Source organism: Condylostylus longicornis, unplaced genomic scaffold (assembly GCF_029603195.1).
Source record: "Condylostylus longicornis isolate FDR11 unplaced genomic scaffold, ASM2960319v2 ptg000239l, whole genome shotgun sequence".
NCBI lineage: Eukaryota > Metazoa > Arthropoda > Insecta > Diptera > Dolichopodidae > Condylostylus > Condylostylus longicornis.
The window spans coordinates 50,929-195,107 of NW_026578206.1; the positions used below are offsets into that span (position 1 = coordinate 50,929).

Here is a 144,179-nt window from a genome sequence, read left to right on the forward strand (position 1 = left end):
TAAAATATGATGTTTTTTGATGAGTTATACGATATATGAATAAAATATAGAATTATTAAGGGAAATTCAAGGTACTGCGTAGCCTAGTGGTTAGCGTGGTAGTCTCATAGCCAGAAGGTTATTGGATCAATGCTTGCCTGGATGTCGTCGTATTTTTATTTTTTTGCATTATTTTAAAATTTTTTTTTTTTATTTTGTTTAAATTTTGTATTTTATTTTTTTTTAATATATAACACATAAATGTTATATAAAAGTTTAAAGAAAATTTCCAAAAAAATATTCTTATAATAGTTTGGAAAAATTCGCAAAAATTTTAAGTACATAAATATGTATGTAGTATGTATATTTTTTTTAAAGCTTACTGAGTAATTTTTTTTAAGCTTTCTATATGAATTTAATAATATTCAAAACTGTAGAATAAATAGAAATAAATTTTAAACGCATAATTATTATATCATGGGGGTAAACTTACAAAAATTAATTTCTCAAATAAAGAAAAGGTTTAATCAAAAACAAAATAATAATTTATGTATGTAAAAATATATGTAAGTATGTATATATGAATACATGTGTGTATGTATGTATATATGAATGGATTAGAATTGAAGATTTTAAAATTTTTCGTTCCTACATATGAACGTATGTACATATGAATGTATTAGAATCGAAAATTTTGAAATTTTGCTGTTGGAAAAATTATAAATAAAATTATAAATGCAAATATACATAATTATGAATGGATACCTGTTTTTTTTAAACTGTGGGTAAACATATAGGATTGAATTTTAAACATAAAGAAAAGGTTTAGTCAAAAACAAAATAATAATTTATGTATGTAAAAATATGTGTATGAATGTATATATGAATATATGTGTGTATGTATGTATATATGAATGGATTAGAATTGAAGATTTTAAAATTTTTCGTTCCAACATATGAACGTATGTACATATGAATGTATTAGAATCGAAAATTTTGAAATTTTGCTGTTGGAAAAATTATAAATAAAATTATAAATTCAAATATACATAATTATGAATGGATACCTGTTTTTTTTAAACTGTGGGTAAACATATAGGATTGAATTTTAAACATAAAGAAAAGGTTTAGTCAAAAACAAAATAATAATTTATGTATGTAAAAATATGTGTATGAATGTATATATGAATATATGTGTGTATGTATGTATATATGAATGTATTGGAATTTAGCATTTTTTACAGGTTTTCGCTCGAACAATAAAAATAAAATTTTAGGTAGATACATACGTACATAAATTGTGTATGTATATTTTTTTAAAGCTTGCTGACGAAACATAATATTCAAAACAATAACAAATGAAGCATTAATATTCAGTTGCCACAAAACATCTGATGTCTTTTATAAAATCTGACATTTATTTAAGTTTATTTCGATTTTTCGAAATTAAAATATATGTGAGATCATTGCATTTTCAAATATTATTTATTTCTCGGTTTGTGTTTCTAATAATAAAAATAACGTAAAACGTATCATTTATTTCTTGGTTTGTGTTTCTAATTATAAAAAGTATAAAAGAAAAACGTGCTTTTGTTATACAAAAATTTTTTCAGAAAATCTTAAAATAGAGCTATTTCGGGGCTGAAAAGTTCCAATGTCAGATTTTTCTGGGACCCTGGAGGCAAAACTCTATCTAATGCCTTTTGTTCCATGTCTCTAGCCCTTCTAGAAGTACCCGTACTTTTTACCACCTGAGAAGTAGCTATATATATATAATGTAAAATATGATGGTTTTTGATAAGATATACGAAATATGAATAAAATGTAGAATTATAAAGGAAAATTCAAGGTACTGCGTAGCCTAGTGGTTAGCGTGGTAGTCTCATAGCCAGAAGGTTATTGGATCAATGCTTGCCTGGATGTTGTCGTTTTTTTATTTTTTTGGATTATTTTAAAATTTTTTTTTTATTTTGTTTAAATTTTATGTTTTATTTTTTTTTTAATATATAACAGATAAATATTATTATAAAAATTTAAAGAAAATTTCCAAAAAAAAATTGTTACAATAGTTAAGTACATAAATATGTATGCATATATTTTTTTAAAGCTTCCTAACTAATTTTTTTAAGCTTTCTATATGAATTGAATAATATTCGAATTTATGGTTTGGCATATAGAAACACATAATTATTAAAATCATGGGGGAAACATAAGAAATAAATTTTTCAAATAAAGAAAAGGTTTAGGAATAAATAAAGTAATATTTTTTTCACATATATGTATGAACATTAATGTATTAGAATTGAATATTTTAAAATTTTTTGTTGAAAAAATTTTAAATAAAATTTTAAGCAAAAACGTACATAATTATGAATATTTCTAATATTTAACCTACAAACAATATATACATAACTGCTGATGCAGCAAAATTAGAAATTTTAAGTATAACAAACAAAAGTGAATCAAAAGAAAAAACATAAATTATAACAAAGTACAATATAGTGTAATATGATATTACAAAAAATTTACTAAAAAAAGTCAAAAATGATTCTACTTATGACAATTAAAAAAACTATAATTAGGTCAATGAATTACTTAAAAATTGTGGTAGGTTATGGTTAGTATAAAGTGTCAAGAATTTTTTTTTTGAAAGTGTTCTTGGAATATGTAGGTGAAAAAAGATAGCTAAAACGATTGAATACAGTACAACACCTATTATTGGGCTCATTTTTACCATATTCAGTTCTATGTGTCTGTTCTTTTAGAAATTTAGTGTGTCTAGTAGCCCTGACGTCATTATTGATAATCATTTTTCTTTTAATGAATTCGACATTTATAACGCCAGTTATAACGTCAAACGTGAAACACGAAGAAAGCATAGAACGGCGAGATTCAAGGCTAATCATATTTAGGGACTGCAGCCTAACTTTGTAGGAAGGGATACTGTGAAAGTCACGTGGATCGTAAAGATTTTTTAAAGCAAAAAGGAGAAATTGTTTTTGGACGGATTCAATTCTATTACTATGTGTTACAAAAGCGGGATCCCAAATAATACTGCCGTATTCTAAAATAGAGCGAACCAGAGAACAATAAAGTGATTTTGTAACACAGATATTGTTAAATTCTCTGGCTCTACGCTTTATGAATCCCAGCATTTTGTTTGCTTTGGAAATCATATAATCATAATGTGCATTAAAATTTAATTTGCTATCTAGAATGATACCTAAGTCAGTTATGTGGTCGACGCGTTCTAAGGTGGAGTTTTGAAGAGAATAGTTTTGGCAAACGATTGAACGCTTTCGTGAAAAGCTGATAATATAACATTTTTTAACATTAAGGTCTAATTTATTAGCACTGCACCAGTTATCAAGAAGTACTAATTTCGTTTGTAGGTAGTTAGTATCAGATGTATCATTTATAACGTGGTACATTTTTAAATCATCAGCGTAGGTTAAAGGAGAAATACCCGATAGACAATGAGAGAGGTCAGAAATAAAGACATTGAAAAGAATAGGGCCTAGATGACTTCCTTGAGGAACACCGGAATGAACGCGAATAGGTTTAGATTTAATCCCCTGGAATTTAACGAATTGGGTTCTCCCCGAGAAGTAAGATTTGAGCCAACCTAGTAGAGGGAACTTAAAACAAAAATAAACTAGTTTACGCTCCAAGGTATTGTGATCGATGCGGTCAGAAGCTTTACTGAAATCCGTATATATCGTATCAACTTGAAAACCTTTTTCCATTAATGAAAGAACGTCAGATGTGAAAACTGTAAGATTTGAGGTTGTCGAGCGACCAGTCCTAAAACCATGTTCCTCGTTATTTAATAATGGATTGATGACCGGTGCAAGTATATTAGTAACTAATTTTTCAAATAATTTTGGGATAGCAGACTGAATAGCAATACCTCTGTAGTTTTCTATCGCCGTTTTGTCACCTTTTTTGTGAATTGGTATCAGATATGAATTTTTCCAAGCTGATGGAAAAATTCCGGTGGATATAGATCTGTTAAATATTGAGGTAAGAGGGTTTGACAGGGTGTAGCGACAATTGTAAAGAAATATTGGTGGCAGAAGGTCAGGACCAGATCCCTTCTTAACGTCCAGACTACTGATGCCCTGAAAAACATTTTCTACCGATAAATGAAAGTGTTCGAAAAGCGGGTTGGTATTATTAACAAGGGGTGCAGGATTGAAATTAACATTATTAGAGGGTAACTCAAGGCGATAAATTTGCTGGAAGTTGTCAGCAAAAAAGTTACAAATTTCCGTGGGGGATGAAGACATTTTGCCATTCATACACATCGAAATCGGGTAACCTGATGATTTACGTTTAGTACTAACGAAGTCGAAAAACTTTTTAGGGTTGCTCATTATTGAGTTACCGATATTTTGGACATAATTATCATATGCCTCGTTTGCCTTAATCTTAAATTCATTCGCCAACTCATTATAATCATTTATAAGTGAGTTGTTGTCATTACCAGAGTGCTTAATTTTATGGTACAATTTATTTCTCCGGTTGCGTAAATGTCTTAAATTACGGTCTAACCAAGGTTCTTTTAATTTGTCTTTTCTACGGATTTTCGGAACGTGGTTGTCAATTATTTCAAAGATAATGGAATAAAAATCATAGATAATATTATCTAAATTATGCTGCTCCAACAACGTTTCCCAATCAATTATACTAAGGGTATAATTGATACCGTGGTAATCAGCGTTCATAAAATCATATACAATTTCGTTATTGTAAGTATTTGAGAATTTATGGTTGGAATAGGGTAGTTCTAAAACCAACGCGTTGTGATGGATTGAGTTTCGGAAAAGATTTTCTTCGTCAGTGGCAGAACGACGAATTCGGGTAGAACAAAGCGGAAACTCTACTGAGAGCCAAATTTACATTTTTCTAAGTATGTTAACTATAAGCTTACTAATGTCCTAAAAATTGGAAAGAAGTATTTAACAGATATTTTTATAATATTCTGTAACACTTTCATTTAACTAGACAATACACAATGCGGTCGGTTATGTGCTGACCACATCAGATTTTTTAATATATAATAGATAAATGTTATTATAAAAGTTTAAAGAAAATTTCCAAAAAAAATTCTTATAATAGTTTGGAAAAATTCGGAAAAGTTTTAAGTACATAAATATGTATGTATGTATACTTCTTTTTAAAGCTTCCTGAGTAATTTTTTTAAGCTTTCGGTATGAATTTAATATTATTCAAATTGTAGAATATATGGAAATAAATTTTAAACGCATAATTATTAAATCATGGGGGTAAACATACAAAAATTAATTTTTCAAATAAAGAAAAGGTTTAGTCAAAAACAAATTATAATTTTATTCATATATATGTGTGTATGTATATATGAATATATGTATGTATGTATATATGAATGTTTTAGAATTGAATATTTTAAAAGTTCTCGTTCCAACATATGAATGTATATACATATGAATGTATTAGAATCGAAAATTTTGAAATTTTGCTGTTGGGACAATTAGAAATATAATTATTAATACAAACATACATAATTATGAATGGATACCTGTTTTTTTAAAACTGTGAGTGAACATATAGGATTGAATTTTCCAAATAAAGAAAAGGTTTAGGCAAAAACAAAATAATAATTTTATTCAAATATATGTATGTACATATGAATGTATTAAAATTTAGCATTTTACAGTTTTTCGTTTGGAACAATAATAATAAAATTCTAACTACATACGTACATATATTCTGTATGTATATTTTTTTAAAGCTTGCTGACGAAACGTAATGTTCAAAACAACAACAAATGAAATATTGATATTCAGATGCCACAAAACATCTGATGTCTGATAAAAGCTGACATTTATTTACGTTAAGATTAATTCGATTATGCGAACCAAAAATATGTGAGATCATTATATTTTCAAATATTATTTATTTCCCGGTTTGTGTTTCTAATATGTTAATAACGTAAAACGTAAAACGTATCATTTATTTCTTGGTTTGTGTTTCTAATTATAAAAAGTATAAAAGAAAAACGTGCTTTTGTTATACAAAAATTTTTTCAGAAAATCTTAAAATAGAGCTATTTCGGGGCTAAAAAGTTCCAATGTCAGGTTTTTCTGGGACCCTAGAGGCAAAACTCTACCTAATGCCTTTTGTCCCATGTCTCTAGCCCTTCTAGAAGTACCCGTACTTTTTACCACCTGAGAAGTAGTCATATATATATAATGTAAAATATGATGGTTTTTGATAAGATATACGAAATATGAATAAAATGTAGAATTATAAAGGAAAATTCAAGGTACTGCGTAGCCTAGTGGTTAGCGTGGTAGTCTCATAGCCAGAAGGTTATTGGATCAATGCTTGCCTGGATGTTGTCGTTTTTTTATTTTTTTGGATTATTTTAAAATTTTTTTTTTATTTTGTTTAAATTTTATGTTTTATTTTTTTTTTAATATATAACAGATAAATATTATTATAAAAATTTAAAGAAAATTTCCAAAAAAAAATTGTTACAATAGTTAAGTACATAAATATGTATGCATATATTTTTTTAAAGCTTCCTAACTAATTTTTTGAAGCTTTCTATATGAATTGAATAATATTCAAATTTATGGTTTGGCATATAGAAACACATAATTATTAAAATCATGGGGGAAACATAAGAAATAAATTTTTCAAATAAAGAAAAGGTTTAGGAATAAATAAAGTAATATTTTTTTCACATATATGTATGAACATTAATGTATTAGAATTGAATATTTTAAAATTTTTTGTTCAAAAAATTTTAAATAAAATTTTAAGCAAAAACGTACATAATTATGAATGTATACCTATTTTTTTAAAACTGTAGGTGAACATATAGAAATAAGTTTCTCAAATAAAGAAAAGGTTTAGATTAATATAAAATAATAATTGTATTCAAATATATATATGTACATATGAATGTAGTTTTTCAAATAAAGAAAAGGTTTAGGCAAAAACAAAATAATAATTTTATTCAAATATATGTATGTACATATGAATGTATTAAAATTTAGCATTTTACAGGCTTTCGTTTGGAACAATAATAATAAAATTCTAACTACATACGTACATATATTCTGTATGTATATTTTTTTAAAGCTTGCTGACGAAACGTAATGTTCAAAACAACAACAAATGAAATATTGATATTCAGATGCCACAAAACATCTGATGTTTGATAAAAGCTGACATTTATTTACGTTATTAATTCGATTATGTGAAGCAAAAATATGTGAGATCATTATATTTTCAAATATTATTTATTTCCCGGTTTGTGTTTCTAATATGTTACTAACGTAAAACGTAAAACGTATCATTTATTTCTTGGTTTGTGTTTCTAATTATAATAAAGTTGGGTCAAACCAATGGTTTGTATTGTAACACTTTTCCCTTCAACAAGTGAAAATACTGCTTTTAAAAACAATCTATGTATATCCACCACACTATTTTGAAAATTATTTTCATTCATAAACGAAACTATTTCTAGGATTGCATATATTTAGGATGAACGATTTATGCAGTCTTTGAAATAGACAAAAATTAATATAAAGAGGGGTTAACATAATGCTCGATTTTAAGGGTTAATGTGTGAGTTAAGAAAAATAATTATATTTTTTAATGTCATGGAATTTACCGTTAGCTTTTTGTGTTTATAGAAATTTGAAAAAGCTTGCGGTTTCGGAAATATAAGGTGTCAAAAATTCAAATTTTACGAATTTCAAGAGGCGATAACTTGAGAGGGGGTGGAGATGAAAAAAAATTTTCTTCTAACGAAATGAACTATTTGTTAATGTCTAAAAGCCCCTAAAATTTCAAGCTTCTGCAGTCTAGGGTATAGGAGAAAAACGACATCAAAAATTTGGAAAAAAAGGACTTTAGATAACGGTAAATTTGAACGGCCATTTTGTTTTTCTAAAGTTAACCTTTAGTATACCCCGCTAGGGGAAGCAAGTCGCTGCCTTTCTGCGTTTGCAAAATTTCAAAAATGCTTATGGTTTCATTGCAACAAATAGTTAAAATGGGCCATTCTTGTGGTTTTGGGGGGTATAACTTCTAGAGGGGGGGAGATAGGTAAAAATTTTGTTCAACGAAAATAAGTTTCTAGTAAAGATCTATGCACGTATTAAATTTCAGCTTTCTATCTTTAAGAATGTAGAAGTTTTGTAAACAGGCACACGGACAGACGGACGGACGGACGGACGGACGGACGGACGGACGGACGGACGGACGGACGGACGGTCGGACGGACGGACGGACGGACAGAGTGAAACTAATAAGCACTTTTTTTCAAAAAATTTTTGGAAAAGTGCTAAAAAGTATAAAAGAAAAACGTGCTTTTGTTATACAAAAATTTTTTCAGAAAATCTTAAAATAGAGCTATTTCGGGGCTAAAAAATTCCAATGTCAGATTTTTCTGGGACCCTAGAGGCAAAACTCTACCTAATGCCTTTTGTCCCATGTCTCTAGCCCTTCTAGAAGTACCCGTACTTTTTACCAACTGAGAAGTAGTCATATATATATAATGTAAAATATGATGGTTTTTGATAAGTTATACGAAATATGAATAAAATGTAGAATTATAAAGGAAAATTCAAGGTACTGCGTAGCCTAGTGGTTAGCGTGGTAGTCTCATAGCCAGGAGGTTATTGGATCAATGCTTGCCTGGATGTTGTCGTGTTTTTCTTTTTTTGGATTATTTTAGAAATTTTTTTTTTATTTTGTTTAAATTTTGTGTTTTATTTTTTTTTAATATATAATAGATAAATGTTATTATAAAAGTTTAAAGAAAATTTCCAAAAAAATATTCTTATAATAGTTTGGAAAAATTCGCAAAAGTTTTAAGTACATAAATAAATATGTATGTATGTATACTTCTTTTTAAAGCTTCCTGAGTAATTTTTTTTAAGCTTTCTATATGAATTTAATAATATTCAAATTGTAGAATATATGGAAATAAATTTTAAACGCATAATTATTAAATCATGGGGGTAAACATACAAAAATTAATTTTTCAAATAAAGAAAAGGTTTAGTCAAAAACAAATTATAATTTTATTCATATATATGTGTGTATGTATATATAAATATATGTATGTATGTATATATGAATGTTTTAGAATTGAAGATTTTAAAATTTTTCGTTCCAACATATGAACGTATTTACATATTAATGTATTAGAATCGAAAATTTTGAAATTTTGCTGTTGAGACAATTAGAAATATAATTATTAATACAAACATACATAATTATGAATGGATACCTGTTTTTTTAAAACTGTGAGTGAACATATAGGATTAAATTTTCCAAATAAAGAAAAGGTTTAGTCAAAAACAAAATAATAATTTTATTCAAATATATGTAAGTTAAGAAATTATAGTTCAATTTCTTGTAAAAAAAATATTTTCGTGGACTAATGTCCGTTTGATTGAGTTAATGTATTTAATTATAATGACAAAACTTAACTGAACTTAATTACTATTTTTGAACATAGTAAATAATTTATTATTAACCAAAAAATTACATTTATAAAGTTAAAGCTAAATTATAAAGTTAAAATTGCTTGTTAGGCATTTATTGTGGGAATTATAAAAATAGAGTTTTCACAGGTAAATTGCTAAACAACATTCTCATGAAAATTATGCTGACCTCAGCGTCTGATGTTATGCGCGTGTATCATAGTGTCTTAACTCTTCCCTCCTTTAAGATCCGCGTCCACGTGGATCAGAAGCTCAATTTTACTGGTTGGAGTTTTGATTCCAGTTCTCCTAGTTCTGACGTTTTTAAAGAGATGTTAATTTTTTTCCGGTTTTGGTATTTGTAGATAGCTGCTGCTAGTAAAATGGCAATGATAATTAAGGTGAATGCGGCATTGAATGTTATGCTAACTGCTGAAGTTGTAGTGTGCTCGCTCAGTTGTTTGACGTTACCCAAGTGTAAATTGAATGTTATGCTAACTGCTGAAGTTGTAGTGTGCTCGCTCAGTTGTTTGACGTTACCCAAGTGTAAATTATGCAAATAATCTAGGTTGAGTTTCATTTTTCCTGAGGAATAGTCGCTCATTATAGGTGGCAAAATGATTTGAGACGATTGAAATTCTTTGTTGGTATAGGTCTCGTTTTTAATTTGAATTGTTTCATTGTAAAATTCTATGACGAAGTTACCGTTTAGGTTTTTTGTTCTGTTGTTAGCTTTGACTGCTCCATTGAAATTATTGAGAAATATCGTAATTTCATTGATTACTTCGACTGATTCCCTTCTGTTGAACTCGTACTCGCAAGTATTGTTGCTGTTTCTTAGAATTTGGGTGATGCAGTCATCATGTAATTCTTCTATTTGATCCATTTTGCAGATAAAGGTGTTTTTATACTTGTTACATTCGTTGCTAATGCCAAAAATTTGTTTGAGGTTTGTTAGTAGACTTTTGTAGGTTAGATGCAACTGCTTATTATTTTTAGTGGTGGCTCTGATTTTAATATAGTTATATTCGACACCGCTGGTTTTGGGTAGTGATGATATGTACAGTAGAGTCATGTTTTTGACTACTACTGTTGGTGTAGCGTACTCGATTGCATCAATAACATTGAAATACGGTAATGTTTGCATTTCAGAAATCAATTGGTTGATTTCCTCTTTATTAAATAAGTTGGTGTTCACTATTTTCCCTTTGGCTAATTGGACTGCTCTTACGATTTCTTTTATTTCTTCCTTTATCGTATTAATGTGGTTGAAAAGCGTTTGATAATTAGCTTCTTTTGAATTTTCATCGAACCTTTGAATAATTCTATTATATTGCATCAGAATATGCTTTGTTGTATTTGTTAGAACTTGATTGATATGATATTGCTCATTATTGTTCCGGATCAAATTGTTATGGCTTCTAAGTATTTCATCCCAATCGGTTGCATCAGGGTTACCTGCTAACCATTTTCAGGCACTGCCAATCCAATTTATCGATCGTTTTCTTATGGCGGAGTGTTCCGTCAGCTCTTTAATCAAATCTTCGGCTTGTTAAATTTGGAAGGTGAGTTGCGTTTTGGTGAACTTGCTGGAATTTAACTGGTTTGCTTCTACTTTTGATCTCTGTAGCACGTCCTCGTAATTGGTGAGGTCGATCCTGTGAACTAATTTTAGATTTCCATTTAATATTCGTCCGACGCCTTCCTTTATAGTCATGATAGATGACTTGAACTCATATATTTGTAAAGCTGTTAAAACCCTAAATAATAGGCTGAAAAGAGAAAAATGTTTTGTTAGTTGGGAGAATTCTTTATGTGTGCCTGTAACATTATTATTCCTAGCTATTATTTCCTTTTTATAAAGAGGTTTGTTCTTGCTCTTTATTTGTTTATCGGCAAAAAAGATAGCTTTTCCAGGCTCATATGATTTAGGTTGTTTCCTTTTATTCCTCTATTTATTTTGTCTTTTTGGCTTTTACGAATTCTTTCAGCAAGATCTTCATGAACCTTGTCTTGAAAGTTGGTTAGATTTTGGTAATTGATTCGTTGCGTTCTTCCATAAAAAATGTCTGATGGTTTCTTTCCAGTAACGGAGTGAATGCTGTTGTTGTAGCGATCGACGGCAATGTTAATTATTTCTTTAAATGGTAAATTTCGATGTTCCTGTTGTAGGCATCTGGATATTTCCTCTATTGTTGAGTGGACTCGCTTTACAGCACCATTTGCTTCGTTTCTTTGCGTTGGAGTGAGGTATACCTCGATTCCCAATGTCCTCAAATAATCGACTATAACAGGGCTTGAAAAGCTAGGTTCTCTATCCATTACTATCATTCGAGGTACTGTGTAGTAATGTACAATTTTCACCAATTTTTGTCGTAAGTGCAAGGCTGATCTGTTTCTTATTTTGAAGAATTTTGCAAATTTGCTGAATTTATCGATACAAGTGATGAATTTTTCCTTATTTATTTGTATCAGATCTATGTGAAGATCTCAGATGGATAGGTGGGTACAGGCGTTTCCGATAGCCACGGATTGTTGGGATGGCGATCATGTTTACTGGTGTTACATGTTTCACATTCGGATGTGTATTTCTTAATGAGGCTAGCCATTTGCGGAAAGTAGTATTTCTCCATTATTTGTTCCTTATTTTCCTTCCAGTTCCTGTGTGCTCGTTTATGTTCATGGCTGATGATTTGGTACTCATACTCCTCATTGTTGATATCCTTCACGATTCGTTGTGTTATGCGAATTTTGTGTCCTTGCAGATGGTTTTTATATAAGTCCTGCAGCAACTGAATTCGATTTTCAGGTATTTTAATGCCATTGACAATTGATGGTGATAGTGTTCTCTTTAATGCTTCTAATAGATTTGTATTGTTGATATTCTGAAGACCAATATAATGGCGGTGGTAATTTGGATGAGGATTTTCGTAGGCGGAAGGTATTGGTCCTTGTGAAACGATGATCTGATTTTTGAACACGTTAAGCGGAGCTTCGCAATGTGGTATTAAGTCGCTGCTGTCCTCTTCTGCGCTGTGCACTGTTACTGTAGTTTCCGCGTTGTTGAGTTCTTGTTTTAGTCTTGAAAGTGCATCGGCAACCTTGTTAGTGACCCCCGGTTTGTATATTAACTCGTAGTTGTAGTTCTCTATTCGTGATTTCCATCTCTTAAGCTTGGCGTTGTTGTTTCTGTTGCCTAGGCTGAACGTTAAAGGTTGGTGGTCTGTTAAAATCTTTACCTTTTTTGCTCCATAGAGGTAACACCTGAACTTGTCTAGAGTCCAGATTATTGCTAATAGTTCTCGCTCGTTGGTTGCGTATGCTTCTTCTGTCTTGTTGAGTACTCGTCGGTCGTTAGGATAAAAGGTTGTTCAAAATCGGGGAATACTAATAACTCTGTTGATGATAAGGCCTGTTTCAACTCCTTGAATGCTCTGAGTTCTTCTTCGTTGAATGTGATGGCTATTTTCCTTGATTGATTGGCCTTTACTTGGGCATTTTTACCTCGGGTAAGGTTGGTAAGTGGTTTAGCTAATTGTGAGAAATCCCTGATAAACCTTCTGTAATATGATGCTAACCCCAGGAAACCTTTTAACTCCTTCAAATTTTCTGGAATCTTCATTTTTTGTATTGCTGCGATTTTTTCAGGATCTGTTTTTATGCCTTCACTTGTGATGATGAAGCCTAAAAATTTTGTTTCTGCCCTCATAAATTCGGTTTTATCTAAATTCACTTTCAAATTGGCCTTCTCTAGTGTGTCGAAAATTTTCTCAACGTTTCTCAGATGTTCGTCCTCAGTCTTTCCTCCGAATATTATTACACCATCGATGTACACGTAGCATATTTTCCCAATATATTCTTTTAATAAGTCATCGATCATTCTCTGGAAGATCGAGGGTGCATTTTTGAGCCCAAAGGGTAGGCGCAAAAATTCAAATTTACCATTCAATGTGGAGAAGGCGGTTTTCATTATATCTTCGTCCTTCATCTTGATCTGGTGGAAGTCGGAAGTTAGATCTATCGTGGTGTAATATTTAGAGCTCCCTAAACTCGCTATTGTTTGAGTAATATCCGGTATTTTATATGCGTCGGATATAGTAACAGCGTTGAGTCTTTTGAAATCTACGACCATTCTGTACTTTCTTGTTCCTTTGGAGTCGCTTTTCTCTTCGACGACCCAAATTGGTGCGTTGTATGGACTTTTTGAAGGCCTGATGATACCATTCTCTAAAAGACTCTGGATTTGGTTGTTCACCTCGTTCCTCATGTTTACTGGGTATGAGTAAATTTTTTAATAGATTGGTTCGCTAGTCGAGGTTTTAATTTCTGCTCGAACTTGAGTGTCGATAGTTTCTTGATCGTTGAGAGGACCGAAGCGTTTCTGGTACTTGCTAAGAAGGCTGATGACCTTGTTCCTGGATTCTTGGTTTAGATGATCCATCCTTGTTTCGATGTTGTTCACTTGGGTCGATTTCTTGCCTCTTAGCGGTATCGTGATGTTCGGCGATATTTTCAGCGTGTTTTCTTTGCGATCGATGATTGCCTCCAGTTGTTTCAAAGTATCGTCGCCGATGATCCCATCGAATGATTTTAGTCATGGTAGTAGGAAGAAGTCTAATTTTGTGTTGTTGCCGTACGGTTTGTAAAGTCTCGCACTGACTTTTCGTGTAATAGTAATATCTCCTCCAGCTGATCGTATTGTAAATGGGCATACTGTCGGCCTTGGTCTCTTGGCGTGTTCTGGCTTTATGAAGTTTTTGTTTGCCCCAGTGTCTACAAGAAACTTGAGCATTTTGTTGTCGGCTGTGTTGTATACTATGTATGGAATGCTCGAGAGGCTGGGAGTATAAAATTTAATTCGTCTTCTTCTTCGCATTCCGATCCCTCTGATTCGTGCTCGTAAGTGGCTCTTAATTGTTCTTCATATTGTGCTGCGTCTTCAGAAGTTTCCAAGTTATAAAATTTCTGCTGCTTACGATTCATGTAGCTTGTGTCGCTTGGTCGTTTGAAATTTTGACTGGGCCGGTTTGAATAGTCCACCTGTTTGGTTTGTATCGAGTGATCCACTTCCATCGGGACAGGCGGTTTCGGTTGGCTTGGTCTGGCTGGTGCTTCTTCGTTCGTTCCCCTGAATGCGTATCTATTGCCGTTGCATGGCTGCTGGTAGTAAGTGCTTATCGGCTGTGGTTGGTTAAATGACGGTTTTTTCCTTGAAAGAGCATTGATTGGAGCTACCACTCTATTGGTTGAGCCCTTACTGTGTATTGGTATGACACGTACGCTGGCATTCTGGATTTCGAGACAAGAAGAATACGCCTCTGGTAAGGATTGAGGTCGCTGAATGATGAGCATTCTTGATAGATCTCCGTTTAGCCCTCTTATGAACACATCTAGGGCAGTGTTCCGATATGTTTCGCTTAGTGCTTGTAATGTGTCGATAGTGTAATTTTCGGTTTTAATTTTATTGATTATCAGCGACAGCTGATGATTGACGTTGACGTAGAATTCGTCAATTGTGAGGTTCTTCTGAGTTAGGTTGGATAGTTGATGTACCAGTATCCTGACATCTCGTTTATCAGCATAATGAAGGGACAAACATGCCTTTATTTCATCCCAGCTGTTGTCAAAAATATTGTGCAATATTAGAGCACCATTCGCAGTGCCTCGAATTTTCTGGCGAATGTTCTGTAGTATTCCTCTATATATGGGTTTGTGCTTTACGATTGCGTAATCTGCCAGTATGCTCTCGACGCTATGAACCCATGATACGTACTGCGTCGGGTTTCCATCGAACACTTGCAGCTCCTTTACTGCATCTGGCAATTTACAAATGTCTTTTAGGTCCTGCTCTGTCTTTGGCCCTACTGGTCGTGACGAGGAGGGTTGGTGCGTTGGTTTTCTTGAATTTTCTAATGATTCTATTTTAATTTGCAATGCTTTGATCATGTTGAGTTGAGCGTTAATAGCCCCAGTCATCTCTCTCATTGCATTTTGTATTTCTTCAATTTTTTCCTCCATATTTAATATTATTATATTTTTTTTATTTTGTAAATAAAGATTCGTTACTTTTTAGCTTAAAAAACATTTGTCACTCGTAAAGGTTTAATGAAGAATTCTTATTCTTGTGTTTTGTTGTACTCACGTTAGGAAAAGAATGCTTCGCATTGGTTTCCGTTGGATACGTCGTAGTGGTCCTTTTTAGCTTAGAGCGTTGATAATTGCGGTAAGCCTACTGCGGTACGATTGGTATCACTTTTATATGGTCTGCAACTAACTCGTTATGTTCCCACGGTGATAACGTTCTGTAGTTCCAGGTCCCTGCTACTCGGGCGCCAGTTAAGAAATTATAGTTCAGTTTCTTGTAAAAAAAATATTTTCGTGGACTAATGTCCGTTTGATTGAGTTAATGTATTTAATTATAATGACAAAACTTAATTGAACTTAATTACTATTTTTGAACATATTTATAGTAAATAATTGATTATTAACCAAAATATTACATTTATAAAGTTAAAGCTAAATTATAAAGTTAAAAATGCTTGTTAGGCATTTGTTGTCTGAATTATAAAAATAGAGTTTTCACAGGTAAATTGCTAAACAACATTCTCATGAAAATTATGCTGACCTCAGCGTCTGATGTAATGCGCGTGTATCATAATGTCTTAACTTGTATGTATGTATATATGAATATATGTATGTATGTATATATGAATGTTTTAGAATTGAATATTTTAGAATTGAATATTGAAAGTTTTCGTTCCAACATATGAACGTATATACATATGAATGTATTAGAATCGAAAATTTTGAAATTTTGCTGTTGGGACATTTAGAAATATAATTATTAATACAAACATACATAATTATGAATGGATACCTGTTTTTTTAAAACTGTGAATGAACATATAGGATTGAATTTTCCAAATAAAGAAAAGGTTTAGTCAAAAACAAAATAATAATTTTATTCAAATATTGTATGTATGTATATATGAATATATGTATGTATATATATATGAATGGATTAGAATTTAGCATTTTACAGTTTTTCGCTCGAACAATAAAAGTAAAATTTTAGGTAGATAGATACATACGTACATAAATTGTGTATGTATATTTTTTTTAAGCTTGCTGACGAAACATTATATTCAAAACAATAACAAATGAAGCATTAATATTCAGTTGCCACAAAACGTTTGTTGTCTTTTATAAAATCTGACATTTATTTAAGTTTATTTCGAATTTTCGAACTTATATGTGAGATCATTGTATTTTCGAATATTATTTATTTCTCGTTCTCGGTTTGTGTTTCTAATAATAAAAAGTATTATTTCATTTGTTGGTTTGCGTTTCTAGTAATATAAAGTATAAAAGAAAAAGGTGCTTTTGCCACCTGAGAAGTAGCTATATACATATATACATATAATACTTTATAATTAAAAATTTTTATAGCTTGCTAAAAGTAGTTCTGCTTTGAGACTGGCAGAATTTTTAACACTACAAGTGCTAAGTCTTTATTGTAAGAACGCTACGAGAGTTACATAAAAACAAAAAAAGAATAATGAGAGTACCAGTGTTGTTATTTTCAACTTGTTTTTCAGTAGCATATTGTCTAAAAAAAAAAGTAGTACGGAGAGCTTTATAACCTTAATACCAAACAAATAGTAAGGCATCTGGCTAAATAGATGCGTAGCAGGAAGTGCTTGCGTAAAAATGTTTTGTCTATTCGTACATGTAAAATCAAGTCACCCAAATGAGCTACGCGCCTGCGCAACGTATTGATATTTTCGACTTTGGCAACTGTATTGATATTTCCGTTAGGTACATTTTTTTTCTGTTTTTGATTGTCTTTTTTTGTCAAACTGATCTGGTTACTGTCAATTCACATATTACGTAAAGCGCGAACTTAAACATTAACAATATAAATTTTTTTGGAAAATAATTTTTAATTTTAGAAAGAAAATATTTTTATATTTTTAGATCTCTTTATTTTTGTGCAAGTAGTTTTTTAGCAATATAATAATGGTATATTCATAAACTAATTCAAATAATGAAATTTTAGTATAAAGGTAAAAAAGTAGCAAAAATAGCTTTGCAGTAGTATAGTAGTATGGAATACCAAAATGTAGTAAAATACTACAATTGTAGTAAAATTAACAAAACTGGAGAGTACTCGAGTGTGGTATGAGAGTTTTATTTGATTTTTGGTTAATTCTTTTATAGTGTTACTCTAGGAAATTGTTACTTAGGATGAAGCCGTGGTCATCGGAGGACCGATGAATATTAATGGCCGAAAAAATGAAGTATGTGGTTCACGTTATTTTATTATTTATTTTACAATTTCACGTTTCAAATTTATGGAATTAAAAGAAAAGTATATTATTGTTTTGTGATTTTTATTTTACAATTTTGACATTTGTAATGGCTAAAATTCCAATCCGTATGTACACACGAGTCTTCATCTTCTTTCATTATTTGAATTTTCATACTACGTTTTATCCTTCTTTCCTATATATTGCATTTTCAATTTTGTAGTTATGAAATTTCTGCCTTCTTTTTTCAATTCATAGTTTTTTGAGGTGAACGCTTGAATCCACTAACAAAGAAAAATTTTGCTGTCTTTTTTTTGTCATTTATTCATCGGATTTTGAACGATGCATATCTAACCAGAGTACAACACAAAAACAGTACAAAAATATTGTTTAGAATAATTTGTAAGTAATTTTTGATAACAGGGCTATCGAATTTTTGGTGGGATTGCACTTCTTCATGGTGGGGAAGTGTAAATAAATTATTTTTAGCAACCTGTCCGTCTGTGTGTGTACGCGTGTATCTCAAATTTGGCTTAATCGATTTTAATGAAATTTTGTAATTTTCCTTTTTTTGTTTGATGAAATAATATGTAATTTTACTTTGACAATGGCAATCTGATGTGGTCAGCACACACTTTGACAATGGCACAGATTGATCAACTTTTGGGGCCTGTTTTACATTTTTGATCATTTTGAAGAAACTATTCAACAGATTTACTTGAAATTTCATTCGAGCGTGCGCGGAACGTCGAAACTTTTGGAAGAAATCAGGTGTCAGTTACTGGATGTTTACTACAGGCCAAATATACTTTTTTGTATACCTATATATTAAATTTATAATATATAAATAATATATAATATATATTGTATATAAATTGTACATTTTTGTATATTTTGTGTATATAAAGAACAATAATTAGCCGATTTCATTCAAATTTAATATTTAAATTTGAGGTATTAAAACAATGAATTTATCAATTTTTTGGAAAGATCAGGGCTCGGAAAGTGATGTGGGGTCTGATTTTGCATATTTTACCATATATACGGAACGAATTGATAGAATTTCTTTAAATGTAATATTTTGGCTCTGGATGTAACCAGAAGTTACTGGCGAACTTTTCGTATAACTCGGACGGCAAAAAATGAAACTCTCTTAAGAGCTAAATTCACATTTTTCTGGGTATGTTAAATAAGAGCTTATTAGTGTCCTTAAAATTGTAAAAAAGTGTTTAAAACGCATTTTCATAATCTTCCTGGAATACTTTTATTAATCTAGACAAGACACATTGTGGTCGCTTATGTTCTGACCACATCAGATTTTTTTTTTGTGACAATACAAAGAATAATATAACATAGAAATTGTGTTTTTAGAATACAATATTTGATTAGTAATGTGCCATTCATAATACATGTACATTACGCAAATTAAATTCTTTACCTATGTAAACTATTTTAGATGAAAATCCAAAAATGGACAGTTGGAAAAAATCAGCGTTCCATCGCTGATACTAATTATTAGCGAAAAAGAAAAAAATATATTTGCGCATTTCAATAATGGAAGAAGTATGTATTGCTTTTTTTTTCATTTTAAAAAATCGCCTACTTTTAAATTATTCGCTTTTATTTCATATAAGCATTTCTTTCTTTAGAATTTTATTTCAGACAGACATGCATACAAAAAAGAATCCAATTTTTGATTAACAGTGTGAAACTAAAGCGGATTCAAAAATAAACATTTTGTTGAAAAAAGATAAATCGTCTGGTATCAGCCAGTAAGAGTAATTTATTTTGTTATTGTATTTAGTTCATTTTACACTGAAAAACCAATTATTTTATAGCAAAGTATATCTACTAATAAGTAGTTCGACTCTCCGTTTACATCACAAAAAATTCCCTTAGTTAAAAGAGTTAAGCATTAAGATCTATTGCGTACTCTTTCCTGCTTAACTTAGCAGGAAAGAGTACGCAATAGATGTCAACCTGTTTTTTATAATGTATTTTGAAAGGCGACACTTTATTATTTGCTCGTATATAAAGTATAGGGAAAAATATTAAGAATTTTAAAAGCGACACAATAATTTCTGTAATTCATTCCAGTACAAGGTGGCAAAAAAGATGTATTCACATTATAAAAGCGAGGCGGAAAAAAAGTGTTAAAAAAAAATTATTATAATTTATATGAAAAATAATAAAAATAAATTTTAATAAAGTTGGGTCAAACCAATGGCTTGTATTATAGCACTAGTCCCTTCAACAAGTGAAAATTCTGCTTTTAAATACAGTCTATGTATACCTATCACACTATTAAAATTATTTTCATTCATATACAAAACTATTTCTAGGATTGCATAAATTTAGGATGAACGATTTGTGCAGCCTTTGAAATAAAGCAAAAATTAATTTTAAGAGGAGTTAATATAATGCTCGATTTTAAGGGTTAATTGTGTGAGTTAAGAAAAATAATTATACTTTTTAATGGCATTGAATTTATCGTCAGCTTTCTGCGTTTATAGATATTTAAAAAAGCTTGTGGTTTTAAATTTCTATAAACTAATCTTGGATAATTTGAATGGGAGGGAGGTGAAAAAACATTTTCTTCTAACGAAATGAACTATTTTTAGTGTCTAACAGATGTGAAAATTTTAAACTCCTACAATGTACGGTGTAGAAGAAAAACCGTATCAAAATCTTGAAAAAAACTGACTTCAGATAACGGTAAATTTATAGTAAACGGCAATTATAGTATGGCGGGATAGAGGAAGCCGGCCAATATATTTACGTACAAAATTTCAGCTTTCTATCTTCAAGGGTGTGGGGGTTTTGTAAACAGGCACACGGACAGACGAACGGACGGACAGAGTGAAACTAATAAGCACTTTTTTTTCAAAATTTTTTTTGGAAAAGTGCTGAAAAGATTGAATTTTATTTTTTTTTAATTAAAAATTTGAAAAGAGTTAATTTTGTGGGTGATTTATGATGTTAAAAAGGGCGCTCTATTGATCCCATAAGAATACGTGTAAATTCAGCTTTGGTCTGACATCACAACTGTGTAGTCGATTAAAGCGAATCTCTTTTGTTTATAACAAATTAATAAAAGTTTTGATTTAAAATAGTGACAAAAATAGTTTAAATTTAAACAAAAAATAATAGTTGAAGATTAAAAATTAAAAAAATCTATTAAAATAAGAAATAAACATGAGTGAAATTAATATAAACAAAAATTTGGATAGTGAAATAATTCAGAAAATGATCTGGCTGGTTTTATTAATCAACCAATCGAGACTAAAAAATCTAAAATCATGAAAGCTAATAAAAGTAAAAAATTGAAAAATAAATATTTAAATGCAATTAATGAAGATTTAAAAAAAGAAGTAACACAATTAAAAAAAATTATAAAAAATTTGGCAAAATCTCGAAATAAAAATGATATAAATGCACAAGCTAATAAAAGAAATGATCATGATATGCAAAATATATACGAAGTACTTTCCGAGGCGAATGAGACCGAGTATATGGAAGAAAGCGAAATAGAAAATCAAAGTGAAATAGATAGTGTAATCAATAAAGCACAACAAAAAAATTGACGAAAAATAAGCTTAGACAACAACCAAATAATAATAATAATAATAATAAAAATACAAATAAAAATTCTAATGTTGAAAAAACAACTGATACACAACAAAATATAATAAATAACAATAAAAATTCTAATCCCTATAAACCACATAACATTGACAGAAATGTAATAAATAATAAAAATAACAAAATAAATAAAACTCCCCCAATTATAATATATGACCAAGATATCCAAGGCCTAAAAAAATCTTTAAGGAAAAACTAAAATTAAAAGAATTTTCATTTAAAAAAATAAATAATAAAAATTATTTAATACGGCTAAATAATAATAATGATTATACTAATATTAAAGATATTTTGCAAAATATACCAAAGAGCAAAAAATAAAACACTCATATTGAAAGGCTTAAATGTCAATGATGTGGCAGGAGAAATAAAAAGTGAATTGATATCTCTAAATATTAAAGATAAAATAGTTAAAAAAGTAATTAGGCTAGCAACAAAAAAATCAATTCGTGATAATAACACTTTACCAATATTTATAGTTCAGTTTTCACCAGAAACTGATATGTCATTAGTATTTAAAATACGAAAATTAAGAAAGAAAAAAAATTGTAAGTAATAGTAAAGGAAAGAAAAATTGTCCTGTGCGGTATGCAATAGTAGTGGTCACCCAGCTACATACCGAGGATGTCCAAAATACAAGAAATTTTTGAAAACGAAAGCAGAAAAAAAAGGTTAAGTAATAATTTATATAAAGAAAAATCTGTAATAATTAATAATTATGTACAACTTCAATTAACATATGCTAGGACATTAAGTAATAAGTATAATGAAAAACCTATGAATAATAATATCAGCAATAAAAAAACTGAAAATAATATTACTAAAATAATTCGAAATAATGAAAATACTAACATATTACTAGAATTAAGAAAAACATTAGAGCTAATAAGTAATCAAGTAAAAAGTATAGAACATAAAATAAACAACCATGAAAAAAAAAATAGATTTTTTATTAGAAAACTTTAATAATTATAATGACTAGTTCAAATACAATTAAAAAATTAAAAATTATAGCTATTAATGTTAATTCGATAATATCCAATAATAAAAGAGCGTATCTTTCGCATTTTCTTGAAAATTTCAGACCAGATATTTTACTAGTAACAGAAACTAAATTAAACACTATACATAAATTAGGTTTTAAAGATTACAACATGATAAGAAATGATAGACAAACAGAAAAGGGTGGGGGAACCGCTATATTAATAAAAAAAGATATTCAGTATTTACAAATTAATAAATATGAAATAGACCGCTTTAAATGTTTGGAAATGAGTATAATTGAATTTAAGTTAAGACAGGGCCAAAAGTTAAGAATTGCTTCAGTTTATGCAGATCATAAACATGCTGATCAATTTGAAGATGAATTGAATAAGACTTTTGAATTATTAGAAATGGATAAAATTGAAAATTATTTTATAATCGCAGGGGATTACAATGCGAAACACAGGGATTGGTCAAATGGAATAAGCAATACAAGGGGGAACATACTAAAAAGGTGGTTAAATAATAATTATATATTTTTAAAGCAAAACTGTATGGAACGCAAGAGCCAACATATCCAAGAACCAATTCCTTTTTAGATATTGGTATTATCGATACAAGACTAAAACTTGAAACAAATTATAACAATAAATTAAAAACACTTCCTTATGGCAGTGATCATAGTGCGATAGAAATTATTTTAAACTTGGAAAACAATAACCTATTAATATCGGAAATAAATAAAAATGCTTATAAATATAACTATAAAGCGACAAATTGGAAAAAGTTTAAAAACGTTTTGCATAACAATACGATAGATATCAACCATATAATACCTAATAATAGAAACTTATATAATACAGAGATAGATAATGGTTTACAGTATTTAGAAAATAAAATAAAGGACACAATAGAAACCAATGTAGGAGCACGATACCATTTCAAAATATATGAATTATAAAATCCAAAAACTTCAAAAATATAAAAGTACAATACTAACAAAATTAAAAAAATGTTATAGAAACAATCACCTTAATGAAATTAGTAGATTAAAATCTATACTAAAAAATATTAACACTTTCATAAGTCAAAATATAAATATAGAAAAAAATAAGAAATGGGAAAATACTATAATATGATTAACGTAATTAATTTTAGCGAAGAATTCAAAGCAAATAAATTAAGTAAAAGTCAAAGGCAAAATAATTATTTTACAACTATTAAAGAAATAGAAATATCTATCAAAAATATAAAAAACAAAGTGGCAGCTGGAAATTATGGTATACCCAACACAATTCTAAAGAACTTACCAACTAACATAATTGCCTGTTACTGTACAATTTTTAATAATATTTTAAATAATTTTTATTTTCCAAAAATATGGAAAATATCTAAAGTTATTCCAATAATCAAATCACGAAAAGAAAAATTTGACCCAAAAAACTTTAGACCAATCAACCTATTGCCGAACATCAGCAAAGTGTTTGAAACAATAATTAATGAAAAACTTTTAAAAACCATAAACACAAAAAATATTTTACCAGGAAATCAATTCGGTTTCAGGAAAAAACTTTCTGCAGTACACGCAGTAAACAAGTTAACGTCAGATATTTGCTAGGCCATAAACAACAAACAATGTGTAGGTGCATGTTTGATTGATTTAAAAGAAGCGTTTAACACAGTATGGAATGATGGTTTAATATATAAATTGATTGAATATAATATTCCAAATAATATGATCAAAATGATTAAAGATATGATTGAAGAAAGAAAATTTGTTGTGCGAAATGGCAAAAATTGTACTAATAAAATAATTAAAAATAAGAATGGATTACAACAGGATACTGTTTGTGCTCCAATTTTATTTAACATATATATTAGCGGTCTACTCGAAGGATTTAACCAAAGAAATATTAATATGCAAAGTTTGATCATTTATAATAGTAATATAAATGCATCAAGAATTGAATGCAAGTTACAAGAGGATTTTAACGAAGTACAGGACTATGTTGGCTCTTGGAAACTAAGAATCAATTATAGTAAATATGAAGTTATACTATTTAGAAATAGCCTAGATAAATGTAATAGAGATGTAAGAAAAAATTGGAGAAAATTTCACATTAAAACAAGAAACAACATTGAAATCAAAAACCAAAAATCAGTAAGATACTTAGGAGTAAATCTTACGCATAATTTGAATTGCAAATTACATATAGAGACACAAATAGACAAGGCACGAAAAGCATTCATGGCATCAAAAAACTCTTTTATTCAAAAGATATTACCACGAGAGTAAAAGTAAAATGTTATCAGGCACTGATAAGACCTATAATCACATACGCTAGTACGAATTGGTACAACGTAAGCCCATCGTGTATGGAAATGGTAAGAAAATTTGAGAGAAAATGCTTAAGATATTGTACAGGATAAACGTAAATATATTGGAAATGATGAAAAAATCCGAATAATTTATCACATAATCAGAAGGTCCACAAAAAAAAAAATTGAATACGCTCCAAACTTAAAATATGTAGAGAATACAGAAGAATTTAGATATGATTTCTATCTGACTAGAAGAGATTCAAGAAATCTAAATATGTGTTGGTGGTTAGTAACCGATTAGGTTTTAAGAGTAGGTTAGTAAGATTAGAATAGGTAGAAGTAAGTTTCATTATAAATTAAAATTTAAGAAATTTGAATTGGTTTTTTAAAAAAAATTTCCCAATTAAAAAAGTAATGTAAATTAAAAAAAAAAGAAAAACAAAATGTTATTAAAAAATTATAAACTTATAAATTAAAAACTAATAAAAATAATTATATAAGTATTTAACTTTGTGCCTTAGAGTACGCCAAAGTGCGTCATTATGGTAAAATTAATTGAAATATAATTACATTTTTTTTAATTTTATTTTTGTAAAATACATGTAAAACACAGAATATGGATTGAAGTAATAAAATAAAGTGAAAAAATAAAAAAAAAAAAACTATTTCTAGGATTGCATATGTTTAGAATGATGAATACATGCAGTCTTTAAAATAAAGCAAAAATTAATATAAGGTGGGGTTAACATAATGCTCGATTTTAAGGGTTAATTGTGTGAGTTAAAAAAAATAATTATATTTTTTAATGTCATGAAATTTACCGTTAGCTTTTTGTGTTTATAGAAATTTGAAAAAGCTTGCAGTTTCGGAAATATAAGGTGTCAAAAATTCAAATTTTACAAATTTCAAGAGGCGATAACTTGAGAGGGGGTGGAGATGGAAAAAAATTTTCTGACGAAATAAACTATTTGTTAATGTCTAAAAGCCGCTAAAATTTCAAACTTCTACAAGCCGGGGTCTAGAAGAAAAACGACATCAAAATATTGAAAAAAAAGACTTAAGATAACGGTAAATTTGAACGGCCATTTTGTTTTTCTAAACTATAGTATACCGCGCTAGGGGAAGCAAGTCGCTGCCTTTATGCGTTTGCAAAATTTCAAAAATGCTAATGGTTTCATTGCAACAAATAGTTAAAAAAGGCTATTTTTAGGGTTCGTATAACTTCTAGAGGAGGGTACAACTTCTAGAGGGGGGGAGATAGGTAAAAATTTTGTTCAACGAAAATAAGTTTCTAGTAAAGATCTATGTACGTACAAAATTTCAGCTTTCTATCTTCAAAGGTCTAGAAGTTTTGTAAACAGACACACGGACAGGCGGACGGACGGACGAACGGACAGAATGGAACTAATAAGGACTTTTTTTCAAAATTTTTTTGGACAAGTGCTAAAAAGACGTATAATATTAAAAAAAAATTTAAATAGTTGTGAAAAACAATATTTTACAGTTTTTTATTAAACTTGTTAATGATATTTGTACAGAAAAAAATTTAGAATGTAAAATATATGAACACTTAAAAAATAATTTCAATTATGAACGTTGTGAGAAGTCCAACAAAACATATTTCATTAAACTGTATATTAGAATTAGAATTTACCACATAATAAAAAGTTTTAATAAAACTATAAAAATTTGCCTTACCGTTTGTAACGCTAAGAAATAACGGTCTTAGATATAGACTCAAGTGTATGTTTTTGATCAGCGTCAAATTCTGAGTTCATTTAGTTTTGTCTGTCCGTCTGATAAATCTGACGGACAGAATCAATATGTCTGATAAAAGTCGTTGAAATTACTTGGCTCCTTCTGGTACCTGCCATACAACTTCAAAAGTTATTTGAATATATCTCAGAAACTATAAAAGCTATGGTATTGAAATTTCACACAAACGAATATTTTAATAGGGCCAATGTGTCTCATAAAAGTCGTTGAAATTACTTGGCTTCTTCTGGTACCTGCCATACAACTCCAAAAGTTATTTGGCTATATCTCAGAAACTATAAAAGCTGTGATATTGAGATTTCACACAAGTGAATATATTAGTAGGGCCGATGTGCTTCATAAAATTCGCTAAAATTTCTTGTCTCTTTCTGGTAGCTGCCATACAACTTCAATAGTAGTTTGGCACGACCAGTATTTTGAAAAACACATAGTACTGAAATTTTGCATAAATTAATATGGTAATACGGCAACTTAAAGTCATAGTCTGTCCCATAGTTAGTTATGGCACATTAGTTATTCGCACATAGGATAACAAATTCGTACGGGTATCACAGAGTTGACAAGGTCAACTCTACTTTTTTTCTCGTTTTTTATTGAGATTGTAAATTTTTAGATTTTGATATTTTTCTCAAAAGAAAGTTTTTCTCTAAAGAAATAATATAAAGGAAAAATTGAATAAATATGTACATATAAAAATAATTCAAAACCATAAACACGATAAAAGTGATCGAGATAGGTGGGTGATGTCGAACTACAATGTAAAATAATGTAGTTAGTTAGTATAATAATCTATACAGTAACATAGTTAAAAATAATCTTTATAATATAATATCTCTGTGAATCAAAAGTGGCTAAAAATTTTTTTTCAAAATGGAAGGTGGTACAGTTAATTAATACTAAGATTTTGCAAAAACTACGTGACACTTTCTGTTTTAAGAAGAGTAGCATCTTTAAATAAAATTCTTTAAAGATTATGACTTACACACTTTCAAATTGGTCAACGTTATAAATTTGGAAAGATTTAATTTTTTAACATTTAATTTTTTTTGTTCCTAAAGTTCAGTAAAAATATTTTCAAACATAAAAAATTTTTAATCGAATCCCTTTTTGTTTTTCACGCTTTGATTTAACCTGAAACTGAAAATTTTTAAAATGAGATTATTTTGAAGTTTCGTGGATCGTTCGTAAAACCTTTGAATCTGAGAAATTATTGAGCTTTAAGATCTATTTTCAAAAATATTTTTTACGTATTTTCGATTCAATGAGGAAAACTGCCAAAAATATTTATATATTTGTAACTAAAATTTTGAATTATTTATTTTTTGGATTGCTGTACAAAATTAAAAAAAAGTGCCATTGTTTTGTCTATGGTACCATGATTTTAGGTTTCCTGTACCATTTTTTGGAATCCAACTTATTACAGCCCTGTTTGGCCCTTAAGTTAAGGTAATTATTATTGTTCTATTCTAATAAGAGCTATGCATATAGCATTTATTAAGATTTGTGTTTGACAGTTTTCCAGAAAACTTTTGAAAAGAAGTTCTTATTAGTCTCATTGTATACGCCCATACGTCCGTGCGTCTGTACGTCCGTTTGTCCGTGTGTCTGTTTACAAAACTTCTACACCCTTGAAGATGAAAATTCAATATCAAGAAAATTCAATTCAAGAAAGCTGAAAATTCAATATTCCATATTCAGGAAATGATTAAAGAAATAATTTTTAAATGCATTTTTAATATTAATTTATTATTTTTAAGAATAACATTTAATTTTGTGATAATGATAAGAAATATGTATAACATTATAAAAGAACCACTTGGATTAGCCCACAAATTACATTTTCATTTTCATGCAATGCTAAAGTGACGCAACGTAACCCGCAAAAAAACCTGATTTTTTAAAGTTAGAATGAAATAGTAATAATTCACCTAAAGTATGAAAAAACTGAGAATAGCAGCATATTGCTTTAAGTCAATACAAATGTAATACTGTTTTTTCATACTTTAGCTGTAAAATTTCGCTTTTTTCAATTGTATTTTCTGCAAAATAATGTGAGTGTGGCATGTGCCACTATGCTTCTGAGCCTCCCTTATAGCTAAACTGTTTTTGAAAACACTTTTCGCTTGTTAAAGGGAATAGTGCTACGTTGCAAACCATTGACAAATTAATGATTTTAATTCAACTTTATTAAATTTTTGACTTTCATTTTTTTCTAGTTTAACATGTCTTATAAAAATAATATTAGGTAAATATTCCTATGTATAGAAAATAACATGTAGGTCAAAGTGTAACTATTGTTTTTTAAGTCGTCAGTAGTTTCTGTTTTTGACCTCTAAAAGCTATCTGTGGAGTACGTCTTTATAAAAATTCATAAGAATGATGAAAATACGGAAAACCCAGTAATACAATTCTTTCATTTTTTAGATTTACAATTTTTGTTTACGACATCTGTTGGCAATGTTTTCTACAAAACTATTGAATGTAAACTAATTTTTTTTTTGTAATGTACCCGTTAAAATAGCTCTCAATTACGATTTATTGTAAATCGTATGTAAAATATATTTTTTTAGTTTTTCTTGCCAGCCGAGAGAAAAGTGAGTAACTGTTATATATTTGTATAATGTAACGTTCAGTCAACCATTTAAGCAAAAACCCAATTGAAAAAATTAGTAATCTTATTAGAAAAATAAAATACAAATTAGAAAAATGGAGAATTCTGATTGATAGTGAATATTATTTTAAAAATAAGTATGTAAAAATAATTTATAAATTCGTTTAATTTCACATAATTTGAATCAATTCGAGCATCGCTTAATTTAAAAATTGTCTTAAAATCACAAATTCATGGACATTCTTCTACGTGATATTAAGCGTATTCGACTTAGAGTTTTTGAAAGTACGTAATTTATTGACTAGTCATTTTATGGCTTTAGCAAAACTATAAAATAACTGATAAATAATTTCTCAAACGTTAACGTTATTTATAGTTTTGAATTAATTTAACATTTGTAGGTAGCCAAAAAATTTAGCAATTATGTGCAACTTTAGCGGAATAAATTGCCCTGAAACCATAAAGTAATATAAAATCGGCCGCGGCAATATTTTTTATAAAACAAATATTTTATGAAACAAGCTAAGCACAAATTCATATACATAGTTACATTAAATTTATACAACTAAATTTATATTATTGTTTAATTTAACTGAAATTGAATAAAAATGAGGTTAAAAACGTTTTTAGTTTTGTGCCTGATCAATATCATAGCAACAAAAACCATTATTTGCAATTTTAGTTGCAACAAAATCCCACATTTGCAAAAATGTCTTATTTATCTTTAATATTTCTTTATCAAAGGTTTAATCTTATTTTTTTCACGAGTATAATTAATATAATTTTAAATATGGGTATTGAAATACTCACAAAGCTTTTTTTCTATTTTACTCAAAACTATGTATCTTTGCGTCACCTATATCTATCTTGGTAATGTTCTTATAGAAGAACGAATTTCTCACAAAACTCATAAGCATGCATAATATTAGGTCTGGATGAAACTTGAAAAACTTAAAAAAAAAACAATGACGTAATTTCTCGCAAAAAAAAATCTCGTCTGAAAAAAAACCAAACAAAAATTTTTTTAAAATTTTATAAATTGATTTTATAATTTTATAAAGTGATAAACGTCAAATTTCAAAGTATTTATCAAACATAAACAAATATTTTTTGGTTACACCAAAAACCGAAAATTTTGATCTTAGATTAGAAAAGTGTGAAACTTAGGAAAAACCATTTGTGAACCCATTTCGGTTGTATTATTTTATTTTTAATTGAAAAGTTTTGAAAAAAAATTATTGTTGATGAAAAATTTTTCTTCAAAAATAAAACCTTCTGACATAAGGAAGAAAAAAATATGTTTCGACAGCTGTAAGATTTTAAAAGTTTCTAAAACATTAAATTTTTGAAGAACTTGAAAAAACCTTAGACATTAAGAAAATGAGAACGCCATCATTCTTGTTCATAAACTTTGGTATGCAGTTCTTCAAGTGAACTGCATGCAAAGTTAATATACAAAGATTACCATTACGAAAGTGCAGGGTATAAAAATGAAATTAAATTAACAAGTCGTTGACTAGCAAAATTTAAAGAATTAAAACCATATACCTGCAGTAATCAATCAATGAATAATAATTTGAAATGAACGTGAACTTAAAGTTTGTAATTTTTAGAGTCGTCTTCGGTAGAGATTCAGTATATGTATGTTATGTTACCAATCTCAAAAAGATTTTCTTAAATATTTTAAAAACTAATATTAAACTGTTCTGAAAGTTTAAATGGAATGGCTGCACTGGTTTATATAATTGTATTTATTAATATTAATAATAATAAGATTCCAATAGAATTATCTCAATTGTTTTCATTACATAAATGTTTCCACATTTAGTTCTAAAAATAAACTATTAAAAATTAATATGACAACATAATTGTAATTCCGAGTTTGTTCGACGATTTGTTTTATTTCTGAATTAAATATTACTAATGTGCAAAACATTGTCTTTATTCAAATTAGTGTTTAACAGTTTGCTCAGATTAGATAAAGTTTCGAAAACACTAATATTTTAATACTAATATTTTTATTAAATATACATACGTAAAAAGCAATTCTCTATTCATTGCTCTACTGCAAAGTAAGAAAATACTCAAAATTATTGTTGTACAGTTAATTTTTTTTTTCTTGATGCCACAAGTTGTTGTCATTTTGTTCCGTTTTTTAAAGTTTCCTGTGCCAATTAACAAAATATATTCGAGGTTTTAATAAACATACTGATATAATATGTATCTGCATTTTGTCCGTCCGGTTATAACAGTTTATTCTTAAAGGTATTATTTTAGTGTCTTTCTATGTTTTCATAGATTGAAATTGTCCAGAAAATGAAACACTAAATTTAATTGTATTAAAATTTACATGTTTTTTATTCCCTTAATTCATTCATATTTATTTCATGTACACATACATATGTACATGAAATAAATATAGACCTGGGTATAAATAAGTTACATACATATAACAATTTTCAACAATTTGAATTTCAAAATTCTTTCTATAAATTCTGAGCGGAAAAATTTCTGAATGAACAAATGTTTTTAAAATAAACACTTTTACGTTATTATTACTTTCTAATAGGGAGACTTCTGATAATTCAGTTCTAACTTAAAATAAAGAACTGCACGTTCTGTCAAAAAAATATGTTTGATAATGGCTACTGTTTTTGTGGTTTACTTTATGATAAAAAATTTAAACGTATATTTCAGTGAACTGGAAAGAATACAATATGTATTTTGTGATTTAATTTTCAAACTAAAAAACATATTACGACAATTTTAGAACTTTCACAGCAGCTGTAGTTTATGCAGCTACGTTTTCCTTTTGTCTAACTTATTTAAGTTCTGAATAAGAAATGAGGTCGCATATTGCTTTAACAAAAATACCCAACCCTTATAGTTTTTGACATGGTCATAAGGGGTAATGCTGAAAATATCACAAAATAGAAATACTTATAAATGAACCGTATCTTGAAAAAAAACATAGTAAAGATAAAATCTTCAGGTAAGTCTCGTTCTTTGCTCCGAGCATTGTCAAAGTGAAATTAACATTAAATAAAAAGTGTTGTTTTTTTTGTGAAAATTACTTGCCGCCATAAAAAGTAAACAGAGATTTTGTTATTTTATATATAAAATTAGTGCAGTTTGTATATAAAAAAAATCATAAAATATTCAATAATAAGTTTTTAAAAAAGAATATTAACATATATTATAAAAACTTATAATAAGTTAAAACCTGACCATTGGTGCAGTGGTTATGGCACCGGCCCTTTAACCGAAGGGTCTCTATAAAAATTATATTAAATAACTTAAAAATATTATATTAATAACTTAATATAAAAATTATATTAAATACGCAATACTAATTAAATATTATACAAGTAATTTTCAAATATTCATAATATTCGATACTAAAGACTAAGAAAAATAAACAGCAAATATTATAAATATTTAATATAAATAAAAAAAACTACGGTAGGCTAGTCATCTACCTAGGTAACTCTTTATGACTATAGAAACTAAGGCATGATATCATGCACTAGCCCCTATGCTCCTCATAGGGTGAAGAAGGAAAAAAAAATAAGTTAAGAAACAATTATAACAAGTGAAAAAAAAAAGAAATTTGTTATAAAAAAAGAAAAAAAAAAGAAAAAATTTCTTGAAAAAGAAAAAGGTTTTAAATTGTTATTCTCATTTGCAAAAATAAATAATTTTTTTACACCATATGAATGTGAATATTATTCATTTCAATAATTTAAAGAAATATTTATTCAAAAGTGCTTTGATTAATTTAAAATTTGTAATTTCATTAATTTTTTTAATTTTGCAAAGAAAATATTTGTTTTTTAAGCAAAGTGAGTTTGTGTTTGATAAAATATAACATACAAACAAATATTTTAAATTGTTTTTTTTTTGTTATTTAATTATAATTTTTCTAGAAATGATGAAATGAAATGATGAAATGATATAAATTTCCCTTTATAAAGTGAAGATTTGGTCACCAAAAATATATATGAAGATATGTTCCGATGGCGTTGAGTTCAGTAAGTAAAATAAAATATTATCGTGAATTATTCATATTCTAAAATATTTTGTTTAAGAATGAATTAGTATGTGAAGCTCAATTAAGGAATTAAGAAGAATACAACATATCATCTATTTCAGCGAGTAATAACCGTCATATTAATTAAAATTTGTTAAATTTATATGTATTTATATTTATTGTAATTAATATTGATTGAAGTTGTTCAGTAAAATTCTCAAACAAAACTGATAATATAAGAAATTTTTTAAAAAAATATGTTTATTTTCGAAAGCAATAAAATATTGTAATATTAAAATAAGTATAAATGCTTGCAATTTATAAAATAAACTTATAAATAAAGTTGGGTCAAACCAATGGTTTGTATTGTAGCACTTTTCCCTTCAACAAGTGAAAATTTTGCTTTTAAATACAGTCTATGTGTATCTTTCACACTATTAAAATTATTTTCATTCATATACAAAACTATTTCTAGGATTGCATATATTTAGGATGATGCATACATGCAGTCTTTGAAATAAAGCAAAAATTAATATAAAGTGGGGTTAACATAATGCTTGATTTTAAGGATTAATTGTATGAGTTAAGAAAAATAATTATATTTTTTAATGTTATGGAATTTACCGTTAGCTTTCTGTGTTTATAGAAATTTGAAAAAGCTTGCAGTTTCGGAAATATAAGGTGTCAAAAATTCAAATTTTACAAATTTCAAGAGGCGATAACTTGAGAGGGGGTGGAGATGGGAAAAAACGAAATGAACTATTTGTTAATGTCTAAAAGCCCCTAAAATTTCAAGCTTCTACAGGCATCAAAAAACGACATCAAAAATTTGGAAAAAAAGGACTTTAGATAACGGTAAATTTGAACGGTCATTTTGTTTTTATAAAGTTAAACTATAGTATACTGCACTAGGGGAAGCACGCCGCTGCCTTTCTGCGTTTGCAAAATTTCAAAAATGCTTATGGTTTCATTGCAATAAATAGTTAACAAAAGCTTTTTTTTGGGTTGGTATAACTTCTAGAGGGGGGGATATAGGTATAAATTTTGTTCTACGGAAATAAGTTTCTAGTAAAAATCTATATACGTACAAAATTTCAGCTTTCTATCTTCAAGGGTGTAGCAGTTTTGTAAACAGGTACACGGACATACGGACGGACAGAGTGAAACTAATAAGCACTTTTTTTCAAAAATTTTTTGGAAAAGTGCTAAAAAAATAATGAGTTTTGCTTAAATTTGTTTTTTTTTTTTTAAAATATTAATATTTCGAAACTTAAAAATATTTCGAAATATTTTTTAGTTTTTACTTTAAAAAAAATTTTTAACTTATTCCTACAAATTACACACATGTTATAATAGAGGCTAGACAAGAAAATAAAATAAATACGATCCTGTTATTATTTTCAAAATTCTCGAAGCAATGAAAAAGACAACTAGAACAAATTTCTCTCATTGTTTTTTCAAGATGCTCCTTCATTTAGCATTTATAGTTCGTTGTTAAAATATCTAGAATTTAACAACATTAATAGATCGTTAACATTAGAAATAATTAATTTTTTTGCTACTGAACTTTTATTGGGCAAGGAAGTATATGTAGGTGATACATGCAATTTTAATGTACATTCGTAGATTGCTTTTTTTGTTTATAACTTGTTCAAATTTAAAGCGTTTATTTTATAATTTCTCGGAAAAAAAGAGAGTCTGATTTAAAAATTTGACATATGTATAAATGCTAATAAACCTTAGCAAATTTAAAACAAATTTTGAAGAAATAATCTAAAAAAAGATAAGCGACGCAAGCTCTTATTTAAGGGGAAAACAAATTTAAAATTTCAAAAAAATATAATATTTACATATTTGCATATACCTGAGTACATAAATATATATACTTATATAATTACAAACACATTTCTATACGTATATACATACATATGTATGTGGCTGGAAAATAATAGAAATAAAAACACCTGGTAATTAACTTGTTGCATAAGTTTAATTTATAAATAACTTGAACTTGTAGATATACAAGTGAATACATACATAATTATCATGTATTGTGCCTGCGTCAAGGCTATATTTCTTTTAATTTAAAAATTTGTCCACTACTTGATATTCTTCTAATTTTATCATTGCGTTCGACTTATTAAATTACATTTTAAAAAAAAATTTGGATGTATCATTGTTAATATCCATGTACTTTCAAATTATTTTTAGTACCTTTTAATTAATTAAATTTTGTCTGTGATATTTATTTTGAACATTTTGTTACGATATCAACGAAATGAATCGGCTAATCATATTTCGCTACATGTGCACGTTGGTGTTAAAATTAGTTTACATAAGTAGTATTTATAAATTTCAATTTTATAGAGACTTTCTTTTTCTTATAATTTCAGGCAAATATCAGTCAGACGGAATATGAAACAAAATACACCAAATATTTAACAAAATTACGCGAGAGAAAAAAACTGGAATTATTGGAAGATAATGAATTTATAAGCTTAAGAGAGTATCGCTTTCCCAAATTATTCCATAGTATTCGTAGTAACATTACACAAAACACCAAGTGCAAAGTTGACAGAAAAAAACGATCATTAAATACTGAAATATTAAATTTAAATACAGTTTTTGTTAGGTTTTCCATAAAAGATGATGATTATGAGTCATCTGACGATATTGAAGAAGCAAACTTAAGATTAATGATTATTACGAATTCAAAATTTGTAACAGTTCGGAAGTTATTAAAAAATGATGCTAACTCTCATTTACGTTGGTTACATCACGCACAACACCAGCATAAATTGTCAAATAATCAGTCCAAACATTTATTAAATATAAAAATCTACCAACTCATAGAGCCACATGGAAAAATTTGGTTAGATAGTAAAAAAATTGAAATTGACACTAGGGGGCAAACACGGCGTTGGCTAGAGTTTGATGTAACGAAAGCCGTTGAAACTTGGGTTAATGGAGAACAAGAAAATTTAGGTTTAGAAATACAATGCGATAAATGTCATTTATATGGAGCAAAAATAATTGATGATAGTTATGCAATGATTAATAATAAAAACGAAGAAAATAAATTTAGTGAGAAATTAGATACAGATTTTAACCCAATTCTAAATATAATTGGTCAGGTTGGTGGTATCAAACGTGAAAAAAGATCGCATCAATATCACCATAACACCAACTCAGGAACTTCATCGACGCCAAATAATGTTGACAGAAGAAAACGTAAAACCGAATGCTATGAAGGAAATACGCGTTGCTGTAGGCATTCGATGGAGGTTGTTTTCAAAGAAATCAAAGATTTCTCATTCATAATTCAACCAAAAATTTTTGATGCTGGCTATTGCCGTGGCAGATGTCCACCTAGATACAATCCAGCACATCACCATGCTGTTTTACAAAGCTTGATATGGAAAAAAGATCGAAGCAAAGCACCTAGACCATGTTGCGCTCCATCAAAATTGGTTGAGTTAGAAGTTTTACATATTGATGAAAATGACTCAACTAAATTAAAAGTAAGTCGATGGAATGATATGAAAGTAATTGAGTGTGCATGCTCATAGCTACTAAATCATTGTAATTCAATTGATTCAGTACTTATTTCAATGTAATATTTTTCAAAAAGTAGTAAAATTTGTTTATTTTGAAGTTAAGGATAAAATGTAGACATTGTTATAATGCAACTAAAAAGTTGAAATCGAAAAATTATAAGTCAGTTTGTAAAAGAGAATGTTAAAACGAGAAATATAAAATAATAACCATTTTGCCATAGATAGTTAAAACTATCAATTCAAAATACATAACTTTTTTAATTCAATTTCCTGGACCTATTAACAATGTTTTCTTGATTGCAATGAAAGATAAATTTAAACTGTTACTCAGCAACCTTATTGTCGATGAAATTTGATTTTCATCCCATTTACGTGTTCAAATTCAAACTTTTCATGAGCATACATATATACGTGGTCACTGGTTTATAAATGGAACGGTTTTTTTCGGTATATATGAATAACACATTTCAGTGTATGCATGTCAAACAGACTCAGATAATCTTCTACGCGATTATCTACCTCGCCGCGGTGTAAAAGCCAAGCAGGGTCAAAGAATCTCCTAACAAATCCTACCATTCCAAACTCCGCTGGGCCGAATTAAGGTGCCATACGACCCATGCCGATAATCAAGTTAACTGGGGGGCCTAGACAAATAGCCCAATCGTGAACGGAATATCCGAATACCTGGCGCCCTCCGATCATTTAGCCTTATCTAGGTACAGTAAATCTATGCCTAGATGGACTTCCTTTCTCCTCAACTCGTAGGAACAGAATGGAGAAGTATAAAAATAAAAACAACGACGAGTCCGTCACTCATAAAAAGTCGGAAAGGAATTTGGCAAAGCGAGTTCCACGCAGTAAAGCTGATAATTCGCAGAAGGCGAATTAAGCACGAGAAGAGATGCAAAAAGCACTGGCGCTATACCAAAGGTGAAGCAACAATCCCAACCAGAACAAAGCTGCTGTGCACGAAGCTATGACTCAGTCAGACCTAGTACCGGTAGCCATCACTCAGGTTTCTAAGGGCCAACAAAGAGCGCCCACGTCAATCACGGCCTCACAATGGGCTTACAAGGGAAGGTGGTCTTCGTTCAAGAATCCGGAAAGGATTGGCCGCATTTCTGAATAAGTTAGCTTGGACGAAGAAAGATCCACACACAGCTGGGCAAAGAGTATAATGGACAAACACGTAAGCGGAAAGGCCGCCGAACAAACCCTCAAGTGCAAAGCCGTATAATGAAATCCTGAAGAACCACCTCATTGCTGCAGTGGTAGACCAGGCAAAAGATGATGGCGGGATTTCAAGAGAAAACTGGCGGAAGGTGAAGAGTCGATTGATGGTAAGCTTTCCTCAAATCACGAAAGAGAACCCACGTCCATATCCCTCTTGCAGAGATCACGGTCGGCATCAGGGATACGTCAAGTTCGTGAAATGTCCTGACAATAGATCCATGGACCTTTATAAGAACGTAATAGCAAGAATAGGGGAGCTTTGGCCAGGCGCGAGGCTCGCGGTCGTTCCAAAAGACGATATACCAAGCAGACGAGCTCATACCTGAGCCGTTGAAACTGGAAACCATCCTAGAAACGATTCAGCCACAACTTACCCACGGACAACTGGAGTGTGGTCAAGCCAAAAGAGAAAAAAGCCGACAGGCCCCTAACATACTGAACAAGGAATTGCTTGCAGAACTTCGTTCTAAATTATGGGTTCTCCTCCATAATCCTGAAAGTATACAAAACTGACACAAAAACGCAGGGAACCCAGAAGCCGGAGAACGACAGGGGGCCAATCCCAGAAAAGAAACCAGCGGTTGGCACCAACAAGAAGCACGTCACGTGGTCTGGGTGAGCTCGAACATCAATGCAAGAGGTGAGTCACTTTTTGAGTTTATCTTAAGTACTAATTTCTCACTGCGAAATACGGGGTCAGAACCCACTTTTATCACTAAAAATCGACAGAAGTTTATTGATATAACCTTTGCCCCGCAAATTATTGCGGGTTTGGTCAGGAATCGGAAGATATCGCAAGAGCACTCCTTTTCTGATCGTCGCTATATAGAATTTGAATTCATTGATAGGCAAAATGCTACCCTGACTTCTGGCGACCGGGGTCCCTTCGCGTCCTAGAAGGTCTGAGGACCTCGATAGTATGGTATACACGCCTCACTGAGGTCATAAATATAGTGCCTCCAGGTTTCTGTGCCCTCTAACTCATATAAGAGGCAAAGAAAAACCACAGTGGTGGTCCACAAAGTGAAACGCCCCTCGCAAAAAATGTAGAACTCAATTCAACAAGACGAAGTTGACCAGAGCACTATCTGATTGGCATTTTTTTTCTACTAGGTGAAAAATTCTCGAAAGACGAAGAAGGACGGCTTTATCTGCCCTTTTCCTCTGACAGTGGGGGAGCGTGACTCCTATTATAAAAAATCACCTAAACTCTGAACGGATAAAACTGGTCCCACAGAACAACTATTACCTCCGTGCTAACTTGGTTTTTTCCGTGCAAGAATTAAATACCTTCCATAAGGAAACTGGTATTTCATGTTAAATCGAATGGTCTTGTTCGTTTAAGTCTTTCTGCCATAACGCCATTGTCTAGCAGCCAAGCGGCTTTTATATTTACATGCTGTTCTAGACGAGCCCTATGTTTTGTAGTACAACTACTAATTTCATCCACAACAACCATCCACAACCAATGGGGGTGATCGCATGACCCCCGATTTCCTTCTAAATGGGTCCATCACCGCCGATGGACCCATTTACTATTGCATCTACTATGCAATAAGTGGTCTTCCCAGAATCCATGAGACCAGCCTCCGAAGTGTGTGGATTTTCCAGCATTACTAGATTACCACCTGGGGTATTCAATCCTTGTGTTTTAATCATTGCATTTGTGTATGTTATTTCGGAGTTTTCTTTTCCTAGCCTTTCAGAATAATTCCCTCATGCAAGGCAGCACATATAATTTCTGCCGTCCCTCAGGGATCAGTCGCAGACAAAAGAACCGCTCATTGTGAATCCGTCGCGTCTGGATTTCCATTTGGATTTTAGTGGACTCTTACCACAAGCATACCTTACTGCGGATATTTCGTGGCCCAATCCGCCAGGAAACATGTGATTGGCATGCTTACAAGAATGATTGCAGAGAATGTTGCCAGAATGGTCTTCATTCCTAAGAATGGAAGAAGCTCTCATAGTTGCCCAAGCATCAGTCTAACATCATTTCTATTAAAAATATTGAAAAAGCAGGTAGACGTCTACATTCGGAGTAACCTTAACCCGAGGTTGATATCTCCGGCACAAAATGCGTATCGTAAACGCAAACGGGTCTCCATTCTTCAACACAATATATCGAAAGGTCATTGGACTGTAAAGAGTACACAATGGCTGCCTTAGATATTGAAGGTTGATTCAAAACTGAACTGTAAGTCCAACTGAATGGGGAGTGTAAGCAAAGTAATTTTTGCGTTTCACTCATGTACAAGGGCCGTCGGGAAGATTTGGGCCTCAGACCTAGCATAGTCTATTGGCTATAACCCGCTGTGGTGAGATTGATCTTGATGTATGGTGCTCTGGTATGGAGGCAGATGGCTGTGCAATCTGCAGTGCGACTTATCTCACAGAGATGTGGCATGAGGGGTCATGCTTTCGTTCTTGCGGACTGGGGATACGTGGTGGGAACACTTGATTCTGTTCCTCCTTTGCTCTCATTCTTACCAGGAACTTTGGTTTTCCCGAGGCAGGCCTTACAATTTCAGAGGCACGTCTTACAACGTCCCGAGGCAAGCTTGGCTGAACGAACGCGGTTTTGAAGGCGGGTCTGCCCATTTTTACACGGATGAATCCAAACTTGACAACAGGGTAGGTGGGGGAGTATATTCTGAGCAATTGGATGTTGAACTCTAATTCCGTCTACCGAATCACTGCAATGTCTTTCAGGCAGAGATGGTCACGACATATCATTCTGTACCTTCGGGACTCTAACTGGAAGGAGAATCTGGGCGTGCCTCCAAGCTGCTAATACGCAAGGCGGCAGTGGAGCACACGAATGTCAGCTGTGGCTATAACTAGACTTGCGTCTCACAGGGGATCGGATATCTCTTCGACGTGAAGATATCAGTACTGTGATAGGGGTTCTGCACTGTTTTTTTTCTTATAGTTCTTCTTTTTAAATCAGTTTTTTAATGTTTTAATGACACAAAACGTTCAGAATGTAAGCACTAGTAAAGTGGAATAAAAACTTCGGTCAAACCAATGGTTTGTTTTATAGCACTTTCCCTTCAACAAGTTAAAATACTTCATTTTAAAACAGTCTATGTATACCTACCAAAATATTAAAATTATTTTCATTCATATACGAAACTATTTCTAGGATTGCATATATTTAGGATGAACGATTTGTGCAGTCTTTGAAAGATAGCAAAAATTAATTTCAAGAGGAGTTAATATAATGCTCGATTTTAAGGGCTAATTGTGTGAGTTAAGAAAAATAATTATACTTTTTAATGGCATTGAATTTAAAAAAGCTTGCGGTTTTAAATTTCTATAAACTAATCTTGGATAATTTGAATGGGAGGAAGGTGAAAAAACATTTTCTCCTAACGAAATGAACAGTTTATTAGTGTCTAACAGATGTGAAAATTTTAAACTCCTACAATGTACGGTGTAGAAGAAAAACAGTATCAAAAATTTGAAAAAAACTGACTTCAGATAAATTTTAGCGGCCATTTTGTTTTTTTAAAGTTCAATTATAGTATAGCTTTCTATCTTCAAGGGTGTGGAGGTTTTGTAAACAGACACACGGACAGACGGACGGACGGACAGCACTGTCCTAATAACTAATGAAACTAATAAGCACTTTTTTTCAAAAAATTTTTTGGAAAAATGCTAAAAAGATTGACTTTTATTTTTTTCTAATTAACAATTTGAAGAGTTGATTTTGTGGGTGGTTTATGATGTTAAAAAGGGCCCTCTATTGATCCCATAAGAATACGTGTAAATTCATCAGCTGTGAACTGTCACCCCCTCTTAGGGTCCAGGCCTGTATTTCTGTCAGCCGTGGTATACCCGCTTTTAAGACTTCGCGTTTATACTTCATATTGAAAATGACAACTGAGAGTTTTCTGTGATATAAAATTTAAACGTTAGACGTTCTTCTGCGGTTTTTGTAGTAACAATACAAAGGACAGTTTCACAAACGAAATAAATTCAAAAAAGTCGTAGAAATGGTTTTAGAGTAGTATGGTAGCACAGAATTTCCAAGTGTAGTAAGAAACTAAAATTGTAGTAACATTAATAACACTGCTGTTATGTATGGCTACATTCCTTAAACGATTTTCGCATTTACAGTTGACACTACTTCCAATTTCGAATATTTGATTTAAGTTTTGTTTTTTGAAAGGACATATTTTTTTCTGTAGCCTTGCAAACTTCCGTCACAACAAGTTAAACCCTTTGCTGAACAAGAGCAGCGTTGACCATGATGGTAAACTAAGAGCAATATAAACCATCCTTAATCTACATTTTTTTAAACCTTAATAATAAGTGTCTACTTAATGTACAATCAAATTAAATTATACAATTAAATTATACAAATATTTGAATTGAAAGAACTGCTAAAAATGTCAAATACAAAAACTTTAAAAAAAAAAAGAAAAATTTTTTGTGATGCAACTTCATAACATATACTTTGTTTATGTTATGGGATCGATTATTTCACTAGAAATTTCAATCTGCGTACTGTACAGATTTTACTGACACTGTACAGATAAAAAGTATTGAAATAAAATTATTTTAAATCGACTTGAGTTTGACATTAGCTGACATTAGAACCTTCTGTATAATAATTTGTCATTTTAAATCTTTCAATCCGTGTATATTTTCAAGTCAAACTAATAATTTTATCGAAACACGCTACAAGTCGGCTTCAAGCTGCATATAAACGAAGTTATGGTACCAAAAGCAACGAATTAGAAATACCAAAGGAAGGAGCATCTTTGTTTCTATCTCGCTTACACTGCCAAAAAAATCGTATCTTGAAAAAATAAAGTTGGGTCAAACCAATGGTTTGTATTGTAGCACTTTTCCCTTCAACAAGTGAAAATTCTGCTTTTAAATACAGTCTATGTATAGCTATCACACTATTAAAATTATTTTCATTCATATACAAAACTATTTCTAGGATTGCATATATTTAGGATGAACAATTTATGCAGTCTTTGAAATAAAGCAAAAATTAATATAAAGTGGGGTTAATATAATGCTCGATTTTAAGGGTTAATTGTGTGAGTTAAGAAAAGTGACTATATTTTTTAATGTCATGGAATTTACCGTTTGCTTTTTGCGTTTATAGAAATTTGAAAAAGCTTGCGGTTTCGGAAATATAAGGTGTCAAAAATTCAAATTTTACAAAATTCAAGAGGCGATAACTTGAGAGGGGGTGGAGATGGGAAAAAATTTTCTTCTAACGAAATAAACTATTTGTTAATGTCTAAAAGCTCCTAAAATTTCAAGCTTCTACAGGCTGGGGTCTAGAATAAAAACGACATAAAAAATTTGGAAAAAAAGGACTTTAGATAACGGTAAATTTGAACGGCCATTTTGTTTTTCTAAAGTTTAACTATAGTATACCGCGCTAGGGGAAGTAAGCCGCTGCCTTTCTGCGTTTGCAGAATTTCAGAAATGCTTAACGTTTCTTTGCAGCAAATAGTTAAAAAAAGGCCATTTTTAGGGTTTTGGGGGGGTATAGCTTCTAGAGGGGGGGAGATAGGTAAAAATTTTGTTCTACAGAAATAAGTTTCTAGTAAAGATCTATGTACATACAAAATTTCAGCTTTCTATCTTCAAGGGTGTAAAAGTTTTGTAAACAAAAAAAGTGTCCACGGACGGACGGACGGACGGACGGACAGAGTGAAACTAATAAGCACTTTTTTCAAAAAATTTTTGGAAAAGTGCTAAAAAACATAGTGAAGCCAAAAACTTTAGAATAATCTCTTTCTTTGCATCAAGCATTGTCAAACTAAAATTGACATGAAATGCCAAATGCTGTTTTTTCATTCCTAGAAAAGTACGCTGCACTTGTGTAAATCGTAAATAAAAATGTTTTGTGATTTTAATTATAACATTAGCGTGAGTTATAAATTAACTTTAAAAAAACAAAAAGTGTTAAAAATTTGTAAAAAAAATCCTGAAATGAAAAAAAGAAAAAAAAAATTTCAAGAAAGTAGTGCATAAATCCAAATTGTGGTTCTCGTTTGCAAGAACAAATGGAAGTTTCCCACAATATGTACGGGAATATTTTTTATTTTAATAATTTAAAGGAATATTTATTAAATAGTGTTAAATTTAATTTATAATTCGCAAATTTCTTAAGTTTTTAATGTTGGAAAAAAAAACATTTATTTTTGTTTTTTTTATACTAAAATTGCATCGCGTAACATAATTTTACCACGAACGGATTTTTTGTCTAAGCAATATTGGTTTGAGTTTGATAAAATATAGCATACATACAATATTTTAAATTAATCTTTTTTTTATATAATTACAGTTTTCATAGAAATGATGAAATAAAAGCAAAATTTATTGAAATTACTAAAAAAGAAGTTTTCATTCCAAATATTTTAACAAATAGTACTATATATTCAGAACATTTTGAATCAAAATATAAAAAGAAGGTATGTATGTGATAAAATTTTTTAATAACAGATGCTGTATCTTATTTTGACAGAATTAAGTATTTTTATTAGGTAATGAAATTATTTTGTTAATATGTATTTCTTTTTATAGAGTGATTTCTTTTTATTTGGTCAACAAAGAAACATATGAAGACGCACCCGTTACAAAATATCAAAAAAATTGTATATTCAGGTATAACAGTAAGGTATTGTAATACGGAAGTACGTATATTACGTATTTTCACAAAACACAAATTCCATCTTTTGTATATTAGGAATATTCTTCCCAGCTGCTGGAAAAAAAACTTGACTCCACAGATCATCTAGCATTTGTTCAAGGTAGTATTCAATTGCAGATATTATTTGCATTCTTATAATTTTTAATATATTGTCCCTGATACTACACTAATAACAAATGTCTAATTTGAGCAGAATGAATCTTAGAATGTGTTTCAATCGACTGATTTAGGACAATTACCTTATACCATTTATAAAATATTTCTTTTTTATAATAAAATAAAATAAAATTCGTTTTAATAGATTTCTAGAAAAAGAATCCTTACTCTTTTAATAAGAGTTGCTTAATCTAATTATATATTTCTAGTTCAAAATTTGGTTCAAAAAAAAACTTACCCGCCGGGTAGATATGAGTCATATTATCACATCGTCATAAAAAGCTGTAGATGTTACATTACCAATTTGTTGAAACATGCTGAAAACAAAATTACTGCATGTTCGGCAAGGGTAAAAAGATGTGGGAAAACCGTTTAAATTAAGATGTATAGCAATACTAGAAGAAGGGCTAACCATAATGCTTTCTTGTTCTTATTATTTGCAGCCATCCAATCTGGTTCTCTTTACATCGCGAACGTTTCTTTCAATATGTAAATTGTTTTCACCAAATTTTGCATGTCTACTGCAAAAGTGTTATATGTAAATTATAGGAGGAGCATAGTAAAAAGATGTTAAATATTGAAGAGTCGCTCGAGCAACTAAAGTATTTAGTTTTTGCAAATCTGTAGTTTAAAAAGAGTTTTTAGAATTAATTTAGAGCTCAGAGCATATTTGAATTATCGAAAATCCCCATACTAAATAAGCTTGTCAAAGTCAAAAAAAAAAAATTCCAGACAAAAAAAGGTAATGAACATTTTACATTGCACAAACATACTTAAGTATACATATAATTTCTTTATACCTGCCAAGTCTAAATCGCAATGGCTATTTTTGAGAATATACAAAATAAATTCATAATTATTATAAAGCAGGTAAAATTCATAATTTATATTTCAAATATCAATCAAATATAATAAAATTTTCATTCATAATTATTTAAAATTTTTAAAATACATGCACAAAAAGTAGAAGAACTACAAGCAAAATCTTCGCCTTTAACTTTTATTTGGTACTGAAACCTAGAGGCGAAGAGCTATCGATGCTATTGATAATTTTCAACTATCAAAACAATCGATGGTTTTAAATCGGTGGATACATGTAATGCTATCGTCAAATAAACATCAGATCTTGTCAAGTATTAATAAATTTTGAAAAATAGGTAAGAACGGGCAAATATCTTTTTGAATTTTATAAATTCCATTATATTATTTTCATACGTATACAGTAAAAATATTTGAATAATATAGGAAAGTTAATTTATTACATTAGTTCTTCCATTTAGTTGACTTAAGAGTCATGACCTCTCATTCCATTCCTAATAATAGATCAGCATAGCCATTGAATTTTAATAATATTCAAAGAACGAATATTATCCTTGCTACGTGAAAGTTGAAATTTAAGACGCCACATGTTGTTCGAATTCAACTAAGCGTTCGCATAAGCGAGTTATTTGGATAAATGTTTCCATATATACAATGATTTTGCTAATATTCTGAAATTTTATTAGCAATTTACAAAAAAAATTTTTGTTTAAGCAAGTAATATATGACAAATTCAAGAAGTTCAAAGTAACAAACATTTTTTATCGATAAAACATATGATGAAAAAATTGGCAAAAGAAAAATATTTTTTAAATAAAAAAACTATTTAAAGCTATAATTATTCAAATTATAGGCCTAATTACAGTTGATATTTTTCAAACAAAGGTTTTTATATACCATTGTATTTGTATCATGATTGTTACAATAACATTATCATGTATGTAATACTGAGCCTTATTCTAGTTATCGAAGTAGAGCGACAATTGTCATTACGACTTGAATTTGATATTCTAAGCGGCGATCAGTCGGGGAATAGTGGGAAAATGTGTTTCAGCCATATTCCAGTTGTCGTTCAAATGCGAGATATGTCGTAGTGAAACTTTTTTTGCCGAAAAGTATTTACAAGTGACAAGAAAGAAGGATACACCAAAAATGCAAGTTAAAACAAAACCATTTTAACAAAATCATAAAAAAAATGATTTTATACATAAATCAAGTCATAAAATATATAATTTAATTTTTGTTTTTAGCGTGAAAGTATTTCTAAATTTGTAGGATTGGAAATTTCATGACAGAAAACGCCTTTTGCGGGTACTCGTTTTTCCCTTGAATATATTCAGTCTCCTTTGGAAGTCTGTAATAGTTTATAAATATGTTAATAAAATAAAATGTTTGCAACTAATTTACTAGAAAAAATTTGGCAAATCCAATGGATTAGAGCTGTCGCTAATCTTAAATCTTTCGATCCTTAATTTTTGTTTTTTTTTTAATTTCATCACTACCAGAATGAGATGAATTCGTAAACCATAATACAAATGACATTTTTTATTATTTAAAAATATAAATATATATACTGAAAATTTTTTTAGTTTGAACTTTAATCGCCGAAATTTCTTTTTAAAATGTATCAATTTCACTTGAAAGGTTTTATTTTCGATTATATCTCGCACTCACCTCACTCGACAACCAGAATACCACATTTCAAATGATGTGACAGCGACAACGACAAATGTCACGTAAGTGACGCGACAACTAGAATAAGGCTCACTATTACATCATACATGTTTCTTTACAAATTAAATGCAGCCCAACGAGACTTTTATCACACAGCAACTTGCGTTGCAAAATTATCGATATATCGCGATAGTTTTGCGACGATAAACCGAAAATATCGAAGGTTCAATATATCGACAATTCTCAACACTACAGAAACCATTTCATTAAGTCTGTTTGGGGTAACACTTGAAAACACTTTAAAAAGAGAAACAATGAGGAAATTTCTCGCAAAAAGAAAAAAAAATTAAACAGACGAAAAATTTTTAAAAACTTTATAAATATGTGGTAAACGTCAAATTTCAAAGTATTTATCAAAAAAAAAAAACAGTTAGTATATTTTGGTTATGCAAAAAACCGAGAATTTTGATTTTGGATTATAAAAGTGTGAAAAATCATTTGTGAGCTCATTTTGGTTACTTTGTTTTGTTTTTAATCGAAAAGTTTTAAAAAACTAAAGTATTGTTATAACCAAGAAAATCGACAGTTGTAAGATTTGCAAAATTTTCAAAACACTAAATTTTACTTTACAAAACTTGATCAACATCATGAGGAGAGAAAGAACAGAAAGTGAAAAAGGAGAAACTATAGTCCACAACAAAGAGTTATCTTTGTTTATGTTAACTTTTGACAAAAATCAAAGCATAGAAAAAATATACAACATCAAATCTATCTTTGGATTGAAAGTAAAAATTGAACCAATTAGAAAAAAAGGTAAAATTATACCACAATGTACTAGGTGTCAGGAGTACAACCACACAAAATCGTACTGCAAAAAAGAACCTAAATGTGTCAGATGTGGTGATAACCATTTAACTGCTAACTGCAATAAAAGTCGAAACTCACCACCAAAATGTGTGAACTGCGGCGGTCCTCATCCTGCTAACTATAGGGGATGTGAAGTTGCTAGAGAACTCCAGCGCAAAAGAAACCTTGCCCTGACCTCAAGACAAAAAACTGTAGCTGCTCCAAAAGATATACGAAGAGACCAAGTACAACAGAAAGATGCAAAGTCGCCTCTGCCACCGGCAGGTAAACAGACAGAGTGGAAAACTGTTGGCAAAACGAATTCCAGAAAAACATATGCTCAGGTTGCAGCCAAAACTCCAACAGATAAAATTCTGGAACTCATCTTAAAAAGGCTCGACGAGCAGAAAATGGCTGAAAAACAACTTAATGACAGGTTAGACCGTTTAGAAAATAAATTAAACTCACGACTTGGTAAAAGATGATGCAAACCTTGAGAATTATGACGTGGAATGCTGATGGTCTCCCACAACATATCCAAGAGCTTGAACTATTTCTAAAACGCGAATAAATACCAACTTGAGGAAGAGCTGGACGTTTTCATTTCAAGTATTCAGGAAGCTGCTTGGAATAGCTCCTCTGAAATCAAAATCGCAGAAAGAAACTTCATCTATCCTCTGGAAGTAAGGGAACTAGTTTTAGAAAAGAGAAGGGCTCGTAAAGTATGGCAAGCTACTCGTTTCCCGCAGGATAAAACCCGACTAAACCAACTGAGCAACAAATTAAAAAAATTACTCAGGGAAATCAAGAATAAATCTATGTCTGATTTCTTAAGTCAATTATCAGCTGGTAAGGAACACGATTATTCTTTGTGGAAAGCAGTTAAAAATATAAAACGACCAAAATATCAAGTGCCCCCTATTAGAAGGAACGAGAATGAACCTTGGATCATTAGCGATGCAGATAAAGCTGGTGCTTTCGCAGACTACTTAGAGGAAACATTTGTCCCCCTATCCAGACAGACTGCTGAAGAGAATACATCAATGGCGAACATCAGCATCGACGCTGTTAGAACTGAAAAAATAAAACTTACGGAGTTAAGAACAGAAATCAGAAACCTAGAGAACAAGAAGGCCCCTGGATAAGATTTAATAACTGCTCAAATAGTGAAGGAATTGCCGCAAATAGCGATGAAAAAACAACTTCCATTGTTCAATGCCTCGTTAAGGCTAACTCATGTACCCGCCCAATGGAAAGTAGCAGAAATCATCATGATCCTCAAACCTGGAAAACCGGCCAACGAAATGAAATCCTACAGGCCAATTTCATTGCTACCAGTGTTGTCTAAGCTGTTTGAAAAACTTCTCCTCAATCGCCTAAAACCAATTATTGAGGATCGAAATATTATCCCTAGTCACCAGTTCGGGTTTAGGGCTAAGCACTCCACCATCGACCAGGTACATAGGCTAACAAACGTTATTGAAGACACACTTGAAAACAAGCAGTTCTGTTCCGCTGCCTTCCTGGACGTGGCGCAGGCGTTTGACAGAGTCTGGCATAGGGGACTTGTATTCAAGATAAAGTGCAACTTACCTGAGCCGTATCCCACAATCTTGGAATCATACCTACAAGACAGACTATTCAGAGTCAAGTTTGGAGACGAATACTCGTCCCTGAAAAGTGTGAGGGCTGGTGTCCCCCAAGGAAGTGTCCTTGGTCCTCTCCTCTACCTGCTATACACAAGCGATATCCCACAAAGCGGCCAGACGTTTCTTGCTACGTTTGCAGACGACACGGCTATATTGGCAACTGGTACAACTGTCGAACAGGCTTCAAGTAAACTCCAGAAATCTTTAGATGAGGTATCCACCTGGACCAAAAAATGGAGGTTTAAACTTAACGAATCCAAATCCGTTCACGTTAACTTTACCAACCGAAGAGAAGATCCAGTCAGGATTCTACTTAATGGCGCAGAGGTTCCATTTGCTAACGAGGCCAAGTACCTTGGCATGACTCTATATGCTAAACTTAAATGGAAGGAGCACGTAAAGAAAAAGAAGATTGAGTTGAACCTAAAATTGAGAAAAATGTATTGGCTGCTGGGAAGGTTTTCTGAGCTCAGTCTACACAACAAAATTCTGCTGTATAACCAGGTTCTTAAACCTGTTTGGACTTATGGTGTACAATTATGGGGGTGTACCAAAGATACCAATATTAAAATAATTCAGACTTTTCAAAACAAAGTCCTTCGAATAATGGTTAATGCACCATGGTACGTAAGCAACGATACCTTGCACCGTGATCTCAACATACGCACTGTCAAAGAAGAGTTGTCTTTTTGGGTGGATGGTCATGAACTAACCATATTGATTTGGCAGGTTCATTGCAAAGTTTATCGTATCGCCTTTCTTAAATGCTCATATTTTTTTACCAGACTTTTACTTGTCATTTGTAATTCAAAGTTAAGTTAACAAAACCAAACAAAAAATAAAAAAAGAAAACTTAATATTCAAAAAGAAAACTTAATATGGAAATTAAAACTAAAAATTTTTAATTTATTTTGTGATAACATTTGAAATTTAAACAATCAGGTACTTATTCAAATATAAGCCAAAATGCAATAATTTAACTTTTCTTTTTCTTCTATTTTCTTTTAATTTGATTAATTTCTTTTGATAAGAAAAACCTGCTAAACTCTGTTTCCTTTTTTAAGAATTCGCTATAATACTACAGACAAAAAAAAACAGAAAAATGGCTTTGATTCTAAGTAGCTTTTTGTGTCCCAAATAGTCCTTCCAGTTCTTTTTCTGCCAAAACAAAATAAAAACAAGTAACTTCTAATGTAGTGAAGTGGAGTACTTCGAAAAGTTCTTGGCATGCTTTACAAAATTTTGTTCGTGGACCGTCCCGAAAATTGAGGAACCAAAATAGGTCCTAAGAAGACGAAAATTAAGGATTCATAATAGAAATGCAATACTGCTTTTACAATGTAGGCATATTGTATACTTTTTACATACAGCTTATGTCATATTGTAAAGAAGGTTTTGAAAAGTTTTTCGTGTTTTGTTGAAGAACTTTTTTGAAAGTAATTTCTACGAAGCTCTCGTAGAAATTCCAGGGAAGGTCTGAAACAAAGAACATCAAAATATAGTCATGCCACCTATAGCTGACAGTCCTTGAAAAAGAAAGATTTGCAGGAGATTTTTTTTGAAAAATGTTCGCTCAGGGTTCGGTATATGTGAACGTGGTGTAAAATATTTAAAATACTTAATGGTAAATTCTTAAACGTAAAATTTTACAAAATCTGAGTTGTCTGAGTTTACGGATACTCTACTACGTTTTTACTCTCAGTCAAAGTTTAAATTCTTAAACGTTTAAAAAAAGTCAATTAAGCGTCAAAATTGTAGATTTTTTTTTTACATGCAGACAGTCTGACGTAGTAATTCAGTAAATAAATTTGATGTGTTGAGTGACTATCATTACGTTAAAAATAATATAAAAAATATTTTTATTGTTAATTTTTAATATGTAAGTATAAAATTATTTTAAATCTAAAAAAAAAATTTTTTTTTGTTTTGACGTTTACGGATGTTCAAAATTCAAAGTCAATTACGGGTAAAAAGTTTACTAGATTTCTGTCCGTAAAAGTTTTAGTTTCAGACAGTTTGCAGACTAAAATCAAAATTTTGACGTTAAAGAATTTGCGGTAAGTTGTGACGAGATGAAATATTTAAATGGTTTAAGTATCTAATATCTACAGTCTAATCCAGACCAGACTAGAGAAAAAATTAATTTCTTCTTTCCAAAAATCTTTGGGACTTTATAAAAAATGTAGTGTTCGCCAGCTTGGAACACCCACCTGTTTCAGCACCACATCAATATAGGTCCGAACATAACCCCAGTGCCACTCTGAATTTAACGTCACAAGTTACACAAACAAAACTCTTTTACGCCCATAAGACCGTCGTTGCTCTTTCAAAAATTCTCTCTATATGAGTATATCACGAGAGTCGAGTATGTAAGATTGACCCCAAATATTTAACCTTCATAGGGTATGCAATACCATCCCTGTCTAGATGAAAAACGGAGTTTTTTTATAAAAAAAAAAAAAACATTCTATATCACCTTAATATAATAATACATAGTTATAAGTAAAAAGTTAACGGTTTTTCCAGTCATAATTTTTTGAGTTTACACATTCAATTAAGGCCTTTAAAAACTGCACATAGAAATGGATTATTTTGCTATATCTCCTGTACAATGAGAGATAACACCTGGTGACTTAAATTAAAGCTTAAGCATCTGGGCAAAATTCGGTAAAGAAAACTTTGGAAGTTTCGAAAAAATTCATGAGACAATGTAGGGACAAAAAAATAAATGATAAGCAAAATTGGAATTTCTAAAAGTTCGAAGCTTGTTCGAAGTTTTTATTTAAAGCCCTCTTCAAGCTCTATTAATAAATATTTGGTTGAACCTTCTATCTTTTTTGGAACGAAAGTTATATGATCCAACACTATGTTCCGAACAAAAATTTTACTCGTTTTTAACCTTCTACGCAGTGGTATATAGTGAGCCCCCTGTATAAGTATTTGATTTATAGAACAGTCGCTTTTCACTTCTCGAAACAAACTAACGTGAAAATTCGGTCCCGTCTACATTTTACATGCAGTTGCGTATTTTTCACAAGTGCATAAGTTTGATTTTTGGATGTATGGCAAACTACCGCAGTTTTCTTTTTGTTTTTTTTATTGGCATGAAAAGAAAACTTCCTTTTATCCGGAATAAAATACTTTTTTTATTTTTTGTTAATATATTTCGTGCGCTACATACGCACTTTATCAAAGCTGATTTTCTTTATCTCTCAGTTTTCATAAATCGTAACAGGTCGCAAGCAGTTAAAATATGGAGGTTCTAGACCGGAAGCGTCACCCCAGGGGTCTGTAATGATGAAAATGGAAGTAAGCTTTTTGAAGTATGCAATATTAGAAATGAAGTATTAGAGGGGTTGTTGTCTTGACTAAAAGTAGGTAAAATTGTAAGTTTTTAAAAACGACGTTGAATTTAAATTTTTTTCAAAATTTGAAAAACTTGATGTAATACTAATGTCTTTATATCTAACAAGTCCCAGTACTCAATTTTTTTTACGAAATATTACGAATTTTTGGCTTCGTTGCTGCTTTTTTCTTTAAATGCCACTGATCGTGTCATATTTTTTATTATTTTTTTTTCTTTTTTTTAAGTAAAAAAGAGTTTAATATTTTAAAAAATCTCAGGATATTATACACATTTTTTAAAAAGCTTCCCATTTAAATTCTATTGCACGAAAAAGAAAGAAAGGTAGGAGGAAAGAAAAAATGAAAAAAAATTTCAAATTCATATTTCAGTATGGTTTCAAATGTTAATGAGGAAGGATATATGATTTTTTATGCACATTTTGTATTTCCCAATAAGGTAAGTTTAGTAGTGTCGGCTAACAAAAATGTTATTAAAAGTAATACAGGTTGACACATTTCAACAATTTGAATTATCTAATTTCGGTTATTTATACGTTACTTATAAAATTGTTTCAAATAATTTCAGTTAGTTTTTAAGTTATTAAAAATAAATATGTATGTACCTACTTCCAATAAATTTTTTTTTAAATAATTATTTTAAAACTATTTCAAACATGTTATATTGAGTGCTTCAAAAATTTTGCTGTTCTCTTTTTTCATATTTTATTAGCAGGTAAACAAGAGCAATCTATTTATAAAATGTCCCTGCATGTGTATGTATGACCTATCTTAATTCTAAACGGAAACAAAAATTTTAAAATACCTGTTATTTTACAGTCGGAATTTTTGAGTCATTTGGTAAAATACCATTTATTTCAAAAATAAAAAAATATTCAAATCCGGTCATTTTTTTTTAAATGTTTTATTTATTTTTCTTTTATATATTTATACAATTCCAAACAAAACAAAAGAATATCCTCTTATATCTACAAGCTTAAATGTACAATGGCCATAAAGGCTCTCTCATTCACATAAATATAGTAAATTTAAATTGAAAAAAAAAATGTTATTTAATATATTTATTTTTTCTTAAAATCCGGTCATAAAAATATATGATTGTTTGTTCCAAACATTTTAAATATTTTTTTTTCTTAGGTAATTGATATAAATGATAGTAAGTTTTTAATATTTTTTCAAATAAAAATAGAGGTAAAATTTTGAAGTTTATATAAAATTTGTATTTAACAAATAATATTTGATTATATTTTAGATATTATTTTCTAATTCCCTCTTCAAATTTTTTCGTTACTATGTATTTATATCAATATTTAAGAATTATCTTTCATGAATTATATTTTCAACTTGACACCACAGTTACTCCCCATATCTTGAGTTAGCTTACCCTATGAGAAAAAAAAGCTGTTCACTTAAAAATAATGATATGCTTTCAGTAACATATAAAACGTTGAAGGCGAAGGATGTGCTTGTTGTTTTTCCGCTTTTTTTAAATTTTAAAATAATTATCAATGAAAATATTAATATATTTTTTTGATTTTTCAAATATATTTTCTTAATTTTACCTGCTTTATAATAAGTGTGAATTTATTTTAATATTTCTTCTCAAAAAATAGCCACTCCGATTTAAAAAAACCCATATCAAATAAGGTCGTGCTTTCAAGTTTCTGAGCATTGGGACTTGTTAGATATAAAGACATTAGTAATACATATTTCAAGCTTTTTGTCTTGATTAAAAGGGAAGCCGTTAAATTTAAATTTTTCTTTTTAAATGCAATATTTTAAGTTTTTTATATTGAGAGGTAAAGGAAAGCCGTTATATTTAAAATCTTTAGGAAATCCGTTAAATTTAAAATCTTTTTATATTTAAAAATGTTCTTAAAGCTTGAAAGGTAGGTTTAGAATTATTTTTTTAAACATTGGAAACACAGACTAAGGTTACAAGTAGAATTAGTTTTTTAATATTGATAACGCAGTTTAGAATTATTTTTTTTAATAATACGCTACAAGATTTATTTGCTTCCTGAAAACAAAAGATTAGGTTTAGACTGTGTAATTCATGAAGAGCTTTTTTTCTTTTTTAAAGCTTACGCTTCATTTGGAAACAAAAAGATTTATGACAAAACGCAATGCAATATTTTTCAACAATCTTATGTGATTGATATTTCATATTTAATACATTTCTTATAAAGTAGTTTTTACATTTAATTTTCTAAACCATAATGCATTACTTGCAATATTGTAAGTTTACTAAAATATAAAATTATTAGCCGTTAAATTTAAAATATTTTTAAATTTAAAAAAGTTCTTAAAGATTGAAAGGTAGGTTGAGAATTATTTTTTAAGCATTGATAACACAACACCACTTTACGAGGCATATTTGCTTCCTGAAAACAAAAGCTCAAGTTTGAAATTAGTTTTTTAATATTAAAAAACTAATTTCAAAGAATTAAAAAAGCAATATGGAAATCTGAAAATAGTAAACGAAATATAAATGAAAAGAAAAATTTTTTTTTTGTTTGTTTTTTTTTATTATTTGTTCTATTGTTAGACATTTAAGCTCTTGTATAACTAACTTAAATTCGTCCGGATTTAAATGAGCTTGTAAATGGTTTACAAATTTGTATCTCTTGTAAAATTTTCTTTCGCAGCATACAACATAGCCATTTTCACCATGTACCTCATTCATGTGTTTCTTCAGTTTTGGAAATGTGGATATTTCTTCATGGCAGCTACTACAATTTAGTGTATTAATTTCCTTATTTGCTCATCAGAAAAAAACTCATTCTTTTTTTTCACGATCCCGGACTGTATTTTATCAACTTTTTTAAGTATCAAGTTTTTCGGACTTAAATTTTTCTTCTGATTTTCTTTTTTTTATTTTAAAGCTTTTGACTACTCAATTGCATTGCTTAATCTTATCGTTGACTAGTGACAATTTTTTTCTGCGATATCTAAGTTTTCTATTTTCATTATCAATGAATTGACAATCGTTAGAAGTTAGCTGGATATTTGAACTGTGTATATTAGCGTTTTCACCCGAAACCACCTCTAATTCGATGCCGTCGAAGCACGAATTTACAGAATTATCTATTACATCAAGTTTATTTTTTATATTGTTCACGCTCTTGCTGTTGCATATCACATCAGACTTCTCTTCAAATGTATCTGATTTAATATACGAAAGTAACTTGTGTCTACCTTCTATAAGAACATAAAAAGAGTGAAAATTACTGATATTTTCCCAACAATTTTCGCAAATAGTTTTCTGAAAGCCGTCATTCTTTTTTGGCTATAAGAAGCATTGATTTAACAAAAATAAAAATATAACACAAAAACATACCTACTTCAAACCAAAAATGTTGGCTAATAATTTTTGCTTCGTTTAAAGATTTTCCCTTTTCACTAAAAAATTCGAATAATTTTCAACATCATTCAAGCACAAACGACATATCATAGTTTCAATTTTTAAATAAATTTAAGCCAATACAACTAATTAATCTGTTTATATAATTAGAATCCTTCCACTATGTTCCAAACTGATGTACACATATGTACGTCAATTCTTGCGCTTGAGATAAAAAAAATCTTAAGATGGCTTTTTCAAAAATTAAAAAATTAATCAGTTTTGATGAAATTTTATGCAAAACGCAAAAATTATTGAATTTACAAAACTTTGTAATGTAAATTTTAAAATTTCCTTCGATTTTAAGTTTAATGGCAACTTATACTTTCAAGCATATTTGACACCCTACTTAGAGTTTCATTTCTTTCTTTACCCAGCATTTACACGTACAAGTTACTTGCAAGAAAGTTACAATACATACAAAAATTTTACTAACACATTGAAATATTTCTACTTGCTTGTTTACTTGCAGTTCAACTTGCAAGAAAATTTTGCTGCCAGTAATTTGAGCAAGTAATTTGACATATTGAGAAATTCACAAAAAAAAATTTGTTGTTTTGATTTTTTTTTTTTTTAATTTAAAATTTTTGAATTTTGTTTTGAAAAAATTAAACTTAGCAAACTTATGGTTTCTAAAATTTATAAACAATTATATATATTGCTAGTTGTTTTCTTCTAAAAGACATTTTCAAAAATTAACTTGCTAAACGCCTACGTCATAATAGCAAGTAATTTGACATTTCGAAAAACTAATTGACAATTAATATTATACAAACTTGCTTGCAAGCAACTTGTATGTGTAAATGCTGGGTTAGATATTTGGCTTTTTTGTAATGTGGATTGCCAAGATGATTCAAAAAATTTTTGAAATTTAATTGTAAATCGCCATAAAAACTGGGCAGGCCTGATTAATGAAACTTCAGGGATGTCTTTTATAAGGAAAGAAATGGTTACACACATATATACAAAATTCGGTGATCGAAAAGATTAGTTTGTTTAAAAGTAATTTTTTATATAAGAAGGAAAAAACTATAGCCTAAACCGTTAGACTATATGAATTTTCAAAGGAAGTCAGATGACCTACTATGTAGTGATACTTTCTCTAAACGATTTTTGCACCTAATTTTGACACTACGTAAATCGAATATTGTAAATTTGCGTATGCAAAAGTAAATATTTGCATCTCAAATTTGGTGTATTTAACCAAAATGTTACAGTCAATAATAATTATAAATATATGTATGTACATATGTTAAAAAAATAATGTACAAAACCACTCGGTTCACGATAATTCATGTGTTATTCCAAGTTTGTTTCGCTTCTCTTTCTCAGCATCCCACCTTCCAAGTTTTATTTCGAATGGACATAACTTCTGTTCTATAGTGTTACAAACTGCAATTATGACAAGAGAAAAGGTATGCTGAGTTATTGGCGAAACGAATGAAATTTTTGGCGAATATGAATTTTTGGTATTATGGTTAGCGAATTCGTCTAAATTTTAAACGAATAAGTTGTAAAATATCGTATCTTGAAAGAAAACATAGCCAAAAATTTCGGGTAAATCTCTTTCCATGTTCAGAGCATTGTCAAACCGATATCGACATTAAATGCCAAATGTTGTTTTTTTTAAATTATGTGCCGCTAAACAAAGAACAATTTTTTATTTTGTTTATAAAATTAGTGCAGTTTGTAAATGAAAAATTATAAAATTTTAATAATAAGTCTTAAAAACAGAGTACTATTTGATAAAAACTTATAAAATATAAGAAGTGAAAAAAAGGAAAAAGTCTGTTGAAAAAGAAGAAAGTGTAGAGTTCTTAATTATTATTCCCATTTGTAAAAGCAAATAGTTTTATTACAACATATACATGTGAATATTGTTTATTTCAGTAATTAAGAAATATTTATTCAACAGTGCTTTGATTAACTCAATTTAATAACAATTTGTAATTTTATTAAGTTTTAAATTTTGTTAAGTTTAAAGTTTCAAAGAAAACATCTGTTTTTGTTTTGTTTTAAATTAAAATTACTTTACTTTAACCTGATTTTTCTTTTAAACAAATTAGTTTGTTTTTGGTAAAATATAGCATACATATAACATTTTAATTTGGTATTTTTTTTATATACTCGTAATTTCGGTTTTCCTAGAGTTTTCCAAGAAATTTGCATTTCAAATACTTTACCAAAATTTATAATTTTATAATTCATAAAATAAATTTATTCAAAGATAAAAAAAAAATGTGTTTTGTTTAAATTTTGGTTTTTTTTTGACAGACATTTAAAATGGAAAAATATTTTGAAATATTTTTTAATTTATACTTTAAGTAAAAATTTAACTTACCGTTCTTTGAAATTACACATATTTTATAGTACAGGCCAAATAAGAAAATAAAGTAAATACGACTTTGACAATGCTCGGAACAAAAAAAGAGACAACTAGAAAAAATTTGGCTTCATTGGTTTTTCAAGAAGCTCCTTCCTTTAGTATTTACGATATCAACGAATTAGCTAATATCACTGGGTGCTTGAAGTAACTTTTACATGTACAAGAGTTTAACGATCATAATTGATGAGAATTTGCATTTATATTGCAATCCATCTTTGTCCGTCTTTCTGTGTGCACTCAAAATTAAAAAACCAAAAAAACTGCCACTCTACCTTCAAATGACAAACCGCAACAAAAAGACAGCATTAAAATAGCTGATCACAGTTCATTTAATTCAGAAACTTGTTCTTGTCCCATTTTTTATTTTATTTCTGTCAAAAACAGTTAACGAAGATAGAATTAATATTTTTTTTTTCGTCAATTAAATGTTTAATGATAGATTAACAGTTTTCATATGGACAATTTTCATCAATCTCTATGATCATTGTCAATTTTCGATTGACGTGTAAACGGTGAGCGACATAACAAAAAAATATCAAGAGCTGGAGCCTGCTCTTTTTGTGAAGGTACTTGTTTAAAGATGACTAAAATCAAAAAAATTTTATACTACAATAAAATCTAAACTTTCATGAATAACATATCATAAATTCAAATTTTAATTCAAAATTTTAACAACAATTTTTGGTTGAACATAATTTCTATTTTTTCCCACATTTTTTTGAGCAGGCACCATCTTAAGATGTCAAGCAATATATAGGAGAAAATTGAGGTCAAAAACCGATTTCTTATTTTGAAATTTGAGTGCAATAAAAGTTAAGTTTAATTTTTAAATCAAGTTATTGCGTAGTTAATTAAATTAAAAATATAAAAATTTTATATCAAAATAAAATTTAGAACTTATATTTTCAATTACTAAAACATTCAACGTCCTAGAGAAATTTTTAAATAAAATGTTGTGGTTTTAATAAAAATGTTCTAGATTTTTTTTACAAAGGGAGATATTTCTTTCCATACAGTTAATGAAAACAAAATTGTGCTCTGAGCAACATATTTGAAAACAATAATAAATTTTTGGTACAAAATTTTTATTTTTTTCATAATAAAATAAAATTTGAAAACATATTTCAATTTATATTTTAAATTTATTACAATGGTTCCTAGCTCTAAACCTTCGTCCTTTTTCTAAACCAGGCATGTTAAACACGCGGTCCGAGGGTCGCGTGGAGCTGCAGCTCTTGATCCTGCGGCAATAGTTAGAATGTAGGGGTTCTAGACTTGAAGTGTCATCCTAGGGTATGCAATGATGTAATATGGTTGATGTCTAGGGTAATGTGGTTGTTGTCTTGGGTAAAAGTGAGTGGAAGTGTAACTAATCGTAAGCAATGATGAAAATGGAAGTAAGCTTTTTAAAGTATGCAATGTTAAAAATGAAGTATTAGAGTTGTTGTTTCTTGGTTAAAAGTAGGTCAAATTGTAAGTTTTTAAAAACGACGTTAAATTTAAAATCTTTTTAAAATTTGAAAAACTTGATGTAATATTTTAAACTTTTTGTCTTGATAAAAGGAAAGTAGTTAAATTTAATTATTTTTAAATTTAAAAGTATGCAATATATTAAGTTTTTTATATTGGGAGGTAAAGGTAAGCCGTTAAATTTAAAATCCCTTATATTTAAAAATGCTCTTAAAGCTTGAAAGGTAGGTTTAGAATTGTTTTTTTAAACATTGGTAACACAGACCCACGTTGCAAGTAGAATTAGTTTTTTAATATTGATAACGCAGTTTGGAATTATGTTTTTAAATAATACGTTACAAGATTTATTTGCTTCCTGAAAACAAAAGGTTAGGTTTAGACTTTGTAATTTATGAAGGGCTTTTTTTCTTTTTTGAAACTTACGCGGTAAGATTTATGACAAAACGCAATGCAATATTTTTCAACAATCTTATGTGATTGATATTTCATATTTAATACATTTCTTATAAAGTAGTTTTTACATTTAACTTTCTAAACCATAATGCTCTCAAGCATTACTTGCAATATTTTAAGTTTTTTATATTGGGAGGTAAAAGGAAGCCGTTAAATTTAAAAAAGTTCTTAGAGCTTGAAAGGTAGGTTTAGAATTATTTTTTAAACATTGATAACACAACACCACGTTACGGGGTGTATTTGCTTCCTGAAAACAAAAGGTCAAGTTTGGAATTAGTTTTTTAATATTGAAAAAGCAATATGGAAATCTGAAAATAGTAAACGAAATATAACTGAAAAGAAAAAAAAATTTTTTGTTTTTTATTTATTATTTATTCTATTTTACAAATTTTACAGAATTCGTAATATTATGTTTAAAGAAGCAGGATCTGAAAAGGTAATATGAAAATCTCAAATTGGGAAATAAAATATGAATGAAAAGGAACATTTTTTTCTCAATTTTTTTTTATTTTTTTTTCCCATTTCTAAATAAATTTACATAACTTATCGTATACTTCAGTGCAACGAAGGAGTTTAACCATCTCTTTCGAGACTTTGCTGCACACATAATAGAGACCACACATCATAATCAAGTTCCTGGCTTCCTCCTTGCTGCCGTATTCCACCGTAAAGCAGGATGTTGTGTAGCCCTTGAACTCACCCTCATGAATGTTTACCTCAACGCAATTGTCGAAGCATCGTTCGCACATGATTTTTCCTTGCGACACTGATGACAAGTTTTTGCAAAGTCATCGTCATCGCTGAATATTGAGGAACGTGTATTTTAGAATTTGTAAAATATGGTGAAGGCTTTCTCACTAGCAGTAGCTTCTATAAGTTGGTAATTGTTGGGAAAGCTTTCATCTGTATAGCCTTGTATAGTAATGTCTTCAATGGCAGGCATTTTCTTTTATTGAAGTGAATTTCTTAATTTTTTCTTAATTTTTGGGATTAAACTAAAAAAATATTAGAATAACATTTCTAATTTATACTTGTTCTGCAAAGCTATTTCTGTGACTAAATTGAAAGAAGTTCGATAAAACTTAAGAACATTTTGTTCTCAATCTTTTTCATAAAAAACATTTTGTATTTAAGTAAGAAATAAAAACACATTTTATATCATTAAAAGTAATTTTTTTCTTTATTTTGATATTTTATAGTGATCCCATGCGTAAGTATTAACTTTATTGCTTAATATAAAGCACTTATCATCATTATAATTTAGAGAGACTTTATTCAAAGTTTGAGTGTAAACATTATGCAGATGTGATCTAATTGTATTCATTTTGCAATATTTAATTTTTTCATTGAAGAAACACATTTTATAGTCATGCATTGTTAAATTTTTTACAACGTATTTCTTTGCACCTTTTGCTTTTTTAATTGAATCAGAGTTAACCGATTGAAGGAAATACATTTTTGATTTAAGACCTATAAATTCACTTACTACTTGTCCAATCATTTCGTCTTTAAATAATCCTAAGACCATTTTTGTTAACTAGAGGAAAATTGTAAGGGTTGTCTTGTTTATAATCTGAGGTATCAAAAGTAAGTTTGTTTGGGTCGGTCTGTTCTACATTATCAAGAATATCACTGTAAAAGTCATCTATATAAATTATGTAAATAAATGAGTCTGTGTCAGTGTAATTGAGAAATAATTTTCCATTACCATATTTTTTCTTCATTTAGTAATAATTAAAATTATACATATGAAACTGAGATAGTTCTAAAACAGTAAATCCTAAATATATAGGTTTGTCATATATTACATGAAGACGGTTTAGTGGAATAGCGCTTAATTCATTACTAAATATTGAAATACTATGGAAATTTGGTTTTGAAACTAAAACTCTTATATTATTTATTTTCCATTGTTTTGCCGTATACAGAACAATTTATTAGTTTAAAGAAGTATATTTTAAACGTTTAGAATTTAAGTTTAAAATTAATTTTTCACTTTTTCTGGATGGAATTTTTTTCTTTCACAACAAAAAGGTAAATCATTATGTTCGCCGTGAAAATTTTCAGGGTATTCTAAATCAACTTCAAAAACGTATCCAATATCTGAATCATATTTTATTGATTCGATATTTGCATTTGAATTTTCCGTAAGGTAAGTATCTAGACATAGCCCACCAATATAAATTGTTGGTATCTAAATATATTATATATTTAGATTCACGATCCTGATTATAATCAAGTAAGTATTTATTTACAGCTTTTGTATATCTGAGAGAGCATTGACTTATACCGTCTCAAATACCATTTTGGAAAAATTTATATCTTTCCACATCTGTAAAAAGTTCTAATTTAATTTCCGGGAGCCGTTTAGAAATGTGCGGCTGTTAAATCATATATTTTGCTGTAAAATGCTCTAAAATTCTCGAAAATGTCAGTCAAAGCTAAGACATCAGTTTTTAGATATAGTTTTAAATAACCCTACATGTTCTCACATTGCAATGTGTTCCAAACATCTATAACATGTTCGTAGTCTTCTGTGAACATTGTTTAAAGGACAGAGAAGTTTAATTAAGCTTCTCTAAATTTAAATTTATCTGGCCATTGGTGCAGTGGTTATGGCACCGGCCCTTTAAACGAAGGGTCTCGGGTTCAGACCCCGGTCAGGTCACTATAAAAATTATATTCAATATTATATAACTTAATATGCAATACTAATAAATATTATACAAGTAATTTTCAAATATTCATAATATTCGATACTAAAGACTAAGAAAATAAACAGTAAATATTAATAAACTGAAATATTTAATATAAATAAAAACTACGGTAGGCTAGTCACCTACTTAGTTAACTCTCTATGACTATAGAAACTAGGGCATGTTAGATATCATGCACTAGCCCTATACTCCTCCTAGGAGTGAAGAAGGAAAAAAAAAAATTTAAATTTATTTCCATAAACAAAATGTGACTTCAATATTTCGAGATTATCAACACCCAAGTATTTCACTAACGAATCTAAACTAGCAGCCATAAACCTAAAAGAGAACTAAATTTCAAAAATGAAACAGCATTCCTTGGAATTCAAAGGAAATATTGATGACAGTGGGGATGAAGGAGTCCTCAACAATTTTTTTATTAATATTAATCAAAAGCCGGACCAAGATAGAAGTTCCAACTTAATTGGAACATGAAATATCTGAGATTAAGGAAGGAAAATCGAAGTTTGAAGATGTTGAACCAGGCATCTATGTAATAGCTCACACAAACGAGCTTTTACTTATCTCCCAAAATACTAAATTTCTTATTTTTTAGTTTGTTTTACAGGAATAGGAATTTTAAAAGCTTTTTTAGATTTTTTTATTATTAATTTTACAACTTTCTTTTTTATTTTATTTGAAAATTGGAACCGTTAATTTTATTTTTATTTTTTCTTATCATTATATTTTGCTCATGATGAAGATAAGGATGAAGATGAGGATCAGGATGGGTTCCTCATTTCACATACTATATCATTAACAAACCTCTTTATTTGACCTCCAAGTCAAATCAAATACGAGTATTGAATTTTTTAATGACTCTGATGGATCAATTACATCTGAATTATTTGAAAATTCATTATAACACATCCCTTTTAAAGGTCTTACAACTTTTCATTCATACTTTGGTCGATGCAATGATTTTGATTATAGCAAAAGATTGTGAAATTTGATACCTTTTTGATCTAACAGCATACTTAATATAACATTAGTTTTACCACAATTAGATGGGCCACATACATATACCTCATACACTAACTGGAAGCATTTCGCAATGTTTCCAATTTAAGATAATTCTTTATCTTCACGACATCGTACGTTCTTTCAAGCTTCATATAACTCTATATGATTTATTCAACTTAATCCATTCAGGCTTGAACAGCCCTCAAAGATAGTATAAATTCGACTACTTATAAACAAAAGCAGGTCAGTTATAAAAAGGCCATTAAAACAGGTAGAGGAATGTAAAATTTTCTAATAAATAAATTGCCGTTTGAAGCAGTTCTACGGATATAATTATTGTGGACCAAGTACAAAACTTAAACAGCGGTTAAATCGTGGTGACAATTTAGTTACTAACGCAATGAAAGCTAAAGTAAAGCTTGGGATGGGTTGTTCACAAAAAATAAGAAAAAAAAACCTCTAAGCAAAGTTATTCAGGAAGCTAAAATAGCTATTAAGGGTTATAAACCTAAAACACAAAAGGATGTATTAAAAATTGCTCTAAAGGCTGCAAGAAATCTAAGCAGGAATCGAAAATCTACAAAGCTTCCCCGAGTTATTCCAGTTCCTAAAATTGCAGGTATTTTACCATTAATACCAATGTTTGCGATAGCAAAAGCTATCAATGATGCTAAAAGTGGTAGAAAACTATTAGATACACCAAAAAACCTATAAGCTTGCTACCCAAAAAAGAGCATTAACAGATGTAGATATAAACGATTTTGGAAAAAAATATGTACATTATTTTCGTGAAGTTTTTATGAAAGATAATCTTCCTAAAACCAACCCATGGAAGCGTGAATACGGAATCATTGGGTAGCGTATTATAAAAATTTAAATGATATCAAATATTTTTATAGTTTCGAGAATTTACAACCACCCATAGAAGTCATACAATATATAGGTGATAAAATTACATGTAACTACGACATATATCAAAAATTCAATACATATATTTGCGGTCACTTGAGTTTGAATTTCTCTTTTAATTTAAATTATTGTAAAAAGTAGAAGAAAAATAATAACGTATAAAAAATTTTTAAATTAAAAATAAAAAAAACGACCTACTCAAAATTTTGTTCTATTTTTGATCATTAAGTTTAAGGTTTCTATTATAATACTAACATATGTTTTTCAAAATATTGTAAACAGTAGAAGAAAAAATATTAACACATAAAAAATGTTTATGATAAGAAATAAAACTTGCTATGTAGTTCGAAGCTTTGCTTTGATAGATAAAGTTATCCTTTGATAGATACATATAAAGAAGATGCAAATTATTTTTTAATTTATTAATTAAAGTGATATCATGTCATTAACATGAACCTTAACTAGCACCTCTTCCGTCCTAACAGCTGAGTATTTTTCTGCTATAAAACTATAACCATTGCTCATTAGTAGATTTTTAAACGTATAACTCTGTTCCAAATATTGATGAGCAAATAATAAATTATTTATGGGGATAAGATTATAAATATTCCTACAGGTTCTTATGAAATCGAAGATATCGAAAAATTTCTTAAGAAAGAGTTGGAAATATTTAATAAAAAGGTGGAAAAAAAGAAATTAATAATAAAACCTAATAATAATACATTAAAATGTGAAATTTATTCAGATGAAAATATTGATTTCACACAAGAAGAAGCAATTCGTGGATTGCTAGGTTTTGGTAAAAGAAAGCTAATTGCAAATAGATGGCATTTGTCAAATGCACCTGTTGGCATAAATAATTCCTCAATGATTGAAGGATTTCGTGGAAATCGAGCCTAAATATATTTTATAGCTACCATTTTCAGGAAAGAAATTTATTTTAAGCGCTTCACCGTTGGGGAACTTTCAAAACGTTTACATTATTTTCAAATATAAACAGAATGTGAATGTAACAGGGAATCTCCTGACGTAATTTTTCAAGTACACACCTAGTACAATTTTTTCGATTCCTTAATTATAAAGTATTGTTTAAGCAAAAAAATATTTTGATTTAAAAGTATAAATACTGAATTCTTGTTTTGAAAAGCTATTAGTGTAATTTGTTTAATCTACAGTCAAGCTAAATTTATCTTATCAAATTCTAGTTTTGTAAAAGAATGTTTTTTTAATAAATAAAGCATAATAGAACAAAGATATTTTTTTATTCGAATAATCATAAAAACTGACCTACTCGTACATTACTAAATTAGTTTACAAAGATGAAGTTGAAGGTTATATTTAAAAATTGAAAATTGTCATGAAAAATGAAATATTTTATTTTGAAATCGTTCAATGACTTATATTAGCAGTTAATTCTGAAAAAATATAAATGTATTTGTTAGCTACTGCTGTTGTTTTGTTCTGTTACTGTTCATCTTGAAATCTAATCAATATCAGCATTAAGAACAGATTAGGGTTAAGATCAATAACATTTGAACAAGAGCAGATGGGGGTTGATATCAAAAGCAACTGTTACAGTTGTTTCTGGTAAATTGTAAATAAAAATCAGGTGCTGAAAAAATAAAAAACGTTTCTTATGGTACTGAAAAAAATAAATTTTAAACCAAAAAAGCATTCCTTGTTGTAGAATTAAATATTTTTTTTATTACAGTTTTTGTATTTTTATTATATTTATTTTTTTATTTATGTTTTCGGGATCACTTTGGGGCTCCGCATCTTCAGCATTCCAACCTCAGTCTTCTTCGAGCTCCCTGAACATGATTTCTTTCCCTTCTTTTACTAAGGCGTAGCACTCCGATGATAATTTCCATAGCCCCAGATCTGTTAAACTATCGAATCTTCTAGGTAGCATAATTTGGTTTAAGAATCTTGTATTTATGATGATGTGCCCTCCCAACGACGTTTTCCTTCTGTGTATTGAAATTATTTTATACTGCATAGTTTGGAGCATATTTTAAGCACTTGGTGTTTTGTTATATGAATATCTTATATTTAAATTTTTTGAAAAAATTGATCCTTCCACTTCTAAGTTAAGTTTAAAAATGGTACCTATAATTTAAAATTCTACCCTATTTATACTAAAAATTTCAAGCATCTCCATTTAATGCTATTTATTTGTTAATTATTTGAGAAAAATAAACAAATCTTATTATTTGAAGGTTTTGTTACGGTTTTTAAATAAAATATTATCAATATTATCAATATTATTATTTATGTCAGTTTCTTTTACATTAAATCATACATATAGATATACAAATGCAAATTCAAGTTTAACGGCTTTCCGTTCACTCATGACAAAAAACTTTAAATATTACATCAAGTTTTCCAAATTTTAAAAAGATTTTAATTTTAACGTCTTTTTTAAAAACTTACAATTTTACCTACTTTTAATCAAGACAAAAACCCCTCTACAAATATTGCATACTTCATTTTAAAAATTGCATACTTCATTTTAAATATTGCGTACTTCAGTTAATATTTAAAAAAATATATTTCTAAAACTAGCTTTCAAGCTTTAAAAACTTTTTTAAATTTAATTTTGTCTTTAAAAACTAATTCTGAACCTAAACTTTTGTTTTTAGGAAGCAATTACGTCTCATTACGTGGTGCTGTGTTATCAATATTAAAAAACCAATTCTAAACCTAACCTTTGTTTTCAGGAAGCAAGTACGCCTCGTAACAAGGTGTTATGTTATCAATATTATTATTTAGGTCAGTTCCTTTTACATTAAATCATATATAGCCTATGATTTAATTATAGTTATGTAGAATTTAATTATTTTTTAATTTATAAATGCGTGAAAAAATATTTTTTAAGTTAATGTACATTTGACATAATAAATAATGATGATGAGATTCATATTATTGTATTATTTATCTTTTAAAATTCTAAACCTAACCTTTTGTTTTCAGGAAGCAAATACGCCGCGTAACGTGGTGCTCTGTTATCAATGTTTAAAAAAATTATTCTAAACCTACCTTTCAAGTTTTCAGAACTTTTTTAAATTTAACAATATTTTAAATTTAACGGCTTTCTTAAAGATTTAAAATTTAACGGCTTTCTTTTATGTCCCAATATAAAAAACTTAAAATATTGCATACTTTCAAATTTAAAAAAAATTAAATTACTGCTTTCCTTTTATCAAGACAAAAAGTTTAAAATATTACATCAAGTTTTTCAAATTTTAGAAAGATTTTAAATTTAACGTCTTTTTTAAAAACTTACAATTTGACCTACTTTTAACCAAGACAACAACAACTCTAATACTTTATTTTTAACATTGCATACTTCAAAAAGCTTGCTTTCATTTTCATCATTGCTTACGCTTAGGGTGACACTTCCACTCTTTTTTACCCAAGACAACAACCACATTACCCAAGACATCAACCATATTACATCATTGCATACTCTAGGATCACGTTTCCGGTCTTGAACCCCTATATTGTGACTACTGCCGCAGGATCAAGAGCTGCAGCTCCACGCGGCCCTCGGACAGCGTGTTTAACATGCCTGGTTTAGAAAAAGGACGAAGGTTTAGAGCTAGGAACCATTGTAATAAATTGAAAATATAAATTGAAATATGTTTTCAAATTTTATTTTATTATGAAAAAAATAAAAACTTAAATATAAAAAACAAAACTAAATATAAAAAAAAAATTTATTATTGTTTTCAACTGTATGGAAAGAAAGGTCTCCCTTTGTAAAAAAATCTAGAACATTTTTATTAAAACCACAACATTTATTTAAAAATTTCTCTAGGACGTTGAATGTTTTAGTAATTGAAAACATAAATTCTAAATTTTATTTTGATATAAAATTTTTATATTTTTAATTTAATTAACTACGCAATAACTTGATTTAAAAATTAAATTTTACTTTTATTGCACTTAAATTTCAAAATAAGAAATCGGTTTTTGACCTCAATTTTCTCCTATATATTGCTTGACATCTTAAGATGGTGCCTGCTCAAAAAAATGTGGGAAAAAATAGAAATTATGTTCAACCAAAATTGTTGTTAAAATTTTGAATTAAAATTTGAATTTATGATATGTTATTCAAGAAAGTTTAGATTTTATTGTAGTATAAAATTTTTTTGATTTTAGTCATCTTTAAACAAGTACCGTCACAAAAAGAGCAGGCTCCAGCTCTTGATACTTGTTATGTCGCTCACCGTTTACACGTCAATCAAAGATTGACAATCATCATAGAGATTGATGAAAATTGACAATAAAAATCTGTTAATCTATCATTAAATATTTAATTGACGAAAAAATAGATATTAATTCTATCTTCGTTAACTGTTTTTGACAGAAATAAAATAAAAAATAGGACAAGAACAAGTTTCTGAATTAAATGAACTGTGATCAGCTATTTTAATGCTGTCTTTTTGTTGCGGTTTGTCATTTGAAGGTAGAGTGGCAGTTTTTTTGGTTTTTTAATTTTGAGTGCACACAGAAAGACGGACAAAGATGGATTGCAATATAAATGCAAATTCTCATCAATTATGATCGTTAGACTCTACTTGACATGTAAAAGTTACTTCAAGCACCCAGTGATATTAGCTAACTCGTTGATATCGTAAATACAAAAGGAAGGAGCTTCTTGAAAAACCAATTAAGCCAATTAATTTTCTAGTTGTCTCTTTTTTTGTTCCGAGCATTGTCAAAGTCGTATTTACTTTATTTTCTTATTTGGCCTGTACTATAAAATATGTGTAATTTCAAAGAACGGTAAGTTAAATTTTTATTTAAAGTATAAATTAAAAAATATTTCAAAATATTTTTCCATTTTAAATGTCTGTCAAAAAAAACCAAAATTTAAACAAAACACATATTTTTTTTTATCTTTGAATAAATTTATTTTATGAATTATAGAATTATAAATTTTGGTAAAGTATTTGAAATGCAAACTTCTTGGAAAACTCTAGGAAAACCGTAATTACGAGTATATAAAAAAAATATCAAATTTAAATATTGTATTTTACCAAACACAAACTAATTTGTTTAAAAGAAAAATTAGGTTAAAGTAAAGTAATTTTAATTTAAAACAAAACAAAAACAGATGTTTTCTTTGAAACTTTAAACTTAACAAAATTTAAAACTTAGTAAAATTACAAATTATCATTAAATTGAATTAATCAAATCACTGTTGAATAAATAGTTCTTAGTTATTGAAATAAACAATATTCACATGTATATGTTGTAATAAAACTATTTGCTTTTACAAATGGGAATAACAATTTAGAACCATACACCTTATTCTTTTTCAACAGATTTTTTTCTTTTTTTCACTTGTTATATTTTTTTTATAAGTTTTTATCAAATAGTATTCTTTTTTTAAGACTTATTATTAAAATTTTATAATTTTTCATTTACAAACTGCGCCAATTTCATAAACAAAATAAAAAATTCTTTTTTGTTTACTTTATATATAGCGGCACATAATTTAAAAAAAAAAAGGCATTTAATGTTGATATCGGTTTGACAATATTCGGAGCAAAGAAAGAGATTTACCCGAAGTTTTTGGCTTCACTATTTTTTTTTTTTTCAAGATACAATATTTTAGGGAGTGTAAGCGAGATAGAAGCAAAGATGTTCCTTTCTTTAGTATTTCTAATTCGTTGGCGAACAAATAGGTAGGCAAGTCGAATGGACTATGCGAATCGAATGACATTTTAAATTATGATCTTCGAATTTTTTCGTTCGCCAGATGCAAAATGTTGCTATTGCAAGACATCAAAAACTCACCGAAAATAATGAGGTTAACACCACACATATGTACACTGTTTTTGCTTTTTTGTAAAAGACTTAACATTGCTAAAGATAGGGACACACTTGAGTTTCCCTATCCCTTTAGCAACCTCGTGGTTGTTCTCTATTAATTAATACTCGAATTGTTTTTGGTTCCTATTTTTCACGTTTAAATTAATATTAAACAATCAATATTTTTTGTACTAATTGTTAGAGTTTTGTGAACTTACTTTACAGATAGTTTAGATTTTCCAATGATATATCTCTATAAATTCTATAATATCAAATAAAAAAAGCGCTTATGTATTATTTTGATTTTTGGTTTCATTCTCAAGCTTGTCACACAAAATTTTCATTCGGCTGATTTGACAACTTATTCGTCTAAAATTTAGACGAATTCGCTAACCATAATACTAAAAATTCATACTCGCCAAAAATTTCATTCGCTTCGCCAATAACTCAGCATACCTTTTCTCTTGTTATAACTGCTGTTTGTAACACTATAGAACAGAAGTTATGTCCCATCGAAATAAAACTTGAAAGCTGCGATGCTGAGAAAGAGAAGCAAAACATACTTGGAATAACACATGATTTATCGTGAACCGAGGTGGTTTTGTACATTATTTTGACATATGTATGTATATACATATACATATGTATGTATAATTATTATTGACTATAACATTTTGTCTAAATACACCAAATTTGAGATGCAAATATGTATCTACTTTTTCATACGCAAATTTATAAAATTTGATTTACATAGTGTTAAAATTAGGTGCAAAAATCGTTTAGATAAAGTACCACTACATAGTAGATCACCTGACTTCCTTTGAAATTTCATATATTCTCTCTTACTGGTGTAATAGTAACTAATACTTTTTAGAACAAAACCATTCTTGATTTGAACAAACTAATCTTTTAGATCACCTATTTTTGTAAATATGCGTGCAACCGTTTCTTTCCTCATAAAAGACATCCCTGAAGTTTCATCCTCTTTAGTCACTTAAGTCTCAACGCTCTAATCAGTCCTGTCCAGTTTTTATGGCAATTTACAATAAAATTTTTTGAATCTTGACAATCCACATTAGAAAAAAAAGGCCAAATATCTAAAGAAAGAAATGAAACTCTAAGTAAGGTGTGAAATATTCTTGAAAGTATAAGTTGCCATTAAACTTAAAATCGAAAAAAATTTTAAAATTTTCATTAAAAAGTTTTGTAAAAAGTTCAATAATTTTTGCGTTTAGCATGAAAGTTCACCAAAACTGATTAATTTTTTAATTTTTGAAAAAGTCATCTTAAGAATTTTTGGTCTCAAGCGCAAGAATTGACGTACATACATACATATGTGTGTGTGCGTGCAGAATGAAACATATTGGAAGCATTTTGATTGTATTATCAGATTATTTAGTTGTATTACCTTAAATTTATTGAAAAATTGAAACTATGATATGTCGTTTGTGCTTGAATGATGTTGAAAATTATTTCGATTTTTTTAGTGAAAAGGGAAAAGTTTTAAACGCAGCAAAAATTATTAGCCAACATTTTTGGTTTGAAGTAGGTATGTTTTTGTGTGATATTTTAATTTTTGTTGAATCAATGCTTCTTATAGCCAAAAAAAAATGACAGCTCTCAGAAAACTATTTGCGAAAATTGTTGGGAAAATATCAGTAACTTTCACTCTTTTTATGTTCTTATAGAAGGTAGACACAAGTTACTTTCGTATATAAAATCAGATCCATTTGAAGAGAAGCCTAATGTGATATCCAACAGCAAGAGCGTGAACAATATAAAAAATAAACTTGATATAATAGATAATTCTGTAAATTCGTGCTTCGACGGCATCAAATTGGAAGTGGTTTCAGGTGAAAGCGCTAATATACACAGTTCAAATATCCAGCTAACTTCTAACGATTGTCAATACATTGATAATGAAAATAGAAAACTTAGATATCGCGGAAAAAAATTGTCACTAGTCAACGATAAGATTAAGCAATCTGATTTAGTAGTCAAAAGCTTTAAAATAAAAAAAGAAAATCAGAAGAAAAATTTAAGTCCGAAAAACTTGATACTTAAAAAAGTTGATAAAATACAGCCCGGTATCGTGAAAAGAAAGAACGAGTTTTTTTCTGATGAGCAAATAAGGGAAATTAAGACACTAAATTGTAATAGCTGCTATGAAAAAATATCCACATTTTCAAAACTGAAGAAACACATGAATGAGGTACATGGTGAAAATGGCTATGTTGTATGCTGCGAGAGAAAATTTTACAAGAGATACAAATTTGTAAACCATTTACAAGCTCATTTAAATCCGGACGAATTCAAGTTAGTTATACAAGAGCTTAAATGTCTAACAAAAACTTTATAAAATGTAATTGAAACTCTTTTTTTATCTGCAGATGTCCACACTGTGATAAACGATTAGCAAGTAAAAGAAATGTGAAGCTTCATATAAAAAATATGCATACAGAAATAGGAAAATTGAAAAATTTTAGATGTGACCAATGTGAAAAAACTTTTGCTCAAAAAGCTTATTTAGATAGGCATAAACTCGGTCACATACCAGACAGTGAAAAACATTTTGCTTGCGAAAAATGTGGAAATAGGTAGGGTTAGTTAATAAAATATTTAACGTTAACTGTTTGTGATTAAAATCGTTCCAGATTTCCAACACCAGCTTTACTTCGAGTTCATACTGTCAATGTTCATGAAAGTAGGCATAGTTCCATATGTGATTTGTGTGGAAAAAAATATAAAAGTTCTGTAGATTTAAAACGTCATCGACTGGAACATATGGGAATACATGAACCTAAGGTGCAGTGTGAAATTTGTAGTGATTGGTCAGTTAAATTTTCATTTTATTTATTAATAATTTATCATATAATACTAAGTTAAAATCTTATATAATATTTTATTTGTCAATAGGCTATCAAATAAATACAAATTAAAGCGTCATATGCTGAAACATACAACAGCAGATAGTGAACATCGCTGTCCAATATGTAATAAAATGTCAGGAAATCTTTTGGCTTTGAAAAGTCATATGAGATTACATATAGCTCCCAAAAAATTTCAGTGTAGTATTTGTCAAAAAGGATTTCGGCGCAGTTTAAGTTTGAAGGTACATAATAATGAGATGTGTGATGTTTAATGCACATATGTATGTGCGTAAGTATAATGCAAAATGAAACTTTGAAAGTAATGGTACAAGATTCACGTTTACAATGTAATCAAAAGTATGACAAAATGCATATTGTATATATTATATTTGTAGGATTTGGATACAGCATTTGAAAAATCTTGCTTACATTTCAACCTCCTAACATATTAGCCTACATATGAATCCCTATATTTTGGTTGTAATAATTTTGAAAACTTAATAATGAAACTAATAATATTTCTGCCTTATAAAATTCATATACATAGGTACATTTTGCTGCTAAGCTATGTAATTTAAAACTGAAATTCAGTTGTATTTTTTAATTAGGTTATAAGAATTTGCGACCTATCAACAACGACTCATCTTATATTTTGAAATTATTTTCAATCTAATGAAGATTTGGATGTGCACATATCGTCGGTTAAATGCTGATGGGATAGGCCATTTTGAGATTTTTTGAGTTTCGGTGCAGCACCTTCGTAAGTTTTGGGAGACGCCTTTTCACCATATGTAGCCGATTTTTACCTATCTCTTAGTTACTGAATTATAGAATTGCAACTTTGCTGCATATCCGTAATTTTTACTATATTAAATGCATTCTGGTCCATATTCAAAACCGATGGCGTATGGATCAAAACACCTAACATTTTTCTCAATAATTTCTAATGCCAAAATAACTCACATTCATTAGACCGCGCTTAAAAAATTAAAATCTTTATATTAAATTGATCTACACGACTACACCCATATAATTTTGAATAGCAACCTATTTATTAACAATGTATGTATGTAAAGAATTAATATTTGCTTAATCGTGCGTGGAAGTGTTAAGATGTGTTTGCGTACAAAATTTTTAATTTTTTTAATGAAAAAAAATGTTTAATTAAAGAAAAACGACAAAATGCATTAAGTACCTTTATATTCCATAAAATTAAAATTTTCCAAAGTTCAATAAATCAAACATCGTCATCCCCAAATCCAACTGCCCCTGATACAATTTTAAATTGTGTACTTAGTAATAAATTTTTTAAATCTTACTGTTTTGGCAAACTTTCTTTTTGCAAAGTTGTTTTTTCCAAATTTTAGTGTGCAAGATGAGTCTTTTGGCAGTGATTCTAGTTTTTATTCTGGTAACATATTTTTTTGAGTTTATTCTTCGTTGACAATTTTGAATTACGACCGATCAACTAGTACAATTTTCTATAACTCTGACCTAGCTCTTTTCTTTTAATTTTAACATATTCTTTCCTCTTTAGATTCCCGTCCAGTGTCATGCCCAAATATTTTGTTGATGATTCGTATGGTACAGGTACTCCGTTTAAATGAATAGGAGTTTGCTGGTGTATGTGCCTATTTGTAAAATTGACGTTTGTTAACTTCGCTTCGTTTAGATTTTCCACTTTGCAGTTCATTCTGTAAATAAATAATTGGCATTTTGCAATTTCCTGGAGGTATCTAAATAATTTGATGTGGTGCTCCCCCCCCCCCATGTATTTCTTTTAATTCCGAGTAATCTTCCCCTATTCTTATTCTAAATAAGCTGTCGTTGAGATACAATTGTATTAATTTCACCAATTCAACTGGTAGAAAGTTATGTAATTAATAAGAGCCTACTAAGAGCTAAATTCACATTTTTCTAGGTACGTTAACTAAGAGCTTATTAGTGTCCTTAAAATTGTACAGTGTTTAAACGCGTTTTCATAATCTTCTGGAATACTTTTACTAATCTAGACAATATACTTACATTGCGGTCGGTTCACATCATAATTTTTTTTTATCAACACTTTTAGTTTCTCAGAGTTTGGAGACCACTGAAAGAATGGGTCGATATGACTCGACCTCATTTTGCGGCTTGCCAGGTTTCGGAAACATGATGACTTCAGTTACTTTCCAAAACATAGGTACGTACTTTAACCTAAAGGCGGCGTTAAACAGGTAAGTTAGCATTTTAACAACCTTCTCTGGCAGTTTTTCAGTCCAGGAGCTTTCTTTACTCTTTTTGATTTCGTGTAACACTTCTTTAGTTGTTATTAAACCTATTTCTTGATTAATATAATTATGAGAGGATACGACATTAACACTCGAATGAATCTCATTTGACGTAAATATTTCGGCAAGATGTTTTGGAAATACATCCGCCTTTTCCACTTTAAATTTAGCCCATGAATTGTCGGGCTTACAAATCAGTGGCGCATGTGAGATTTGGTTGTCAAATTTCTTCGTGTCCTTCCACAATGAATGCTATTGATTGGGGTGATAAGCTTTTTATATAATTGTTAAATGACTGTTCTTTGATTATTTTCATTTCTTTTTTCTGGTTTTCAGTAAATCTGTTCACGACGAGGATCTCTGGTTTGCTACATCCGCCTTCTTGCTAGTCTTTTTTCTAAAACCTAGGGTCTAATTTCCAATGGATAATTTACTCATATTGGTCTGTGCTTGACTATATTTGTGCTATTCCATAAGGCCTTTTGCACCAAAGTGTTGAATTTTTTCGCTTCTACTTCCAAGTCGAATTTCGATTTAGTATTTGTGTTTAGGTTAATTTTGTTGCTTAATTCGGATCGAAATTTATCAATCAGTGGAGTTATTAGTTGGGAAGAGTTTGAACTTTTCCCTTATAACCGTGTTCCTGAGTGATTGGAATTTGAGTCATTTACCACCTTTTTGAAAATAAAAAGTCAAACAAATCGGGTATTCTATTTATGTCCGAGGGCCAATATGTTATCCTTCAGACATAAATAGAATTTCCTACGAGTGGTTGTATGGTGGAGTGAAATTTACACACAGTCGTGGATAATCTGAGCTCTTTACCCTTTGTGTTGATCAGTCTGGAGCCCCAGCCAGTGTGCTTTGAATTGAAGTCTCCGCTCACTACGAATTTTTCACCCATTGTTTTTAGTAAGCTAAAAAACGGCGCCTACTATCAAATACTTCCTATCTACTTTTACTCTTACAACTGTGAGTTGTATTTCATTCGATTGTATACCACAATCGACTGATATTTTCCTTTATTAATATTGCACTTTCCCCATCGGCTTGTTTTCCGGATGGCAAGTCTTGTAAATGTTGTACCCCGTGAAAAGGATGAACGAGGGATTTGTAAGATGAGTTTCTGAGATCAAACACACGTCAACGTTTTGCATGTAAAAAAAAAGAGTTCAAGTTCGTGACGTTTTTCCGTTAGTCCGTTGACGATCCATGTAGCTATTTTGAAATTTTATCTGGTCATTGTAGTTTTGATGGATCGTTTCACCTGATGTAAATATTTCAATTTTATTAAACCTCATCGTAAGATTGTTAACCATGTTTACAATGTTTTGCAGCATATTTAATACATCCTTCTTGCTGTTTGTTGAATCCTCAACAAGATTATGTGAACTGGTTGTCTGAGAAGTGTTATTTTTAATGATATTTGTAAAACTCATCGTACCAGAAACTTTTTCGTGATGATTTCTTTGTTTTTCGAGGCTTAGCTGATTTGGATTGAATTGAATTATTTCTTCTTTTTTGTAGCTCCTTAGCAACAGAACATCGCTATAGTTGGCGGGATGATCGTTTCATACAATTTGTGCATTTTGCGGTGTGTTTTGGTTTACCACAAGAGGATGAGTAGTTTTTCCTGTATATTCAACGCAATTTGGTTGACAATATTTTTGTGTGTGGCCAACTCTTTGACAGCGCTTACACCGTAGTACCTAACCGTTTGATCTTAACGATTCAATCCCAACTTTTATATGACATAGCTCGCTAATTTTATAAATTTTCTTGATATCTTCAGAGTTATCAAAGTTATGAATGAACAAAGCAAGATTGATTGTTTACGGTTCTCCATCAATTGTTGATTTCTTTATTTTATTCGTGACATCGAAAAGTATGAACCCATTTCCTTCCAGTTCCATTTTATATCTTCAGGTTTACAAGAGGGGTGAAGATTTCAGGCCATTATTCTGATGGTCTTGTTTGTTCTCATAGCTGTCCCACTCTAGTTGAATGTCATTAAAGAGACTGGTTGCATAATCCTCATCTGTGACATTTATTTTTAGTTGGCTGTTGTTCAAGAGTTTGGCGTTATATTTGACTTTTGTAGATTTCAACTTTTATTCGATTTTGAAGTAGTTGACTATGTTGCTAATTGTTATCGGTGGTGAAGTTACCCTTTTGTATATGTCATGCTTCTCTCGTTCTACTTCAGTAAATGAGCCAAGATATATTGCTTAACGGTGTATTTAAAAAGTTAACCTCTGTGTTCTTGATTGTTTCATTGACAACTTTGCCCGATTTGGCTGATAAACTCTTTGTTTTTTTCTTTTTGGCCACATTGCTGGTATTCGGAATTTCATTAGCGCCGATTGATTCGAGTTTGGATGTCTTATTTTTTGACATTTTCCAGGTGGTAATATAAGTATGTGATTCTACTTTTACGTGATCCTTAAGTTCTTTAAAAATAAGATAATTTTTTTGTGAAAATAACATCCATGAATTTATTTTCAAAAATTTATTGTCATTTATGCAGTGCTGACAACTGCTTTAAAAAGTAGAGGTTATTCCTTCAGTTTTTAAATTTTCTGCTTTGGAATACTGCTGACAGAAGTACAGTTAAGTTTTAAAATCTACCAACATGAAGTACCTTGTTTTTCTCTTTATTTTTATAATATTTGTTTCAAATTATTGAATTTTCCTGTATTCTTTATATCCGCAAAGATTTTCAACCTTATTGTAAATCCCTCTCGTAGAATTCTAGCAATTTCAAGCTGAGTTACGCACGTAGACATTTGAGTCATTATAAATTTTACTCGTAGAGATTATGAATCTGCACTGACAACATTATTTTTTGGATTGTGAAAATCGATATTTTATTACAGCTGTCAAGCGTCAATCTTTAAATTCTTAACAGTAAATACTTAATCAAAATGAGTTCGTTTCCTTTCATTTAATTAAAATGAGCTCATTTTCCTTGAAGAAAATTTGATGTAATATAATATAAGCAAAATAAATTCTACTTAATACTTCCATTTTCCTCCTTTACATAAAAGAAATTTAACAACTAAACACAAACTTAAAAAAATTAACCGACCACTGCTGAATACTGGCTATATACGTTTGAAAATTTCATTAGTAGAATTTTGACATTTATTTTCATTACGAGTGTGATTAATAATTATTCCATTACGAATTTCGGAATATGATTGTACTATGAAATTAAAAATATGAAATTCGCAACTTCTCCGAATTTCAGTGTTACGAGTGAGATTTACAAAAGGGTGTTTGGCGTCAGCAAAATGAACTAAAAATGCACTACTTCACTGTAACTTCAGCTATATCTCGTTTAATTCTGTCTCACTTCGCGGATGCAATATGTATACTAAAAAGGATTATAATGTGAAAACTTTCTATCGCTTAGTTAAGAAAAAATGTAACTTTGAACTCAATTTACTAGAAACATAAAACGTGGCGTATGGATCACTGATGTGATGAGCCGAAGATACATATGTATGTATGTATATAATTTTTTGCCAATGTAATATATATGTATGTATTTTATTGCCAACTCATTGCTAAAATTTATTTTTGAAAAAATGTGAAATTGAATAAGGCACAGTGCAAAAACATATTAAGTCTGTCCATACATATTTTCTCAATTCTTAAAGCTTTTTCAAGTTTTGTAATATGAAATTTAGTGTTTTAAAAACTTTTAAACTCTTTAGCTTTCAAAACATGTTTTTCCTGGTTATGTCAGAAGGTTTTATTTTTCAAAAAAAATAAACAAAATGAATTCTTGAATCCAAAATCAAAATTTTCGGTTTCTTTGTAGTACCAAAATATATTTGTTTATGTTTGATAAATGTTTTGAAATTTAACGTTTATTACTTAATTATGGCACTAGTTTTTCCTTTTGTGAAAAATTACGTCAGTGTTTCCTCTTTGTAAAATTTTCAAGTTTTATACCAAACATACGACCTAATTTTATTCACTTTATATATTATTTTTGCAATGTGATTACTGATTTTTTCAGTTGGATTTTTGCATTTTTTCGCAAATTATTGACTGAATCACTCACTTTTCTGTTTTTCACTTAAACAAAGTGAATAAATTTTGTAGACATTTTAAAAAAAAACGAGATACTCAATACGAAATAATTCTTCTCACTAGAAAATTACATTATATAGATATATGATAGTTACTCACTTTCTTTTCACTTGACAAGTAAAATTGCGAGATAGACGATTATAACAATAATACTTATTATAACGGGAAGCCTGTAACATTGGAATTTAAGCACCCAATTGAGAGAAATATGTCAAGGGGTTACTTATTAATTTTTATAATATTGGATCGGGGCAGTGCTGCCAAATATTTTAGCTCAAATATCTTCATATTTTTTTAAATAAAAATTTCATTTTGAAGATTCGATTAAAAAAAAAAATTTTCACGAACTCTTCGAGATCTTCAATTGCAGTTAAATTGAAAAAAGTAGAAATCCAAAATATCACTATTTCAATTCGAATCAAATCAGACGTCAAAAAAAATAAATTAATGACATACGAAATGACATATAATGTCATAAGTCGTATGCGCATTTAGTTAGTGCGGATCATTATCAGTTATGTTTTTCGGATCATTATCCTGTTGAAACCAAAATTTGTCCTCAAACTGTAATAATTTGGCATTTTACATTAAATTGCTTTTCAAAATATTTAAATATCGTATACATATTTATTCATAGTAGTATCGATAAATTGTAATCTACCAACGCCAGAAGCTGCAAAACATGCCCAAACCATCACGTTTCTACCCCCGTGTTTAATTGTTCCAATAATGTTTTCTGTTTCATATGCCGCGTTAATACTCTTTGCCTCCCATCATATTTAAAAAAATTCAATTTGCATTCGTCCGAAAAAATTACGTTTTCCCAAAACTTTAAATTACGATTTTGTTAGTCTAAGGCGAATTCAAACCGTTTTTTACGATTTACCTCACTTAAAGGTTTTTTTTTTGGTATCCGGCTTACATACCCGTTGTGTTTCAGTAATCTAAATATTGTAGATCGATGTCAACTTTTCTGATCTTCCTCTGCAACTTTATGAACGATTTATGATGACGAAATTTCGTTGTATACTTTCACTTTCATTAGTATAGCTCGTTTTTCTCTCAAAAAACATTTTTGGTCGTCCTGAACGAGGTTTTGAAGCAGTCCATCCACTCTTATTATAGTTGTTTATTATAATCTGTATAGAAGATTTACTTTTACTGCAAATTGTGACTATTTGACCTAAAGATTTGGCTTCATTTCTTAAACCTACAGCAACTTTTTCTAATGCGGCGGATGTTTCTTTCCTTTGAGACATGATTTCGTATTAGTGAGGAACCAACATACTTTCTTTTTTGATAAATCTACAAAAGCACAAAAACAAGTTAGAGAGGAATGAAGTGCAATTAGCTTCTATAACTTCGACAACATTCAATCACAACATTTGAATTAAGGAAGAAAAAAATCGTATGTTAACTCTTGAACATACGATAATTTTACTTTTCGGAGAATTCCCTCATTTGTTTCTTAAAAATCAAGAAAAAACATCTAACAATAATTTTTGATGTTTAAAGAAAATTGATTACATTTTAAATTAGAAAAAAAAACCATGGCGATGATTAAATGCATTAAATTAAAAACATAATACCGTATTTTGACTTTTGCACGTAAGTGTATGTATTTTTAAATTATATTGAATAGTAAAAACATAACGCTTAAAGTATCTTATTAATTCATCTTTTTTTTTAATTATAAGGAACATATGACGACACATACAGGAGAGACTTTATATTCATGCACCAATTGCTCACGAACTTTCACCCATCACTCAAATTTGCATCATCATAGAAAAAAAATGCATCCCAGAGAACTCGAAGAAGATAGAAAATTGAGACACTTAAAGACAGAAAATTATAATACTTTATTGGGTACACTTAAGCTGGATATAGTTAACAATGAAAATAGTACACAAATTGTGAACACTGCAATGGAAGCTGAAACAAAAACTCCGTGAAAAATAGTATATTAATAAAGGAAACAATATTATGATATAATATGTATGTAATAATATGCTTAAGATATACCAAATCGAGGATTTCACATTTAAATAAAATGCGAAGACGCACAACATCTTTGAGTGTTTTTGATAATGTAATATATTTCGCATTTCTAACTTGGAACATAAATAACTTAGACAACAGAAAGACGCAGCTGCCAAAACTATATATGTATTTAAAGTGTCAGAAATGAAACCACAAAATTAAATAGACATTTTATTATTTCCAGTTTACTGATTAAAATAATCAGTAATATATCGTAAAATATATGTTAAAAATTTCAACATGTAATGCCTGGTTTTTAACTTTTATCTCTAAGGAAACCTGTATCTCTGATGAAATAATATTGTCTTATAAACTATTGATTAGCCAGTTCATGTGGCTTCGTCCTTTTTAAGCGGCGCACATCACTGCCAGTATTCGTCAATTTCCTCGCTTCCTCCATTTTTTGATTCATAAGTTTTGCCTCATGCGTGGAGGTAAATCTTTTGATTTTGCTATCAACGCTACTTATATTGAGATCCCTATGTAGATCTTCATTACGGACATACCTCTCCAACTTTCCCCTGGGGGTAATGACAATATCATCGGCATAAGCCTGGACAAAAATTCCTTGAAGAAGGAGCTCATCAGTCCATTCACCACCAAACTCCACATTAGCGGAGACAGAAATGCACCCTGTGGGCATCCCCTGGCCACGTGCATCTTTTGGGTGCTCTGCCCCACAGCTGTCTCCGCAATTCTCGTAGTCAACATATTGGACATCCACAGAGAGATGGTGGCTCCCACGTCCCTAGGCTCTCGCAATCTCCTCATGAGTGAAAGCCTTCTCCGTTAATAAAGAAGGGGCCGCCCCTTCTCCTGGGTTTCATATTCTTCAGAAAAACCCCCCTCGTCCGCCGATTCTTCTAGACCCAGGCGTGAGTTTACTTGTTCTGGGGTCGAAGAGGGTGATTACGCAATTCTTGCGGATGTTATCTTCTTTCCTTGCTACCGCTCCATGTGCCCAGATCTGGTGCCCGCTTGATCAGCCATTCCGCTGTCTTATTATCTGCACAATCAATGAGTATCATCCCGGGCTTGGAGTGTTTTCCTTCAAATTGGATAATGTTGTCCCAGTTCTTGGCTATCTTGTCGATTATCGCCTCCAGCTATGTGAGTTCCTGCTAGGTCAGCATAACGGAGGGCCAAAACGGCAAAACTGCTACCTCCAGAAGTTTGGCAGCCGCGGCATAGCTAGCCCCTGGCTCCGTTGTCGAGGTTGAGGGTATGGGGTACATTCCCATATTTCTTCTTTCAGCCGTTTTCCTTATTTTGGCCTGCTCTTGGAGTGTCAGAGACTCTCGTTCGCGCTGGCCCCCGTGAGCCAATGGAACATGTGGAGAGTTTGCTTCGACTGCCCTCCATGTCATTCTTCTTTTTTTGTATCACAAAGATTAGTCTCCACCTACCTTGCAACCTTGTCCTTTCTTGTTTTGTCTGGTTGCTCCCGAACTGTAATGGTGTTTTCCCCGTTTTGTTAATTTTTCTGTTTTTGATTTGTTTGTTCTACTCTTGTTTTGGTCCCACGAGAAGTTATGAAAAGGGTAGTCCGCTACTCCAGAACTCCGCATTGCGTAGTGGGGTCAAGATACTCTCTGAGGTGACCCGGTATTAGAGAAACTCAGTTTACGGTCGCCAGTATATACACTGCCCTGCGGCACCCTGGCACTTATGTTTACCAAGTCTGAATACTTTCCGCCATATCTTATTCGGAATTCTCTACTCGTTAAATAAGAACTTAAGATCACAGAATACTGGAGCGGGAGATCACGATGAATTTTTAATTTAAGGACCCCCCAATCAGACCTTATTAAACGCCAGCGACAAGATGCACTTGTTAAATCTTCATATGAAAGTCCAAATTGATGTGATGGTATTAGATTTCTATATTCGATAATCGGAACTAATCTTTTATACAACAGTTTTTCAAAAATTTTGGACATAATTCTTAGCAGCGATATAGGTCTATACGAGCAAACTTCTATAGGCAATTTGCCCGTCTTTAGTATCACAATAATTTCAGCGATTTTCCACAATTTAGGAACATACATTAATTCAAATCAGGAGTTTATGATTTCTTTGAGCCTTAATAACGCAGTATCAGGTAGGTTTTTCATAATTTCACCAAAGATGAGATCGAAACCCGGTGAATTTTTGTTGCTGATTTTATTTATTACAGATTTGAGCTCAACTAGAATTGTTAACAGACTTCTGCTTCATCATTTTTCTGAACATAGCTAATATTTTCTTCGTCGCTTAGTTGAGAGAAGGGTTTAAAGACACTCTTTAAGAATAGGGCAAAAATATCAGCCTTCTCCCTCTCGGTTTTCACCTATTGGCCATTGGGCTTTTTAATTAGCTGATCTTGGATTTTTGGATGCTGGATTTTTTAGTTGCTTTCTATAACAAGTAATCTGTTTTTTCTGGCATTTCTTTTTCTTTAATTAATTGAACAAGGTCGAGTGGATAGCTCTTTTGAACATTCTTTATCTTCATTTCGGGAGTACTTTCGATTGTAGCTAACTGTATATCAGCATTAAGTTGCTCAACCTCTTTGTCTAGTTGTGCACATGTGTGGATTTCGTACTCACTGGTGAGAAGCATATTAATTTCTCCTTGAATACTTTCCAGTTGATTTTCTTGTTGATTAAAGCTATCGCTGATAGTCAGTGTTGCAGGAGTGTGATAAGAATTCAGATTGAAAAAAGATTTAATTTCCATAAAATTACTATTGATTCCTTTTATGACAAAAAAAATCCAGTAGATCAAGTATTTTGTTAAGATCGGTTGGCCAATATGTGGGGGAAGCTGTTGATAGGAATTCACAATGTTTGTCTCTTGCAGCGTCAAATAGAGTCCCACCCCTAGGAGTCACAAGTCTCGAATCACAAAACGCGTGCTTTGCGTTGAAGTCGCTACCGACTATAAAATTGTTATCGATATGACTGAATATATCTGCAAACTGCTTGAATACTTGATGTTTCAATTTTGTAATCTTCATATGATCTAGATTTCCTTTAGCGAATATTGCTGTTTCTCCATGAGTAACATCATTTGGTAGTGGAGTAAAGTAGAAGTTATAATTACGAATATTGACATATCACTGATTAGTAAGTTGCGCCTCGGATTTACGAGGTTATCTTTAAGATCTCGATTTTTTTTGCGCTTATCTTTAAGCTTAAGCTCTTTGAGTTTATTTGTTTCATTTAATATGTTTTTGTAGGGCCTTCCCTGTTCATCCAGTTTCTTAATAAGGTAGCCCAGCAGCACCTTGATCGAATCTTTTTCATTTTTCTTATGATTGTTCACAATTTGTGAATACATATTTTGAACTCCCTTGTTATGACTTGGGGTATTTGATGTAATAACTTTAGTTTCTTTTGACTTGTCTTCTGAAACACTATTTATCTTTTTTTCTTGGTACAAAAGAGGGTTTTTGTCGAATAACAGCTTAAGTCTTTAAATCTGACATTTCAAATAAGTTTTCTTGCAAAAAGGTGAATCATTTTATTTTGTGTGATTTTTATATTTTAACGGTGATGGCAGGTTACTATTCATTCAGCCATATCGTGAATTTCGCTCGTAGAATCCTACGAATTACGAACTTAGTTACGGCTTAGACTTTTAAATGATCATAAAGTCTTTTCGAGGAGATAATGAATCGATAATGGCCACAGCATTTTCCGGTGTTTCAAAATCAATTTTTTATTTCAACTGTTAAATGTTTAATTATATTTTTTGCTGTTTTTTGATTTGAATAAACAACTTTCATTCAAAACAATTTTTTTAAAAGCGGAGTTTAGCAGATTTTTTAGTTTTTAAATATATTTTTGAAAAATGGAAAAAAAAAGTTTTAACAACTAAGGCCCTTGCACTTTTCGAATTGTTTATGACATTAGACAAAATTACAGAAATTCTTTGCCATATTAATTTCAATTACTTTTATTTTATAAATCTTAACTAAGTATCTTATAATATTTGATTTATATTGTATGTACATACAGGTGTTATTAATTTAGTACATCAAATTAAATGATTAAATTATTTTACAGTAATTAAATCCATACATTAAAATTTAAATTTTTATAGTTTCTTAATTTTTGCCGTAACAAAAAGTATGGCAGAAAATATCTCTTCGCATAAAAATGTTTTAGATCGCTATTTAAAGCGATTTTCGTTTAAATTTTAATAATGTGCAGACAACACTCCACATTCTTCACATTTTTAAAACTGCTCCCAGACTCTAGGCCTACTATTTGGGAAATTTTTTTTTGACGCAATGGTTATAATATAATATTTAAAAATTTAAATTTATTTTAAAAAATTAGCAATTTTCTTTAATAACTCGCGAATTTCTGTCAAAGTAAAACAAGTTTTTTTAGTTCTGAGATTGTCATATGTTTTTTAAAATTTCAAAAATAAAACCACAAAAACAAATATTATATTATCCCCAGTGATTTTATTATCTCCAGTGAATTATAAATTTAAAGTTTTCATTAAAGTAATAACAAAATTTAAAAGAGACATATTCTAATAAAACCTGTAAATCTGAATTACTTTTTTTTTTAAGTACAAAATAGTTTTCGCAGCACTAAAATCAAAACTGAGTTGTTCGCGTATACAATTATCTATGATTCTACAATAAAACTTCCTCGTTTACGGTTGAATGTAGATTCATTCTTTTATTTTTAAATTATACATAAAATTTTACAGTTACTTACAATAATTTTGCTTATTCTACATTAATTTATAATAAAAACAAAAACAACAAACAAAAATAAAGAAATGAATGTACAAATAAAGTACAGGTGTTATGTTCAAAAAAAAAAGGTAATTATTTATTATGCTTTGAGACCATGTGGAAAGCTTTACCGTGTGAATGCAAAAACCTTTATTCAGCAAAAACCGATCATGCTCGTTTGGAATGATCGCCTCATGTTTAGTATAAGCATTGAGGGCAAGCATAATCACATCGTCATTAATTGTGTATTAATCGAATATAACAATATCTTAAAAATCTTATAAAGCAACTGTTGTTATAGAACAAATTTTAATACCGTAATATCAAACAAATTTTTTGACAGCACGTGCAGTATTGTCAAACATAGGACACCTAACTACAGTACTAAGTTAGACTGAATTATTAGAAACGCAGTGTATGTCAAAAACAATACGATAGTTAGTTTTATTTTATTGTATGCGTTCTGCACACGAAATTGTGTGAGCTATACTAGAGAACTAGACGCGAGTTATATATAATATAACCATTATGAAGTAAAATTAAATATTCTATGTACAAAATTTTATTTTAATAAAGAAAGAATACAATGAAAAAATTAAAATCAATTTTTTTTCTTAAAACGAAACATAAAGTATATTAGAAGCGCAGTCTAAAGAGTGAGACAAGATCTCAACAAACTTCACCAACTTCCACTACAGACATTATCACAATATCAATTAGTGATCTCTGCCCTAGTCTTATTCATAAGAGAAGTTGAGACAATAACAAGCCTACTCAGAGACGATGAAGGAGCAGCAAGTTACGTTTACCAGCGAGTAATTCAAAATAAAATACAAAGGATCGGCTCTAAATGTGATTAGAATCATTTTCAGCAATTCCTGGGAAGAAATATAATAAGCCCTTTTAAAGACTTTTGTAGTGAGGCAATCACCATTTCTCCATATAATCATTTATATCAACAAATATTTTCAACAAAAAATACAACGGTATGTGAACTTTATAGTAGATTAGAATTTTTGTTAGAAAAACTAAGTGAGAAATATGAGTTTGATTCAGAACAACCTCCAAGAAAAATAATTCTGTGGTATTTAAAACATTTATAGGCAATATAATTTTAAATAAAAATACAAATTCGAAATTATACTTTATTAACAAGAGAAGCAATAATATACTGGAAAATTTTAATTTGATAATAGAAAATAGAAAATAGAAAAAAAAAGTAATTACAATAACAGAAGTTTAAACCGCATAAGATTGAAAAATCCAAACTTTTATAATAATAAAAATGTGAGAGATAATAAAAAACCAAACAACTTCCTTAATAGAAACAGTAATTTTCATAATAACTTTTCTCTCACAATAATACAAATTACTTCTTAAATCAAAACTATTCAAGAAATTTCCAACAAATCAATGTTAGACAAAACTTAGGATAATATAGGTAAAACTCTGGACAATTTGGACAAAACTTTGGTCAATTTAGAAATAATATTTCTGCACAGTTTAGAGAAAAGTTCCGGATACAAACTATTGGATCAATGAAGTTAGATAATATATAATGGGAACAAAGACATTTAACAACACGAAAATAAATTGTTTAATAGATTCAGACACGAGCTACAACTCTTTAGGAGCTCCCAAAAAAGGAAATTTGAAGATGTTTACCCTATCCCTACAGAAATATAAAGAAAAGAAAAACTGGAATGGAAAGTACTTCTTCTAAAAAGCAGAAAATACGACGACATTGTCAACGCCAAAAATCGATAATACGGAAGTCTCTCTGCCACCAACAATGAAATTTTTAATAAAATAACCAAAATCATTTAATTAACGAAGAAAAGAATGAGTTAAAAGAATTTTTGACAAAAAAGTCAGACTTACTTTTTTAAGAATTAGATTGCAAATTTTGCAAAACAAAGCAATGCGAATTGTTTTAAAATGTGGTAGAAGAACAAATATTAGATTCATGCTTGGTCAGTTGAAAATGGATGTCGTCATATTTAAAGTAAAACACAACATGTTGCCAGAGTACCTAAGTAGAATAACAAATTATGTAGGTGAATCAACGCCATATACACTGAGATCTGCAATTCTATTCAGGCTACTACTTTTTAGAAGACATAATATCCAGAATAGCTTATTTCATAAGGGAATGCAGCTATTCAACTTGTTACCAAATGTAATTCGTACTGAAAGCAATATTAATACTTTTAAAAACATACTGATAAAATATTTAATACATAATGAATTTTAATGAAATCCATTCTTAAATTTTTCATTTTAAAATTTTCATTTTTAAATTCTTCATTTTTAAATTTTTTTCATTTTTAAATATTTTTTTTCTTTTATGTTAAATTTTTTATTGTTTTTTAACTTTAATATTTTTACTTAACTGGCTTAAAATATTCTCCAACGAAATTTTGTATTTATATAATATAGAATTGTAATATTAATAGTATTTAATACTAATAAATAAATTAAAAAAAAAGAAGGGAGACAATTTAACACCTGCTCATGAAATAAAACATGAGATTAAACTCAAAACAAGTACAGGTATCCCTTGCTTAACGACGTTTTGCGGACTGAAAATTTACGACGTAAATCGAAATGACGTTATTCGAGGTGCAGTTAAAAAATTTTATAATAAACACCTACATACAAATGGCTTTCCATCTATGAAATTATAAACAACAATTATGTATGTCCTAAAATCTTAAAAATTTATTACATTTTTTTTGTAAATACATTTATGTAACAAAACTTAAATATGTAGTTATTTCAACTTCTTTTTAAATATTTTTCAAATTCTTCACTATACATATGATACATATGATATTACATATGTAAATACATATGATGTATTTATGTACATACATAAAAAAATTAATGGGATTGAAAAAAACGATTTTCAGGGTCAGACAAAAAATTTAATTGTCAAAATGGGAAAAAAAAGTTTTAAACTTTTTTTACTTCGGAAAAAAAGGTTTAAAACGAGGGAAACGTTATGTAAATTAGTTGTATTAAAATTGAAAGAGCGTAAATCGAAATATCGTATATCCTGGGGGCTTAAATCAAGGGATATCTGTACTCCGATATATTGTAAAAGTTACCGGTACCCTAAAATACATTAATGATATCACCATTAATGATAAGTTTCCAATTCCCAACATCAATCGCATCTTAAGCAAGATGCCTTTTGGATTGAAAAACGTATCTAAAAGAAAATATTAATCGTATTTGCATTGTAAGCTATTTACTCGTTATTAGCACACTCTTTCAAGAACACAAATGCCTATCAATTAGAACACAAAAGACATACCAATATAATAGAAAAATTAAGCGTATATTTTAACCACAAAAAAACCAAAAAAATTAATAGCTGGTTACGAGTTTTAAAAAATGTACATTAAAGAATTCCTAAACCAAGAAAACGTTGAACTTCATTTAAGCAAACCGAACAGTCACACGAGTAGTTCCGTCGTTGAAAGATTTAATAATACTATAACGGAAAAGTTCGAATATTAAACTTAGAAGAGTTGCTATCTGTCAGAATGCAAATGTCGAACGAAATTAAAAATTGTAACGATTTATATCACAGTACAGTAAGATAAAAACGACGCGGAAAATGACCTTACATTAAATGAAAATTACATCTCTAGAAAAACGATTAGTTAAACACAATAAAAATGGAAAAGATTAAGTAAGAGAAAACTTAGTTAAGAAAAGAAAATAAGTAAATTTTTGCGACATAGAGAAAAACCAATGTTTGGAAATAAGACTTAACCAACGTACATTTTATTAATACTAAACAACTTTTAAAAGTTTCAGTTAATAATGACAATGACATTTTTTAAAAAATGCAGTCGAATCAGCTTCAAAAAGAAAAAATTGAAGCAAGCAATGGGTACACCATTATTCAAAGCAACCAAATTCAAATACCGAAAACATTTAACTACTCGTTGTACATAATTTACTGAAACAAAATAGATTATACATGTATTAAGGGAATTAAAAAGAAGTTCCTCTTCACTACACAGTGACCCAAATTAAAGCCAGTCCATAATTAATAAAATCAGTGACTTACAAGGCAAGTTAGCTAATTAAAAGAATGGTCATCATGCTATCCAAAAAATGGGCTCGCTAATTTCTTAAGAAAAATAAATAAATGGTTGACCGAAACAATGGACGAAGAAAACACACAAGCTATTAATTGATAAATTCAACTAATCGAACATAACGATCATTACATCATAACAAGCATGAACCAACAGAAACAGATTAACAATAACTTGAATGATTCTATAAATAAACTGCTGACAAACAATCAGCACGATAGGCAACTATTTCAAAGTCTGCTTGAAAACAATGTAAACTAAAACTTTAGATTTAAGATCTAAGATTAACAATACAACAAATAAATAAATTTATCGAAAATTTGCAAGACGATAATCTCAATTAACGTCACATTTTGTTACCACTAGCTAACAAAAATGATTGTAATCTAATAGAAACATCAATAGTAAAAACCTTAGAAATTCATAATGAACTTTATCAATATGAAGCAAAAAAATCACTTTACCTGACCAATGGTACAGTGGTTATTCCTTTAACTGAAGGGTCTGCAGCTCAAAGCCCAGCCAGATCACTATAAAAATTATATTCAATATTGCATAGTTCTACACACATAGCATGTAAATAAAATTTGGTAAAACCAATAGTTTGTAATGCAATAATTTCCTTTCAACAAGCGAAATATTTTTTTTTATTCATATACGAAACTATTTCAACGATTGCACACAATTAGGGTGAACGTTTATGCAGTCTTTGAAATAAAGCAAAAACAAATTTGAAGAGATGTCAACATAATGCTCGATTTTGCGAGTTAATTGCGTGAATTAAGAAAAAAAATTTATATTTTTTTGTGACATCAAATTTTTCGTTAGTTTTCTGCATTTATAGAAATTTGAAAAAGCTTATGATTTCCGAAACATAAGGTGCCAATAACTCAAAATTTATAAATTTTGAGAGGTGATAACTTGAGAGGAGGTGGAGGTGGGAATAAATTTTCTTCTAACAAAATGAAATATTTATTAGAGTCTAAAAGCTGTTAAAATTTCAAACTTTCATAACGGTCTAGAAAAAAAAGACATCAAAAATTTGAAAAAAAACGCATTTTAGGTAACGGTAAATTTTATTCTGTTAGTGTTCTTTTCCACTCTATTTCTGCGTTTGCAAAATTTGAAAAATGTTTAAAATTTCGCTGTAATAAGTAGTTGAAAAATGCCATTTTTAGGGTTCTAGGAGAGTATAATTTGGTGGGCGGGGGGGGGGGGGGGGGGGTGATGATGTTTGGTATGTGAGGGAGGATGGTTATATAAAATTTCAACTTTCTATTTTCAAGAATAGAAGTTTTGTAAACGTGTTCACGGACGGACGGACAAAGTGAAGATTTCTTCTCTGAAAAGGTTAAAAAAATAAAAAATTGTTCTATTCTAACTAATAGCCACGTTTCAATAATATTTAATATTGAAAAAATACCAGCGAAATAAAACAACAAAAATCAATAACCTTAAATATTTATTATAAAGAAAAATCTATGGTAAAAAGCATCCGCAATGTTCAGTTCTATTAGACGTATTTTTGCAAAATGTCACATTTTGTCACGCATATTTTTTTGTCGACAGAGATTTAAAAGTTTCTGTAAAACAAAAATTATGTTTAAATTAAGATATTTTAAAAGCAATATTAATTAATTTTTTTAATTACAATATTAACGTATATCTAACAACTCCGAAGCGATTTCTGAAAAAAGTCCGAAATAAGGTACGAATTGGTAGATGGAACGCTAATGGTGCTCTAAGTAGAAAGCAAAGTATATCTACTAATAAGTAATTCAACTCGTTCCATTCCGTTAGTTTTCGTTTGCATCTTGCTTCCAAATTCTTTCCATTTTTTCCATTTATTTCATTTTTTTTTAGAAATAGATGGTAATAAGAGTTGTGTAGGTAAGAAAGAAACAAAATATTGTAAACAAACGAGTGTATCAAAAACATTAAACTAAAATAAAATTAAATTAAGTTAGGTAAAAATTTTGTTATTTTTATTTTGATAATAACAAAATATATTTTTCATTTTATAAAATTTAGGTAAAAAATTCGAATGTATGAAAGCAAAAGAGTTTGAAATTTTATGTATGAATGTACACATGCGTGTACCTGGTGCAGTAGATTCACAGTATCAGGTAGTGACATAGAAGTAAAGTAATTTATAAAGAAAAAAAGGTGTATGCGTACTGATTAATACTTTATCAAATATAATCATTACCGATTCATAGGAAATATGTTTTAAATTTATTAAGATTGAAATGAAAATAAAAAATTTAAAAATAATTTATTTATTTTATTTATTAATAATAATTATTAATTACAAATGCTTAACACTAAAAACTTAAAATATTTTCAAAAGTACATATTTACCTCTCCACATCTTATGGCAACAAATGAAATTTTCGTGTCGGCTTTTTTGCCTCACACACAACATTACATCCCAAACACTTCAAATAATGTTTCCCCATTATTATAAAAAAATTTTTTTTTTCACAACTACTTAAAATTTATTAATAAATATTATACGTCTTTTGAAAATATATTGTTATTATTTTTCATATAAATTATAATAATTTTTTTTAAACACTTTTTTTCCGCTTCGCTTTTATAATATGAATACACCTTTTTGCCACCTTGTACTAGAATTACAGAAATTATTGTGTCGCTTTTAAAATTCTTAATATTTTTCCCTATACTTTATATATAAGGACAAATAATAAAGTGTCGCCTTTCAAAATTACATTATAAAAAAAGAGGTAGACATCTATTGCGTACTCTTTCCCTCTCCCAAAAATTCTTATGTGTATAAAAATGAAAATAAGAAGGTATACTGCTTAACTCTTTTAACTAAGGGAATTTTTTGTATACAAATATTGGTGAGTGATTGCATTAGTGTGATGTAAGCGGAGAGTCGAACTACTTAATAGTAGATATACTTTGGTAGAAAGCACGTATTGGAAGGTTTTCCTAGAGCTAAAATACCAATGTATGTATGTCTGTTGTCAGAAACTTGGTGAAGGCTTAGGATGTGTTGGGGTATAGATGCTATAGCTCCTTGGTAACAATTCAAAAGATAGTAGTACTTTTTCGATAAAGGAAACAATAAAATAGTATGAAGAATTCAAAATAGAGACGGAGAGAGATCAACTTGTTATGGATAAAATTGAGTCTACCAAGCAGAACTTTAATGTTGGTTCAGTAAGAGTATTGTCCACCAAGATGTAACACAAAGAAAGATATTTTCACCTTAATTATTGGGCAAAGAATTAAGGAAAGCTATTTGGAAGTATTGGGATGTGTCTATCATTCTACTGGCGGTTCGACTTCCTGGCGTACTGATGTCAAAGAATCCTGGATTTAACTGATTTTTCTAATTTAGAAGGATTACAGGGAATTTTTTGAATTTGGAAGATCACTTTAATTTGAATTCCGATCACTCTGCTGCTATTTTACCGCATACTGAGAAAATAGCTAACAAACGTAGCGGACTCACTTTAGTCAGCAGAACCACGGAGTGGGTATGCTACAAACCCACTCCGTGGTTCAGCTGAACTGCTGAACAGGTGGCCTACTATGTAGTGCTACTTTCGCTAAACGATTCTTGCATTTTAAATTTTGACAACATGTAAATCGAATATCGCAAATTTGCGTCTGCGAAAGTAGCAAAAGTGGTACTACAGAATGCTGCTTTCGCATACTTTTCATTCACTTGCCATTTGGTTTACCCATCTTATTGTGAAAATTTAAGTTTTTGATAAAATAAGACTAAACAATGTGTTATATTCATTTTGCTTTATTAAATTAAAAAAACTCTGCATTTCAAATTTACTACAATTACCTAAATTTTAAAATTAATAATTATAGGTCAAAATAAAATACAAAACCATTCCGGTTTAAGAAAATAAAACTTAACTTGTGCTTACTAACCTTAAACTTAAATTTGTTTCGCTTCTCTTTGAACTTTTCATCTATAGGCTTAGAAACTTCGGTTATAAGTAAAATGGTTTGCTGAGCAAGAATAATAATTAAATCTTAATCTGTATAAAGATCTTTTGCTGTCCATATTTGTTTAAAAAATTAAAAACAATCGCCTCCATAATATTATACATACATTCAAATGTATGATTTTTTTAAATAATTCAGATGCTTACTTTAAAAAAAAACTGTCAGAAATCTCAAAAACAAAAAATTTTACAAAATGCTGCCAGTTTAAATTTTTTACGATGCGATTTTGTTACATAGTAGCAAACCACTTGCGAATCGCAAATCAACTTACGCAAATTTGCGACTTTCGATATAGGTCCAGGTCCTCAAGTCGAAGGTTTTATTAGTTTGATACAGAAGCAGCCTGAAAAAATACAAGGTTTTCTGAATTTCAACCTGTATCAAGTAATTATCCTAAGGCTATTACTGATTTAATAGTACAAAAAATAAGAGATAGAAGTAAGGGCCATAAGTCGCGTCACCCAGGCAGTAAAACGATTGTGAGTAGAGCTCCTAAACAAGTTAAAAGAAAAAAAGAAAATTATAAATATCATAAGAAAATTATTTAAAGGGCTTATCGGTAACTAAAGAAACAACTATTCGTTTTGAAAAGAGTATTAAGAAACCCATAGAGCAAACCCCTGGGGAAAAAGCTTAATTATATGGTAAATTCTTAAACGTCAAATTTTACAAAATCTGAGTTGTCTGAGTTTACGAATACTCTACTGCGTTTTTATTTTAAGTCAAAGTTTAAATTCTTAAACGTTTAAAAAAAGTCAATTAAGCGTCAAAATTGCAGATTTTTTTTTTACATGCAGACAGTCTGACGTAATAATTCAGTAAATAAATTAGATGTATTGAGTGACTATCATTACGTTAAAAATAATATAAAAAAAATTTTTTTTCTTAATTTTTAATATGTAAGTATAAAATTATTTTAAATCTAAAAAAAATTTTTTTTTGTTTTGACGTTTACGGATGATCAAAATTCAAAGTCAATTACGGGTAAAAAGTTTACTACATTTCTGTCCGTAAGAGTTTTATACGTCAGACAGTTTGCAGACTGAAAACAAAATTTTGGCGTTAAAGAATTTGCGGATATTCTGATCAATTTGGAGGATTTATTCAGCCAAATCAACTAAACTCTAGTGTTTGTTTAGTAGGTGATTTTGTTATGGATAAAAACACTATGGATCTATTTACACAAAAAGAAATTTTCAAAGCAACCAAGTCGCTTAAATTGAATAAGGTCAGAGTTTTGGTTTAATCACTCTTGAAATATCAAAAGTGGCGAGAAAGACAGCAATATTTTTGAAAAAAGTGATAAATGCAGCAGTGAACCTGGGGTATGTTTCTAGTGCTTAAAAAGTAGCGAAGTTATTATGATAGGAAAACCGGAGAAACCCTTGAATGAGGAAAAGTCATATAGACCAATTCCAATACTACCAATGATATCAAAACTTTTTCAAAAATTGTTGCTAACTAGGCTGATACCGATAATAGAAAATAAGAAATTGATTCCAGACCATCAGTTTGGTTTTAGAACAACGCATGCAACTATTGACCAAGTACACAGAATAACAAATATTGATGAAAAGGTGTTAGAAGAAAAGCAAATACGTTCGACAATATTTGCGGACATGGCACAAGCGTTTGATAAGGTTTGGCAAAACGGTTTATTATTTAAACTAAAGAAACTGCTTGTCCTCTTAGGGAACAAGACTTAGGGAAATCAGGAATCACACTTAGAGAATAGGAACTGAGTTGTCAACGTTCTTTGGGTTTCTTTTGGTTTTACGAATCCAATCAGTTTCTTTAGCGAACTCTACCTCATCTGTTTCGTATACGACCATACTTATTTTATCATTTTATCTTTTTCAGTGCTGTTTAAAACTGCATTCTGCTGTCATAATAATCTTAGATTTTCTGTATTGAGTTTGCAGATCACTTCTTCCAACTCCTTAAACACGTTTTCCAAATCACCTATATGCGAATCGATCATAGCTCCACTTTCCTGATGTAACGGTCCTTTACATAACCTTCAGAGGTTTTACTTTTATCGACTTCTCTAAGCGGCTTGATTATTCAGCCAAGCCCTCGTCGACTGCCGTGATCTCTGCTGACGCATTTGTAGATATCCCTACACTATTTATATTTTTAATATTAGACATTTCATATTCAGTTATAAGATATAGGGCTAATAACTCAGCCAAGTTTTCCCTACTGCCATTTAAGCAGTCGTTGTTTGAAATATTCATGTTTTAAATTTTTTTGTTAAAATTTGAGTCTTCCAACACACCTACCATGAAAAGAAATGAGTATATATTTGCTACAAACATTTTTTTTTTTCACTTTTCGAAAACACTCAAAAACTAAAAAAAATTACAAAACTCTGTTTTTAAAGAATATCCTCCTTTTATGAAGTTGTTGTACTCAAATAGCAACAAAAAAACATAACAAATAGAGTTGAAATAAAATACTGATTTTGACACTCTGAAAAATTGTGTTGCCATTGCTGATTTCTCATATCATAGTCTCTACGAAACGAATTTTGATCGTTTAAAAGTCTACGTCTTGGTAATTCGTAGAATTCTACGAGGGGAATTCATGATAGGGCTTGTTATAATTATGCTTCAAGTATTCCTTTCACAATTGTTGATTACTGGAAATGTCTATTGATCACTGTTCACACAGATTCAATAATTTTCCCTAATCTCGTAATTGAAAGAATTGGAATTTATTTTAATTTTTCAACGATGTCTTTTTGCACCAAGGCTCCCGTTTTATATTTTGAAGTTGTCTTGCTTCTTCAAATTCTTTTGGATGAATCCTTTTTCGGTGATGGTGCATATTAGAACTATGTGTGAATGTTTTGGGACAATGTGGACAGATATAAAGAGGTTGGCCGGTGTGAACAGCTAAATGCTCCTTAAAAAAGTACTTAATAAGCTTAATAAGCTTAATATTTTGTTAAGTTTTATAAAACTACCTTAAGAACCAACTGTCTTTTAAAGTACCTCCCACATATGTTGCAGTAAAACTTTGCTTTTGCATTATGTGTATATCGAACATGACTTCTGAGTGCTTCTAAATTAGGAAAAGTTTTGTCACAAGAAGAGCATTTCTGTTCCACATTTTGGCTTCTATGATCGTTATTCTTGTGAAGTTGATATGTGTATCTGGATAAAAATTCAGAGTTACATAACTTGCATTGGAGTTTGGCCTTGTCATCACCTTCATGCCGTTCCCAGAGATGCCTTTTAAGATCGGCTTTGCTTTTATATGATTTTCCACAAATGTCACAAATTCCTGCATAGCGCTTCTCATGTTCTATCCTTACATGACAGTCTAAAGTTGCTTTAGATGGAAAAGCTTTTCCACATGATATACATCTGAACTTTCTTTCTTCTTCAGGAATATGAAACAATTCATGTCGAAGCTTTAAATTCTTATTGGTAAAACTTTTTTCACATTGGGAACACTTGAATAAAATGTTATTTTCTACATTTTTATGTATAAATTGTATATGGTCTCTAAGTGTCCACCTAGATGTAAAACTTTTTTCGCACGAACTACACCTGAAATAATTTAAAGCGGTATTTGGTTATATTTATTTTTTTATTTACAAATTTTTTACTTGTAGCTTTCTGGGTTAAGATGTTTCTCAATATGATCCACTAATAAAAACCTTTTAAAATATTTTTTTCCACAACAAACGACAAAACCTTTTTGCTTATGTTCCATAGTGCAATGCTTTTTTAAATTCGAAAAGTTTTTTTGTTCCAAATTGCATACATTGCAATACACTTTGATAATTGAAGCTATTACTTTATCCTCGTCAGAGAGCTTTTTGTTAAATATTGGAACTTTATCATCAGTCTCGCGATTCTGATTGTGTTGTTTAACTTTCTTTGATTTTTGTTTTACTGTAATGTTGTTTCTTTTACATCTTTTAATTTGGTGGTTAATCTTTTTAGCAGAAGCAGAATTCTGGTTTAAGATTTCTTCTTCGTTGTACTTTGAAGTTTTGTTATTTTTAATGGAAATTGTTACTTGGCTTGAACAAATATTGGCACTTCCATCAATTTTATCCGTAAAATCTAAAAAAGGTTTGGTGCAATTCATTTATAATTTCGATTTGAATGACGTTCTTACCTTCTTCTGTAAGGATATTATCAAGATTGCCGAAATGATTGTCAAGTTTATCTTCATACTGAAATTCCTTTGAATTTTCTTCATTTTTAGAAGTCCCGAATTCACTAGCATCTTTTTTGAAGTCCAAGCATTTTTCACTTTTCTGTGCATGTTCCACTTTAATATAAAATTGATTGAAATTATCGATAATTTCCCAACATGTCCAACATAAGATATTTGAAAGCCCATCCTCCAACTTTGGCTGAAAAGGGGTTACTTCATTCCAATTTCCATTATTTCATATACTTACTTCAAACCACAAATATTTTCCAATTAACTGCGCTGCATTTTTTCTTTTACCCTCATCGTTAAATAAATCAAAACCAGTTCCGCATTTACTTAGACATAATCGGCAAATCATATTCTGAACACGATATTGCTGTATACTTGAAACTTCTCCTAAGCTCCTCAGAACTTGGTAATTAATAAAAAATATTGTTAATAAATAAATATAAATGCATGTAAATTCTTAAGAACTTATTTTTAACACACATATGTAAATTAAAATGTTTTCATTGTAATATAATATCACAATCACTACACCAAAAAACAATCTCGCAAAAATATAGCCATAATGGTCTATGGCTATATACTATAGTACTACTTTCGCTAAGCGATTTTCGCATCTAAAATTTTAGTATTAGGTAAATTGAATATCGCAAATTTGTGTATTCGTAAGTAGCAAAAGTGATACTGCAGAATGTTAACTTAGCATATTTTTAATTCGCTTACCTTTTGTTTAGGATTTATGAATCTTATTGCGAGACTTTTCAAAAAATTAAAATAATTACTATAAGTGGTACATTTATTTAATCTTGCTTTATTATATTAACAAAAACTCGCATTTCAAATTTATTGAATTTAATTAAATTTTCGGAATTAATAATTACAATTCGTCGGCTGAGTAATATTTTGATCCATACGCCACTTTCGCAATTTCTGACTTGACCACTTTCATACGTCTTCAAAGATGGTTTTTCAGTACATGCAATCAGTTTTTGGCTATCTCATTTACTTTTGTAGATATGCCGATGTTATTTCGATCACCTGCACTTAAAATTCGATAAATTACATACTTAACTAAACAAAAAATATTTTAAAAACTTGTTGAAAGCATTAGATCGCTTTGTTATTATATTGCAAGGGGTGCTTACAAAACATCGTGCAACATTTGACAAAATTTTACTTTTCTTAAATGTTTGTAAACCTGGAACAAATTTTTATTATTCTCTTTATAAAATACCAATTATTTCAAATATTTGAAAGTTTTTTCAGACAAAATGGATCAACAAATAGTGTCCGCTATAAATCTATCTGCTAATCGAATTTTGTATTTCTAAACAGTGTTGTTAATTTCAACTTGCTTTTCAGTAGCATTTTGTCTTAAAAAAAGTAGTATGGTGAGCTTAGCGTAGTAATTGGGGTTATCATTAACACCAAACAAAAAGTAAGGCATCTGGCTAATATTTTTTTCTGTTGCTTTTTTTTAATGTCAAATTGATCTGGTAAATGTCAATTCATTTTCAAGTGTGTAAAGCGCGAAACTAAACATTAACAATATAAGCTTTTTTTGGAAAATAATTTTGAATTTTAGAAAAACAAAAACTTTACATAAAAAATATTTTTAGATCTCCGCCAAATTTTTTTTGGAAACTATATTTGTATAAAAAATTAAAAACCTTTTGAAAAAATGTGTTATTCATAAACTGACACACGCTTGTCGAATTCATTTTCGTTTGAAATTGATTTCAAATCAAATTTCATTTATGTAAACAATTACATTTTTTCTCAATTTTTGAAATTCTAAGAACAAGTCTGGAATCGAATTTTGCAATGAATTAACTAACAGAAGACAAAATGTAATAAATATGTAATAAGAATATATATGAATTGCAAAGTTGTTGAACGAAGTACATATATTCATTTTTAGTAATATATATTATTAATTTATTTTTATTTTAATGATTATAAATTAACTGGCGTAAATATTGATTACATTTTTAGCTTTGAAAAGACTTTTGTTACGATTTTACGGAATTATATTCAAAACAAATTCAATAAACTTATATATTTAATGTACCCGCTTCCAAAACTTCTCGTTTATAATTCATATTAAAAATGACAACTTTTCATTAATATGAAATTTCAACGTTAGATTACGGCATTTTCATACCAAATGCAAATAATGACATTTTCTGTATAAAGGCAAAAAAGTAGTAAAAATGGCTTGGTGGTAGTATAGTAGTACGGAATGCCAAAATGTTGTAAAATACTACAATTGTAGTAAAATTAACAATACTGTTTCTAAATTCAAAAATTGAGGATTCAAATTTTTTTCTTTGGAATAATTTTAAAAACATCAGATTCGTTTACGATTCGTCATTAATATTACTTGACCGTCATCAGAGTTTATTGACGACACTTAATGTTCTTATGATTAAAGTATTTTTTATCACTTCTTAAAAGTTTCTAAAAAGCTGTTTCACACTGTTTTAAACATTTTTTGAACAGGTATAAATGATTATTATACGTCAGTGTAGCCCTTTTGGTGACAAATTCAAAACATACATAGCCTTCGTGTAACCCTTTCAGTGTAACCCTTTGGGTGACAAATTCAAAACATACATAGCCTTCGTAAAAATATACTTTTGAAAACGCCTGAATATTGCCGTATTTTAATGTCCGAATCTTTTAGAAACAAAAATGTTTCAATCAACCCTTACAGATATGAATTGTAAATTTTTTTTGGCAATCTGACTATAAAATTCTAGCGAACTAGCTGAAGAAAATTTTTGAGACATGTATAAACTATGATTTGGAATTTTGTTTCCGAATGTCCTGGAGTCACACCAATCCCTACCAAATTTCCTGGTGCTACTCAGCTGTCCGGAAATGCCAAGACATATCACTAAAACTTCTAGAATATATCTGAGCCACAATTGGACCCTTAGCTGCAACCCTTCATACACCTTAAAGAGCTTTTTACTTCAAATATTTGAAATTAGTCCTTAGGGTTGTATGGCAGTAATCTGCTAAGCTATTTCATAGAAACGTCTGAGACATATCTGAGCCGCGATTGAACACAAGATTTTTATTAGTTTTATTAATTTTTGAAATATTTAAAATAATGTTGTCATAGAAGTTAACCAAATCCATGGTTCGAATTGTTTCCCTAAAAATAGTAACAGCCCCTGCAAGAACTATAAAAAAAAACAATTTTTGAAAATTAAGTGATGTTTGCTCTTTCTTGGGTAATTGTTCGAAAGAACAAAAGCACTTATCTAAATCAAGGCAGAATGTTAGGCTTAGCGGAAATATATGTATGTATATGTAAATGTCTATACAGCAGAAAACTCTTTCAAGTGATTGCGGACTTCATATAAAATTATTAGTCTATTAAAAACCATTGTTTAAATTCTTTCAATTTAATTTCGATAAATTGGTCAAATGTTTACATTTTACACACATACGTTTTAAATTTAAACTTCTTATTTTCGCGATATAATCACTTTTCTAATAGGTGTGTATGAAAAATAAGGGGACATAAAAAACAAATTTTTTTTTAAGTTTGTGCTATTTTAATCAATATCCTAAAATTTTTGGCCCACGTCATACAAAGTGCACATTTTTGATGAAAAAAGTGGATATGGATCAAAATCGCACTGGACTGTTTCTAATTAACTTGCTATAACTCTCGATCCCTTTCTCAAAATTAAACAAAACTTTATAGTCAAACCCTCAAAACTATAATAAAATTAGTAACAAAAATTTAAGAAATCCCATCGTTTAGTTTTAAAATAAAATGTTGCTAAACTTCAAACGCGATTTTCTTGATTCAAAAGTTATGTCGTACAGATCAAAACAGCACTCAACCGACGAATTATAGGTCGTATAAAATAAAAATATCCCAGTTTACAATAATGGTAAAATTCATGCATTATCCCAAATTTGTTTCGCTTCTCTTTTTTCGACATTGCTCCTTCATAGGTTTATTTTTATGACACTATTTTTTTCTATAGTTTACAAACTTTGGTTGTAATAAATGAAATGGTTTGGTGAACAAGAGCAATATTTAAATCTTAATCTACCTGCCCAAAATTTTCGCCACCCACATTTTTTTAAAAAATTAACAATAAGCGCTTCCTTAATAATATACAAAAATATTAAGATGTTTTGTGCATTATCGGAGTTCATAATTCATTATAGCAGTGTTGCCAATTTTCATTTGCCCAATTTTGTAAAAGAAAACATGAAAAAATAATGTAATTTTTTTTTATCACCAATAAAATTTTTTATTATTGTCTCTTTCCAAACACAAGTTATTATTTTCTTTTTTTATATATAAAATGATTATAAAAAAAAAACAATTTCCCTTTTTTTGTTTCAATTCATATGTTAACAATTTATTGATTAACAAAATTTACTTTTCTTTGAATATGACTTTATATAAACTAAATGTAAAATTTCAAAATAAAATTTAGATGTATATGCTCGATGCGACGGTTTTTCTAATGCTGTTGACCAGATCTGGAATTTTCCATCCTATTTATAGATCCAGAAAAGATTTACCCAAACGGTTGTGCAACGGCGATACAGCTAGCCAGTCCCACTTTTTCGGTTGGTAACGTTTTCCCGTATATAAAATAGATCACTGAACTTAAAAAATACAATGTAATTTTACATACACTGCACCGTGATTTGTTACTGTAATTACTTTATTCTTCTTCTTAGAGTGCCTCTCCATTATGGAGGTTGGTTATCATTGTTTTGACGGTAGATCTTGAACAAACATCTCTAAACAATGTAGTGCTTTATATTATTATATACATTTTTCCGCTTTTCATGTATTTCCATTTCATTCGCTCGTTCTTTTTTATTTCACTTCACCACACTTGACAAATTGATTAAAATGATTTATTTTGATCGATTTTGTCATGCGGCAATGCCGAACCAACTGATCGAAAGCTATTGAACGACCTTTTTTTTTGTCTGCAAAATGTCAATCTTTGATTTTTACAAAATAAACAAAGTGCAATATGGTGTCTGTAGTGTTTTCTTTTTTTTTACTACACAAAAATTTTAAAATTATGGAACAAAAGTTCCATAAAGAAAAAAAAAATTGGTAAAGATTAAAACAAGAGATCACCCATGAAACAAGGACTGACTGTGTTGGACCAAAATACCCAGAACTGAAATGATTGCAAACCTGCAATATATTCAAAAAGGTAAGTTGAAGTTTCCTTTATATATTTGATGAAATATATGGTGTGTGCTTTAATGAGTTTCAATTTTAGGTTCAGATGAAAACTTGCGCAGTTGGATTCCCATTGAATACATCTGTCAGTCATTCTTTGGTTTCTTTTAGGAAATGATCTGTGGCTGAAGATGACAAAACGGTACTTTGTTGTTTTTCTAAAGCTATTCATGTTGTAGTGGTAATCGGTAAGTGAATCATTTCCAATCGACAATGCTTTGAATATAACTGTTTTCCATATTCTAAAGTAGTATCCTTTTAGGTTTTTAGGTTCTAACATCTGTGAGTAGAGAACAAAAAACAGATGGAGGGTTATAGCGCCTTAGTTCGCTTTCCGGAAGTCCAGGATATGGAACTGGGGAAGGAGAAGAAAAAATCAATAAATAATCGGAAATTTTTGATCAAACAAAAAAAAATTATTAATTAAAATTAAATGTAACGGTATAAAAAACAACGGTATAAAAAACAAAATACAAGAACTTGAAGTATTTCTTATAATGCACAACATAGATATTTGTTTACTTTCGGAAACTCACCTGACGGACCAAATGTACCTGAAATTAAAAAATTATAATACTCACCTAAGTCGACATCCAAATAATCAATCCAAAGGTGGGAGTGCTTTAATAATAAAAGATAATCTAAACTACAATGTACAGAATGGCATACAAAATATTGAATGTCCACTAACATCAATTGAAATAAAAACAGAAAAACGGAAACTCGTTGTTGGTGCAATATACCTACCACCCAAATTCAACCTGAAAAAGAGTGAGTATATTAAAATCTTGCAAGAGCTAGGAGAAACATTCATATTAGGTGGGGATATGAATGCCAAACATGTCTCATGGGGATCTAGATTATCTACATCAAAAGGAAAAGAATTGAAAGCAGCAGCAAATTGCCAAGGATGTCATATCCACTCAACTGGTAAACCAACCAACTGGCCCACTGACGCAAATAGATTGCCAGATGTATTGGACATATAACAAAAAAAATAGCTACAAATTGCGTAAGTATGGAGGATAGTTATGATTTGAGCTCTGATCATTCTGCTGTCATCTTAAACCTGAATGAAAAAGCAATACCAAAGACAATTAAACCAACGTTAACGAATATAAGGACGGATTGGGAGAGCTTTAAAATGGATATAGAAAATTCAATTGAACTAAGATGTACTATAAACACAAATTAACGAGAGACCCGGCAGATAAAAACATATTAAATAGAAAGACACAGGAGATGAAAAGAAAAATTCAAAGTTTTAAAAACGAAAACATGGAAAATTACATCAAAAACTTAACACCAGATGAAAAAACTGATTATTCGCTGTGGAAGGTTACAAAAAAACTCAAGAAACCTATTGTACACATTCCACCCATAAAAACAACAAACAACACTTGGGCAAGAACAAATGAAGAAAAAGCACATACATTTGCAAAGTATTTAGAAGGAGTTTTTAAACAACATATGGTAACAAATAATAACATACAAAATGAGCAATTGATTGATGAAGGAAATACAAGTTTACAAATTCCGCAAGTTTCACTAAGGCAAGTTAAAGATGAAATCGAAAAAGGCTTCAAAAGAAAAAAAGCTCCAGGGCACGATTTGATTACCGTCGAAATACTGATCCAGCTGCCAAGGAAGGGTATATTATTTTTAACAAAGCTAATTAACACCTGTTTTAGGTTAAAACACATGCCGTTGATTTGGAAAGTTGCTGAAATGACCATGTTACTAAAGCCAGAAAAGCCACAAAACGAAGTAAAATCATACCGACCTATTTCATTATTACCAATACTATCGAAGCTAGTTGAGAAATTGTTTCTAAGCAACCTAAAAAATATAGTGGAAAACAAAGACATGATACCAAACTATCAATTTGGTTTTAGGGAGAAACTTTCAACAATTGAACAAATCCATCGTATTACGGATATAATAGAAAATGCGTTAGAGGAAAAGAAAATATGTACAGCAACTTTTCTGGACATGACGCAAGCATTCGACAGAGTATGGCACACAGGCTTGATCAACAAAATTAAAAAATTTTTACCATCATCGTACGTCGATTTCATATCATCGTATCTAAGGGATAGATTATTTAGGGTAAAAATTGAAGATCAATATTCTGAATTAATGGAAATAATGGCAGGTGTACCACAGTGAACCAAATTGCCAGAACTTAACAATATATTTAAACGGTAAAATCACACCTAATGAAGGAAAAGTCATGTACCTGGGTATGATACTGGACAAAAAGCTATTATGGAGAGACCACATTAACAGTAAATTAACAGAATTAAAAGTTAAATATGCAAAGTTATAATGGCTGATTGGTTATTACTCCAAACTCAGTATAGGTAATAAGCTTTTAATTTATAATCAGATATTAAAACCAATATGGTTTTATGGAATACAACTTTGGGGTTGCGCTAGTAAATGTCATATAGATATCATCCAGAGATTTCAAAATAAAGTACTTAGAAACATCGTTAAAGCACCATGCTACGTTAGAAATGCTGATTTACATCGAGACCTCAAAATAAAAACAGTTCAAGAAGAAATAAAAAGATTCGCTGTAAAACATTACGAAAAATTAGCATCACATACTAACATTGAAGCATCAAAATTCAGTTTAACAGGGGTTGAAAATGGTTCCAGAAGATTAAAACGAAAGAGGCCTTACGATTGGTTATAAATTTTGATTAGTCTATATTATGTGTATATTATAATAATATGAAATTGATTTGATAGGAAACAGATAAAATGTTGAAAAGCAATTGTGTAATTCAGCAAGTATTATTTAATTAGGCTAAGATTACAGAAACAAAAGTTTTGAACCTACACTTAAATATACCTATATCTACATTTAATTTTTTTTTTTATTTATTTAGATTTATTATCTATGTGTAGCGCTAGAACTGGTCATAATAGATTTATTATATATGTGTAGCGCTAGAACTGGTCATCTTGACCCTTGAGATTTCGGACCTACTCCGGAACAAAAGTTATACCCATTTTCAACCCTCTAACCAATGGTATATGTCGTTGTATACCTTTCTGAATCACCCTGTATAGGTATATTTAAGTGTAGGTTCAAAACTTTTGTATTAGATGCATCTTCCAGTACTAAGTGTTGATTCGCAAATTTTGTAGGTGTATAGTTTATGTTCACGAACGTAATCTATTTTTTTTTTTGCGTACGATTAATCATTCGATTGACGGATGCGATGTTTCAGTTTCATTCGCTTTTGAATGTACTGGTAGTAGGTAAAGCATCACTATTTAACGTTTTTGTATGTCATTCTTCGTCTTGATTTTAACCACTCGAACTAGTCCATCTGGACCTGGATGATTTTCGATAACGCGTCCCATCAGTCATCTGCTTGATTGTAAATTTTCATCTTTTAAGAGGACTAAATCTCCCAATTGCATGTTATCATACCGTTTAGTCCATTTTGGACGTTGTTACAATCTGCACAAATATTCGCTTTGAAGCAGTTGCCATCTGTTCCGTCGATTTTCAGCAAGATCTAAGATTGAAGGTTCAGATGGCCTAACAATTACGTCGCCATTCAAAAAATGCCCAGATGTTAGAGCCGCATAATCTTCTGGATTTCTGCTGATTTCGCATAAAGACTTTAGGCAGGCTTCAAATTGAGCTAGACCGGCCATCAATTCTTCATAAGTTAATTTAACACTGCCAAATTCTCTTTTTAAGTGTTGCTTGAGTGTTAACATTGCCAATCGTACTCCAGTCTCTCACAACCCGCCGAAATGAGGTGAGCCCGGTAGTATAAAATTGAATGATACACCTTCATTTTCTTGCGGCTGCGCCAACCTTTTAATCGCTGTAGCATTTGTTTATGTTGTTTAACAATTTCCTTATTGGCTCCAACAAAATTAGTGCCATTGTTACAGTAGATTACCACAGACCACGCCTGCTGCTAAATCGTTTGTAAGCCGCGATGAAACCTTCACTACTAAGTTCCGTCACCAGTTCTATATGTATGGCGATTACAGCGAGGTATTTAAAAATTGTAATGTATGCCTTGTACATCTTAGGATTTTTAACTTTGTGGGTTTTAATTTTAGAAAGCCCGCTGTAGCCAAGTGCAGTATAAGTGAATGGTCGTGCAACCCTGACTCGAAAAGCTGGCAAGTCACCCATTAATTGGTTTTGAACTGCCGCGCGCTGTTTATAGCATGTTATACATTTGTGTATCTCTTGTCGAATCTGATTTCTTGCGTCAATAATCCAATGTTCCTATTTGAAACATTCAATATAAGATGGGCGCCTTCATGCAAAGTTTCGCGATGAACTTTTTCTATTCCATTTTTGTGTAGAGGAGGGCTTAGTTTCGACAGATTCCTATTGCCACTTATCACCTTTCGGTTTTGAAGCTGCGGTATTTCATGCGCAAAGTGATGCCTTTGAACAATGCGTATCCATGTAGATACACTTGCATTGAATTCTGTTGCTGTTATAAAACTGCTACCATCCTCTGCTTTCTTAACAACACTTATAAATCTGCTCATGTAACCAGTAACACGTATTAGTTTCGCAAATGTTGACAACTTATTTTGTAACTCTAGAATGTTGTTATCGAGATGATCGTTAGTGAGTGTACTGTAGCGAGTTGCTGATTTACGCACCTCTTCAGCGGTACTCTCACATGTGGCTCTATGAGGCCAAAATTGTTCAGGCATGCCCAACCAGTCAAGTCCTCGCCACCGTAAGTCCAGATTCGCCAGTTCAAGGTAGAACACCTCGCGAAGAACAGTCTGCTGGGTTCCGCTTTGACAGTACATGTCGCCATATATTTTTACCCAATAAATGGTGGATCTCAGCAGTCCGATATGCCACAAAAGTAGTCCATTTACCTGGATGCCCTTGAAGCAGGCTAAAACAATCTGGGAATCTGCTCGGGCCCGTACCTCTGACCAGCTGATCAGCCGTTTCATTAATTTTACTAACAATGCTGCTCCAGTCAGTTTTAGTCTTGATAAGGAAATTGCCTTTATTGGAGCCACTTTCGACTTTGCCGTTACCAGACTAACCTTTCTCTCATCACTTTCGTTTGTGCCTACCAAGTAGGCCACTGCTGCATACGCTTTAATTGAAGCATCGTAAAAACCATGTAGTTCTATTTTACATGCCGTCGAGGTGTAATTAAACCGCTTGGTAATCTTGATCTTTTCCAGTCTTATAAAACTGGACCTGTAGTTTTGCCATTCATCCTGTAGGACCTTTCCCAATTCAGCGTCCCAGCCCGAGACAGCCATAATTTCTGTATTCAGCGTCGAACCAGACAGCCATAATTTCTGTATCATTATCTTGGCCAAAATGATACAGAGTGCCAGCCAACCAAGGGGATCGAACAACTCAGAAACCTCTTGTAGAACCGATCGCTTGGTCCATTTCGAGGCGCTATCTTCCAATTTGGTAATTTTATAAGTAGTCATTAGCTGGGTCCCATTGCACTCCTAGCGTGTTTATCGTTTCTGCATCCTTTATTTTTAAAGGCTATTCAATTTCTCGGTGCTCCTTGGGAACCGCCTTCAGGAATGGTGCCGCATTTGATGACCACGTACGTAACGAAAACCCACTCGAAGCCATCATGTTAATGAGTTGTTTCTGAAATTGTAGTGCTTCTTCAAGTGAGTCTGCGCCAGATAGCAAATCGTCAATATAAAAGGACTCCAATGTTGCCTGCGATGCTGAAGGATATCTGATCCTTTCATCCGTAGTCAGCTGCTTTAACACCCGTGTAGCTAAAAAGAGTGCGGATTTAGTGCCAAAAGTTACGGTTGTTAATTTATAATCACAAATAGGTTGTTTAGGTGATTCTCACCAAAATATTCGCCGATAATCGGTGTGGTTAGGTGCAAGTTTGATTTGCCTATACATTTTTTCAAGATGGGGTGTATACTTTTATACACCCCATGAATTTTATACTTTTGAAATCGGAGCAAAAGAGTGGCCAAGTTGTCTTGATGAGTGCACCCTCCATCATTTTATTATTTAAGGATGAGCCGTTGAATGTAGGTCGCGACGCATCAAAAACAACCCTTAATTTCGTGGTGGAGCTACTCTTCTTGATGACATCGTGATATGGTAAATAATTTGAAATGATTTTTTGATTTTCATTTCCCAAATCAATCGATCCCACCTTTTGAATGTGGTTTATGTTGTTATACTCATTAATACATTTGATATGGTCTTCTTGGAATTGTTGATTTTTGCAGAACTGCTTTTCCATACCGAAGAGTCTGGTAATCGCAATATGTTTCGAATTTCCAATCTCAATTGGGTCTTCTTCTATAAGTGGTGGCTCCACCTGGTATCGTCCATCTGCAGCCCTTGAATATGTACTGCGAAAATGTTTCTCGCATGTTAGCTCCTCTTCAGTCATCATTTTATTTTCCAATATTTCCTAATCCGACATGTGAAAGTTGTTTATTATTATTGCTGGAACAACTTGTAGCTTTACAGTTTCGGACAGGATCCAGCCGAAAATTGTGTTCTGGACAAACGGTGCGCCAAACGGACGCTTCTTTAAACCGTCTAATATTACGTCTATTTATGTCTATTTTTAAAGTTAATCCATTCAGGTGTGGCCACTCTTGCACGCAGATGTCTCTCTCTGGTAACAAGTTCGTCAATTTTTTAAGCACTAAACTTAACACCTGGACTCCTGTAGAACCATTTGCACTTTTAATTATTACTTTGACTTTAGCCAAGGATTGGCCAATATTTAATTGTGATACACCGTGTATGTCAGCGACTATCCTTTCCTTTTTTAAACGTAAGCCTTGTACTAGCGACTCTGTTACAAACTAACTTTGTGAGCCGGGATCAATCTGCGCCCTAGCTCTTTGATATTGGCCCGTAGTAGGTAATACTACTCTGATATATGCCGCAGCTAGCAAGACCTGTTGTCTGAAATTGAGAGCCGCGCCGCAAGTGTGGAAGTTATGGCTGACGAGTACAAAGACTGGTGCCAAAGTGGACAACTCTGGTGCTACCACTGTTGCTTGCTGTGGAGTATGTGCGGCGTGTTGTGCATGTACTTGTTGAGCAGTTGCTCTTCTTCAGTCTCTCGGTGTAGTGACGTATGGTGGCGTTGATGACACCGACAGCAGCTCTGCTGTCTCGGGCAAGTGGTCTTCATATGTCCAGGCTTCAAACAATTTATACAGAGCTTCCCAAATTTTACTGCCTCCAATCGCTTAATTTGACCTAATCTTGAAAAAGCTTTGCATTTTCTTATCATATGTGCGGCTCGACAAAACGGACATGGAGCGCCATTACCCGTTGACCCGGATGTAGCAACATGAAATGAAGTGCTGTTTCTATTCCTGGTTGATTCATTCTGTACTTCACTGCTGGAACCTGTAAATAGTTTTCTAGCTGCTATAGCCTCCAATGTATGGAACCTTCTCTCTAAAAAATGTCCCAGGTGTCGCCAAGTTGGTAGCTGCTTTTCGACTCTGCTGCCTTGTTCCTAAAGCTCATGCTTTTCTATTGATAGCTTCTGGACTATGAGGTACATTATTGGATCCCAGCCTTCCACATCAATTTGTAGATTAGTGAGGGCCTGTAAGCATTCACTAGTTGTGTCTAAAAGCTTCCTTACGGCAATGTCCAATCCCCTGGCCGAGGAGCCGTTTCAATAGTGTTTTGACCAGCACCCGCTTATTGTCGTAACGCTCCTTTAGCATGTTGAATGCAGCCATATAGTTGTCCTCTGTTACCTGAAGAGCTCTCAATAATTTTTCGGGCTCTCCAGTAAGATGCAACTTTAGATATAGTAATTTTTGCATTGCCGGAAGAGTTTCGTTTTTGTGGACCAGGGACTTAAAAAGATCGTAAAAGGATGGCCATTTCTGGTAATAATCATCAAATTTTGCCAGCGTAATCTTTGGCAGGTTTATCGCTTCACTTGAAACCTCCCTTCTCATGCTTATGCTATGGTTCGGGTCTACTTTTAAACCTTTCAACCATTTCAGCTTCTATAGACTGAAGACTAGTTTGGAAGAGCATCAAACACGCTATTCTCGACGAACGGGCACTTCGCACTCTCTGCGTTCTTTTATCTGCGTTTCTTTATCTCATTATAAAGGGTCTCTATGTCGTTCAAAACTTTCTCATAACATCCCTTTGGTTTATTCTCTCTTTTGTCCCTAGCAAAATGAGTCACTATCGCCTCTATCAGGAACTTATTCGCCAATTGCAATTTAATTAACTGATCCATGTTGTTCTTTATGTATTTAATCTATTTATTTAGGAATAAGATCCTGAACAAAATCAAGGGCAAAACTTGGAAAATCCAGCACAGGTAAATTAAAAATACGAATTAAATAACCAAAATAATATCTTTATTTCAAATATAAACATATATTTTTTGTCTCTCCTTATTAAAACGTTTTATAATTGATAAATTACAATTAGTGTTTTTTTTTATAAATATATTATTTAATTCAATATTTTTCTTGTTCTTTCTCTAAAAAACTTATTGATAATACTTTATTAAGACCAAAATAAAGTATTATCAGTAAGTTTTTAGTGTTATGTTGTTTTATTATTAAAAAATATTATTAAAGCACCTAAGAGAACAAAAACGTATAAAAAAAATGTAGTTACAAAAAACTTTCATTCCAAATGTCTGCCATCAAATTTCTTCTTTCCTATTTCTCAAACTCTATTTAAACCGCCAAAAAATTATTTTAGAAAGCTCCACTCAAAATCAAATCCGCCACGAAAAATTTATTCGAAAAAAAAAAATTTAAACCAAAATATATTTCCAGAAAAAAGAAATCCTTATATTCTCCAGTTAAACTTTGCATATAATTTAAAAAAGAAATAATTGAAAAATCGAACGAACTCACTATAATCTCTTTTTCCTTTTCTCCTAGGTCCAATTCTTGTTTCCAACTGGCGCGAGTCGCGAAACCGATATCGAAACCGCTTTTCACTCTTAAACTACAAAAATAAAAAAATTGTTCAAAGTTTTTTTCTTTTTTAATTTTCTACACCAAATATATTATAGTTTTTTCTTTTTTTTTCGCGACACAAAGAAATTCTACCATTAGTTTATTCAATATTTTATACAATTGTGTAATTTCGCACCAATAGCTTTTTGCAATTTATTTTATGTTTTTAGTTTGTGTCAATAAATCTTTTTTCTTTTATATAAACTTTTATATAAACAGGGGTCAATTCTGGACCCCGACTTGTTCAAAATCTATATTGATGATATGGCTAGATTGCGACTTAGGGGCATTTTGTAGCTCTTTGCTGACGATGCTGTTATTAAATATTCCACCGTTAGCGAGGTAGATTTACGGATCTTACATGACTTGGGCATTATTGAGGAATGGCTGCTTAAAAACAAGATGTCCTTAAATATTGCGAAAACTAAGCTATTACTCTTTGAAAATAAGACTTTCAACTTCTCTAATATCACTTACAAAACCAGCCAAATCAATGTAGTGAAGATCACATAGACTATGTAATTAAGAAAATTATTCCATATGTGTTTATATTGTGGAGATTGAGGCGGTGCCTTGATAGGGCTGCATTATATGTCGTATATTCGTCTTATATCTTGTCAAATCTGACATATTTGAATCCGATTTGTAGCAATGCTTCTCAAGCATACGTGAAAAGACTTGATATTGTACATAAAAGAGCAATAAAAGCAATAAATTTCTGTCCTATTAGGCAACCCTCTTGCTTGGTTTATTCCTCACGATATTTGAGTCTTGAAACCGTTTCTAGAGGGGAATTTTTTTTTCTGGCCTATAAAATAATTAACAATTTAATCAAACATAATTTAATTAACCGGAACATAGATATACACAACTAGGAATAAAGCTGACTTTTACCTTTCGCTATTTAAAACTGACAAACAAAAAATGAATTGCGTGTATACTAGTTTAAGTGCTTACAACAATTTAAGCAATGATTTAAAAAATATTAATTCTTACAGTTTATTTAAAAAAAAATTGTGAATTTCCTTTTACCTTAATTAAAAAAAAAAATGGTACTATGTCTAAATACAATATCTACATAACGTAAATTCATAATTTTATTTATATCACACATTAGTTTTACTTTAATTTTTCTTGCATAAACACTTTGTAAAAAGAAGATAAAAATGTTTTTGTTTTTGTTCTGGTAACACTATAGTTAATATTTAAGGCTATTAAAAATCGATATTTAAAATTGCTTGACAATGAGATTAATCTATATGACCAAACAACTTAGACTGAGGTCTTTAATAATCAATAATAACAATAATAATCATTTTAAATACTTAATTTTATATCTAATGAAAAAAAAACAACACCACTTTTAATATTTTCTAAATAAATGTATTTAGATATAAGATTATATATTTATAATATATTCTTATTGTTAGAAGAAAACAAATAAAGAGAAAAAAAAACTCAGTGTTTTGTTTTTTTTGCACTACACTACATTTCCTTATATTCTAGACTTTTTTTGTCTTTCTTTTTTATTTTTTTAATGCCGCGAATTTTCAATTTATTTTCCTGGAAGGACCAAAAAATGTTAGGCGGCGATTTACGCTAACCTGTAATGTTTGTAAAAGTAAACATGAAAAAAAATTGTAATTTTTTTTTATCACTAATAAAATTTTTTATTATTGCCTTTTCCAAGCACAAGTTATTATTTTCTTTTTTTTAGATATATAAAAAAACAATTTACTTTTTTTCAATTCTTATGTTAACAATTTATTGATTCCATTAACAAAAATTTACTTTTCTTTGAGTATGACTTTGTATAAACTAAATGTAAAATTTTAAGATAAAATTTAAATGTGTATGCTCGATTCGACGGTTTTTCTAATACTGTTGGTCCGATCTTGAATTTTCCATCCTATTTGTAGATCCAGTAAAGATTTATCCAAACGGATATGCAATGGTGTTACACCTAACCAGTCTCACTTTTTCGGTTGATAACGTTTTCCTGTATATAGAATAGATCACTGAACTCAAAATATACAATGTAATTTTATATACACTGCACCGTGATTTGTTGTTGTAACTATTTTATATTATTATATACAATTTTTCCCCTTTACATATTGTCACTCCAGAGTTATACTGTCGTACAATCCAAATTCAAAAAAATGAGTTACGAATTGAACATACACAGCTAAATTTTTCAAGCTCTTTCAAATGGTGTATTCCACACTTGTCTAACTATTTTAGTTTTTAGGAATATTTAGTAGTGATTTTGTCGTAAACTCCGTTAAATATTAAAACTTTTAAGATATATTGTAGTATCAACCAAATTTTAGTTTATACGACAAAAAGTCCATATAAATATAGCTAAAAAATTTTTCGCAATTATTTTATCGTACGGATCAAAAATAACAACATGCGATCATAGCCTTTTACTATTATTTTATTGTATAAGCTTAATGCATTTGATATACTGCAATCATTGTGTAGTACGTGTATTAAGATTCGTATTGATTCTTTAAATATCTGCTCGTTTTCTAAGTGTACTCTGTACCAAATTAGTCACCACATTTACTTGAGTAAGCTTTTTGTTTTTATAAAAGTAAATTTAAAAATTTTGCATATTAAATAAATATAGGTGTATATTTTGATAATTTTTATGTAGCAAAAGTAAAAAAAAGTTTCCTTTCTTTTAACTTATTCTTAGCATTATTTTTTTATTATTAACCAGCCAAATATTGTCCAAATACATGTTAGTTAAATAACCAAAAAAATTATATCGTGAAAAAAGTTTCTTCCAATTTTTGCTACGTAACAATTAATAAAGTATTTTATAAAAATAAAACAATTAACGCAATTAATTATACAAAATAATATTCTATGTTGAATTGGTTGATCTTGTTAAAATTTAGGATAATGGATTTATTAAGAGGCAGTTATGAAATCTGAATTAGGTATGTAATTTTGATTTTTGAAAAAATAACAAGAAAATTATGTAATTTATGCAATTTTAGATGAAGATTTTGACAGTGACGAATTTGTGCGAGAACCAGATAAAAAATTTTGTAAAAATTACTCAATTGGCAAATTATTTGCATTTCAGATACTTAAAGAAATTTTTGTTTTTGTACTATTCATTTTTACATATACTTTCAGCTCGAAATCATCTCGAAAAAGTCCAGAAATTTTAGCTTTACAAAAAGTACTATCCTCATATATTTCATGTGTTTTTCTTTGTGATGTGTCATGTCTTGTTACCCGTGTAAAAACTTGTAAGAGACAGCTTCATATTAAAAATTGGAAGCAAATAAGCGAATAAAGAAAGGTATATATAACATTTTATCGAACAGTTATACATAAATGTTCAAGAAAAAAAATTAAAACCTCCTTGCCAATCTACGTGTTTCTATCTTTACACTTTTGAAGATGACTACAGTAACAAAATATTCCAAATTTTTTGGCAGTTGGACGATGAAAAGAAAAATAGTTTCTAAAGTACTTATTAACAAAAGAGCTAACAAGACGACGTAAAAAGGATTCTAATAAAAAACAAGTTTTTTATTAGAATCCTTTTTACGGTTTTTTCAACAGTTTTCTATATTTCTTGAAAAAAAAACAAATACAAGCACCAGGAATGTCAGGTAATAAATAATAAAATGAGGTAATTTTTTTATAGCTTTAAAATAATATGTATTAGTATTGCAAGCACAAAATAACACATTATTTAAAAAAAGATAAAGCATTAACTTTTTAAGGAAAATCTTTTTTATTATAAGAATATATTATAAAACGAGAAAGAAAATAGAGTTGACCTTGTCAACTCTGTGATACCCGTACGAATTTGTTATCCTTTGTGTGAATAAAGATGCCACAACTGACTATGGGGCAGACTATGACTTTAAGTTGCCGTATTACTATATTAATTTATGCAAAATTTCAGTACTATGTGTTTTTCAAAATACTGGTTGTGCCAAACCACTATTGAAGTTGTACGGCAGCTACCAGAAAGAATCAAGAAATTTTAGCGAATTTTATCAAGCACATCGGCCCTACTAATATATTCACTTGTGTGAAATCTCAATATCACAGCTTTTATAGTTTCTGAGATATAGCCAAATAACTTTTGAAGTTGTATGGCAGGTACCAGAAGGAGTCAAGTAATTTCAACGACTTTTATCAGACACATTGGCCCTACTAATATATTCGTTTGTGTGAAATTTCAATACTATAGCTTTTATAGTTTCTGAGATATAGCCAAATAACTTTTGAAGTTGTATGGCAGGTACCAGAAGGAGCCAAATAATTTCAACGACTTTTATGAGACACATTGGCCCTACAAATATATTCGTTTGTGTGAAATTTTAATACCATAGCTTTAATAGTTTCTGAGATATAGCCAAATAAATTTTGAAGTTGTATGGCAGCTACCCGAACCGGTACCCCGATCATGTTCAATCTTAATACAATAAATCATTTGTGATAATTTGGTGAACTTAGCTCAATTAGTTTTTGAGTTATCGTTGGGACGAACGGACCGACGGACAGACAAAGATAAATCAACTCAGAATTTGACGCTGATCAAAAACATACACTTGAGTCTATATCTAACACCGTTATTTCTTACAAACGGTAAGGCAAATTTAGTATACCCTTCGAACATACGTTCGTACGGGTATAATAATATGATAAGACTTTACTAAACAAAATGTAATAAAAGGGTTGAAATTTAATGAACCCTTTGGAAAAATTATGTAAAATAATTCACATACAACAAGATGTTTCTGGACAAAAGTCTTTAGAAGTTCGACCCCTTTATGCCAAGGCACTTGAGTTCGGTGTTAATTAATTCTTTATATTGCTAGCTACCCTAAAAATCATAAAAATTTAAAAATTTTCGGTGAATTTCGAGAAATTTTACCCTAAACTTTATTATTTAAACGAAGTAAAATAATTTCTGTATATATTTTGTATTTAATCGTTTTCTATTTTTCAAAAATTCCAAATCATTTCTAATTTATTCGGAAATACCAAATATAAGAATATATTTCTTAACAAAAAGTACGGTGATCAATTTTCAATACACTGGCTGTATGTATTAGTAAATTGTGTATTGCGAACTCTTATATAAAGATGTGATAATTGAGCCGTTTATTTTAAAAGTGGCATAAGTCACTTTGTTTTTAAGTCGAGATATTTAAGGGTTTGCATTTTAACACGTTTAAAAATATGGATGCTAACTTTCGAGTCGATTTATTTGCATTTGTTATCTCATGATAATGATATTTTTCTCAGTATAAATAATTTCGTACAAACATTAAAAAATCACCGCTTTTGATTACGGTTTACTTTCAAAATAAATAGTTAAGAAAAATGACTGATTTGTGTTAATTTTGTCCCACGTATTTTACTGAAGTGATGTTTTGAAAGGGCAGTGATTTACTAAAATTGTTGAATAAATAACATATATAATAATAATAATAATTCATACCATCAACATATTTAATGTAAAGATTTGATTTAAAAATTTAATTATTTTAATATTCATAAAATACAAAAATAATTAAGTATAAGTAATTTATATGAAAATATATCAGCTCAATTTAATTTTCGTCATTTGTTTCAAATTTTTAAAATAACTGTTGTATATTGGCGTTATATAATTAAGCAAGTACATCTTGTCTTGTATTTTGCTGGAAGAAACAGGACGAGATCCAGTGTATAACGGATTCATCTTTATTTGTGAATAACGCCTAGGGCTTTCTCTTTTTGGTAACAAATCCAAAGTTAAAAATTCATCTTCATCTAAAGTTATATTATAAAACATTTTATAGGAAATATCACCTCCAATCGTCTCCATTGAATTTTTAGCCAATTCACTTTGTTTTGGTCTGTATTTACTTTTGTTTTTGAAACAGAATTTTCCAATGATTGTATTGAAATAAAATCTTTTCTCTCCATGTTGTGTACTGTGAAGGACTTTTTTCGGCAGGGGGTCACGATCATTTGGTAAGTATAACGGCTTGAAATTAAAAATTTGTGATCCAGAATTTCAATATCATTTTCTCAAGTTTTTGATGTTGGAAAGAAAACATTGTTTTAGCTTTTTTATACTAAAATTAGTTCGAATGACAAAATTTTACAAGGACCAGCTTTTTTTTTCTAAGCAAAATAAGTTTGTGTTTAATAAAATGTACTACACATACGATATCTAAAAAAGACTTTTATATACTTACATATTTATAGTTTTTTTAAGTTAAAGTAAAGAAAGTGGAATGAAGTTTTCATTTCAAATGTTTTATCAAATAGTACTACAGCCATGTTCATAACATTTTGAGTCAATATATAAAAGGATAATACGGTAACGCCAGATGCTTCACATAAATAATTTTTTTTTTTTTTTAATGTGAATTGTTTTGTTAATATTTCCCTTTATAGAATGCAGATTTCGTTAACAAAGAAATACATATATAAAGATAGTGCGATGTCGTTAATTGCAGTAACTAAAATGAAAGATCAGCGTGAATGATTTATAAAATACATAGATTGTTTTAGAATGAATAAGTATGTGAATCTCAGTTAATTAATGAGGCAGTATACGACAATATTCCGTTTAATTTAGTGAATAATAACTAAAATATTGATTAAAATTAATTAAAAAAGTGAATAGTTTTGGAGTTATTGCCAAATGGTTCACATTCAAAAATGTTTTGCGAACATCATCGTCATCAATATGTTCACTTTCAAGCAGCCTAAGGTATTATAATATAATTTAAATATACATATTTAAATTTGATTATTTTTACAGTTTTCGTATTGAAAGATTGTTTTCGTATATTCAGTTCTAGAATAGTTCTAGATCGTTCGGAAATTACTGGCTGCAATAAAGTGCGTTCGAAAGTTCAATCTTTAATAAAGAAATGTCAGAAATGTAGCGCAGACTTTTAGTTTAAATTTTGTCGATGCCTCCTGAAACTTCTTTTTTTTCTCAAATTTAAAATTCAAAAAAATTTTAAATTTCAAAATGGCAGATTCAGATATTGAAGGATTATTAAAGTAAGTTTTCTTGTTAAAATTTCCATATTTTGCAGTGAATTGGAGGGCGAAAAGTACTGCGATACTATTTCATAAAGAATGTCATTTCTGTTATTTTAGAACGACTGATTATTTAGAAGTTTCAGAATTTGTAGACTGCGTAAACTAATAAACTTAGCTGAAGTTTTTGCATACTGTTTAACGCTGCGGCTTAGAAATTTTAGTTCTAATGTAGAACTTTCAGCGCAGCGTGCATAAACGAAAACCTCCATATTCAGTCCTTGTCATAAATTTCGTTCGTATCTCCGAAATTCGGAAAATTATGAATTTCATAATCTCAATTCCGAATTACTAAAATTCTATTACGAATATTCGAAATAAAGTAATCATAAATTACATTCGGAGTAAAAATAGCTCTCAATAGTCTACGAAAGTAATACCTTGAGAACAGATACTTTAGAGTTAAGTTGGAAGACGAATACTCTTGTCTGAGGAATATAAGTGCTGGTGTCCCGCAGGGCAGTGTGTTGGGCCCGGTTCTGTATCTCTTATACACTAATGACATTCCCAACCCGCATGAAACTAAGCTAGCAACTTTTGCCGACGGCACGGCTATACTTGCTGTGGGAGATACAATTCAGGAGTGTACATCTAAGCTGCAAAGAACAATAGATTTAGTAGATGTGTGGACCAAGAAATGGAGAATAAAACTAAACGAAGGAAAATCAGTTCATGTTGATTTTACAAATAAAATTATAAATCCGAAGAATATATATTTGAATAACGCGCCAATTCCCCATGCGAATGAGGCTAAATATCTCGGAATGACGCTTGACATCAAATTAAGATGGAAACCTCACTTAAGAAAGAAGAAATCGATATAAAAATGAGAAAACTGAACTGGCTGATGAATAGAAATTCAACTCTAAATCTCCAGAACAAGCTGTTAGTATATAACCAAGTAATAAACCAATCTGGCAGTATGACATCCAACTGTGGGGTTGCGCAAGCAAAAGTACTACAGACATAATCCAAAGATCGCAAAATAAAATCCTGAGACAGATAGTCGGAGCACCTTGGTACGTGCGTAACAGTACCTTGCATAGAGATCTAAACGTCCCAACTGTGGAAGATGAAATAATAAGGGTGATAATAAAGAACCACAAATCTATGTTGAGTCAACATGAAAATAATGAGATGGTAGATATATTAAATAATCACGAAAATATCCTCAGAAGGCTAAACCGCAGGAAGCCGCTCGATCTTAAGTGTAACGGAGGTATTTGGGGGAATCATCACAGGATGTTGGCCCAACAAACGTGATTTTTAGAACTGGCGAAGAAAGGATTGCTAGATAGACCGAATGGTTCTAGTTGCAATAATAATTGATAAAAAAAAAAAAAAAAAACGAAAGTAATACACGTAGCAAACAACTTAAAGATACAAAAAAAGTCCAACAAACTCTTAATTCAAAACTAATTGATTGTCTAGCTAAAAATGCTATTGAAGATTATCTTCAGTAGATATTAAACCACTTTTACAACTTTCAAAGGAAATTACAATGTATATTCTAGATTACAGTAACAGAGTAAATACAAAAAAAAAGAATAAAAAGCCCTTGTTAAGAGTTTCGCGATATTCTGTCCGAAGAAGGATACAACTAGAAAATATTTGGCTTCAATGTTTTTTCAAAAATTTCGTGTCTTCTTTTAATATTTCTAATTTCTTCTTAGACCTAATTGACACGTTTAATGAAAAATGACAACGACAAATCTGTACAAAAATCTTTTTATATTCTATCTATTTAACTTATGATTTATAAAGACGCACGAACTCTGTATTTTTCTACAAAAATATCGATTTATTATAAAAAGATCAATTAAAAGAAAGATTTCGATGTCTTTCACATCCCTACTATTAAACAAGGAAGTATGTGGTTTTGTACTCCACGTTCTTTTTAAATCAAATTGTGCAAGAGTTGGTTCAGCGCTGATCAATATAAAATAAAATTGATTAACTCGACCAGAAATTTTGAATATGGTAATTTGTTTCATTATTAAGAATTAAAAGCAGAATACAATATGTATTAAGTTCGTAGTGTTCTTTTCTGTTAATTTTAAAATTATGGAGTTAATATATAACCTATAATTTAGGCTGCTACGGCGAAAGATATTGAAAAGCCACAAGCTGATTCGGCTCCTGTACATAGGATCAGAATTACACTTACGTCGCGTAATGTAAGATCATTAGAAAATGTTTGCCGGGATTTAATTCAAGGAGCAAAAAATCAAAAGTTGCGTGTTAAGGTATGCATTAATATAAAAAATTAATCATGTATAAAGAGCAAATCACCAAGACGCATTTACCTGGAGATGTAAAGCAAATGTCTTATCATCTAGTATCAAAAGTGCAAAATTAATTAACTTGTTTAGAAATATCTCATGAAATTATATACATACATATATCGTGAAATGCTAAATAAGCGAACAGTTTCCAAAATTATTTAATTTTTTTTTGTATAAATGTTATTTTTTTATATAGGGTCCCGTACGTATGCCAACAAAAGTGCTCCGTATTACAACTAGGAAAACACCTTGCGGAGAAGGTTCTAAAACATGGGATAGATTCCAGGTAAAATTGATTATACCACAATGTTTTCTGGCTACTTTGTTTATTCTTGTGTTTAAGATAATGAAAATACATTAAACTAGTTGCCTAAATTAAACGAACTCTCATAGTCCTGAAAAGATGTTATTAACCTTTTAGGCTTCCCGAGTTTGATATTTTTTCGGCTACATGCATACATATGTATATATTATCTAGCTAAATTAATGTTTAAATGTCAAATTGCATTTTTAGATGAGAATCCACAAAAGAATAATTGACCTTCACTCGCCATCTGAAGTAGTAAGGAAAATAACTTCTATTAATATTGAACCTGGTGTAGAAGTTGAGGTAACAATCGCCAATTAAACTTAATGAAATACATAAGTACATGCAATAGGTACATTTATATATTGTGGTAAAATATGCATTTGTTATTTCAATAAATGAAACTTATACCAACAAGCAGAAATTTTCAAGAAATATAGATGTTTTTTGATTACTTTAAGTAACTAAGGCCCTTATGATCGCTTTAAGTAACTAAAGCTTACTTATGGTATTATTCATCTAAAATTTAGGCGAATGAACATTCAAATTTGAATGAAAATTTTGTGACAAGTTTGGCGAATGATACCAAAAATCAAAATAATACATGAATGAAACCATTCGCCAAATTTAAAATGTCATTCAGTTATTTATTAATTAGAATTTAGTTTATATAATCGACAATATTTCATATTGTTAATATTTTTGTGTTTACAAGGTAAGACACGCCGCAAATTCTTTAACGTCAAAATTTTGATTTTAGTCTGCAAACTGTCTGAAACTAAAACTTTTACGGACAGAAATCTAGTAAACTTTTTACCCGTAATTGACTTTGAATTTTGATCATCCGTAAACGTCAAAACAAAAAAAAATTTTTTTTTAGATTTAAAATAATTTTATACTTACATATTAAAAATTAACAATAAAAATATTTTTTATATTATTTTTAACGTAATGATAGTCACTCAACACATGAAATTTATTTACTGAATTACGTAAGACTGTCTGCATGTAAAAAAAAAAATCTACAATTTTGACGCTTAATTGACTTTTTTTAAACGTTTAAGAATTTAAACTTTGACTGAGAGTAAAAACGTAGTAGAGTATCCGTAAACTCAGACAACTCAGATTTTGTAAAATTTGACGTTTAAGAATTTACCAACGGAATTAAGGTATTTCATCAATTATGGCCATTATAATTGGTAAAATGAAGGAAATTTTAACAAGAAAACTTACTTTAATAATCCTTCAATATCTGAATTGAAATTTAAAATTTTTTTGAATTTTAAGATATTGAAGGATTATCAAAGTAAGTTTTCTTGTTAAAATTTCCATATTTTGCAGTGAATTGGAGGGCGAAAATTATTGCGATAATATCTCATAAAGAGTGTCATTTCTGTTATTTTCGAACGACTGATTATTTAGAAGTTTCAGAATTTGTAGACTGCGTAAACTAATAAACTTAGCTGAAGTTTTTGCATACTGTTTAACGCTGCGGCTTAGAAATTTTAGTTCTAATGTAGAACTTTCAGCGCAGCGTGCATAAACGAAAACCTCCATATTCAGTCCTTGTCATAAATTTCGTTCGTATCTCCGAAATTCGGAAAATTATGAATTTCATAATCTCAATTCCGAATTATTAAAATTCTATTACGAATATTAGAAATAAAGTAATCATAAATTACATTCGGAGTAAAAATAGCTCTCAATAGTCTACGAAAGTAATAGACGTAGCAAACAACTTAAAGGTGGATATGCTCAAGTTTTCAATTTTTTTTATCATTTAAAAGCTAAATTCGTAATTTGTAGTATTCTACGAAGGGAGTTCATGGTATGGCTGATAAAAATGTTTTTTAATTTTTACTTTAAAAAAATAATTTAACAAATCTTTCTTAAAAATTCCGCATATTTTATAATAGAGGTCAGATAAGAAGATAAAAGAAATACGCTCCTGCTACGGCTTTGACAATACTTGAAACAAAGAGACAACTAGAAAAAATTTGAGTTCATTGTTTTTTTTAAGATGGTTCCTCCTTCAATATTTCTAATTCGTTGGTATGAACATTCTTTATTGCATGGTCCCTTTGAATAGTCGCTCCCTTACTTAAAAATTTACTTTTCAAAAACCATTGATGTTGCTTTTGAAAAAATTGAATGATGGAGTTTTAACAAAGAATTTTCCATTGATAGTGGTCATGATGTACATAGTTATTTCTAAAACTCTTAACAAAGATTAATTTAAGAAGCATCAAAATATTACAATTTCATAAATGCAATACAAAAAAAAACTGCGAAACGTAATATGTACTGCAAAAACATTTCATATGATTTAATTGCGGTATTTATTCTAATTTCGCTATACATATTGTTAAAGCCATATTTACAAACAAATTAGGTAACGAACATTTTAAGCTGCGTTTATAACCAATATTGTTCGATTTGCTCAATTTCGAATTGCTGAAAGCTTTCATAATTGTCTGCGATGTAACGATCATGTGCTGATGATTATTTTCAATGATGTCAGAATCGTCGATTGTTGGAATTATTTGCATTTGTAATTGATCACTACGAAAATCAAAGTGACGCTGTTTGACATTATATGATTATATCATATAAATTATATGACAAAACAACACATATTTATTAAAAACTTTAGTTAATATATACACCCTTATAATGATCGGTGAAGCGAATGAGTAGGCGAATTGAATATTTCAAGTTATGAAATGTTGTGACTTGTGACCACAAGGCATCAGAAATCCTACCAACAATAATAAGGCTACACCACACATTTGAATTTTTGTATCCTTTAGCAATTACCAGATTATTATCAATCTATTTATTTGAATGCTCGAACTGTTTTTGGTTTGTTTTTTCACGCTTAAATCAATATTAAACAATCAATTGTTTTTTACAATAATTTGTTGAATTCCATTATATCACTATAAATGTTATTATATCCAATAAAAAAAAAAACGTATTATTTGATTTTTGCTTTCATTCGCCAAGTTTGTCACACTAAATTTCCATTCGAGATTTAAATGCTCATTTGCGTAAAATTTAGGCAAATTCGCTAATCATAATACCAAAAATTTCCTTCATTTTGCCAATCATAAGGGCAATAATTGATCAAATACTTTAATTCCGTGTGTTATCTTGTAAACACAAAAATATTAGCAATATGAAATATTGTCGATTATATAAAATAAATTCTAATTAATAAATAACTGTGCATCAATTTTTCATTGCGAATCGAATGACATTTTAAATTTGGCGAATGGTTTCATTCATGTATTATTTTGATTTTTGGTATCATTCGCCAAACTTGTCACACAAACTTTTCATTCAAATTTGAATGCTCATTCGCCTAAATTTTAGATGAATAATACCATAAGTAAGCTCTAGTTACTTAAAGCGATCATAAGGGCCTTAGTTACTTAAAGTAATCAAAAAACATCTATATTTCTTGAAAATTTCTGCTTGTTGGTTTAAGTTTCATTTATTGAAATAACAAATGCATATTTTACCACAATATATAAATGTACCTATTGCATGTACTTATGTATTTCATTAAGTTTAATTGGCGATTGTTACCTCAACTTCTACACCAGGTTCAATATTAATAGAAGTTATTTTCCTTACTACTTCAGATGGCGAGTGAAGGTCAATTATTCTTTTGTGGATTCTCATCTAAAAATGCAATTTGACATTTAAACATTAATTTAGCTAGATAATATATACATATGTATGCATGTAGCCGAAAAAATATCAAACTCGGGAAGCCTAAAAGGTTAATAACATCTTTTCAGGACTATGAGAGTTCGTTTAATTTAGGCAACTAGTTTAATGTATTTTTATTATCTTAAACACAAGAATAAACAAAGTAGCCAGAAAACATTGTGGTATAATCAATTTTACCTGGAATCTATCCCATGTTTTAGAACCTTCTCCGCAAGGTGTTTTCCTAGTTGTAATACGGAGCACTTTTGTTGGCATACGTACGGGACCCTATATAAAAAAATAACATTTATACAAAAAAAAAATTAAATAATTTTGGAAACTGTTCGCTTATTTAGCATTTCACGATATATGTATGTATATAATTTCATGAGATATTTCTAAACAAGTTAATTAATTTTGCACTTTTGATACTAGATGATAAGACATTTGCTTTACATCTCCAGGTAAATGCGTCTTGGTGATTTGCTCTTTATACATGATTAATTTTTTATATTAATGCATACCTTAACACGCAACTTTTGATTTTTTGCTCCTTGAATTAAATCCCGGCAAACATTTTCTAATGATCTTACATTACGCGACGTAAGTGTAATTCTGATCCTATGTACAGGAGCCGAATCAGCTTGTGGCTTTTCAATATCTTTCGCCGTAGCAGCCTAAATTATAGGTTATATATTAACTCCATAATTTTAAAATTAACAGAAAACAACACTACGAACTTAATACATATTGTATTCTGCTTTTAATTCTTAATAATGAAACAAATTACCATATTCAAAATTTCTGGTCGAGTTAATCAATTTTATTGTATATTGATCAGCGCTGAACCAACTCTTGCACAATTTGATTTAAAAAGAACGTGGAGTACAAAACCACATACTTCCTTGTTTAATAGTAGGGATGTGAAAGACATCGAAATCTTTCTTTTAATTGATCTTTTTATAATAAATCGATATTTTTGTAGAAAAATACAGAGTTCGTGCGTCTTTATAAATCATAAGTTAAATAGATAGAATATAAAAAGATTTTTGTACAGATTTGTCGTTGTCATTTTTCATTAAACGTGTCAATTAGGTCTAAGAAGAAATTAGAAATATTAAAAGAAGACACGAAATTTTTGAAAAAACATTGAAGCCAAATATTTTCTAGTTGTATCCTTCTTCGGACAGAATATCGCGAAACTCTTGACAAGGGCTTTTTATTCTTTTTTTTATATTTACTCTGTTACTGTAATCTACAATATACATTGTACATAATTGCCTTTGAAAGTTGTAAAAGTAGTTCAATATCTACTGAAGATAATCTTCAATAGCATTTTTAGCTAGACAATCAATTAGTTTTGAATTAAGAGTTTGTTGGACATAGATATAGTGGGAATCACATACAATTGTGGTTTCTATTTGAGGCACTTCTCTTGTAAAGAGTTGATATAGTATTGGCCCCAAAATGCTGCCCTGAGGCACACCTGCTCTTATTTCTCTAAGTGTGGAAGTGTCCACCTCCTGTTTGACTCTAAATAATCTGTCGGTTTTGGAAATATTTTTTCTAACTTGTATATTAATCCTTCGTGCCAAACCTTCTCAAAAGCCTGTGCCACGTCTACAAAAATTGTTGCATAAATTTTCTTTTCCTCTAGAACTTGCTCATTTGTAATTCTATGAACTTGATCAGTAGTTGAATGGCTCTAAACCCAAATTGGTGGTTCGAAATTAATGACCTCTCCTCAATTATAGGACGCATTTTTTTTAGTAATAACTTTTCAAAAACTTTCGACAGAATTGGTAGCAGAGAAATTGGTCTATAAGACTTGGTCTCATTCAAATGTTTACCAAATTTTGGTATCATTATAATTTCAACCACCTTCCAAGCATTAGGCAAATATTTTAATCTAAATGCAGAATTCTTAAAAAAACTTAATAATGTTATACTCTTTTTTGTTAATTGCTTTAGTACCTTAGAGGTAATTAAATTATAATTCGGTGCTTTCCTTGACTTTAAACTTTTTATTTCTTCCAATATTTCTCTTTTTGCAATTGAAGCGATAACGTTTTCTGCTCTCATATTTCCCATTACAATATTTATGTTTGAGTGTATGTCATTTGGCCTAAAAATTTGTTCAAGATGATCTGCAAATATTTCAGCCTTATCCTTATTTTATTTTGCCCATTTGCCATCCGTTCCCCTAATGTGGGGGGACATGTAAGATTGGCTTTTTAATATTTTTTGCAGCCCTCCATAAGGAAAAATTACTTTCTTGTCCGGCAGACAAATTTTTAATGTAATTATCAAATGAATGTTGTTTGATTTTTCTTATTTTTCTTTTTACATAGTGTTTCCGTGAGTCGATTGAGTGCAGTTTTATCTGCCGAATCTCGTGAGTTTCTCCATCTGCGTCTAGTTCTTTCCTGTTTTTGCTTATCATATTAAGTATTTCTTTTGGGTAAGTCATACACACGGATTTATACTCATATTGTTTTATATTATTCCAGGCAGCACTTTGTATGATTTTATTAAAATTCTCTACCTCAGAATCCAAATCATCTTAGGTTCGTAATTTAATTCATAAGTTTATTTTGTTCTCTATCTCTTCTTTAACATTAGTCTAGTCAATGGATTTATTAATCAACATTGACCTATTTTGTTTCTTGGTAACTGTCTCAGTTAAATTTAATATAACTGCAGAATGATCCGAATCAAAATCATAGTTTACTTCTAAATTAATGAAATTTGGCGAGATTTTCTTGACAATAAAGAAGTCTAGCAGATGTGGTATTTTATTTCTAACACTTAGCCAATATGTTGGTCTACCAGTGGATTGGTAGTGACAGCCAATCTCTTCAATAGCTTTTCTCAGCTCTCTACCTCTTGTTGAGGTCAATCTAGACTCCAATCAATATGTTTGGCATTATAGTCACCTCAAAGAATAAACCTTTCTTTAAGGAGATTCAGGAGATCTTTGAATGAAAAACTTTTTATAACACGTCCCGGAGGACAGTAAAGTACACCAGCATCGAAATTTTCTTTATAAGACTCTATTCGTACAGCAACAAAATGGCTATCGTCTCTTTCTACTTTACTTATTTCATTAAGTTTTATCTTAATGAAATCTTCTGATTCATTATAAGGATGCGCCGCTTTATATTCTATGCCACTATTTATTTTTATATCTGTTTGCTCTTTTAAATGTGCCTCCGTTATTAAACATATATCAATATTTTGGGTCCTCGGGAATATTTCTAATATACGTTTTTTTATTGAGAACGTCTTTTGCGTTCCACGTCGCAAATCTTATTTTTTCTTCGTCCATTATTTTTTATTTTTTTTGGCGCACATACATAAATATTATCATGCTTGTCTTCTAATCTCCTCAATTTTAATGATTTTTCGTTCATAGTTTTGATCATATTTTGTATTATTGCCATTATATTTATATTGCTTTCAGTAGGTTTTTGAGGTGGTAAATCTCTTTATTCTTTGGTATCGTTATATGTTTCAACCCTCGCCACTTGGGCATATTGTGTTCCCTGCACTCTGTTACTCAATGTAGTAGTTTTTAGGGTTTTTGGAATTTTGAGAGTATTTTTTGGTATTATTTCTGTTTGTTTATGTTTCGCAAGGTTATTTTTTGTAATTCGTTTGCATTATACAACCCCGGTAACTCGCAGGATGTGCCTCAGAGCATTTTGCACATTTTGGAGCTTAATATTTTGCTTACTACAATTTATCGTCAAATGAGGACCAGCACACTTGACACATTGTACTAGACGCTGGCAAAACCTCTGTGTGTGCCCATACCTCTGACACCTTCTGCATTAAGGAACTAAATTATTCCTCCTCAGTGACTCAATTTGAATCTTCATGTGCTGAAATACATCTATTTTGTAAATTTTATTTATGTCCGTCGAATTTTCAAAAATTAACATGAAGAGGGCAAATCCGATCATAGTTACCTTGTTTTGTTTGTTCTGCCTTCTAATTTTATTAAAGACTTCAAGAACTTTAAAGCCCTCTCTTTTACGTCATTTTTAAGATCTCTAGGTTGGCACGAAGGATGTAAACCTCTTGTCATTTTAATTTCGTAGGTATGCCACTCTACTTTAGATTCAATTATTTTTTTGTTAATTCTCTGTAATCTTGTTCTTCATCAACATTGATTTTAAGTTGATAATTATTCATCATATTGACCCTAAAGTTTACTTTAGCTTCTTTGAGCATCCCTAATTTTGGATATTCCTCTGCATTGCTTAATATAACAGGAGGAGGTTTGATCTTTCAAAACACTACAATGTTTGATTTTTCTTGTAGTGCATTTATCTGCACAGATTTTTTTATTTTGCTCACCTCGTCTTCCGGACTTATTTCAGGTGCCATATCTGCTCCTCGCTTTTCGCTTTTTCTCTTGAGAATTTAATCGGTTTCCCGAGCCAGATCCTCCTCATCTGTGTAGTTTTCCACTTTGCATGTCGTAACTTTTCACATTGCTTGATTCCAATTTTTTAATTCCTTACAAAGCGTTTTTAGCTTACTTATTCTTATATTTAAATGGCAGTTATCAGTTTTCTGATCTTTTATTTCATTAACTGTACCCGTATTGGTATTTTTCTGTTTGTCGCCTTGGGATATATTTTCTTTGCTTTTACCACATGGTGGTGTTCGGATGACTCCAGGTGTTTTCTTAAAAGGTTCAGTAGTAGGTGTTTGATGCAATAAGTGGTATCCCCCAGAATCAGTGAAACCAGCCTGCGAAGAGTGTTGATTTTCCAGATTCACTGGATTACTACCTGAGGTATAAAATCCTTTTGTTTTGTTCATTGCATTGATTTTGTTTTATTTCGGAGTTTACTTCTCCTAGCCTTTGGAAATAAATACCTTGTGCAAAGTAGCACGCCCAATTTCTGCTGTCCCTCACGGATTAGTCGCAGAACAGACAGCCATCCATTCTGGATGAGGCGCTTCTGGATTTATACTGGATTTTAGTGAGCTCTTACCACAAGCATTCCTACTGCGAGTATTTCGCACCCCGGAAAACTTTGTCAATCCAAACTATATGAATTTTGAATTTTAAAAACTAAAAAACTGCCAAAGGACTTATTTTCAAAATAATTGACAAAAAAAGCATCAATTTCTTTTAATTCCTCAATCAAAATTTTAATTTAAATGCTTGATTGATATATTTACATGGGCAATCTTCATCAATATCAATTATGATTGTCACTCTTTAATTAACATCTAAACAGTAACATAGAAGTCACGCTTATTTATTAACTAAAATCCCAAAACTTTGAATGTTTATCTCTTGTGCCAGTAGGTCGCAAACTTTCTGAAGAAAAATGAAATGTTTGGGAATATTCAGTTTCTATTTGCCTACGATCAGAAAGAGACTTGTCTGAAGGTTTTGGTTTCACGTTGTAACGATTTCTTAATAAAAGATTTTACTAAAAGCCACGGCTGATAGAAATAGAGGCTTGGACACTAGGAGAAAGTGACAGTTCACACCTGACGAATTTACACGTATTCTTATGGGATGTATAGAGAGCCCTTTTTAACATCATAAATCTCCACAAAATCAACTTTTTTCAAATTTTTAATTAGAAAAAGTTAAAATTCAATCTTTTTCTACTTTATTAGTTAAGTTTTGTGTAATCAAAACATCAAAAAATTAGTTTAAAAAAAACCTTCCAGGTTCCGTTCATTTTCTTAAGTTTTCAATAAATGCTAGGTACAATCGTGCATTTTTTTTTCCAAATATTTAGTTGATTTTGGAGTATTTCTTCAAATTTTAGAAAATGTACATTTGATATTAACGAGTTTACTAATTTTGTATGAGATGTCTTCCAAAATGTATACTTCTTATATAATCATATAAATATCTATATATTTTTCATGTCAATACTATATTAATTAAATTTATATGCCTCATAATTCATAAAAGTTATTGCATATGTGATTTTTTTTTATATTAAAAGTACATATAATTTTTTAGGTATATACATCTGTGATTTTAGTTTTATTAGGAAATATTTAGTTTTATTATAAAAAGTTTTTGGTTTTAGTCCATTTTTCGTATAGAAAACTCGAAATGAAAATAGGTAAAAATCATCATTTTTCCAAAAAAAAAACAACAATAAAAAAGTGATTCTTCAGAAATGTCATTTCGCCAAAAATACATATGCAATTTTACAAATTCATTCACAAAAAAAGCAGAATTTTTTGTAATATCAAGCTAAAAGCACAAGTGAGACAGGAGCAGAGATGGTTTTTCCCTTAATATTACTAAACTTTTGTTTAATTTACTTTAACCACTTATTTTAATTGTTAATGGATTAGAATATTTGTGTTAAATATAATGATCAAGTTTTTTTTATCTAAATGGTAAAAAAGTGATTATAATTATTATCTTTTTCTATGCATGAATATAATACACATTATAGGCCAGTTCAATGCTTTCTTTTTTTATTTCATATAGATAGCTTTCAATTTGAATCGATTGAACTAGTCCGATTTTTCACTTTTATTTGTATTACATTTATATTAGGCAACAGGCACGTCAAAGTTGTAACAGGAGTGTACTTATTTTATTTTCTTATCTGACCTCTATTATAAAATATGTGTAATTGTAAGAAGGGTAAGTTAAAAAATTATTAAAAAGTAAAAACTAAAAAATATTTCAAAATATTTTTTCATTTCAAATATCTGTAAGGAAAAATCAAATTTAAACAAAACTCATCATTTTATTTTCTCTTTGAACAAATTGCTTTAGGAATTATAAAAGTATAAATTTTGATAAGTTATAAATATTTGAAATTCTTTATTAATAATAAAGAACTTCTTTATTAATAATTCCAATCCACTTTCTTTTCATTTCATTACTTCTGGGAAAACTGTAATAATATAAAAACAAGACCAAATTAAGTTATTGTATCTATACTATATTTTATCAAACACAAACTTATTTTGCTTAAAAAAAAGTGCGGTCCTGGTAAAATTATGTCATTCATAGTAATTTTGATTTAAAATAAAACAAAAACAAATGTTTTCTTTGCAAAATTAAAAATTAATAAAATTACAAATTATGGGTTAATGCTTTGAGTATTGAATAAATATTTCTTTTTATTATGTAAGTGAATAATGTTAATATATGTTGTAATAAAACTATTTGTTTTTACAAATGAAAATAACAATTTAGAACTATACACTTTTTTCTCTTTCAACAGATTTTGTTCTTTTTTCTTCTTGTTATATTTTTTTTATAAGTTCTTATAAAACAGTATTCTTTTTTTAACACTTATTATTATTAAATATTCTATAATTTTTTATTTACAAACTGCGTTAATTTTATAAATAAAATAACAAAATCTTCTCTGTTTACTTTTTATATAGCGGCGCGTAATTTTCTAAAAAAAAAAAACGACATTTGGTATTTAATGTTAATTTCAGTTTGACAATGCTCGGAGCAAAGAAAGAGAGTTACCTGAATTTTTTGGTTTCACAATGTATTTTTCAAGATACGATTTTTTAGGGAGTATAAGCGAGATAGAAACAAAGATGTTCCTTCCTTTAGTATTTCTAATTCGTCGCGTGTGACGTGAATCGGTCAATTTTATTTGTATTTGTATTATTTGTATATTTGCTCAGTTTCCGTTCGTTTTTCTTTGAATTGCATATAGTCATAGGTTATTTTGTATATTGTTCAATTTTATTTTGAATTGCATTTCATTTATAGTTCATGTCTCATTTTATACAATACTTTTATTTGTATTGTATATTATATTGACAAGGCGGTCTCGTTCGTTTTTATTTGTATTAGATTTAGTATATCGTTCAATTTTACTTGTATTGTATTTATATTGGCAACTGATTCGGTCACCTTTGTGTGTATAGTATTTCATTTATGGAATGGTTAATTTTTTTTTAGAAATTTTGAGTTATGACAGATTTCGCGTGTATGTTATTTTTGTTATTTACATTTCTTTTTGTTTGTCCTATATATTTAGCGCTACAATCTCAATCTTCTATATTAGTTTTCATTCAAGTTCATATGTATTTTTTTAAATACCTGTCTTAATTTATCAGTTAGATGAAAAGCGTATAGGAGTTTGACTCCTTTTTTAGTTTGTTTATTTTTAAAAAATGTTCATAGTTGGTATTTTTTCAGTTTTTCAGAGTGTGAATTTTTCTAATTCTGTTGTTCTAAAGTCATTTATGTTTTCGACATTCTTTATATACTATAACTCTTTCTTGAAATTCAAAGCTGAAAGCGGTAAGCAACAGATTCTTCAACAGTCGTGCTAAATATAAAACAAATGAGAGAATGAAGAATGTTGCAATCAGTATTGACAGAATATTCATCAAATTCATCAAATTGAGAAAATTATTATTCTTATCCATTAGAAAAATGGAGAATTCTGATTTGAAAAGTAACAAAAAGTGAGATACACGATTAGGCTGTTAATATCTCAAAAACTAATGAGGATAATAATATGAAATTTTGTAAAGGTGTGTCCAATTACACTATACATACAAATTCTAAAAATTATAAATAGAGTGGCTACGAAGGTTAGGGTAGCTGCCACAAAACTCTAAAAACGAAAATTAATTTTTTGAAAAAATAAAAAAACTAGTCACATGAAATTTTGTAGAGATGTGTAAAAATAATAGCCTAGATATGTCCTGGAGGTTTTTTTGGAATAGCTTTACAAGTTCAGGTAGCAGCCATACAACTCCAATTATTATATATTCAGAAAAATAAGATTTACTGGTTACACTAGTAACGAAAGACTCAATAGGCTAAACTATTTCAACAAGAGGTAAACATAATTTTGATATCAAGTGAGTGGAAAAATCTGGAATTTTTGGTACGACATCTGGTCGTCTGGTAGATCTTCCAAAAATCTGGAAAATGAGATATATCTGGCAGTATGGGAATGCTGTCTGGTATAATACTTTTTGAACAAAAATTTTTTTTTTTGTTCTACTAGGTGAAAAAATCTCGAAAGACGAAGAAGGACGGATCTATCTGCCTTTTTCCTCTGACAGTGGGGGAGCGTGACTCCTACCCTAAAAAATCACCTAAATTCTGAACGGATAAAACTGGTCCTACAGACCAACTATTACCTCCGCGCTTATTTGGTTTTTCCGTGCAGGAATTAAATACCTTCCATAAGGAAATTGGTATTTCTTATTAAATCGAATGGTCTTGTTCGTTTAAGTCTTTCTGTCATAACGCCATTGTCTAGCAACCGAGCTGCTTCCATATTTACATGCTGTTCTAGACGAGCCCTATGCCTTGTAGCACAACTCCTAATTTCGTCCACAACCAAAGAAATTCCCAAGTCCCTGTGGATATCACTGTTAACCATATACCATGGCGCATTTACCATGCCCCGTAGAACTTTATTCTGGAAGGTTTGAATTTTGAATCTTTTTGGCACAACCCCACAGCTGAATGCCATATCGCCATATTGGTTTAATGATTTGGTTATAAATTAATATCTTATTATCAATTGCCAAATTGGAATTACGACCTAGGAGCCAATAACTTCCTCTATATTTATTTTCTAATTCTATGTGTTTCTTTATATGCTCTTTCCACCTTAGCTTAAAATCTAAAGTCATTCCTAGGTATTTTGCTGAGTTATGGATCGCTACGTTCGTTCCATTTACGTTAATTTGTGATGGATTCACTATTTTCCGATTGGTGAAGTTTATGTGAACCGATTTTGCTTCATTCAACTTCACCCTCCAATCTCTAGTCCACTGGCTTATTTTGTTAATTGCCTCCTGTAATTTTTTGTCGAATCGTCAATGTTCGCTCCTACTGCCAATATCGCAGTATCGTCAGCAAAAGTGGCTATCGTAGCATTTTCTATTTGTGGCAAACCACTCGTGTAAAGCAGGTACAACGTTGGGCCCAATATACTGTCTTGAGGCACACCTGTCTTTATTTCTCTTAGCGTGGAGTATTCAGCATGTTGTTTAATTCTAAATAATCTATCAGCTAAGTAAGATTTCAAAATTTCTACAAATGACGATGGTAACATTTGCCCTAACTTAAGTATAAGGCCCCTGTGCCACACTTTGTCGAATGCCTGTGCTACGTCTAGAAACATGGAAGAGCAGATTTCCTTATTTTCCAAGCTTTTTTCTATGATATTAGTTATTTTATGAACCTGGTCTATTGTAGAATGGTTTCTTCTAAAACCAATTTGATGGTTCGGTATTAGGCCTCTATTTTCTATTATTGGCTTCAATCTCCTTAATAGCAGCTTTTCAAAAAGCTTAGACATCATTGGTAACAGTGAAATGGGCTTGTAAGATGCATTCATGATTTTCGTCAGATGTTCGTCTGGTAGCTCTCTCAGTACTTCCGTAGTAATAAGATCAAAACCTGGCGATTTTTCCGCAACGTCTAATTGAGTAAGTGGAGCTATGCTGTCTGCTTTATTTGCGATAGATTCTACCAAACCCACATCTGAGGTTATTCCGTTTGGCGTGAATATGTTTTCCGAGTGATCAGCAAACAATTCGGCCTTCTCTATACTGCTCCTCGCCCAACTGCCATTTGCTTTTATCAGTGGTGGAGCGTGCTTAATCGATCTAATTTTGCTTCTTGCCGCCTTCCATAAGGAGTAATTCGTTTCCCTCGTAGCTGACAAGTTCTTTGTATAATTTTCATATGTTGCCGATTTAAATTCTTGGATTTTTCTTTTAAGCACCTGGGAAAGTCTGTTTAAAACAGTTTTATCATCAGGGGTACGCGAACGTTGCCATCTACGTCTGGCCCTTCTCTTTTCACCTAATAAATCAGTTATTTCTCGAGGATAGCTATTTGCTGTCGGTTTCTACTTTGACATTTTTGTATTGTTCCATGCAGCTCTTTGTATGATTTTAATAAATCCTTCTAACTCCACATCTAATTGCTCTCTTGATTGTATATTAATATTTACGTCAATATTGTTTATTATTTCGTATCCAAAGTTCACCCAATCTGTAGTGCTATTTGTTAAGCTGGGCCTAACTAATGTTTAAGTTATTTTTTCACTTAGTTTTAATATCACAGCAAAGTGATCCGAATTAAAATCATAGTTATCTTCAAGGCTTAGAAAGTTTTCTGATATTTTTTTGGTTATGAAAAAGTCAATAACATCAGGAATCTTGTTAGTGTCAGTAGGCCAATAAGTAGGAGTGCCAGTGGAGTAACAACCTAGCTTTTGAATAGCTTTTCTTAGCTCTTTTCCTCTAGTTGAGGTGATTCTAGAACCCTAATCTGTATGTTTGGCATTATAGTCACCTCCTATTAGATATCTGTGCCCATGCTTGTACAGGAGATTTTTAAAAGTATTTTTCTCAATGCTTCAATTTGGTGGACAGTATACAGCACCAACACTAAAGTCCTGTTTAGTCGATTTAATTTTTATTAAAATAAGCTGAATTTCAGCCGTTTCTATCTTGAATTCTTCATTGTGTTCTATACTTTCTTTTATTAGTATTGCACTACCTTCTCTTGGCTGATTGCTGGGATGTATCGCTTTATAGCAAACGTAGCCCATTATTTTAAGACTCGTATAATATGTCCAATGAGCCTCCGACAGCAAACAAATATCTATATTTCTCGTTTTGAGAAAGACCTCCAATTCTTGTTTCTTACTAAGAATGCCATTAGCATTCCAAGTTACTAGGCGTGCCTCATTTACGTACATCTTTTCTTAACTTCTTTGATGTATACATCTCATTCTCCTTTACGGATTCTCCTGCTCAATTTTTCGTTTTTTCTTCCCAATGAGTTTGTTAATACGTTCAGTAGAATAGGACAAACGAAGAGACCCGTTACAACAAGACTTAAGGAACATTTAAGTGAAATAAAACGTGCAAGGAGAGTAGGATTTAACCGGATTTTCGATTTTATGGTTGCAAAACACATTTATGAAACGGACCACACAATCACGAAAGATAACTTAAAGGTATTAAAAGAGGTAAAAGGAAAACACAGGAGAGAAGTTCATGAAAGCATGCAGATATACAAATCAAACAAGGACTGCCTACTAAACACGGACGAAGGTAACGCGGCTACTTGGCTCTTTAAATTAATTATTTGACCAGTTTTAAGGTTTAAAACAGGTATAAATTTAGTTTGTAAATAATAACAAAAAAAAATAAATAATCAAATTCTAGATTAAGTCAGGTAGATTATATTAAGTCAGGTATAATATTCCTAATTTTAATAGATTTAAATTTTTATTGTTTGTTGTCTTAATTAGAAGAAAATCAGCTTTGATAAAGTGCGTATGTAGCGCACGAAATATATTAGCGAAAAATAAAAGTATTTTATTCCGAATAAAAGGAAGTTTTCTTTTCACACCAATGAAGAAAATGTATTCATACATGGATTTTTTTAAATTTCACACTTTTATAATACAAAATTTAAAATTTTTACTTTCTTGTATAACCAAAAATTATTTGTTTATATTTGATAAGTGTTTTGAAATTTGACGTTTATCACCCATTTCCCAAGTTTTAAAAGTTGTTTTACAACACCTTTTCTTTTTTTTTATTAATTTGCACACCGGTCACTTATCCGAAGTGGAAGCTTCGTATTTGTAATTGCCTATTATATCCAAGGAGCTAATGGAGTCCAATTTTAAGTCCGTTGCCCTTCTACTCAAGTGGTACAACATAGGTGTCCTTTCGGAGCCCCAAAAAATCGTTGACCATCTGAATAACACAATCCCTCTGGTGGAATCACAATAAACTACTATCCCAAAATTTTCTAATAAGGGAAACTCTAAAATTATCGACTCTGGCAATCTGTGTCAGATATATTTCTGATATATTTCCTTCCGAAAACCTTTAGTTTTCAATCAGGAAACCACTTGTGTTATGACAAGAAGGACATCCATAAGCCAAAACAGGCCTAGCTTAATAAGCAATTATCTTAACCCTTGAACTAATATGTTTGGAATAGAAAAACTTTTAGCTATAAAAAAGGCCTTACTAGTAGTCACAATCCTATTTTTTATATGATCTATATGCTTAAGATTATTCTGAAGTATAAACCCTAATAACTGTTGGTTATGTGATTTTCTGTTAACTGTTTTATTTAAAGAAAATTGTTTCCAGTTGCTGATGACAGTTATCCAAAATATCCTTGAAAACAATTAGTTCGGATTTGCTAAAATCTTAGTGTCCAAGAGTTGGTGTAGGCCTTAAGCCAGTCAAATATGTTTGAAGGTTATTTTCTATTTCATAGAAATTCCTATTTATAGTGATATTCCCATAGTGATATCATTCGCGTACCCCCTCGTAACTTTGATAATTTCTCTTGTTAATATTTTATAAACACACAGAATGGGAGAATTTATAGTTCCCTGCTGAACCTCATTGTCGAATCCATACATTTTTTCTTGGTAACTGTCTCAGTTAGGTTTAATATAACTGCAGAATGATCCGAATTCAAATCATAGTTATCTTCTATACTAATGAAATTTGACGAGATTTTCTTGACAATAAAAAAGTCTAGCAGGTCTGGTATCTTGTTTCTATCACTTGTCTAATATGTTCGTCTACCAGTGTGACAAAAAATCTATTTAACAGCTTTTCTTGGCTCTCTACCTCTTGTTGAGGTCAATCTAGAACCCCAATCAATATGTTTGGCATTATAGTCAGCTCCCAGAATAAACCTTTCTTTAATGAGATTCAGGAGATCTTTGAATGAACCACTCTTTATAACACTTCCCGGAGAACAGTAAAGAACACCAACATCGAAGTTATTAGACTCTATTCGTACAGCAACAAATTGGCTTTCGTCTATAAATAAAATAACAAAATCTTCTCTGTTTACTTTTTATATAGCGGCGCGTAATTTTCTAAAAAAAAAAAACGACATTTGGTATTTAATGTTAATTTCAGTTTGACAATGCTCGGAGCAAAGAAAGAGAGTTACCTGAATTTTTTGGTTTCACAATGTATTTTTCAAGATACGATTTTTTAGGGAGTATAAGCGAGATAGAAACAAAGATGTTCCTTCCTTTAGTATTTCTAATTCGTCGCGTGTGACGTGAATCGGTCAATTTTATTTGTATTTGTATTATTTGTATATTTGCTCAGTTTCCGTTCGTTTTTCTTTGAATTGCATATAGTCATAGGTTATTTTGTATATTGTTCAATTTTATTTTGAATTGCATTTCATTTATAGTTCATGTCTCATTTTATACAATACTTTTATTTGTATTGTATATTATATTGACAAGGCGGTCTCGTTCGTTTTTATTTGTATTAGATTTAGTATATCGTTCAATTTTACTTGTATTGTATTTATATTGGCAACTGATTCGGTCACCTTTGTGTGTATAGTATTTCATTTATGGAATGGTTAATTTTTTTTTAGAAATTTTGAGTTATGACAGATTTCGCGTGTATGTTATTTTTGTTATTTACATTTCCTTTTTGTTTGTCCTATATATTTAGCGCTACAATCTCAATCTTCTATATTAGTTTTCATTCAAGTTCATATGTATTTTTTTAAATACCTGTCTTAATTTATCAGTTAGATGAAAAGCGTATAGGAGTTTGACTCCTTTTTTAGTTTGTTTATTTTTAAAAAATGTTCATAGTTGGTATTTTTTCAGTTTTTCAGAGTGTGAATTTTTCTAATTCTGTTGTTCTAAAGTCATTTATGTTTTCGACATTCTTTATATACTATAACTCTTTCTTGAAATTCAAAGCTGAAAGCGGTAAGCAACAGATTCTGTTCACCATACTTTGGAAGGCTTTTTTATGTTCAATTGGTCATTTGTAACATATCGCGTTGTGTTCGTTGGTTTTCGATATGCACGTAAGTCAAATTCTAGCTTCCCATCTTGTCTTTTTACTAAGCATCTTGACACTACAAAAAATATTTTTGTCAGTCGTGCTAAATATAAAACAAATGAGAGAATGAAGAATGTTGCAATCAGTATTGACAGAATATTCATCAAATTCATCAAATTGAGAAAATTATTATTCTTATCCATTAGAAAAATGGAGAATTCTGATTTGAAAAGTAACAAAAAGTGAGATACACGATTAGGCTGTTAATATCTCAAAAACTAATGAGGATAATAATATGAAATTTTGTAAAGGTGTGTCCAATTACACTATACATACAAATTCTAAAAATTATAAATAGAGTGGCTACGAAGGTTAGGGTAGCTGCCACAAAACTCTAAAAACGAAAATTAATTTTTTGAAAAAATAAAAAAACTAGTCACATGAAATTTTGTAGAGATGTGTAAAAATAATAGCCTAGATATGTCCTGGAGGTTTTTTTGGAATGGCTTTACAAATTCAGGTAGCAGCCATACAACTCCAATTATTATGTATTCAGAAAAATAAGATTTACTGGTTACACTAGTAACGAAAGACTCAATAGGCTAAACTATTTCAACAAGAGGTAAACATAATTTTGATATCAAGTGAGTGGAAAAATCTGGAATTTTTGGTACGACATCTGGTCGTCTGGTAGATCTTCCAAAAATCTGGAAAATGAGATATATCTGGCAGTATGGGAATGCTGTCTGGTATAATACTTTTTGAACAAAAATTTTTTTTTTTTGTTCTACTAGGTGAAAAAATCTCGAAAGACGAAGAAGGACGGATCTATCTGCCTTTTTCCTCTGACAGTGGGGGAGCGTGACTCCTACCCTAAAAAATCACCTAAATTCTGAACGGATAAAACTGGTCCTACAGACCAACTATTACCTCCGCGCTTATTTGGTTTTTCCGTGCAGGAATTAAATACCTTCCATAAGGAAATTGGTATTTCTTATTAAATCGAATGGTCTTGTTCGTTTAAGTCTTTCTGTCATAACGCCATTGTCTAGCAACCGAGCTGCTTCCATATTTACATGCTGTTCTAGACGAGCCCTATGCCTTGTAGCACAACTCCTAATTTCGTCCACAACCAAAGAAATTCCCAAGTCCCTGTGGATATCACTGTTAACCATATACCATGGCGCATTTACCATGCCCCGTAGAACTTTATTCTGGAAGGTTTGAATTTTGAATCTTTTTGGCACAACCCCACAGCTGAATGCCATATCGCCATATTGGTTTAATGATTTGGTTATAAATTAATATCTTATTATCAATTGACAAATTGGAATTACGACCTAGGAGCCAATAACTTCCTCTATATTTATTTTCTAATTCTATGTGTTTCTTTATATGCTCTTTCCACCTTAGCTTAAAATCTAAAGTCATTCCTAGGTATTTTGCTGAGTTATGGATCGCTACGTTTGTTCCATTTACGTTAATTTGTGATGGATTCACTATTTTCCGATTGGTGAAGTTTATGTGAACCGATTTTGCTTCATTCAACTTCACCCTCCAATCTCTAGTCCACTGGCTTATTTTGTTAATTGCCTCCTGTAATTTTTTGTCGAATCGTCAATGTTCGCTCCTACTGCCAATATCGCAGTATCGTCAGCAAAAGTGGCTATCGTAGCATTTTCTATTTGTGGCAAACCACTCGTGTAAAGCAGGTACAACGTTGGGCCCAATATACTGCCTTGAGGCACACCTGTCTTTATTTCTCTTAGCGTGGAGTATTCAGCATGTTGTTTAATTCTAAATAATCTATCAGCTAAGTAAGATTTCAAAATTTCTACAAATGACGATGGTAACATTTGCCCTAACTTAAGTATAAGGCCCCTGTGCCACACTTTGTCGAATGCCTGTGCTACGTCTAGAAACATGGAAGAGCAGATTTCCTTATTTTCCAAGCTTTTTTCTATGATATTAGTTATTTTATGAACCTGGTCTATTGTAGAATGGTTTCTTCTAAAACCAATTTGATGGTTCGGTATTAGGCCTCTATTTTCTATTATTGGCTTCAATCTCCTTAATAGCAGCTTTTCAAAAAGCTTAGACATCATTGGT

The 144,179-nt window shown here is 30.1% G+C and overlaps 6 protein-coding genes across 8 annotated transcripts; 3 read left to right on the forward strand and 3 right to left on the reverse strand.

Annotated features, from left to right (window-relative positions):
- Positions 1-17,885: 17,885 nt before the first annotated feature.
- LOC129616535 (uncharacterized) lies at positions 17,886-38,111 on the forward strand. Its single transcript, XM_055532191.1, has 8 exons — positions 17,886-17,904; positions 22,433-22,603; positions 22,670-22,888; positions 22,948-23,085; positions 24,046-24,248; positions 24,378-24,494; positions 35,535-38,038; positions 38,092-38,111. Exons 1-7 carry the CDS (start codon positions 17,886-17,888, stop codon positions 36,708-36,710), a joined length of 2,043 nt encoding a protein of 680 aa, XP_055388166.1. The 3' UTR covers positions 36,711-38,038; positions 38,092-38,111.
- A 34,166-nt stretch (positions 38,112-72,277) lies between these two features.
- Positions 72,278-82,816, forward strand: LOC129616533 (transcription factor grauzone-like). 2 transcript variants are annotated; one of them, XM_055532188.1, is made up of 6 exons: positions 72,278-72,835; positions 72,975-73,602; positions 73,677-73,883; positions 73,941-74,117; positions 74,203-74,398; positions 82,225-82,816. In XM_055532188.1, exons 1-6 carry the CDS (start codon positions 72,721-72,723, stop codon positions 82,480-82,482), a joined length of 1,581 nt encoding a protein of 526 aa, XP_055388163.1. In that variant the 5' UTR covers positions 72,278-72,720; the 3' UTR covers positions 82,483-82,816. The 2 variants fall into 2 exon arrangements, with proteins under 2 accessions (XP_055388163.1, XP_055388162.1); XM_055532187.1 differs by having other exon boundaries at positions 72,278-72,831; positions 72,887-73,602.
- A 14,973-nt stretch (positions 82,817-97,789) lies between these two features.
- LOC129616530 (transcription factor grauzone-like) lies at positions 97,790-100,164 on the reverse strand. Of its 2 annotated transcripts, XR_008697559.1 has the most exons (6): positions 99,843-100,164; positions 99,554-99,794; positions 99,036-99,498; positions 98,633-98,976; positions 98,388-98,577; positions 98,189-98,326 (listed from the first exon to the last, which is right to left on the reverse strand). XR_008697559.1 is itself a non-coding variant. In XM_055532185.1 (5 exons), the coding sequence occupies exons 1-5, from the start codon at positions 99,951-99,953 to the stop codon at positions 98,141-98,143; spliced, it is 1,590 nt and encodes a 529-aa protein (XP_055388160.1). In that variant the 5' UTR covers positions 99,954-100,164; the 3' UTR covers positions 97,790-98,140. The 2 variants fall into 2 exon arrangements, 1 of the variants encoding a protein (XP_055388160.1); XM_055532185.1 differs by having other exon boundaries at positions 97,790-98,326; positions 98,388-98,976.
- Positions 100,165-110,376: 10,212 nt separating this feature from the next.
- Positions 110,377-112,224, reverse strand: LOC129616536 (uncharacterized). The gene is made up of 4 exons (XM_055532192.1): positions 112,165-112,224; positions 110,809-111,286; positions 110,705-110,752; positions 110,377-110,624 (listed from the first exon to the last, which is right to left on the reverse strand). Exons 1-4 carry the CDS (start codon positions 112,222-112,224, stop codon positions 110,377-110,379), a joined length of 834 nt encoding a protein of 277 aa, XP_055388167.1.
- A 10,549-nt stretch (positions 112,225-122,773) lies between these two features.
- Positions 122,774-123,962, forward strand: LOC129616532 (40S ribosomal protein S20). The gene is made up of 4 exons (XM_055532186.1): positions 122,774-122,915; positions 123,029-123,181; positions 123,417-123,506; positions 123,735-123,962. Exons 1-4 carry the CDS (start codon positions 122,913-122,915, stop codon positions 123,846-123,848), a joined length of 360 nt encoding a protein of 119 aa, XP_055388161.1. The 5' UTR covers positions 122,774-122,912; the 3' UTR covers positions 123,849-123,962.
- A 3,024-nt stretch (positions 123,963-126,986) lies between these two features.
- On the reverse strand, positions 126,987-128,192 carry LOC129616529 (40S ribosomal protein S20). Its single transcript, XM_055532184.1, has 4 exons — positions 128,035-128,192; positions 127,769-127,921; positions 127,443-127,532; positions 126,987-127,214 (listed from the first exon to the last, which is right to left on the reverse strand). Exons 1-4 carry the CDS (start codon positions 128,035-128,037, stop codon positions 127,101-127,103), a joined length of 360 nt encoding a protein of 119 aa, XP_055388159.1. The 5' UTR covers positions 128,038-128,192; the 3' UTR covers positions 126,987-127,100.
- Positions 128,193-144,179: the final 15,987 nt, after the last annotated feature.

Excerpts from the sequence above, each read along its gene's own strand:
- LOC129616535 (XM_055532191.1), top strand. Across the intron at positions 22,604-22,669 it reads TGATAGACAAACAGAAAAGG|ACCGCTTTAAATGTTTGGAA; the intron begins GTGGGGGAACCG and ends AATATGAAATAG. Across the intron at positions 23,086-24,045 it reads TCCTTATGGCAGTGATCATA|GTGCATGTTTGATTGATTTA; the intron begins GTGCGATAGAAA and ends AACAATGTGTAG.
- LOC129616533 (XM_055532187.1), top strand. The coding sequence starts at position 72,721 with ATGATATGTCGTTTGTGCTTGAATGATGTTGAAAATTATTTCGATTTT. Across the intron at positions 73,884-73,940 it reads TGCGAAAAATGTGGAAATAG|ATTTCCAACACCAGCTTTAC; the intron begins GTAGGGTTAGTT and ends AAATCGTTCCAG. Across the intron at positions 74,399-82,224 it reads GGCGCAGTTTAAGTTTGAAG|GAACATATGACGACACATAC; the intron begins GTACATAATAAT and ends TTTAATTATAAG.
- LOC129616530 (XM_055532185.1), bottom strand. The coding sequence starts at position 99,953 with ATGATTTGCCGATTATGTCTAAGTAAATGCGGAACTGGTTTTGATTTA. Across the intron at positions 98,977-99,035 it reads CTTAACCCAGAAAGCTACAA|GTGTAGTTCGTGCGAAAAAA; the intron begins GTAAAAAATTTG and ends AAATTATTTCAG. Across the intron at positions 98,327-98,387 it reads AAAGACAGTTGGTTCTTAAG|GAGCATTTAGCTGTTCACAC; the intron begins GTAGTTTTATAA and ends TACTTTTTTAAG.
- LOC129616536 (XM_055532192.1), bottom strand. The coding sequence starts at position 112,224 with ATGAATCAACCAGGAATAGAAACAGCACTTCATTTCATGTTGCTACAT. Across the intron at positions 110,753-110,808 it reads CTTTTGCTCCGATTTCAAAA|GCAAATCAAACTTGCACCTA; the intron begins GTATAAAATTCA and ends AAAAATGTATAG. Across the intron at positions 110,625-110,704 it reads GATTATCGGCGAATATTTTG|CTACACGGGTGTTAAAGCAG; the intron begins GTGAGAATCACC and ends CACTCTTTTTAG.
- LOC129616532 (XM_055532186.1), top strand. Across the intron at positions 123,182-123,416 it reads ATCAAAAGTTGCGTGTTAAG|GGTCCCGTACGTATGCCAAC; the intron begins GTATGCATTAAT and ends TTTTTTATATAG. Across the intron at positions 123,507-123,734 it reads AAACATGGGATAGATTCCAG|ATGAGAATCCACAAAAGAAT; the intron begins GTAAAATTGATT and ends TTGCATTTTTAG.
- LOC129616529 (XM_055532184.1), bottom strand. Across the intron at positions 127,533-127,768 it reads ATCAAAAGTTGCGTGTTAAG|GGTCCCGTACGTATGCCAAC; the intron begins GTATGCATTAAT and ends TTTTTTATATAG. Across the intron at positions 127,215-127,442 it reads AAACATGGGATAGATTCCAG|ATGAGAATCCACAAAAGAAT; the intron begins GTAAAATTGATT and ends TTGCATTTTTAG.